Raw genomic sequence first — 140,080 nt, forward strand, 5'->3', positions numbered from 1 at the left:
GAAGAGCTTACTGTGAAGATGAGAGTGTGTAAATTTGTATACAGTTATTCTTATCCAACTTTTGAATGCCATTTTAATCTTTTTCCTATTTTAAATAATACATCATGGAGAAAATGTTGCAAAGAACAAATTTTTTTAACTTTTTTCCTTTCACATGCTAAGGAGGATATCATGTATTCTTGATGCCAATTGTAAACTTGTTTTTAGAGCTAGTATTTCAGCATGGATGTTAGTTCAATATTGTATTTCTCTAGTAAAACATTTTTGCCACCAACAAGCATTATGGTGGGATGAATTTCGAGATGTGAGTATGAAAAAGAATCATGTTAGTTAGTGTTTCCCTTTTAAATGGCCTTTGGATTAGTCGGGAAGGGGGTGTCATCGAGCAAAGAGAATTCCTGCTGTAATATGGTCATTTTCTTCTGGTTCAACACCACATAGTGTAGGCATTCTTTATAGAGAAAATAGGGGAAATTTCCATGAATAATGAAATAAATCCAATCCATAAATTGTTATATATATATATACACATGGGGATTCAATCCCAACGAGAAAATAGTGTCAAATAAATTGGAATGAAGAGAGTTACAAAAAAGGCTTTGTCTAAATTACATCAAATGATACAAAATTTGTTGTGATATCTCGAAAGATACACTATAGCAGCATCATTCAATAACCTGCTATAAAATTCCTTATATAGTCAATAAGGAGTATGTATAATATTTGTACAAATACTTACTCTCATCATAACAAAATGATAAGAAAGAACAATCTATGTTAAGCTATTACCTTGCTGTTGGACTCTCAATCTGTGAAAAGAGATCATTTTTGTTATTATTATTATTATTATTATCAGTACCATTAATACTTTCAAGGCTCAAAGTGCTTCTATGCATTGCTATCAAATTGTTTTGATCAGCATTGTCATGATCCACATCTTCTGTTGCCTTGGAAATTGATATAACCCCGTCTGGATTATCTTCTAACTGCAAGGCATGTTCAAGATTCCATAATACATCGCCCATGGATGGACGATCTACACCATTATCAGCTAAGCATTTCTCTGCTGTTTCTGCAAATTTTTTCAAGCATTCAGGATTGATCTTGCCTTTCAAATGTGGATCAATAATATCTTCTAAATTCCCTTTCCTTTGACAAGCTAATGCCCAATCTGCAAGACTAACTTGTTCTTTTGAACGGGTTGGATTAAGCGCTGGCCTTGCACACAATACTTCAAACAGGACAACCCCAAATGAGTATACATCTGATTTTTCAGTCAATTGTTGTCTTCTGAAGTATTCGGGATCCAAATAACCAAAGCTACCCTTTACGACTGTTGAAACATGTCCTTGGTTCATGTTTGGACCTGTTTTTGAAAGTCCAAAATCTGATACCTTAGCAACCCACTTGTCATTTAACAAAATGTTTGTACTTTTCACATCCCTATGAATGATGGTGTATTTAGATCCTGTATGAAGGTAATGAAGTCCTCTAGCTGCTCCAATACAAATCTCCAACCTTTGCTTCCAAGATAGTACAGTTTTATTACCTTTATAAAGATGTTCTCTTAATGTTCCGTATGCCATGTGGTCATAGACAAGGACCATTTCATTATTCTCTTCACAAAATCCGATTAGGGACACTAAATGTCTATGCCTTAGCATTGAAAGCAACTCAATTTCAGTTTGAAATTCGTTAACCCCTTGTTGTGAAGATGGGTTTGATCTTTTTATTGCAACTTTCGTGTCACCATCAATAACTCCTTTGTACACTTTTCCAAATCCACCAACTCCAATGACATATGATTCGTCGAAGTTCTTAGTGGCCTGTTTGATCTCAGCTAGTGAAAAATATCGGCAATTAGAAGCAGCATCTGATGAAATGGCTGTGTTACCAGCACTTCTTCGAGAAGCTGATTTGCTACCAGAAGAATGAGAGTTCCCATGAATCGGCAGCCAACTAGTTATGCCTAGTTCAGCTCCCGGGGATCTTTTTTTCCTCTTCAAAGCAACAAAGACCAAAACAGCAGCTAGACCAAATGCAGCAACTCCACCAGCAGCACCACTGATTATAACAGTATTACTATGTGATTTGTTCTGATTAACAAATGCCCCCCGAGCATCTTTACTGTGTTGTTCTTGATATTTTTGCATTAAATCTGACATTGTAGGATTCCTTCCAGCCAAGCTCGTATCTCCACCGCCAATCTTAAATATCTCTATCCCATTTACAATTGCATTAGCTATCTCACTTCCAACTCCTAATGCATGAACTAATGGATGCAGTGCTACCCAAAGCTGACCTCCTTCTTTATCATCAACACGAGTCACATAATCTTTTACGATTGCTACTTTCTTTTTCCCACTAGTCATTGCAACTAAATCGACTTCTGTTTCTGCAATTTGTCCATTGACATATATATTAAAGACCATAGAGTTGTATTTCGTGGCATCAATGCTGAAATCACACCAGTGAAGCCTCACAAGATATATAAAATTGGGATCAACATTGAAAACCCAAGTCAGGTTATAGTTCTTGTTGAGGTTTGAATCATAACCCATCGATCTACAGCTCTCGTAGATAGCAAGTGGTGCAATGTATGATGGCATGTTATCGTACTGAATTGTCATGTTGCTCCTCATAGTGATGCCTATGGAAGCACCATATAAGTAGGGAGTATCTTCATACCAACTTCTCATTAACCCACCTGAATCATTTTTCGGAGAAATGTATTGTCCACCAACATTGAGCCTATATGCTAACTCCATATTGTTTTCCTTTACAGATATACTTTGTTGAGTAACAGAATTCTGAATACTTGTAGTGAATCCAACCATCAGAGGATCCGGACCATAAAATATATCTGGCGCGGTGATCATTTCAATTCCATTGATGAATGCAAATGATGAATCACCAAAAGGCTTAATCTTGATCTCCAAAGTTGGAGAACCCACAGGAGACAATAAGTACTCTTTGGTAATACAACTCTGTGACAAGGCTTCTGCAGTTATATACGCGCTGAAATTATTCAACAGTGTTACTTTACCAGCAGAAACAGTCATAAATGATTTTGAAATATTGAAATTAGGATAAGGCGTTGGGTTGAAACGAAGCCTAAGCAGAACATGTGCTGTTTGGTTTGTAACAGGAAGATTATATGAAGATTCTGATTGAAAAACTCTTGCATTTGTATATGGTACAACAGATGGAGCCAAAGGGTCAGGGGATTCAGGTTGTGTCATAACGGATTTATCACCAGACACGAGATACTTCGTGTCTGGTTCCCATTTTATCATATCTTCATCAACTCCACCATTTTGAGAACCACATGCTAAGAACAATGAGTTTTGGTCATTGTTTAATGCAGCATGAAGCGAAGAAATGTAACATAAGATCACTAGTAACAAAATGTAGGATTTTGTTAACATGGTTAACAAACGAAAGTAAAAAAAAGGCGTACAGGATAATAAACAATCCTGTACGCCTACGCACTACAAAGTGAAGGTTGGAGGGGTTTCTTTGCTTTTGGTACAAAGACCTGCAGGTCATTTCTTTACATCCATGAAACAAGTGTTTAGCTAACAAACTATAGGATTGCTGGGAAATAACCCACAATGAAGAAAAGTTGAAAAATTTTCAACTTTTTCTTTTTGTTTTGCCTTAGTTTTGCCATTATTAAAGAAGTTATGAATTAATGGATAGGAGTGAATATTGTGACCTTAAGTCTAGTGAACTCATTTTGCTTCCTAAGCTAATGAGAACCTCAAGAGAAAATATTGGCCTTGAGTACTATTCGCAATATCCTCTATATATAATCAATAATTCTTTCTTATTTAATACAAATAATTTATTCACAAAGAAGCAATTTATTAGAGTAATACAAATGAGATCATGATGAATTTAAAACAACATTTGGTATCTTCATAAGATATGACTAAAATTTAGTAAATACTACTCTCTTCAAACTGTGATTACAATAGATATGTTATTGTAATATAAATATTATGAGTATATAAATATTGCATTTGTCATCTAAATATAAAAAATTGATAATGTCAAAACGAAAACGACGTCACTTCTTTTATCATGTGTTTTTATAATGCAAATATTATTAGAAACAGATGAGAGACAACAAATTTATACTATAGTTTAAAATTAGCTTAAAATATCACAAGCATTTTTTAGTGCATTTATTCATTTCATATCAAATGATCAAAGATAATGTGATACATAAATTTTGTAGATTATGAAAGATTATTATTATTAATTTTTGTAAAAATTAGGCAATTTACATAGTCTAAGATAGAAATTACTTTCTATCTTTACTTTTTCACTAATTACCAAAAATCTCTTTTTTTTATATTATTTCGGATACATAATATTGCAGACCGATACTTTAATTTAAATGGGCGGATACTTAAACTTTTAAATGTTGTTAACAGTTACTACGTAAAAAAAAGGGTTAAAAAGGTGATAATGATTAAGCCACGAACCACACATATGTTAAACGATTCTAAAATAATTAGTCTTCATAAACCTCTAACTGAATTAAATTTTTTGAATTTCAAACTGTTCTTAGAAAAAACAGTGAAAGTTTGATTCGAACAATCTTGAAACGCAATTTTGTGAAGATTCGAAATGAATATTTCGATCTTGTAAAGACATTTTGGATCATGGAAAAGTGATTTTAGATACGAGCGATACAAAAGTGATGGGATAGTTATGAAGGTTACAGAAGTGATCGCATCTCAAATCCGCCATTGATACAACAGACCAGATGGCTGGAGGCATCCGACGATCTATCAATCCCCGTTAATTGATGTTTAAAAGAACATGATAATATCTATCAACAATGGTTTATTGTTGTTTCTGGTAATTTTTTTTTTAGTGTTATGTCAAATAAGATCAAAAAAAATATTTTTTTAATGATGAATCTGTTAATTTGGTACAAATGGAGATGAACGTCTTATAATGGAGATGCCACCAAGTTCTTTGTCATGTTCAATTTACCTCTACCAAAACTCAAGCACGTTCTTTCCTATGTTTCCATGTTTGTCAATGCTTCAATTATTAGAAAACTTCGATCAGTCCTAATTCAAAAAACACCAAAAAATGACATTTCATTTAATGTATCATTGATTTATTTAATTTTTGCAGGTTGTTGCATTGTCTGAATTTATTCTTTTAGTTTATGAACCTGGAAGGAGATACATTGTCAGTCTTGAGTGAAAGTATGTATCGAGGGAGATTTCAACTAGACGGAATATCTTGTACGCACACAATTGTTGTTTCAAAGAGCAAGATATTACAAATGTGCATCTCTACTATTTTGATTACTATATCATATTATATTATAAGTGGAAAGATTCAAAGCTCAAAGTTGAATTACCATTTTAACCCTACAATTTTAATATATATTAATCTATTAATAATTAAATTAAATTTGCTTATAATCTGAAACCTAATTTAATTCTCTCAAAAAACGCTTCATGCATCCAACGTATAGACTGCTCAAGCGACATACAGTTTTGGACGCTCAAGTTCGTCTGATGGTGAACCTTTTCAAATGCTTCACTCATCTATATAAATCTCTCCAACAACATGTTATTTTCCAATAATCTGTTACTCTTTTATGTGCAGCAATCAAGTAACTTTTTTTCTCCTCTTTATTTATGAACTAGTTTCTGAGCAAGTGCTTCGCACGTGTGTTTCATGTGATTTTTTTATAGATATGTTAGAATGAATAAAATTTCATGGAAATATATATGTGAATTGTAATGAATAATAAGTGTAACAATTACAAAATAAGAATAAAGACTTACGACAATAAAACATTCATAGAAAATTAAATTTTAAAGTCTAATAGAGAGAGAAAAAGACAAAAAGAAACAAATTTAAGGAAAAAAAACAGTGTAGACCTTATTCTTATAACTAATGTATGTATAGATGAAAAAATAAGTACACAATCAATACATAAATTTCTGAGTTCTTATTAACTCCTTCCATATCCTATCAAACTTCAAGAGTTTTCTTCATCTACTATAACTGTAGAATAAAAATAATAGCCTAATAGTATTGGTAGGGGTTTCACGAGATAAAGTAGTTGAATTTATTTAGATAGAATAGAATAGAAGTAATATCAAAAGATATCTTAGAGTGTTAAGTTTAAATATTTGAAGGTTATGAATATGAAAAGATGAGAGTTATGAATATTTAGAGTATAAAAGTTAAATAAGTAATTAGAAAATAATAATAAATAAATGAAGAATATGAAAAAGAAAATTAAAGTTAATTTATCATGTAATAATACCCTTACAGAATCGATAGACTCTTCAAATTTTCAATTTATTAAGGGAGTCAACTTGTCAAGCATTTGCTGTATGATAGATCCCTATTAAGGAAACAAATAATCAAAACATAATTTTAAAACTTTCAACCGTCAAGAATATTTGTGCATGCAATGTATGATCACAAGCAAAATGGTGTTTGTGTGTCTCCATTTTGCAGATTACACCCTTAAATTATTAAATTTCGTTATTTATCATAAATGATAATACTTTATCCATAAATATTTGAAAAAGCGAACAATCTCCAAAAATGGTAAGTAATACATGTTTCATCACACTTATTTAGAGGCTACCCACATGCTACATCATTAATATTTTTTATTCATTTCTTAAAAATTTCAGGAATGACAACATGAAGGCAGAAAAGATTGACGTAAGTCTAATGCCAAGCAGACTAATGCAAACTGCCCGTCAAGTGAAATTAGTAATATTTTAAATGGTTCACTTGCCATTGTGAAGGTACTTTCCTATACAACACTCATCTTTTACTCCAATTATATATTACAAATGTAATTACGTGATTTACTGAATTTACGTATAGGACATGTACTATAAGTTCAATGCTACGGTTACTGACATTGACAGTAACACCGACCCATGGTATCCTGGTTGCAACAAATGCTACAAGCGAGTTACTGTTATAAATAGTATTGTAACTTGTACCTACTGTAGAGTTGAAGATGTTGATTATGAGGCGAGGTAAACTACACAAACAACCAAGAACAAATATTGCTTACTCCAGATGCATGAAAAAAATATTATTAACTAATGAGCTTACTATGTCGCTATCAAATAATTAGCACCACACTGATTAAAACATCCAATTTGATTTAGATATCGGTTAAAGATTGATGTCACTGCTGAGGATCAACTTCTAAGCATTACAATGTTTGATGCTACAAAATACTATTTTGGTTGTAACGTAAAAGAGTATGTTCTCTCTACATCTGAAAAAGTAAATCACTTACTCTATGAAATATTGGCCTGTATAAATAACTTTACCCTATTTCAATTGTAAGGCTAATATATACGTTTTCATATTCCACAGAAAGAACAATCACCATACTATCGCAAGATGGTATTGAGTAAAGCGAAAGAATTCAGTATCCTTGTTAAGATTGATCGTAAATTCCCAGATGTTGACACAAACATGAATGTGATAGCTATGGAGATACATGAGGTTTCCAAAAAATTACCACCAGATCAAACCAAGGTTAAAATGCCAATTACAAAACAAAGAAGCAAGAGGGCAAAGATACTAAGTGATGATGAAAAAATGAAAGAAATAGTTGCAGGCATACCTCATGTTGAAAAAGATATTGCAGCAGTTGAAACTGACATTGAAAATCCACACAAAAAAAATACATGCAAGAGGACTAACAACATTAAGCAAGTCACTGCAGATGATAATCCACAGAATTTGAGGATACATGAGGTAGAAAAACAGATTGTACTAGATGAAAGTGACGACGAAGCCCCACTAATTCAACTACAAAGAAAAAGGACCAGGAAGGTTAAAGGAGAAAACATCATGCCCTATCCGACGGAAAAGAAGATCAAAGAGGAAAAAAATAATATATAATTGATTTAAAATTTCCTTATTTTTATCTACCAATACTTATTATCTCCCTAATATTTAAAAAAGTAACTTACCTTTTTTCACCAAGCAACTTCACCTGACATCGCTTTTATTTTTAACTTACTTTCCTATATCAAAGAATTTTATTAACTATTTCACTAAACATTCAATGTATGCAATTTATCACTTCAAAACAGATCAACAACAATCTTCTGTTGCAATGTATATCCTCATACATAAAAAAAGGTTTGCATACATCCTACCCTATAATAGATGTTTTTTCCTATATATGTCAAATATGTGACTACAATTGCCATTAATGATTCCGTTATGTTTTAGATCAATGCTAAATTACATATGCTAAATAGGAAGAAATAAGAGAAGTGTCACACCAACAATCCAAATTTTATCACCATCAAATCAACAATGACACACAACCAACATCAAGGTAAATCTAAAATGTTAAGTACTTATCACAATTCAAAATTAAATTTAACCCTTCTATTCACTTCACTTCACAGGTAATACAAATATAACCACTCCTTTCATGCCAAATCAAGCAGGTGATAAAGAAAAAAACATTCCTTCTACCAGTAAAATTCATCAACATGACAAACATACAAAGAAAAAATTTCACCAACACAGGTAAGAACTTACATAATCATGTAAAATCCAACATACATGAGTACTTAGTACAATGCAAACATACTCGCATACATACATACAAAAATATTACATCCTTTGTCTAAATGTACCAAAAAATGTTCCCCTTATAGAGAAAAGTCAATTGCAAAGCGCATTGCGAAGAGTAGATAAGTATATATTAGCAACCCAAACAATATCACATCTCGAAGATGAACATCCACGTTTGAAAAAGCAGCGTAAAATCAATTGGCTATTTAGAGCATTATCTGAAGAGTCTGAAGTTAGAGGTACATCGGAAAACCCTATTCATATCTTACATAACTTGAACATTCAATAATTTTATCAAATTACATTTCTAACATATCTCTAAAAATATTTCTATATATAGGAATTGTTGCTTATAACTTATATTTATCATATCTGCACGTGCTGAAAGCCATCCCAGAATGTATTTATTGTGCTGCAAAAAGATTGGAACATGAACCTCCAGCATTTTGTTGTGCAAGCGGATATATCAAATTGGCAAACACTGAAGCACCAACAGAACTATATGAAATGTTTGTGGCATCTACTCCAGAAGCGGTAGAGTTTCGCAAAAATATTCGTGCATATAATAGTATCTTTGCTTTTACATCTTTTGGTGTTAACCTGGATAAGGAACTAGCATCTGCAAAAAAAGGAGTATACACATTCAGGGCACAAGGTCAAATTTATCACAATCTACCATCGTTGCTACAACGTGATAACAATCCATGTTATTTCCAACTATACTTCTTTGATACAGACAACGAATTGACCAACAGGCTATCGAAGGTGAGTGAAGGAATTCTTTCAGACCATATTGCAATAAAAATCAAACAGGTAATGGAGAGTAACCCATATGCACAAATATTTTGCCAATTAAAAATCAAACAAGTTTCCACAATTTTCAACTTCGTATTGCTGCAAATGCCTCTTTGGATCAACGAGTGTACAACAGACCCTCGGTAAGTCAAGTAGCAGCATTTTGGATCGATGGAAACAATCCAAATATATCCTTTGTTATCCCAAGAGGTGAAAGTGGATGGCATCAAGGAATAAGAAAACAGAGCAAAAGACTGCCTCACAGAAGAAGTGCTCAATCACCACCTATACTCAATGATATTCCAATATTCATATCAGCTGATGCAATATTAGCCAACGAGGATCAAAGTAAAATATATTACATTATGGCCTCTTATAGCAAAAATGTAGTCATGTTCTTCACAAGTTAGCAACTGATAAAAAATACATACACGATATAAAAGAATACTACCAAAGGCGTACAAAATACAATTATAAGAAAATACATTTTTATACTATACCAATATGATAACCAACATAAAATAAAAATAATGTTAATATGATTCCTTTCACTTGTAGATGTCCGCCGTGAGACAAAGGGAAATGTTTCTTGTAGAGAGTACTATTGTTATAAGCTACAACTACGAGAAACAAAGAGGTCAGTATTACTACTATGTGGAAGATTACTACAACAATTTGTGGTTGACATGTACATAAAATTGGAAACCACAAGGCTAGAATATTTCAGAAAGGAACAATCAAATTTTAGAAGAGAGGTTTATCAAGGTATTGTTGATAGTGTCAGCTCGGGAGAATGCAGGGGTGATAGAATTGGGCAAAGAATACTACTTCCATCATCTTTTATTGGGGGGCCACGAGATATGAAAAAACGCTATATGGATGCAATGGCTTTGGTACAACATTTTGGTAGACCAGATCTGTTTATAACAATGACGTGCAATCCTGACTGGATTGAAATCCAACAAGAATTGCGCCCCGGACAAATTCCTCAAGATAGACCTGACTTGGTAACAAGAGTATTTAGAGTTAAGTTGCGGGATCTAAAAGAACAAATTTTCAAGAAAGAAATATTTGGAATTGTTGTTGCTCATGTATTCGTGGTAGAATTTCAAAAACGAGGACTACCACACATACACCTACTTCTCATATTAAAAGAAGAGCACAACATCAAATCAGGAAATCAATACGATAGGTTTATCTCAGCAGAGATTCCAGATAAATATGAGTATCCTATATTGCATAAATTAGTGCTCAAACATATGATGCATGGTCCATGTGGAAACAAACATCCAACAAACACATGCATGCAAAATGAACAGTGTAAATATCATTATTTAAGGCCATACAACAACAAATCAATCCAAGCAAAGGATGGATATCCAATTTATAAAAGAAGAATGGATGGAAGAATAGAGATTGTTCGTGGAATGCATATGACAAATCAATGGATAGTACCTTATTGCCCTTACCTGCTTACAAGATACAATTGTCACATTAATGTTGAGGTTTGCTCAAGAGTCAAAGCAATAAAGTATCTATACAAGTATATATATAAAGGACATGATCGATGTGCAGTTAATGTTCAGTCTGATAATGGTGAAAATGTTATTAACGAAATACAAACATTTCAAGATGCGCGATGGGTCTCACCGCCTGAAGCACTATGGAGAATACAACTTGACTGAAATGCAACCTGCAGTCATCAACCTTCAACTACATTTGCCAAAAAAACATTCAGGTACACATATTACAACATTATAATACACATTTACTTAAAAAATAATTAAATTATCAAATACAAATACAAACTCAAAACAAAATCATAGTGTTTTACTGGAAAAATCAAAATCTAAAAAATGTCATCGCCTGGGATGGTGTCAAGCAAACAATGTTGACCGAATATTTCAGAATGTGCTCAATTGACTCTGAAGCAAAAACATATCTTTATAGAGAATTTCCAAAGTATTATGTTTGGAATTTAAAGGTAAAGACTTGGACAAAAAGGAAAACAAGATCTGTAATTGGTCGCATTGCAATCGGTAAGCTGAATGTAGTAAGCTATAAAATCATACACATTGAAAAATTTTAAACTTATTAATTAGTACATATTGATTATATTGCACAGCTAATCCTCGAGAAGGGGAAAGATATTATGAGCGGTTGTTGATCAAGAATGTAATATTCACGAAACATAAATTATTTTTCTTTTTAAATTTTAAAAGCGAGCAACTTCAACTAACAATAGTATAAATATCACATTAGTTGAAGCAAGTTCTAGGGTGGAGAAATAATACCTATTCTTGTGTTTCCAATAGCAAGAAACCTGCTAACATTATTAGAACATGAAGAGATGATAAACGTAGATTCAAATAGAAGTAAATCAATAAAAATGTAACAAGTTACTATAACGGAAATATTTCAAACATACAGAATTCAAAATGGAAAAGTCCTTGGTGGACAATCTGTTTGCATGTTATGATAATAACTTTATTCTATAATATCTTAACTGGACGCAAATATTGTGTTTTCGTACAAAATATTTCAGAAAATCGTTGTCTACAAAATTACTTATAGTAAAATATTTTCTGTCCTATCAAACATGCTTGATCATTTCTGGTACTTTTGGTGATGATCTTAATACCATTGAAGCTGGCTGGCAGGAAAATAGTATTTGCAAATTCATCTAGTCAAAACATCGATGATCAATGAAGTGTATGATTGTTGCTAAGCTAAGCTATGACATCAAACTAACCATATTACAGCTAATAATTAGTACAAAATTTCAGTGTAAACAGAGATTTGGTACATTACATGTGCACACAAATCTTGAAAATAAAATAAGACAGCATGACATAATTTACTATAATTAAAACGACACATAAAAGAAGATATTTTAAAAAGATCTGCAGATGATTGAGAAATATTCTATTTTGATGACCCATAACTGACTCATAGCTCAATTTATTCTGCAAAAATCAATAAATAATTCCCTCACATAGACTAATGCTTATTATTGTAAATTTTATTTCCTTTATTCTTCACTTCTTTAGTAAGTGAAACATGTACAATCTTACGCAAATTCGTGTTATTTACTTTCAAGTTGCAGAGTAGGAAATTACCTTGGATCTAAAAGAAACTCCTTCGGAATATAATTGATTCCTACTCTCAAATCTGTTGCAGTACCAAGTTCAATTATTTTGAACGCGCGAGAACCTGCTTCAGAGAGACATTAATTACAACTTACAAGTAGGCAATCAAACTCAACCTTTGTGAATCAGGTGAGCACTTTGTTTTTCAAATAATATGTATATCCATACGCCTATGCAGTTTATGACAGAGCACTTTTTTTACATGATGCAGGCTTGGCTTCCAAGTGAAACTCCAGTAAAATTGCACTGGTATAGGAAGGAGGAATTGTTGAACTTGAGAGGAAATGGAATTGGAAAGCTTGAGGAGTGGGACAGGTTTTATGACTATGCTTATTACAATGACCTCGGAGAATCTGAAAAGGGTTCAACTTATGTCAGGCCAATCCTAGGAGGATTTACAAAGTATCCTTATCCGCGTGATATTGTGGGGTATGCAAAACTAAAAGTTATCAAGTAAAAGTAACCGTAATGTGCGAGTTCATATAAGACCACGTAAAAGTTATCAATTAAACTCGCAATGTGCTAGGAAGTTAAGGGTGTACATATATTTGCAATTAGCAGCAAAACAGAGCAAAACCAAAGCATTAACGTCAACAAAAGTAGATTAACCTTAACAAAGCGACCTCGCCTATTGTCCCCTACAACAAATTTAAACACTTGCAGTGTTTTAAAACCACAAACAACATTTAACAAAAGTGAATGATTAAAAGTAAAAAAAAAAACGACATAGAATGATGTGGACTATTTGACTGGAAATCCATTGCCAAATGATATTCTATTATATGTTGTGCCCGTCTGTGGTCTTCATAATGCAGTACCGTCGTAAAAATATCGTGTGAAGTTGGTGCCTAAGTCCAAAAGAACACCGAAACAGTTGGTATTTCTATCAATGAAGTGTTCAGTGATTGCTGAATTCCAATTATCATCTAACATGGCTCGAAAGAATGAATTTTCGCCAGCAAACTCTGAGGTTGTGGCTATAATTTCAAAGATTCTGCCACCAACATTGAGTTTCACCCTACCATTCGGAGTTCCCATCGTTCAAAAGTACCCAACAAATACTAAAATGAAGTTGAAATTGTGCCTAAAATGTATAGTATATAAAAACCTTCAAAAGGCATCAATTGTCAGTCTATCAATTCCCAAAGAAAGCATACTAAGAGTTTTTTAGTGTCTGTTTAGTTTTTTCATAATTTATTTTCCCCATCTTTTCAAATGTTAGGAATGTAAAGGGACGTCTCAAATCATTGGTATCAAAGTAAGAGCTAAAAGCTATACATTTACGGGGATGATATACCCGATATTGGGGCAACCATTGAGGTTCATACCCGCAGTGCACAAAAAATGGTGAAAGACTTTACTAAGTGGTAGCACGAAGAGTCTGTCAATGAAGTGATACTTTTGCTGCAGTATGCATAGGATTCTGGCTTATATTCTCATTTACATGCTGCTTCACTAGAACCTTTTTTTAATTTCCTTGGATTTTATTTTCTTGACAATTTTTCTCCTTTGCAGCGGCCAAGATAGCCATGAATTTGTTTAGTCACATGGCTGAGGCTACGAGCAGAGAGAATTGAAGTGTTACACACTACATCAACTTGTAGTGGCAGCTGCTCATGTCTTACTTGTTCTTTGTGAAAGATCATGCAGCTTCAAGAAAATTCTCATTACCTTCACTAAAATCTATCAAGTAAAAGTAATTGTAATGTGCGAGTTCATATAAGACCATGTAAAAGCTATCGATTAAACTCGCAATGTGCTAGGAAGCTAAGGGTGTACATATACTTGCAATTAGCAGCAAAACCAAAACATTAACGTCAGCAAAGTAGATTAACCTTAACAAAGCGACCTCGCCTATTGTCCCCTACAGCAAAGTTAAACACCTGCAGTGTTTAAAACCCACAAACAACATTTAACAAAAGTGAATGATTAAAAGTTTAAAAAAAGGCACAGAAAAGAGAAACAATTTAATGGACAATAACATGTGATTTGAGACATTTATACAGATGATGAGAGTAGCTGAAAAGGTTTTGGAAGAAGGATAATGAAAATTCATAAACGTTGTAGAAGAGAAGTGGGCAGCAACGATCGATGGGGCGTTTCTGAATAATTCCCTTAATACATTTACTCAAAAGGACTATTTTTGAACTATTCTGAAGCCGCCGGTGAACTAAGCAGCCGCCATTTTATAATTTTGCTTTTTTGCTGATAAAAATCGCAGTTCATTGAACAATAATCACACTTCTGTTAAAAATTGACTGTAACTATTAAGCAACAAAAACAGAGCACCAAAAATATTTACCTGTATATCATCCAGGCACAGAAAAGAGAAACAATTTAATGGACAATAACATGTGATTTGAGACATTTATACAGATGATGAGAGTAGCTGAAAAGGTTTTGGAAGAAGGATAATGAAACTTCATAACCGTTGCAGAAGAGAAGTGGAGCAGCAAACGATGGGCGTTTCTGAATAATTAAATTAGGGCTGTTAGGAAATTAAATTTATAATAATTAATATTTAACTAATATATTTAATAAATTAATATATAAATGATATTGTAGGGTTAAAACGGTAAATCAACTTTGGGGGTTAATAGGTTTAACTAATATATTTAATAAATTAATATATAAATGATATTGTAGGGTTAAAACGGTAAATCAACTTTTGGGTTAAGAGGTTTATGCTTATAATAATATATGATAGTTGCTCTGAATTTTCTGTTTACCGTGTATGTCTTTATTTAGCTTATTATTGTCCATTAAATTATTTCTCTTTTTTGTACCTGGATGATATACAAGTAAATATTTTAGTGCTTTTTTTTTGCCTAATTCCGTAACTATTCCAAAAATGGAAAGTTCGACACAATTGGTATTTTTTTTTTGGAAATTGGAAGAAGTTACTAATTCATGATCTGGCATGTACAGAATGAAAACTTCATTCTCGATTCTACGAGAATATTTATGAAAGCCTTTCATTTGCTTCTCTTTGATGGAAGTTTGATTTTCCCAAAATGTATCCTAATTTTTGGCCTAATTCTTCTTCTGATGATCGATTAAACCTCTGATCAAAAAGATATAAATTGGTTATATTTCATCTCTTCAACAAGTTTAGTAATGAGCATAACGGCCCTATTGTTCCGATGGAGAGAAGAACCTATGATTAGCTTTTCAGTTACAGTGAATTTTTAACAAAAGTGTGATTATTGTTCAATGAACTGCACTTTTCATCAGCAAAAAAGCAAAATTAGAAAATAAATTCATCGAGAAACAGAGAATTGACTCACTGGAGTGTTTTCCCTATCTGTATGTGCTAATAATGGCGGTTGCTTAGTTCACTGGCGGCTTCAGAATAGTTCAAAATAGTCCTTTTAAGTAAATGTATTAAGGGAATTATTCAAAAACGCCTCATCGATCGTTGCTGCCCCACTTCTCTTCTGCAACGGTTATGAAGTTTCATTTTCCTTCTTCCAAAACTTTTTCAGCTACTCTCATCATCTGTATAAATATCTCAAATCACATGTTATTGTTCATTAAATTGTTTCTCTTTTTTGTGCCCTTTTTTAACTTTTAATCATTCACTTTTGTTAAATGTTGTTTGTGGTTTTTAAATACTACAGGTGTTTAACTTTGCTGTAGGGGACAATATGTGAGGTCGCTTTGTTAAGGTTAATCTACTTTTGCTGACGTTAATGTATTGGTTTTGTTCTGTTTTGCTGCTAAATTGCAAATATATGTAAACCTTAGCTTCCTAGCACATTGCGAGTTTACTTGATAGCTTTTACATGGTCTTATATGAACTCGCACATTACGATTAGTTTTAGTTGATAACTCTTAGTGTAGGTAATGAGAATTTTCTTGAAGCTGCATGATCTTTCACAAAGAACAAGTAAGACATGAGCAGCTGCCACTGCAAGTTGCTGTAGTGTGTGTAGTACTTGTCCAAATTGGAATTGGCAATTACGTTTTAGGGCAATGTCTAAATCAATAATAAAGGATGTTCTGTTTTTCTTCTTCTTTAGCATAAGGTTTGCCTCCTCCTACTGAATCATAAGCATCTAAACTTTTTTATGAACATAAACGGTGAAATCTTTGAGAGTTGCTTCCTGAATCTTAACTAAAAAGTGTAGCATACCTCATTCTAATTGGGATTCACAATGGTGGAGGAACAGAATCTGAAAAAGAAGTATTCTAGCTTCAAAGAAACATGAGAGTCTACTAGATATATTTTTAAATTTTCTCTTGTTTTGTCGTCTAAATAGAGTTTCAAACAACCAAATCTTCTGTCCTAGCTAGTGGAGCTACGTGATGATCAAAATAAGTTGGTGACAGTAATATTGACGAGAATGTTTACATTTATCATGGACTTTTGCTTATGTTTCATTCCTTTTAAAGCATGATAAAACTAGCTTAATTAGTGTGAGTTAGTTATCAATCAATTTGTTAGTTAGTTAGTTAGTCATTATTCAACTTTCAAGTAGTTAGTTGTAGTTAGTTAGTTGTAGTTGGTTGTAGTTAGTTAGTGTTCACATGTTTTGTATTTTTTGATTTGTTAAACTACTCATTGATGTGTATATATATATATACACATCCAAAATGTACGGTTACACATATATTTTCCAATATAGAAAAGCTCTCTTCTTCTTCCTTTATGCTGCCAGAAGCTCAACCTCCATTAATGGAGGAATGAGACTACCTCCCAGCTTGGATTGCTGATTTTATCATGGTATCAGAGTGAGGTTACTCATACTAAATTTTTTTTGATCTAGTTGATTGATCGACTCAATGATCATTTTTTTTTATCTGATCTGCCCTCTTCTGTTCTCTGTTTTTTTTGTTTGAGTTGGTTACTTGCTTGTTGCTGATTCATAGAGTTTCCATTTGTTGAATATCAATTCATTCTCCATGGGTGATACTTCAACTGATGTGAATGCTAGTAACTCCTTAAAACGACCAGACTTTAATAGTCCTTTCTATCTACATCCTTCTGAAAATGCTGCTTCTACCTTGGTTCCTATGGTGTTTGATGGAACTAGTTACAGATCATGGAGAAGAGCAGCTCTTAGAGCATTGTCCATTAAGAATAAAACTGGATTCATCAATGGTAAGATCGTGAAACCAAGCTTTACAAATCCATCATTTATGCAATGGGAGAGATGTGATGATATGGTGACATCTTGGGTTCTAAACTCCCTCTCCCCAGAACTACAAGATAGCCTATAATATGTTAACAATGCTAAGGAATTGTGGGAGGAATTAAAGGACAGATATGATCAGACTAATGGATGCAAACTATATCAGTTGCAGAAGGAAATAAATGATTTGATGCTAGGCACTCTAGACATTACTGGTTATTATACAAAGATGAAGAAATTGTGGGAGGAGATGAGTGCAATTGATGTGAATTCACAATGTAGTTGTGTGTGTACTTGTGGAGGAAAGGTGAAACTGTACAAGGCTGAGCAGGACAGAAGACTTATACACTTCTTGATGGGCTTAAATGAGGTGTACACTGCTGTGCGAGGGAACATCCTCATGATGTCTACTTTGCCTACTATGGCACAGGCATTTGCTATCTTGTCACAGGAAGAGAGGCAGAGAGAAATAAAGCCTTTGAATCACATGGCTTTAGAGTCTACTTCACTTAATGCATCTATGTTGTCTCAGAATAATTCAACAAACTCTAGTTCTTACAGAGGAAGCATAGGTAGGGGAAATGGAAGTTACAACAACACTGGAAGTTCTAACAATAGCAATACTGGAAATTTCAACAACACTACCTATAGGGGAAACTCTAATGCTGGTAATAGATCAAATACATTTTGTGAGTATTGCAAACGAACTGGACATGTCAAAGATAGGTGCTACAAACTTCATGGTTATACAACCAACACAAGAAATCCAAGAGGAAGAGGAAGAGGATCTGCAGCAAATGTACATACCTCTGAGGGTGATAGTTACAAGTGTGAAGAGAATTTTGAGCAGGGAAAACAAATGCCAGTGAATCTGTCAAAGAGTCAATATGATCAATTGCTCAATTTGCTTGGAAATGAGTCTGAATATTCAAACAATGTGTCAAGTTGAGCTGCAAGCCTAGCAGGTATACTTGCTTGTCATTCTTCTATAAGTAAGATAAGTGATATGTCATGTAAATGTGAAAGGTTAACTGCTGACTCTTGGATCATTGATTCAGGAGCATCTCACCATATGACCTACACAAAACACAATCTCACAAACCTTAAGCCTCTACCTTATCCCTTCTTAATCACTTTACCAAATGGATACAAGGTTAAAGTGACTGAAATTGGTGATGTGTGTTTGAATTCAACATTAACTCTGTATAAAGTATTGTATATACCTAGCTTCAAGTTCAACCTAATATCAGTCTATTGTTTAGCTAACCAACTCAGAGGGATGGTCATTTTTAACAATAGTTCTTGTTTACTGCAGGGCCCTTCTCTGAAGAGCCCTCTGGCACTTGGTAAAGCAAGGAATGGTTTGTATCTTTTTTGTTCAAAGTGTCACATTCTATCTGCAAATGATGACACTGGTTCTCAACAAAAGTTTCAATCTGTTTCCCTTATGAACTACTGTAAAGGACCATCACTACCTAATGCAAAACAGTCTCATATAATCAATAAAAAGGTTTGTTCAACTGATGAAATTTCTAACTCAGCTTCTCATTTTTCTTTCAATCAAGACAATGAATCCTTATGGCATGCTAGATTAGGACATGTACCATTTGTGAAAATGAAGAACATATCTATCATTCCTCTAAAATTCTCTAACAAACAACCTTTCACTTGTACAATTTATCCAATGGCTAGACAAACTAGAATGCTATTTCCAGAAAGTGTTACTACAACCAGTTCAATATTTGAGTTGCTGCATGTTGATTTGTGGGGACCCTATAATGTACCAACACATGATGGACATCACTATTTTTTGACTATGGTAGATGATTACAGTAGAGCTACTTGGACACAACTTATTAGGTGTAAAAGCAATGCCCTTTGTACTATAAAAGCTTTCATATCCTTAATAGAAAATCAGTTTCCCACTAGATTGAAAACCATCAGATCTGATAATGGCTTAGAATTCTCTAGTACTGAGGCAACATGTTTCTTCCAAGAAAAAGGCATAGTGCACCAGAAATCTTGTCCCTACACACCACAACAAAATGGGGTAGTAGAAAGGAAACACAAGTACCTTCTTGAGACAGCAGGGGCATTGTTATTTCAATCAAAATTACCCATGAGGTATTGGGGAGAGTGTGTATTGACTGCCACTTATTTGATTAATAGATTACCTATTAAACTACTTCAAGGGAAGTCTCCATATGAGTTGCTATATCAGAAGAAGCCTTTTTACTCACATCTTAAAATTTTTGGATGTCTTTGTTTTCCAACTACCTTAAAAACTCATAAAGATAAGTTTGAGCCTAGAACTGTACCTCACATTTTTATTGGATATCCCTTTAACACAAAAGGGTACAAGGTTTTAAACTTGGCTACCAAGAGAATTCATGTGTCTAGAGATGTCTCTTTCTATGAAAATATTCTTCCTTTTGTCATCACTCCTGCTGGTTCTAGTTTTGACTCTATACTGCAATATCTTGTTCATCACTCTGATAAGTTGCCTTGCATGTCTAGTAAAACAAATACTTTTATTGATGATGATATGTTGAGTCAACACACACTGGATGAAGTCACTTGTGATCAAGTTTCCATGGCTGAAAATATACCTATGACTGAATCAACAACACCTTCTATTGAGCTAAATATACCTGTCACAGCACCTAATGGACCAAATGCATCTGTCCTTACACCTAGAAGGACAACTAGATCTTGTCATCCTCCAAACTACTTAAAAGACTATAGCTATTCACTACCTAAGCTGCATTCTTCTTCACCTACAAATGATATTTCTGATTCTCAACATTCACTCACATCTTTCACAAACCATCCTGATCACATATGCTTTTCTACACTATGTTCTGAAAGTCAGCAGTTGATCCATAGTGTTTCACATGATATTGAGCCTATATCTTATGAAGAGGCAAGTTTGAATCCAGCCTGGCAAGCAGCGATGAAACAAGAGTTTGATGCACTGCACACTAATAATACTTGGGAGCTAGTTAAGATGCCAAAAGAAAAGAATGTTATTGGATGTAAATGGGTGTATAAGATTAAACATAAGGCAGATGGGAGCATAGAAAGGTTCAAAGCTAGACTGGTGGTAAAAGGATACACTCAACAAGCAGGGATAGACTACAATGAAACCTTCTCACCTGTGGTAAAGATGACTACAGTCAGAACACTAATCTCATTAGCAGTTAAAAAGAGCTGGGATTTATACCAATTGGATGTAAATAATGCCTTCCTACATGGTGATTTGAATGAAGAGGTGTACATGGCCTTACCTCCAGGACTGGTAGTGGATAGTAGTGATATGGTATGCAAATTGAAGAAGTCTTTATATGGTCTGAAACAAGCCAATAGACAGTGGTATGAAAAACTGGCTGATAGTCTTTGCTCAAAGGGTTATGTTCATTCAGACAGTGATTACTCACTATTTTACAAGAAAAATGGTCACTCCTTAGTATTTGTAGCTGTATATGTTGATGACATTATCTTGACTGGCACTGATATGAAGGAGATTGAATCTTTGAAACTCTTCTTGCATGAGAAATTCAGAATAAAAGATTTAGGAAGGTTGCATTATTTTCTTGGATTAGAGATACTGTACAGGCAGGATGGTGTCCTTATTTCACAAAGGAAGTTTACTCTTGATCTCTTGAAGGAATTTGAGTCTATAAACTACAAGTCTACCACTTCACCATTAGATCCTACTGAGAAACTAAGGCTCACAGAAGGGAAGTTACTACAAGATCCTACTTACTACAGAAAATTAGTAGGCAAACTAAATTTTCTTGCTAATACAAGAATGGATATAGCATATAGTGTCCAGCATCTCAGTCAATTCATGTAATCTCCTAGAGAACCTCATTTGAAGGCAGCTTATCATGTACTCAGATACTTACAACATGATCCTACATTGGGAGTTTTTATTAGTAATAGACCTGATATCACCATCAGTGCCTACTGTGACTCAGATTGGGCTTCTTGCCTTGATTCAAGGAAGTCAGTGAGTGGTTATTTGGTTCTCATGGGAAATAGCCCTATCAGTTGGAAGTCTAAGAAACAACCTACATTGTCATTATCTTCAGCAGAAGCAGAATACAGAGCTATAAGACAGGTAGTAGGAGAAGTGGTGTGGCTAGAAAGACTACTTGGTGAACTCTCAGTGACAATACCCTTGCCTATACAAGTATTTTGTGATAGCCAAGCAGCAGTACACATTGCTAAAAATCCAGTGTTTCATGAACGAACCAAACACATAGAAGTTGATTGCCATTTTGTCAGGACAAAGCTCCAAGAAGGATTGATCACACTCCAACATGTCTTAACAGACTCTCAGCTGGCTGATGTTTTCACTAAGGCATTAACTGGTGTTAAACACTCTAATCTGTTGAACAAGTTGTCTGTGAATAGCTCACTTCCAACTTGAGGGGGGGGGTGATAAAACTAGCTTAATTAGTGTGAGTTAGTTATCAATCAATTTGTTAGTTAGTTAGTTAGTAATTATTCAACTTTCAAGTAGTTAGTTGTAGTTAGTTAGTTGTAGTTGGTTGTAGTTAGTTAGTGTTCACATGTTTTGTATTTTTTGATTTGTTAAACTATTCATTGATGTGTATATATATATATACACATCCAAAATGTACTGTTACACATATATTTTCCAATATAGAAAAGCTCTCTTCTTCTTCCTTTATGCTGCCAGAAGCTCAACCTCCATTAATGGAGGAATGAGACTACCTCCCAGCTTGGATTGCTGGCTTCATCAGCTTGGATTGCTGATTTTATCAAAGCAGCCTTACTAACACTTCAAGTTTACTTTATAAATGCGGAATTGGAGTCTATTTCCCCTCTCCTACATTTGATTGAGGAATGCTACTTTCTACATCATATCTTTGGTTATGGAACTTCTGTTTAGCTTTGAAGAGGATCACATGTACCTCTTGGAAATGAGGTTCCATGGCATTTCTTTGTATCATCAATCCAATTTAAAACTCTCTCCTATTATCCGATTGAATAAATATAGACCAGAAAAAAAAATCTGTAATGTAGACTAGAAAAAAAAATGACGTGGTTAATATTTTTCAAGGTCAATAACGTTGTTGATTGAATCCATGGCATGCTACTGTCTTATTTTATTTTCAAGATTTGTTTACACATGTAATGTATCAAATCTCTGTTTACACTGAAATTTTGTACTAATTATTAGCTGTAATATGGTCAGTTTGATGTCACAGCTTAGCTTAGCAGCAATCATACACTTCATCAATTATCGATGTTTTAACTAGATGAATTTACAAATACTATTTACCTGCCATCCAGCTTCAATGGTATTAATATCATCACAAAAAGTACGAGAAATGATCTAGCATGTTTGATAGGACAGAAAATATTTTCGTATAAGTAATTTTGTGGACAACGATTTTCTAAAATATTTTGTACGAAAACACAATATTTGCGTCCAGTTAAGATATTATAGAATAAAGTTATTATCATAACATGCAAACAGATTGTCTACCAAGGACTTTTCCATTTTGAATTCTATACGTTTGCAATATTTCTGTTATAGTAACTTGTTACGTTTTTATTGATTTACTTCTATATGAATCTACGTTTATCATCTCTTCATGTTCTAATAATGTTAGCAGGTTTCTTGCTTTTGGAAACACAAGAATAGGTATCATTTCTCCACCCTGGAACTTGCTTCAATTAATGTGATATTTATACTATTGTTAGTTGAAGTTGCTTGCTTTTAAAATTTAAAAAGAAAAATAGTTTATGTTTCGTGAATATTACATTCTTGATCATCTTTATTATTAACCAAAAGAACACTAATTATATAAAAAAAAATAGCATTTACGTCACAAATATATATTGTATTAGTACATCCTAGATACTACAACAATACAATGACAAGTCTAGAAGAGCTCGAGAACCAGTGTCTACCAATTAGCAAGTTTAAGAAATATGCAACAGAATGGGTTATTAAAGTCTTAGTCATTCGTCAGAGTTTAACAAAAGAGTATAAAAATGCAAATGGTGAAGGTATTCGTTGGCAACTGATATTAGTCGACGAAGAGGTAACTCTATTTTAATATTTTGTTATATACATTATTTAATATGTTAACTTCTTTTGGAATTCTAATGATTATGGTCCTAACCACAGGGTACAAAAATACAAACCACTCTTTTCAACAAAGATGTTCATGCATGGAACAAGTCTTTTCAACTTAATCAAAGTTACTACATTATAAATGGAAAATTAAATGGACCTAAACCAAACTTCTTATCCGTACATAAGGAGCTCAAACTAGCATTTATGAACAACACCGAGGTCGTTGAGGACAAAAGTCATTTTAAGACTGAACAATTTTCAAATGGATTTATTACATTTGATGAAGCTAAAAAATCACTAATGGAAGTTTGTTTGGTAAATTTCACAAAATGTTTATTGTCTATTCCATACATTAAGAAAACAGGTTTTTTAACACATTATTTTGTATAGATGCGGTGTGTATTTTACTCACAGTAAAAGCACTAACTGGAGAAGGACGAAGCATTAAACGCGAAGCAATCGCTACAAATGAAAGGTAACATATACTTTTTATGCATCCTACATATAAATATTTCACGTTAATCAACATTTATCATAAATAAAATTTGTTACTTATATAGGTATGATCGAAAAATCATGACTTTATGGGGAGACTTTGCTGAAATTGAAAGTCAAATGTTACAAAGCCTTGAAAGTCACAAACTAGTTCTTACCTTTTGTGATGTAAAATCATCAATTTATCAAGGTATATATCTCCACACTTGATATATTTGAGTCAATTTTCAAAGTACATAAAAGTATCACTGAATTAATTACTCCTGTTGAAATAGGGGATTTTGTCCTTTCCACAACTCCTGTTAGTTGTTTGCTTATAAATCCACAATTTGAAAAAGCGAACAATCTCCAAAAATGGTAAGTAATACATGTTTCATCATACTTATTTAGAGGCTACCCACATGCTACATCATCAATATTTTTTATTCATTTCTTTAAAAATTTCAGGAATGACAACATGAAGGCAGAAAAGATTGACGTAAGTCTAATGCCAAGCAGACTAATGCAAACTGTCCGTCAAGTGAAAATTAGTAATATTTTAAATGGTTCACTTGCCATTGTGAAGGTACTTTCCTATACAACACTCATCTTTTATTCCAATTATATATTACAAATGTAATTACGTGATTTTACTGAATTTACGTATAGGATATGTACTATAAGTTCAACGCTACGGTTACTGACATTGACGGTAACACTGACCCATGGTATCCTGGTTGCAACAAATGCTACAAGCGAGTTATTGTTATAAATAGTATTGCAACTTGTACCTACTGTAGAGCTGAAGATGTTGATTATGAGGCAAGCTAAACTACACAAACAACCAAGAACAAATATTGCTTACTCCAGATGCATGAAAAAAATATTATTAACTAATGAGTTGACTATATCGCTATCAAATAATTAGCACCATACTGATTAAAACATCCAATTTACAAAGCAACCCAAACGTCAAAAAGGAACGTACACAAAGAACATCGTCTATAAGGAAGTTTTAGGTACGATAACCCCATATACATATATTGTCATTCTAACACATATAATTAAATATTTACAGATACTATATACTAACAACATTACATTGCTTCAAATCACAGATTTAGAAGACGCAAATAAATCTATACAAGCATAATGGATTCTTCAACAACCCACACTCTAAAATGTGTTAGGGTCATTTTCAAAATATTTCTTTCATTACTATTATCAACTTTATTAACATTATATTCTATTATAATGTTTAAATATTAGTATTATTTACAATTAACCGTACTTTCGCACTTCTGTTTAAACACTTCATATTAACTACATATTATTGTTACTAATTATTATAAAATGCGTCAAATCTTTTTCACTACACAACATCACTAATACTTCATGTAATCATCAAAAGAGTAATAAACACAATGTACGCTTTTATACATCAATAACAATTCACCCAATAATCAAAACACAAATTTAAAAGAAAAAATTCACATAGAATGATATTACTTACCATAGCTCACACGTGCAAGACACGTGTCCCTGACTAGTTACAGAAAATGTGTAGTAGACATTAATACATAAATTTCACTACTTTAGATTCTAATATTAAGATTCATAATAGTTTGTAACATTACTTTATATATCATATTTTGACTGCAAGATACATGTATCTAACAGTTTTAAAAATCGAGATGCACAAGTTGTTGCGGATGTTGTGGACAAGAATGTCACAAACCGCAAGACTTGTATTTTTTTCCAAAGGAGAATAAATCATTGAATTTATACAAGACATTGATGTTTATGTTGAATAATTTTTCAATTTGCACCGTTATATTTCAATAAAGTAATTTGAATTGTTAATACTATGAAGTATCGATACAATATATCCGATTTTTTCTATTTTGTATAAAAATTAGTTTAATTTTGTGGGTAAATAATTTGTTCGATATATAATTAGCTTATGTGAATTTATAAGTATTGATAAAATTCATAACTAAGTTATCTAATAATAACTTATGTCAATCTGATACATAATTATGTATTTTATATCCATTGATATAACTCATACCTAATGTATCATATACATTAAGTGAAAGATTGATTATGTATTTCTGAATTTTTCTATTATATTATGTTCAACTGGTGGCAAACACCACATACACGTAATGTATTAAACAAAATAATTTTCTTTTGATATACAACTGATTAAAATTAGTTATGAATCTGATACTTATGTTTTTGAAGTTTAAATAATAATATGAAAGATTTAAGTATCAGATGATATATTATGTTTCGACAACACTATAGTTAAACCACAAAATATAAAAATTCACATTGTATAATCAATGACAAAAAATATTTAAATTCAAAATATGACATGAAATAGTTTTTAAAGTAACACCCTAAAATCTAAGTAAATTATCTTTAAAATAAAAACAAAACATCAAAAGGTCTCTATCCATCGATACATAATCACTATTCGACAAGAACCAAATCATCTTGTTGCGGTGGAGTGAAGCGATCCTGGGCTTTGAAGGATCATTTTTATCGCTAACATAGTGTGACTTTCATTTGAGTACATTATCTCCATAATAATGCTTCATATTTTGTGCGAAGATATTTAGTTCGAAAATCATTTGATGAGATGTATGTTGATTTCGTCACTTTGGAACCAGCAAAGACAACTATAAAAAGTAAATCATCATGAGAAAGTCAAGTTAATCATATAGTACATAACTGTAACTATAAAGTATTTTAATTGTTTAGTTGATACAAAAAAGAGTAACTGAAAATAAAAATTAAACAATCATATTATACACATTAATGTTCATGTTATTTGATACTAAATAACAACAAACATTATACAAATTTCATTAGTCGTTATATAAAGTGACAAAAACAGAAACAAGCCAAAATGATACTTACATAGTTATATTAGATACATTAATGTTCGTGTGCAACACATAAAAGGTACACAAAAGCACAAATTTCATTAGTCGTTATATAAAGTGACAAAAACATAAACAAGTCAAATTAAACTGATACTTAAACAAGTATAAGAGATACATTAATGTTCATGTTCAAAACAAAAAAGTATCACAAATTTTTCAATATTTCTTGTGTAGAGTGTAATCGTTAATATATACTTTATTAGTTCTCTTCACTTTCAGATACATTAATGTTCATGATTATTGATACTAAATAACACCTATGCAATGTATACTGAAAACACCTACAAGTCAAAATGATACTCAAACAAGAATATTAGATACATTAATGTTCATGTTATTTGATACTAAATAAAAACAATACATAAAAGATACACGGATTACATTATTGCCTATGTGCAGTGAAATAGACGATACTTAAATGAAAAAATAAGAATCATGAGACTAAAAAACAAAAAGATACAAATCTGAGTGAAATTGTACATACCATGGGGTAGTGTTGGTCGAATAATGGGAGGTGCCACCTTTCTATCCCTTTTCTTTGGGGTTTTCGGATCTTTTGAAGTAGATGCATGCTTGTTCTTTACAAATTTTTTCTTGCTAGAACTTGAATTTGTCATGACTATCGGGTCATGCGATTTTTTACAACTCAATTCTTTGATGTTTTCGATTTTGAAATAAAAACTATAGAAGTTAGATTGATTATTTAAGCCAAAACAGTAGATACTCAAAAAAAAAAGGAAAAATGCAAAAATCAGAATAGAGAAGATGAGAAACCTATTTTGGACTCTAAACCAGATGAATAGGAATAGATTTCTTTTGAAAATTAAATTTACTTGAAATTGATAACTAAAAATTTTAGTGGGTTAGATTTTGGTGAAATTTGGGGAATGGAAAAGGTCTAATTTTTTATTCCAAAGTAAAAAGTATCGGTTAAGTGTCATTGGAGGTCAAATTTTATTGTAAAAATTTAAGGAATCCCATAGTGTAATTCAATAATTTCATTCTGTCCCGACAAATTTAGTATTTACAAAAAATCCCTTAAATTTGTTGAGCCGTGATACTTTAGACTCTAGTGATACATGGTAAATGATACATGGTAATTTTAAACTGTTGAAAAAAAAAGGGGAAAAATGGTACAGTTAATGTTGTTAATAAAACAGCTAAATTTACGGTAACATATCATTAATCAACATAAAATCAGCACTTAATTGGATATTAATTTCAAATTTTGAAAAACAAAGATTATATCATTTATTTTGAAAACAATTTTTTTGAACAATCTGTTAAATTTCGAACTACAGTAATTTTATTGTTGTTATAGTGGATTTTTCAAGATGAATACTTCGATTTTGATGAGACATTCCGGAATTTGGTTGAACGAATTGCAGAATGAAAGTTACAAAATTGACGGAATCGTTGTTGTAGATTCAATTTCGTATCTAATACATGTATCAGAAACATCGACTAAACAATATACACACTGATTCTATATGTATCATCAAGTATAGTTGATGACGCATTTATTAAACTTAGTGAATGATACATTATAACAATTTTCAAAACATGTATCAGTACATCAACTAAACAACTAATACCTTACTGATACATGATATCAGTTTTCAGAAATTCATACTATATGCAAAACATGTGATACATATCTACTACATGTATCAGTGAATTGACTAAACACTGTACACACTGATTCTATATGTATCATCAAGCACAGTTGATGACGCATTTACTAAACTTATTGAATGATACATTATAACAATTTTCAAAATTTCATGATACATATAAAATATTATGATACACAACAAATTCATGTACCAATTCACCATCTAAAACATTATACACACTTATTCAAATGTATCGGCAAGCACACTAGATTCCTTAAAATTTTTACTAATTTCAACAACAGTTTTAAAAACCAAAATACAAACCCGATACAATGTAGGCCTAACAAACTTTAACTCTTTGAGTCCTGTTTGGCCTTATGCAAAGTTGATGCTAGAGGAAGAGGAAGAGGAAGTGGTAACTGGGAGAATGTATTGGGATGAGATGAAGATTGTCTACTTGTTTTTATCACCTTAACTTCTTCTAAGGCAAGAGGCACTGATTCTTATGTTTTTGGTGTGTAAGCAAAAGATATGGAAGTAAGAACAAAACGGTAGAAAGATATGGAAGTTATCCTGCTTCCTGATTTTTTGAATTTTGAAATTCAAAATTTCAAAATTTGGTCTTTTATTTAAAATTAATTAAATCTAATAATTCAAAATTAAAAAGCTGATTAAAAGGTTGAGTGTTTAAATGGATAAAATTTAAAATTCGAAAACTAATTTAAGAAGTTGAGTGTTTTAATGGAGAAAAAATAAGCATTAAAATTGGTAAATGTGTATTATAGGAGAGAGAGTGTAATGTATCTAAAAAATTACACTAAAATAAAAAAAAAGAATTATGTAATATTTAAAAAAAGTAGGAAAAAATAGAGAATATAAAAATTATAGTTGTGTATTTAAGTTATTTTTCCTTTAATTTATTTTTTTGAATTTTAATAAAAAAGTAGGGAAATATTGAAAATAGGTAAAGTAAAATTGTATAGTTAAGTCATTATTACTTAATTTTCAAATCATCAGCATTAAAGATATGCAAATAGAAATAACATAAATATTACTAACATCTCTAGTTATATATTAGCGTCTCACTTAGTAAATTTCATGAATTACTCATTTTTCAAAAATATTTATCATTTTTGCATGCAATTATTGATTCCATGTAAGATGATTGATCAGGAAAAACATAATACATAGTTTCATATTAAACCATGAAAGATTATTATTGACTTATAAAACATCAACATTTTAGATATGTAACTTGAAATAACATAAATAATATCGTGTATTTACACCAACAAATAATATAGCATATCTAACTATTTACTATTAAAACTTTTACTTAATAAATCATTTGAATCACTAGTTTTCTTAAACATTACCATTTTTTAGTGTAGTTATTATTCATTCGACGATTAAAACACGTGATACATGCATTCTATAAATTATAAAAGATTATTATTGACTTATAAATATAATATATTACATAATTTAACATAAATCTTATACCATTTCTATTATTTTACGAGTGTATTACTTAATAAATTACTTGAATCACATGTTATTTAAGACATTACCATTTGTAAGTGCAAGTTCACAATTCAAATTTATGTCACATGATTAAGATACGTGGATATATGAATTTTATAAATCAATTTGAAGTATCAAAAGTATTGTGGCATCTATAATTATTTTATTAGTCATGAAAAGTAACTAAAACATATAACACCAATAAACAAATTAAACCATTTCAAAAATCATAAATATGTGAATAGTCTATGAAAGATTATTATTATGAAATCGATTTTTGATAATAATATGAAAATAAGTTAAATTATTTTACGTAAATAATCAAAATACATGAATAAAAAATACATAACATAAAACAACACAAATATTAGCAAATTTTTACTATTTTATTAACATCTCACTTAATAAATCATCCGAATCGTCCATTTTCAAATAATACCATATTTGAACATAGATTCATAATTCATTATATACGTGTCACATACCAAAAAATAGGTGATATAAATTTTATTAATTATGAAAAATTATTGTTGACATAATCTATAACATATATATCAACAATATTACAACAACAATGACAATATCTTCAATGTAGGGTGTGTTTGAACGAAAGGGAAATTTTTCATCAAAAATATTTTTCTAGAAAATGTTCGACTTATTTTTTTATGTTGTTTGACTTATTTTTTTATATTTGGTTGGTGAGAAAAAAATGTTTTTAGTATTTGATTTTTAACTGAAAAATATTTTTGAGAAATATCTTTTATTTTTTACTAGAATAGAAAATAATTTTTGAAGTTGAAATTTCTTTAAAAAATAAGCTTTAATTTTTTTCGTGGTGGGATGAGAGTGAGTTCGAGGATAATGATGAAAAAATTAAAATTTGAAATTGGATTATTTTTTAAAAAATAATATTAATTTCTTTTTGTGTGTGTGGTGGGAGGGGGGGGGGGTGGAGGAGGGGCTTCGGTCGAAGATAGGGGTGAAAAACACTTACAATTTTTTGTGGGTGGGAGGTTAGAGGGTAAGAATGAAAAAATAAATTTTTAAAGTTGGAAATATTTTTTAATAACAAAACTTAATCTTTTTTTTTCGGGATGGGGTTGCGAGGGGGGACGGGGTCAAGATAATGGTAAAAAATGAAAATGTGAAGTTAAAGATATTTTTTAAAAATTAAACTTAAATATTTTTAGGGGTAAGGGTGGCTTGGGGGCTGATAGGGTGGAGTGCGTATGAGGAACGTTGGAAGCGAGTTTTAAAAAATGTTTTCTTTAAGTTTTTTGAAGTGAGATCATTTTCTTCAAATTTAAGAAAAATGAGTTATTTTGGAAATCATTTAACCCAATCAAATATGAAAAAAATTAAAAAATATTTTCTGAAAAATGTTTTCTGTCGTACCAAAATTAATTTTACGAAATTTAACTTAATACGAAGGAAAATTCATATTATTTTAGAAGTAGTAAAGTTATTTATATATATATGTATGATAATTGTGGTGTTTGCATGAAAACACCATTGTAAAACCCTTGGCCTGCGTAGGAAGAAGAAGAAGAACGGAGTGAAACGGTAGTGATGATGAGATTAGGCAATCGGCGAGTCCAGCCAATTTCAGTTTGGCTAAAAGCCAATTTCAAGAAGAAAAAACTGATCATATTCAGAAAAAACAAAAAAAAAATAAAAATGGTAGAGACTATGAGCATCTTCATTGTCTTTACTACAACTACTACTGAACTTTCATCAATTTCAGCAACACCCCTTTGTTCAATTCATTATCCTAACCCTATCCCTACCCCATTCAGAAAAACCCATCTTTTTTTCCGCCGACTAGTATAATACTTCAATTTTTTGATCTCTTTGGAGGTACTTTTTTTTTTATATATATATTTTTGCTTAATCCAGCTCTTGTTGTAACAAGCTGTTGATTGATTGTGCTTACTGTTGTAACAAGGTGCAATTTTATTTTATTTTGGTTATTTATCAGGTGCCTGAGTGTTTATTTATTTGTTTCTGTTGATGAATTGAAGTTTCTTGGGATGTGGGTGTGTGTTGATTAATGTGCTTGTGTTCAAGCATGTTTTTGTTGTTGTTGTGGTGGTGGTGGTTTTGCCTTTGATGGTTTGTTGTGTTTGAGTGTTCTGTGCAGAGTCATTTGATTCTGTTAAAATGAATTTTCTTGGCATGTGTGTGTGTTGATTAATGTGCTTGTGTTCTAGCATGGGAGAATTATTTTTTGTTTTGTGGGTTTTCCTTGTGTTAGAGTATTCTGTTGGTAGAATTTTGTGTGGTTTATATGTTTAGATTATGAGCTTGATTTTAGTTCATTGGCTTATATATGTAAAATTGTGTTCTTTGAATGTTTTTTCTGGTATGGTCTATTTTAGTGTTTTATGTGGCATGTTAATGCCTTGTTAATCCAGTTACTTTGGATTTTTGAGTTGAGGGTTTTGTGATCTAGACAAAACTTCATTCTGGTGATCCTTCGATTTCTGTTACTATAAAATGCTTTTTGTACTTTGATTATGGTATTATTTTGTTGTAGTTACTGTTTGGTATGCTTTGTGAAGTTTTCAACTTCGGTTTACGCTTTCTGGATTGCTTTCGACTGTTTATCTTGAGTAGAGGGTCTATAAAAAAACAACTTGTTTACTTCTGAGGTAGGGTTAAGGTCTCTTTTGTGGGACTATACTTTTGTATGTTGTTGTTCGGGTGATCATTTCATTTTATTGATGATACATTTACATCTTGGCCTTCCATATGAGGCGCAGAGCTGTTTCCCAGTGCTAAATCCTGGATTTTCAATTCTTTTTGGTAGCTTTTCCTTCATTTTTTTTAATTGCTGAACATTTGTTTTTTCTTCATGCTTTTTCTGTTAGAATTGGTTTTCCGCAATTGTTTAATAAAAGTTGTCTTTGCATGCTTGTAGTTTAAAGTTGGTGCAGCAGTTTCCAAGTTTATCTTGTATGATATACTTTTACCAATCTAACTGGTACACATTTGCTTGTGGTAGCATAGATCTTCTCATACGTCATGGATGACAGTGATGATAGTCGATACAAAGGGCTCATATCTACTGTTAGAAAGAAAAGAAGCCAGATGCTGCGGCGACCTAGGACAAAGAATCTGACAGTTCCTGTATACCATGTTCACTCATCCCAGACATTACTTTCAGATAGTGTTGATAGTGCCTCTAGAGATGAGTATACTGATGATACTAATGCAGGAGGGAGAAACTACAACCTCAATTACTCTATATCTAGATATTCTTCTGCTTACAGGTTCAAAGGTGATTATTCTTCTAAAAAGAACAAGGGGGATGGGGGATCTAGGGAGACAAATGATAATGCATGTGCGGGAGATGATACGAATCCCAGGCATGGTGCGTCTGTTAGGAAGTTAGGCAATGCTGGGGACAATGTAGCTAATGATAGCAAGCTGAAAATTGGTGGAGCGGCTGGCATTATTCAAACCAAAAAGAGTTCTTATGGATCATCTGGTAGTTCATTGTCTTCTAAAAGTGGACAACCCTCTGATGCCTCTCAGCCTAAGCATAATCTCACTCCTCAGGTTTATAGCACACTCAACTTAATCTTTTGAATTCTTTAAATTCACTAAATCTTAATTATATTTTGTCAAATATTGTCTGGTAGAAATTATGGTTGGTTTCAAGGAGTGGCCACATAAGAATTTGCCACCTGCTCCCTCGGTCCACTTTTACTTGTCTATTGTACCTTTACTTGTTCAATTTAGAAAATCAACAGATAATTTATCGATTTATACCTTTTTTACCATAATTATTTAGTACTGATTATTTCCTATTTATTTCTCAATGAGTGAGATACTTATAAGAAGTAGAGAGGGTTGATATAGTAAAACTATTTTTTTTATTGCTTTTTAAGGGGTGTGCCAAGTCAAATATGAACAAATAAACATGGATGGAGGGAATACTAGTATCCGAAATATGTAAAAGAGAACACATAAAGCAACATCTAAATTTGGTTATTCTCAGGGGATGAATAATGAATGTGTCCGAGAAGCATTCTTTTGGTAGCTAATTTGGATATTCACTACTTCCTTTCCAAATTAGTGAGCAAGAAAGTTAGTCATTGCAATTTCTTTAAAAATGCGACTTGTGATTATTCCATTGTTCATTTACCTATGTGTATGGATATTACATGACAATAGATTATCTTTTAATAATCCTGGTAATGCTGATCTTTCATTTGAATCGTCTCTCTGGGTTTCAGGACAATTCAAGTGAATACGGTCCTCTTGCAGATAAGAAAAGTAGGTCGAAAGGAATTGCGTGCAAGGGTTTCCCAGGAGGCACTTTTGGTGCTAGCAAAAGCAATATAAAGAAGATGCCGATGAAGAATGTCTTTAAAAAACCAGGAGACAAGCCACATAAAAATCGTAAGGTCCACAGGCGAAGGAGGCTTATTTTGGATGATCTTGATGAGGAGGATGAGATTCACTCCTTGGAGGAGCGTAATGTGGGGGAAGAACTAACTAAGACAACAAGTCTTTCTGGGGGCTTGAAGGTCGATAAGTATGAAATGTTGGAAGATGCTGGAAGGTCAGACAAAGAAGTTAACAGAAAATCAAACCGAGGTTCTGAGGATCCTGATTATGAGGAGGAAGAACTATTGTCTGATGGAGAGGCCAAGCGGACAAACAAGAAGGACAAAGAAATGGAGTCCTATGAGACACTGGTTGAAACAAAGAATGAAATAAGTCTTACAACACGTCCACAACAACAGGCTCTTCTGTCTGGCAAAGAAGTTAACAGAAAATCAAATCGAGGTTCTGAGGATCCTGATTATGAGGAGGAAGAACTATTGTCTGATGGAGATGCCAAGCGGGCAAAGAACAAGGAGAAGCAAATCAAGGAGTCTTATGAGACATCGGTTGAAACAAAGAGTGAAATAAGTCTTGCAACGAGTCCACGACAACAGGCTCTTCTGTCTGGTAAAGAAGTTAACAGAAAATCAAATCGAGGTTCTGAGGTTACTGATTATGAGGAGGAAGAACTATTGTCTGATGGAGAGGCCGAGCGGACAAAGAAGAAGGAGTCCTTAGAGACATCGGTTGAAACAAAGAGTGAAATACGTCTTACAACACGACAACGGGCTCTTCTATCAAGAAGGGATTCATCTGCTACTTCTGTGAATCAGATTGGGTATCCCTACGGTTGTCCTCCAGCACCACCTCAAAGTGAGAAAATTTTGTGTTTACTCATGTCTTGCAGTGTTATCCCATTCCTCAAGCACCTTTTCTGATTGTACAAAATTTGTCTTGTCATCCCTGCTATTTTTGCAGAACAAAAGGAGAAGTTCTCAGATGTTGAGCAGCAACTGAAAAGAGCAAAGGCTGCTCAGAAACGTAAAATACGATATGAGGAGGCAGCTCGGGAATCAGAGGTTTGCCCTTGTTTTTGATGTATCACGTTTTTTTTTTAGATTTTATGATGCTGAAATGATCATAACTTGTTGAATCTTGCAGGCTGAGGCAATTAGAAAAATACGAGGTCAAGATTCCAACAAGAAGAAGCAAGAAAAAATAAAGAAGCAGCAGGAAGAGTTAGCACAGGTATCCCATGTGTTTACTATAGGCTGCAACTTCGTTAATGTTATGAAGCTAATGATCAATTAATTGTTGTATCCTGCAGGAGAAGGCTGCCAACGAGCTTGCACCAAACACTATCAGAACAGTTATGGGCCCAACTGGAACTGTTGTTACATTCTCTCACGATATGGGTTTGCCAAGTATTTTTGACTCTAAGCCTTGCAGGTAACGATTGTCGCCCCTTCTCTTTTGTCCTCATTTTCTACAGTAGTATTTTGGTAAGGCTGGAGTCTAGCTATCATTGAGCCTTACTTACTGTTTGTACTTTGTGGTTTTGTTGCTATATTCCAGTTATCCTCCCCCTCCTGAAAAATGTGCTGGTCCTTCCTGTGTGAACCCATCCAAGTACCGGGATCCCAAGTCAAACCTTCGTCTTTGCAGTCTTGAGTGCTACAAGGCAATTCATGAGAAGATGAAGGATTAAAAGGCCTGCTAACATATATAGTTGTGACATATGCAGGTTTTAGTGCTTTTAATTATATGGTTACTGTTTTCTTTTGTATTTATGAATTACTCCATGGATCATCTTCCAAAACTATTGGTCTGTATTATGGTTGATTTTAGCCTTCCCAATCAAACATTTGTTGAACACTCTTTATATTTTGGCTGCTATGAGAAGTCGTATTCACTTAATAGTTACAAATCCTATTAACAAGAAGAGTCAGGTTTTGCATGCTGGTGGTAGGTAACCGGTATTAGAATAGTAGTAGTCGGTACTGGGGAAATCAGTCGAGGTGCACACCATATTTGTGCTAGTGGGAAGTAGTAGGTATCGGCTGTATTAATTGAGGCCCTTTGTGGTTGTTTAATTAGATTCTATTAAGGGCCAAATCCAAATCTTAGAATCTAGTATAGGTGAAGAAGTAAAATGCCATCACGTTGCATTTGGTGGCATTTATCGTTGTCACGATCAAAACACTTATACTTTAATAATTTTCTCTCCAAAACGGAACAATTCAAGTCTAACTAATAGTAATTAGTATCTAACAACAATTGTTTAGTTGAAATAATCTATGTTTAATGTTAATTAGAATACAAATAAACTATGCATAATGTCCAATTTTTTGATTGGTCATCAGTTCATCAATATTTGCCACTTGTTTGGAATGTTTTTGAAGTGTATATCACATAATTTCTATAACAACGACAAAAATCGACTTGATTAGTTTAATTTAGCCCTAATATTTAGAAATCGACAAAAATCGACTTGATTGGTTTAATTTAGCCCTAATATTTAAAAATTGACTCAAGTAATTTGAATTTCTTTATAGATATTAATTGATTATTATTGAGCTCTGAATTTTATGAAAATAAGGGGGGGAAAATTCCTCTTTTGTGCAAAAAATCTACAAATGTGCATAAATAGTGAACATGCTGGTATAATTGGATATGAGCGGGTTAAATAAAAATAGTAAAGTGAACACAAGGTAAATATCTAAATAACCTGAGACTCTCATAATGTAAACTCATAAAAGTTAAATTTAAATAACAAGCAAACAAATGAGTATTAGTAATATCAACTTATGAATATAGTGAATAATATGGATAATATTATACTTGATCCATTTTTAAATGATCAGTTATTCAACACATATTTAATGGATCGAAAGGGTTACTTATTTGAACAAAATTTCGCCAAAATTCTTAGGTCAGTGCATGCATTTCTAAATAAATACTCCCTCCGTCCAGAATTGTTTGTCATGTTGCGTTTATCGATATTTTAAACCAAAAAATTAGATATTCTAAAACTATATAAAAAGTACGATAAATTATAATTTTTTACATATTAATATGATCAAAAAAATACATCTTAAATTGTTAGTCAAAGTTTTTACGGTTTATCTGTAAAAACAGAAATCATGACAAATAATATGGGATGGAGGAAGTATAAGCAACTTATCACCTGTACGTAAAGATTAAAAAAAAACTACAGCAATTTTTTTACGTACAAATATTACATAATTTTCTATATACATCATATAATTTCTCATCATTGTATATGGCTACGTTGCTGCTTTTATCACTACATTGAGTGTTAAATCAAATTAGGAAATAGAATAACGTAAACACTTAATCATGAATATATCTTACGTGCTATATGACCACCAAATTTGTTGAAAAAAAAAATAATAAACTAAAGTACCTTACATAATTGGAATAAAAATTATACACACCAAATTCTTTAAATATCATATGTCAACCTTATGCAAAGAATATCATCGTGATAACCACTTTATAAATTTTTTTGATCAAATTATATATACTCCTCATCCCTTTTATGTACTTCTCAAATCCTGTTGCTAACAAAAAAAAAAATTATTTTCTTCTTTGTTAACTAAGTTTAAGTTATATTAAATGGGTTCGAGTTCAAAATTCTACGTTTCAGTCTCAAAAGACTATGTTGTGAATATGTTAAGAGAGTCATTTCAATGCCTTACCATTATCCTCCTCAGCCTTCTCCTTCCTCTCTCCTTTATTGTCCTCGCTAGGCTGTCAGTTACTCGTTATCTCATTGCCACATCAGATTACACGGAGCCCAATACACTACTTGTCAAGCTCTTTCTCTATGCAAATCCTATATTTCTTCGTCTACTAACTCCACTTGTCACCATTTCTGCTTTGACTCAATGCTTGACAGGACGAACTCTAACTGATCACATCATGATTTCAAAGTCTCATCTTTATATGTCGTGGTTAATACTTTTCACATTTCAAATTTGTGTGAGCATAGGCATAGAAGGAAGTATAGCTGTTGGAATAGATGGTAGTACTAGTTTTAGTCACCAAAGATTATATTTATTGACGAGAAGTATGTTTTTCATGGGATTGCATGAGACAACGTTGTTTTGGTCCAAGAAAGTAGTGAAACCTGTGGTTGATGACACAATTTTTGGCGTTGAGAAGGAGGATAGGTATGTTGAGAAGGTGGCTATGGCAATGAGTTTTGGTATTTTGTGGTGGTGTAAGTTAGGGGATGAAGTTGAGTCTTTAGTGGTTGTGGCTGAGATGAAAAGAGACTTATTTGGTAGTGTTGGTTTGGTTGATTTTGTTGGTTGGTGGTTGTATTATGTGACTGTGGCAATTGGTATGGTTAAGGTTGTGAAGGGACTAATTTGGCTAAATTTTGTGTTGTTTTGTGGGAATATGGTGGTTGGTTCAGACAATGCAGGCTCTTGTACAAGAAATGATGAAAAGGTCTAATGAATAGAGTAGTTTTTGACATTTTCTGTTCCTGAGACAGTTGTAATGTTGATTGTTAAACAGAATATGCTTTTGTCAAAGAAAGGGACATGTATGTATTTTTTCTATTTTTGAAGTTAAACAAATGCAAATACAAATATTCATTTTTTTTATTACCGACAATGCCAAGGGTCTTCATATACTCTACCTCCAGACCCCACACTTGTGAAATTTCATTGAGTTTGTTGTTATCGAGGAATCTGTTGGGTGTAAACTCTTTGGACCAGCCACATTTTTCAAAACTTGAGAAACATTTGGCCTGCAAACTTTCTTCTTTGTGTCTTTTTATGATCCATCAAGAGAATGTAGTTTGTGATTAACTTTATCTCTTTTGTCATCTCTTTCTAACCATGGCATTATGCCTTTTAACAGTTTCTCATCGTCTCAAGCATAGAGTACAAATGCATAAAGTCCTTAATTTGATCTTGGCTACCTTTGTAAAAGTTGCTCTAAGAGATACAAACAATACTATTCTGTTAAGAGGACTATCTTTCATTTGGACTTTCTGCTTGTCTCAGCCATGGATCACCGCGGTTTCAATCTTTTAAACTTTCATCATGAACAGGTTATTTTGCTACAGAAGGACAAAAACTTCACTTTCATCCTTGTTGAGGTCATGCTGAGTGTATTCCCTTGATATAAGTAAAATATAGGTCGATTGAAACCAAAGACTAAAAATTTGATCAACTGGTCCTGGAATTGGGATCATGGATCAAATCCCAATCCCCACCATTGATTTCAGTGTTTTTCAGGATGGTCACAATCATGTTCAAGAGTGTGGGAGAAATGAATTGATCAACAATGGCGCCGTAGATCCTTGGTTTGAATTGGACAGTGAGGATCTTGATTCTCTTTACACAGTATTTGACCTTAAATATCAAGATAATACAGCAGACAAACAAGTACAGTCACTGGAAGATCAGCAACAAAGCATTTCAGATCACTGGACCCAAAGTGATGATTCTTCCAACATGGACTTGCCCCTGCAGTTTATCCAAATTAAAACGACCCCCGAAGCATCTGATGGGATTCAGCCTCAGGAGCCAAGGCTTGACAATTTCCATGGAGAGAAAACAAATTCCATTTCTTTAGCATCTTTGGAGCTCTTGAACAATTGTGGGAGATTGTTCAAGAAACCAAGTGAGGAAAACTTGAGCAACGTATTACTCAGCAACGAGGCTCGTGTAAGTAACATCTCTAAGTTGTCAACAGAAGAAATCTTACGAGTTGCAGGAGAAAGATATATCCAGTACTCCACCCAAAGGGTAGATGGTCTTTCTATGTTTATACATCCATATGCTTCATCACTTTCGGGCCTTTCCATAGAGGAAACAAAGGACATGGAACTTGTTCACCTCCTTCTAGCTGCTGCAGAAGAAGTGGATCAGCAGCAATTTCATTTGGCTAGCCAATCTATTGCACACTGCCTGTGGAAGGCATCTGCTACAGGTAACAGCGAATTGTGTTTCATGTCGTCTAAAAGCTTAAGCTATTAGAGAGAGTACACATTTACTTACTTTTGTTTATATCTTGAATAGGTAATCCAATCCAGAGACTTTGTTTCTATTTTGGTGAAGCTTTACAAGAAAGGATTGATCGAGAAATAGGAAGGTCCCCATGTTTCGAAAGAAAGTTAAGATTTTTAAGCACTCTGGCATTAGGTAATACTCCTGAATCCTTAACATGCCATACAGAGATTCCCTTCAGTCAAGTAATGCAATTCGCGGGAAATCAGGCAATAGTTGAATATGTTAAAGGTGCAACCAAGATCCATTTGGTTGACTTTAATATTAGAAGTGGAATTCAGTGGACAGGATTGATGCAAGCTCTTTCCGAACGACGTAACTGTCCAATTGAGCTTCTGAAAATTACAGCCATTGGACACCAAGAAAAACAGAAAATAGAAGAAACAGGCAAGAGATTACAAAGTTTTGCCAATTCCTTGAATCTTCCCTTTTCATTTGATATGATCTTTATGTCTGACATGAAAGATCTCAAGGCAGAATCAGTCAATCTTAAAGCAGATGAAACTGTAGCTGTCTATTGTTACACTGTACTTAGAACAATGATCTGCAGGCAAGATTATTTGGACAACACGATGCGAGTAATCAGAGGACTAAGACCATCTGTGGTTGTTGTCTGTGAAGTTGAGGCAAACCTTAATTCACCTTCATTTTTGAACCGTTTCGTGGAGGCACTTTTCTTTTATAGTGTGCTTTTTGATTGCTTTGAAGACTGCATGGATAGAGACAATTTGGTCAGAAAGAGGATTGAAGTATTTCATATTGGTGAAGGAATCCGGAATATGGTTGCAGCTGAGGGTGCAGAAAGGTTCACTCGGAATGTAAAGCTTGATGTATGGAGAGCATACTTTGCAAGGTTTGGAATGGTGGAAATGGAGCTCAGCGAGTCATCTCGATATCAAGCAAATCTGATTCTAAAGCAATTTTCCCATGGCAGTTCTTGCATTGTTCAAAAGGATGGAAAGGCCCTCCTAGTTGGATGGAAGGGAACACCCATTGAATCAGTTTCTATTTGGAAGTTCTTGTAAAGATACTGAAAAGGGGAGCTTTAAGGACAGGAAATTAGTAGGATACTTAACTTGCTCTATTCTTTTATATACCCTTAGAGTTATTGTTGCTAGGGATAGGTGCAAGCAAACACACATTCAGGATAAAACAAGAGAAAATGCTTGAGATGGTTGGGTTATGTCTAGTGTTGGCTTCCGTGTCAATTATGGCGAGTAAAGGTGTTAAAAATGGGACAAGATAGACCTAAAATCACATGGAAGGAAGTTGCCTCTAAAGACCTACAATCTCTTCGAATTCATGTAGGCCTACCGAGAAATAGGGCACAATGGAATAAAAAGATAAATACAAGTGATAATAACTAGTTGGCAATATGTTTTAGCCATAGTAGTACATTTACTAAAGGTCTATTCAAAGAAATATTTTATATCTGCTGAAGATTTATATGCCAGAAAAATTGCAGAGAACCTTTTTTTTTTTTCATTTTATTGCATATAATAATATTGCCCTGCGATGAGATTAAATGGAGCAACATAGTAAGTGAGGATTTATATAACCGATCCCAAACAATTCCAACTTGCTTGTGATTGGAACGTTGTTGTTATGCTGTTACTATATCTGGCATCATCTTGGGTATCTACATGATTTTTCAAAGAACTATGCTTTTACGATGTAACCTAGATCTATCACGGATACAGGGCTATATCTCTAGGATGCTTTGTGCACCAGACTGCCTTTTTTATCCCTTGTCCTTCCGCACCAGGCTGCCTCTTTTAGAAGGCAACTTTCTCTTAACAAAAGCTTATAGATTAGTTCAACCAACGGACTGAATGAGGCACGAAATAAATGAGAATAAACTAAGAAATGCAGAAAACACCAACCTGGTGCTGGTCCTGTTTCCAGTAAAAGAACCACATCAAGGAAAATGTGATTTATGAATATATGAATCAGTCGTTTACAATCTTAGATTAAGCAAAGCTAATACCAGGAGCTTTAAATGCATTTTGTTCATCCATCACTCTCCTCACACCCTCAGAATCCACATACCTGCCCATACCTGCAAGGATATTAGCAAGAAGCACATAATCGCCACCATATTTTTTTTCCATCTCCATGATCTTCTGCATAACTCTTTCTCCCGTATCTGCATTATCATGAAAACTACAAGCACCTAATAGTGTTCTCCAAATCACAACATTAGACATGATATTAGGTATCTCCAATGCTATCTTTTCTGCTTCTTCTAACCTACCTTCCCTCCCTAACATGTCAATCAAGCAACCATAATGCTTAATGTCTGGTTGAATCCCAAACTCATCAACCATCTTTCTGAGAAACTCGAGCCCCTCATCCACCAAACCTCCATGACTACAAGCATTGAGCATACTCAAAAATGTTATGCGATTTGGTTCAATACCTCCCTCCACCATCATCTTATAACTATCGAAAGCTTCTTTTGCCATCCCATGCATTGCATATCCTGATATTATTGACGTCCATGACACCAAATTCTTTCTTTCATCTGATATATCCTCGAAAGCTCTAACAGCATCGTCTATACTTCCACACTTAGCATAAGCATCCACAAGTGAATTCATAACACGAATATCAAAAGCATCGATACCACTTTTCTCCCCGTAAGCATGAATCATTCTGCAACACTCTAGACAGCGAACATTCCAAATAGCCGGGAAAATCGCCAATAGAGTCACTTCAGTCGGTTTAATCCCCTCAACCACAACCATTTCCCGAAACAAAGACAAAGCCTCATTGAACCGACCCATCCTCGTATACCCATCGATAAGACCCGTCCATGAAATAACATTCTTCTCCGGCATTCCATCAAACACCGCCCGAGCAACCTTAACATCACCCCATTTAATACAACCACTGATCAAAGCATTCCAAGTCACAGAATTTCTCACAGGCATTTCATCAAACACCTTCTTGGCTTCACCAACCAATCCACATTCCCCATACATATTAACCAATGCAGTTTGCACATAAACATGAGATTCAAATCCATCCTTCAAACTCAAACAATGAATCTGCTTCCCAATACAAAACTTTCCTAAATTAGCTGATCCTTTAATCAAGAATGAATATGTAAAGCTATCAAAAAAGATAATGGGGTGATACTGTAACCGCAATTGTTTGAACAGAAGAAAAGATTCTTGTGGGAAAATACCAAGAGAGTAATGCCGAATTAAAGAGTTCCATAGAGTTAATAAAATGGGTATTGAAGAAGTTGAGTTGAAGGTGTTTTCTGCAGTGGTGAATATTAACTGAGTATGAATTTGCTGAATTGGTTTGCGATGGTTTTGGTACTTTTTAACAAGACTAAGAAGATGATGAACATCTCTGCCCATCAAAGTTTCATTCTTTGAAGCATTAATGGACTAAATTTGAGAGCAGAAAAAAAGCTCTCAACTTTCGAGCTTCACTGTCTATGGCGAAACGCAATTCCAAGAAAATACTAGCAAGCAAGGTTGAAATTTTAGCTCATGACTTACAATTATTTAATCGAAAATAACACACTCATAAAATTTGATATGTATGGTTTAATAGCACAAAGTGTATTATATGTAATTTATTTTAACGAATATAACGTTTAAATATTGGATGTTTGTTTTTTTAGGTGAAAATTTTGTATAAAAAGTTTAATAAAATTTAAATAGGAAAAAGAGTCAGATATATCCATCAACTTTGATATTTAAAGTTAATATACTCCTCGTTATGAAATTGGTTCATATATGCCTTACCGTTGTACAAACGGCTCACATATACTCATGTTGTTATAAAATGACTCACATATATCCTTCATTTAACGGAAGTTAAAAGAATTAGTTTTAAATTTATATTTATTACTTTTTTTAAAAAAAAAATTGTTTAGGGGTATATATGATTCTTCTATCCAAGTTCAAGGTATGTTTTAATTTTTTTCATACATAAATTATTTTTTGACTTCTTTTATTATAATTATTTGAGTTTCTTATTCTTATTCTTATTTTTATCTTTCATTCCTTAGTTTAAAGAGAAAAAAATTAAACTATTTTTCTTGTCTATATTGTAGTTTGATTTTTATATTCGAAGAAAAAAATTTGGCCCATCTATAATAAGTTTTACAAGAATATTAGTGAAACATAAATAAATTTGATTATCAAAATAATAATTCTAAATTAGTCATTGAAACAAAAAAAAATAAAAAAAATATGTTTGACGAGGATTAAATTTACTCATATGGTATATTTTTTAGAAAAAAATAATAAAAAGTTAGATTATTGTTTTTTTCATGTCCGTTAGAGGAAAAGGATATATGTGAGTCATTTGTTTATAAGTAGAGGTATATATGAATCACTTTCATAACAAGGGTTATATCAGATCTAAATGACAAAGTTGAAGGGTATATCAAACCCTTTTCCCATTTGAATATAGGGAAACTTACATAAATATACTAAAATAAAAAAAATTATTTATAGCAATAATATTTTTTTAATTGATCACTTTTAATTCATTTATAATACAAGTTTAATACATATTACAAAGAACAATTTATTATTCACATATAATACAAGTTTTAATGATGGATAATACATTTACCACAAATTTTGATACACTTATAATATAATGTGACACATTTTTACCAAACAAACATAATATATTTCAAAAAATAATTAATAATTCATGTATATTGCATACATAATTCACTCTTCATATATATTACATATTTAACATAGTATTGTTATAAATGGTAATAAATTGAAAATTTCACTAAAATCGATAATTATTTATTAGAATATACTAATTCATGTAATTTTTCGTTGAATTATAACAGTAAAGATATTTTAAACAAGGAAAAAGGGTCAAATATGCCCCTAGACTATTCGAAAAGGTCTAGACATATCCTTTGTTTAAAGTTTGACTCACTCATGCCCTCTCCGTCCAACTTTTGGTTCAAATATGCCCTTATGAGCGTTAGTTGTCATGTTGGACAAATTCAACTTATTTTTTCATTTCTTTAAATGTTACATGAAATTGTCATGTCATTTTGACCTTACCACATGACATTTATATAAAAATGAAAAATATCCGAACTCATAAACACCTAATCCGACACATAAATCAACTCCTTTTAAATTCACTATCCGACTCATTTTTAGTAATTTTGTTTAATTTTTATTTTTTCGATAAATCACGAAAATGAGTAATTGATTAATAAAAAATAGGAAAAATATGAAAAATATATAAAATTGACGCCAAAATTTCATAAATAAATATAGTAACCTTAAATCTGACATTTAAATATTTTTTTAATTTTTTTATTTTTCGGTAAATCTCGAAAATGAGTAATTGATTAATAAAAAATATGAAAAAAATATAAATTAACGCCAAAAGTTTACAAATAAATATAGTAACATTTTATTATACATTTTTTTTAAATTTTTTTATATTTTTCGGCAAATCCCGAAATGAGTAATTTATTAATAAAAAGGGAAAAATATGAAAACAAAATAAAAAATTTACGTTAAAATTCACAAATAAATATAGTAACCTTAAATTCAATAATTTCAACAAATTTTTTATTTCATATATTTCTATTTTTTATTTCTGATTTTTTTGCGTAATTTTTATATTTTTTCATATTTTTTTGTTAATGAACTCATTTTTGGGATTTTCTGAAAAAATTAAAAAATATTGAAATTGTTGAATTAAAGGTTATTGTTTTCATTTTTTTATTTTTGGCGTTAATTTTTTATTTTTTATCAATCAATTACTCATTTGGGATTTATCGAAAAAAATAATTTTTTTTAAAAAATGTTTGAATTGAATTTAAGGTTATTATATTTATTTGTGAATTTCTGGCGTTAATTTTATATTTTTTCCATATTTTTTTTATCCTTTACTAATCAATTCCTCATTTTTCGGAATTTATCGAAAAAATAAAAATTAAACAAAATTATTAAAAATTGATCGGATAGTGAATTTAAAAAGAGTTGATTTTTGGGTTTGATTAGGTGTTTATGAGTCCGAATATGTCATGTGGTAAGGTCAAAATGACATGACAATTCAATGTGACATTTAAAGAAATAAAAAATGAGTTGGATATGTCCAACATGAAACTAACGACTATAAAAGTATATTTAGACCAAAAGTTGAACGACAGATGAGTGAACTAAACTTTAAACGGAGGGGTATATCTACACATTTTTAAATAGTTTGGAGATTCAAATAGTTCAGATACATATCTAACTCTTTTTCCTTTTAACAATAAAATATCTTTGGACGTCATCTTGACGACGTGGATGTTAACCATTGGCCAACAAAGTGATAAGAAATGTGTGCTCATTACTCATTTCATCTCAATGATAATATATACCCATCCTAAAAAGAAAGAAAATAAAAAAATATCTTCTTCTTCTTCTTCACCCTAACACAGAGCAAATAAAAATGGCGTCCATAGCCGGTGTTAGTATAACAATCCCAACAATTTCATCCGATTCACCCAAAATTCAGCCCTTGAAATTGCAAACCCTAAACAGCCCATGGAAGAAATCAAGTCAATTGGGTTACAGGAGGATGATGTATGTAGTGGTACCCAGAGTAGTTCCGGATAAGAAGCTATCTGATTTAGTTGCGGAAAGTGTTAAAGAAGCTGAAGAAACTTGTGCGGAGGATCCGGTGAGCGGCGAGTGTAAGGCGGCATGGGATGTGGTGGAAGAGACGAGTGCAGCAGCGAGCCATGCGAGGGATAAGAAGAAGGAATCAGATGTACTGGAGAATTATTGCAAGGATAATCCAGAAACTGATGAATGCCGCACTTACGATAATTAATTATGATGATGATTAGTAGCAGCTACTCATGTCATGTCTTGTGTTCTTTTCAAATGGTAATCTGTTTTATCAAAACTTAAATCTTCTCTTATGTTATGTATGGTATGGTGTTTAATTATACATACTGTTACCATGAATTCCAATTTATGTGATATAGTTTGAACGAACGAATTGAAAATGATAAAGTTAGATCAGAGCAGAAATATAACCAGAGAGCTTTAGTTTAAACAATTGTTCTCTGCTAGTAATGCTACTTTCAATTTTCAGTTTACATGAATAAATAAAGCATCTTTTACAACAACAAAAAAGAAGAAAACCCAATGATCAATAATCATGTTATCTGAATCAGCTTATACAGTATTTAATTTTACGAGTACCTGCTATCTCCCATCAATCAAATAACCATCCACGAAGACGACAGATGGGAAGACATATCACTAGTTAAACTCTTGCAAGTCAAATGACAGAAAAAAGAGTTCAAACTCTTTGCCCTATAAAAGCATTGACATCCAATGATCAAAATAATTAGAATGGAAAAAATAGGATAAACAAGTCCACAATATCAACACACAGCAATTTTTTCATAGAAATGAGAAGGGCCATCTCATTCATAGTACTCCAAAAGATGCATATATAACATCCACAGACTAAATAAAGTCGAACAAATACTAAAAACAACAAACTAGATATTCAGATATCGATAATAGGCCAAAACCAACCATTACTATTCAGAAACAAAAGCTACATTGCTAATATCAAACTAGATACTTAATACGCTTAATCTCTATTCCATTCTTGTAAATCATCACACCAGCAGAGCTCAAAACTGGAACATATCAGAAGCAGTGATAGGTTGAATCGGGCAAGGCAGTTGCCATGGCTCCAGCAAAGTGTCGGGAATTTCAGGAATGTCCACAGGAAATCCAGTAGTATCAGCCCAAAATTGGGTGAGTGAGTTCAGTGAATTCAACCGTTCAGTCAATTCTGCAAGCTGAGCCCTCAACACGTTGTTCTCTGCATCAATGGAACGATAGTTCATTTCAACAGAAGCAATCTTATCACGGCAGATACTGTTCTGGTTCTGCAGCTGTGTTGTTTCGCTACTTAACTCCTCCAAACGCTGCTGCTTCTTCATCCGTGACCTCTTGGCCGACTCACGGTTGGATTCCATTCTCTTCCTTTTCCTTTCGTCGAACTTTGCATACCTCTGGTCTGCATCTGAACCAGAACTCACCAAGTGCGGAGTCGAAGACATGTCTCTCAGGCAGATTGGATGAATGATTTAAAAAATGGAATAACAGGGAACTATGTATAATTTGTTAAAGCACCAAACTTTTGATAGTGTGGCTATGGAATTTGTAAATTAAACTGGAACAAGAAAATGATGAGGGCTCTAGTTCATGAAAACACGTAGAACCAGTAAAGAAAGACTACTGAGAAAGAATGCAGAATCCGAACTCGTCGCACGCGAATAGAGAATGACATGAAGAAATTTTGAAACTAAGAATCAAACATTGGAACTTTGTAAGAGACCCCAACCAGTCTTCAAAGAAACCAAATAATTTCCTGAGTAGAATATCCAAAATCCAAACAGCAAATGAAAGTATTCACAAAAATGATCTGCAATCAAACACAACAGACTATATTAGAGAACATCTCAGAAACGCGATCAAAAGGCCAAAACAAAATTCAACCACAAAACCACAATAACATACGTTCTGCTACTCAACAAAATTCTAACCATTAAAGATGTCTCAACTTAAATTTTCAAATACAACAAAAATAACAACCACATCAACAACATACAAGTGTAATTCCACAAGTGGGATCTAGGGAGGGTAGTGTGTACTGTGTACAGACCATACACAAAATCCTTCGAATCTTTCAACAAGATTAAAAACTAACTTCCAAATCCTTTTGGATTTTTGAAAGATTTGGAAATTTGAGTTTGAAGATGTTCTATAAAGAGTTCTTTTTTTTTTGCTGAAAGAGCTCAACCAAATTACTGTTTTTGCAAACCCTAAAACAAATGTCACTAGATTAAGGCTCACCAAATCAATTGATATCAGATGATTTACCTACTCAATAAAGTTCATTTTGATTCTAATCCCATAAAAGGGGGTAAGGTTCTGAAGTTCAAATCTTTTTTCTCTTTCTCAGTTAAAAAAGTTCATATCTTTATAGGCATGAGTAGATCCATCTACTCTTTACCATCAACACAAATTGGAAAATCATCAAACAAGGCAAACAGAAGAACTTTCTAATTCCTATATAAAGGGGTAAAAGTACTAATGTTCAATTTTTTTTCTCTTTCTCAGATAAAAAAGTTCAAGACTTTATAGGCACAAGATCCATCTTCTCTTTACCATGAACACAAATTGGACAATCATCAAACAAAACAAACAGAAGGACTTTCTAACCCCTATTTAAAGGAGTAAAAGTAATAAAGTTCAAATCTTTTTTCCTTCCTCAGATAAAAAAGGTTCAAATCATAAGATCCCTCTTCTCTTTACCATCAACACAAACTGGAAGATCATCAAACAAAACAAACAAAAAACTTTCTAATCCCTATACAAAGGGGTAAAAGTACTAAAGTCCAAATCTTTTTTCTTTTCTCAGTTTAAATAGTTCAAATCTTTGTAGGCATAAGATCCATCTTCTCTTTACCATCAACACAAATTGGACAATCATCAAACAAAACAAACAAAAGGACTTTCTAACCCCTATTTAAAGGAGTAAAAGTACTAAAGTTCAAATCTTTTTTCCTTCCTCAGATAAAAAAGTTCAAATCATAAGATCCATCTTCTCTTTACCATGAACACAAATTGGACAATCATCAAACAAAACAAATAAAAAACTTTCTAACCCCTACACAAAGGGGTAAAAGTACTAAAGTCTAAATCTTTTTTCTTTTCTCAGTTAAATAAGTTCAAATCTTTGTAGGCATAAGATCCATCTTCTCTTTACCATAAACACAAATTGAACAATCATCAAACAAAAGAACAAACAAAAAAGCAAAATCAAAACACACAAAATAAAGAAAGCAAAAAAGGAAAAGGGGTAAAGGAGAATGAAGCTTACCTTTGCAAAGAGGGAAGTTGTTGAACCAAAAGGTTGAAAGAATGTTATAAAGGAGTAGAGAATGGGGTTTATATAGGCTAGAAGAAGAAGCTTTTTGAGTTTTTTTTTTTATAAAATTATTTTAAGGAAAGTTGTGTCATAGGTGTAATATGGTTGGCTATAGGATGACAGCTAATAAACCTACTAATATTAGGTAAGTTTCTTCTATCTTTCCATGGGAGTATATATTTTCTCTTAATTTTAAAATATTTTTTTATTTAATAGTACATGATCCCATGTTTTTACTATGCCTTGAAAATATTCAAGTCTGTCTCCAATATCAAATAATCTATTTTGAATTTATTTGTCATGAAGTAAAAAAATAAAAAATAAATTATTACATTTTTAAATTATACTCTTCTCCGTTTCAAAAAGAATAATCTAGTTTGACTTGAAAGGGAGTTTAAGAAAAGAAAGAAGATTTTTTAATCTTATGTTTATAAATTAAATTAAAGTTATGTAAAATGTACCAAAACATCCTTTAATCTTGTGGTCTTAAACATGCCGCATGAAAAGTTAAAGTTAAAATATTACCTAAAAAGGAAAGGAGTCATTTTTTTAAACATATTTAAAAAAAATTATTTTTTTTAATCGGAGGAAGTATGATTTGAATTTATATCTATTACAAATGAAAGCAAATATATTAAATGAAAAAAAAAAGATTAAGGTGATGTATCCAATATCTTTTAAATTTGAATTATGAATTATATGCTTTTCATCACAAAATGAACATAAATTTTATTATATTTTATGTTTGATAAATAGAATATATGTATCACTTTCATAGATTATCTTATATTATCGTACTTTCTTATTGAAAATATCATAAACTTTAAATTTTATGTTTGATAAAATGAAGGTCAATTTTAAAGAAATTAAATAATTGATAAAATAATTTCATATTATTAAGTCATATTTTTGAAATTAACAAAATATATTTTGTTTTTCAAAATTCAAAATAAATATGATCAGTCTGCTAGACAATAAAGGTAAGTTGTCTTTTTTTTTTTTTTTTTAAAGAATAGTAAAATTAAAAAGTATATTTGAACCTGAGAAAAATAAAAAAAAATTAAGGAGTAATTGAATAGAAGTTGAAACTTAATGTACTATTATGAAGTTTCAACAAATTATGTGGAGTCATCTTCTCCAAGTCAAATTTTTTCTCTGATAGATCTCAAATTCTTCAGTTCTGCCATTGAAGTAGTTGTGGAGCTTAAGTAACTGATATTGAATTCGTGAAGACCAAAAAAATGGGTGTAGATGATGAAGTACCGATTGACGATAAAGCGAAGAGAATGAGAGATCTATTATCGAGCTTTTACTCTCCAGATCCTAATTCTACTTCAGTTCCGCCTAATACTTCTTCCAGATTTGCAACTTTGGATACCATTAACACTACTGCCTTCGATGCCGATCAGTACATGAATTTACTTGTATGTTCTCTCATTTACTTGCTCGGTACTTCATTTTGTTGTAGATTGATTTTGAATTAGTTTTAGTCTGGTTTATAAATCCTTTTTAGCAATTTAAGCTGTTATTTGGCCGATTTTGAAGTTGCAACTTGAAAAGTTGAGTTTTTGAAGTGGTGATTGGGCATCCATTTTACTCGGAAAGAACTAGCTGAATTTTTTCCCCAAGACTGATATTCAGGATTTGATACAAAATCTATGGCTAAATGCTAGCTTGGAATATGGCTATCCTGATTTTTTTTTTTAATTAATAAAACAATTATTTTATTGAATTCTGTAGTTCCATGGAAGTGTGTATATGTTCACTACAAAATTAAAAGAATTTAGGACTTGTTGCATATAGTGTTATTGGACTCTGGTTATGTATATTTATATATGTCCATCTACTTTGTTTTGGATATGGTTTGGAGTGTGATTCAGTACCTATACCCACACGTGATTTCATATCTATGGGCGAATTCCTAGTGGTGGATCGGATGTACTGATCCTGTGATTCTTGGTTAGACTTAATCATTTCATTTATGAAAGATTTTGTGTTGTTCAAATAATGAAAGTATACCAATGGTTCTACACGTACAACCTTGCTTATGAGAACTTATATAAGAGTTATTACGAAGAGTTGCAATTGTCTAAGAGTGTTATTAAAGGTTCTACATCCTAGAGTGTACCACTTGTTGAGTGCTTACAGGTCTTGTTCTTCTTTGGATTACATATGTTTGTTTCTCCCTTGATGGGTACCCCATGTCTAAAGATCGAAATTTATAACTTAAGTTTGTGAAAAGATTGTGCTGTGAAAAGGAAATCTTTATAAGACCTGTGATGGTTGGTTGAAGTTCACTTCTGGTTGTAGCCGATATCAATTCAGAATGTTATCTAGGTTATGCGAGAAAAGATTTGTCACGATGTTGTGTTCTGGTCTAATGGATTTCACTTTAAGTTGAGTTCATGGGTTAGTCTGTGGCGTAATAATCACTCCTAATTTGTAGATATTCCAAACTTTGAATCAAAAATTCAGTTCTAGTAGTTGATCGTGATGGAATGGTCTTACGGTGGAGCTAACTTTGAGAGATGACAACGATTGGTAGGTCATGACTTAGAACTTTTGATCATGTTGGTTAATAACCCTTCTTCTTCCTTATATTCAGGGATGGACATGGTTTTAGTTGTGGATAATGTAATGACTGGCAAGGTCATTTTTGAAACTTTTATAAAATTAATATTTTACCCTTGCCAATATATGCCCCGAGTAATTTTAGATAGTCATTTAAGTTGATTAGCAAATCTTAAACTATTCTTTTAACTATAGTTAATTAGTTGAAGGATATTTATTAAATAATTTATTTTAAACCCTAAACCTTTGGACCCACTATTTCACAAAATAAGCTAATAGATTTTTTCACTTTCAATACCTATTTTATTTAGAAAAGAAAATAGAGGGGAGCAGAAAACTAACCTGCAAGCGACGCGAATACGGATGAAAGGAGGAAAAACTGTCTTAGAAAGATGTTCTTTCGATTTGATGGGGTTCGTATTTAAATGATGGTTGAAGGAGGACTAAGAAAATGGTATTAAGAGGATGTGTGAGTTTAGAAAGGTTCAGGTGTTTGATCATCTATCTTACTTTGTGAAGTAATGCTTTTGTAAGGATGGAGGAGTAATAGATGATAATTTGATTTTGGACATGGAACATAACTGTTTGATTGTTAATGAACAATGGAGTAACATTACGAACCATATTTATCTTTTCCGTCCAAGCTTTACCTGTTGGTCTTCAGGAAATTCCATGTTCAACTAAGCAAGTGACATAATGGGCTTATTGCTTATGCAAATTTCTGTTGCATCGAAGTCTCAAAGATATCAGCTTTTTCTTTGTTCTTCTTCAAAAACCAGAAATTGAATCCCCCATTTACAAGCTTGCAATAATGGCTTAATTTCTTAGCTTCCCAACTTATGGAGGTGAAGAAAAGATTCTCCTTTGGTAAAACACCTGTTAGAGTTATTAGCTTCAAGGCCTGGAGGGTTCTTGCAGCTTCTTCATCTATGTGCACATCAAATATCATTCTCCACTAAAGTAACTGGAGCCTATCCCTACCCCTTAACTGCAGTGGATGACAGAATGTACAGTACTGTGAGTACGAGACTGATCCACTAGCAGGAAAGGAGAGAAGTGCATAGTACTTAACTACGCCAAATTCGGCGAAGCTCATTTGTGGAAGCTAAACAAAGAAAGGCTTCATAGGTACTCTTAGGTGTTTCCCCAACCTAACACAGGCAAATCCTTTTACCATTTACATGTTTTAGGTACCATTGAAAAAGAAAGAATGCTAAAAATGTGAATGTGGTTGCTCCTTCAGTTTAATTTACAAATTTCTACCAAGTTAATCTTGACTTCCCTGTTTTCCTATTTCCTAATCTATTTAAATTGACGTTTATAGCATCATCAATAAACATGGCAAGGCAATACGTAAAAACTAGGATAAATCTGGATTGCTCACTCTTCTTTGTTTGGATCGACGTCTTTGGAAAGAGAAAATAAAATGTTTTGAACATATACAGACAACTTTATGACATATTTTTTGGCTGATGTAGTGAAATGTTGTTATAAGAACATATAATATAACATAACATTAAAAATCGGTTCCAAAAACTAACTTGGCTGCTATAGTGAAATGTTGTTGTGGAGGATGACCAGTATATAGAGAGGCCTGACTGTAGTAATTAACTCTTACAGCCTTACGAGAAAATGTTCGGATATTCTTTTTTCCTTGAGCAGGCAGCACTATGTTTCTAGTTTTAAAGATCTACTCAACTTTTTGAGCTATTTGGAGCTGAAACTGTAATTTATTTTCTTGGTAAATAGAAACTGTAAAGCTTTTGATTAGAACAGTCAACTATTTTGCATTTGTATGAATAAAATTATTACCTTTTAAAAGAAAGATAAATTGTTAACAATCATGAAGATATACTACAACTTAAGGTTCTTTTAGCACCAAATAGCAATACCTGAGATACTACATTGGTAGTTCGGATTTTGGATGTAAACACATAGTAACTACGGTATAAATATTGAACCCCACCCTGTTTAATGGGGTAATGGCTTGTATTGATATGCGGCGAACAAATTTTTGGTGACGTTTTTATTTTGTAATTTCACCAGAAGCCTAAAAGAATTCAAGAAGAGACATAAAATTTCCATAGCAGTTTAATCCTTGTAACTGGAAGAAAAGAAAAGGAAAATGAGTTGTCATACTTTCAGTCAGCAGTCTCTTGCAATAGAATCAATCAGTATTCCTTGTAGAATATGCTTCCCCATTTACCTCAGCCTACCCAAGTCAGAGGAGCAAACTTTGACACAGTGGCCGTGTTGGTTTGTCTTTGAGTAAGGTGTCTTCAGTAAAACTTCTGTATTGCGAACTTTTGTACTTATCAGAGAGGTCTTTACTTAATCTGTTGCGTGCCCAAGGAGTAAGCTGACCCTTAATCATGCCATCTTTTCTAGTCGTGGAAAAAATATATATGACTTTTGATTCATTTGTCTGGGACGAATGTCATATATTTCATCAAACATACAGGTGCAGAAGTCCAATTTGGAAGGTATGCTTCAGAGGCATGTCGAAATGGCTGCTGAGATAAAGAATCTCGATACTGACCTGCAAATGCTGGTATATGAAAATTACAACAAGTTCGTAAGTGCCACAGACACAATTAAAAGGTAAACCATGTTCTAGAAAGTTGTTTCGAACCCATTCCATCCCTTGAGAGACAAACATTAAGGGGTACAGTTGCAACTTAACTCTTTGTAGGTTGAGTTTTTTAGTACTTATAGCATGTTTCACGGGTCCTCAATTTCACTGTTAGAGGTTTCTTAAACTAATTGTGCTTGGCTGCATCTTATATGTTGAATCAGGACTAACTGGGTTTTATCTTGTCATGTTCTCATTTGGCATAATAAAGAGCTCACCTATATGATTACCTTCCCAGGATGAAAAACAATATTGTTGGCATGGAGACAAGTATGGAGCAGCTTCTTGAAAAGGTTTGCTTATTTCTTTTTTCCCTTTTACTTGTTTAAGGAATTTTGAACTTTTTTTGGGTTATAATCACGACCTAAGCAGCAAAACACTGAAAGATGTGTATCAAGAATTAGATTTTCTTCAATTATTGGCAGATAATCTGTTACGATTCCCAAAATAATTATTTGCAGATAATGTCCGTGCAATCTAAAAGTGATGGGGTCAATACTTTTCTTTTTGAGAAGAGGGAACACATAGAGAAATTGCATAGGACCCGTAATCTTCTACGCAAAATTCAGGTACTAAAGTCAGGTGTTAAGCTCTTGCAATGTTTTACGCAATTGGGAAATGTGTCTTTTCTTATTAAGTAATGAAGTTACTAACTGTGGGTTCTTATAACAACCGTTACAACTAAGTTGTTAGTGATGAGGATAGAGGAATAAGCATTTCCTTTATACGCCCGATATTTTGAGCTGGTTGACTTTTGATTGTTTATGATTTAACCAAGGGAAATACTTGTAAAAAAACAATTAAGCAAAGGAAAACAAGACGCTCATTCGGCAGTGAAACAGATTTATCCAGATATTAATTAAAAATGGCATCATCTATTACATCCAGTACAAGCTGCCTGAACTCATTATTCATGGGGTATATGTAAAATTGTTTTTAGGGAGGAGGAGGAATTATAATACAACATACCCAGTGAAATCCCACAATTGGGGTCTGGGGAGGAAGGAATTATCCATTCCATATTTTAGCCACTGGATCTTTAGAGCTCTTAATAGTTCACATGATTAAATGGTCAAAAAAGAATTGGTGAAGTTGTAAATAAATGCTAATTGTCAATTGAAAAAAGTAATATGCATTTTTACCTTCGCAGTCTTATAGACTTCTTGTTCAGGTTCATCATGTAACTTTCTTTTACGACAAAGATAAAATGCAACTTTATGTTGTATATTGCTATCAATTGTATATGAGTTGGTTTCTAGTTTTGTGTGAGTTACATGGATTTCATTTTCTGTGGAAAAGAGCAGTTCATATATGATCTACCCGCTAGGTTAGCAAAGTGTATCAAATCAGAAGCCTATGCTGATGCTGTGAAATACTACACTGGAGCCATGCCCATTTTCAAGGTTTGTGTATAGTGATATTTGTTCCACTGTTTTTCCTGTTTGTATGATGTAAATGCACGTCAAAGTCTCATCTTTAAGGTCAGCACTTTTTCATCACCAGGCATATGGAGACTCTTCGTTCCAGGATTGCAAAAGAGCCTCAGAGGAAGCAATTGCTGTTATTACAACGCACTTGCAGGTTTCTCCTTTTTTCGAGTTAGCAATTACTTTGTTGAGAGAGGCCATAGTTGGTTGAGGTACTTAAACAGAATTAGATATTTTGTTAAGATGGAAGGAAAGGGAGGAGAGAAGACGAAGAATAAAGAAAGAGTTTTGAAACTTGTGGTCTTCAACAAGCCATAGACATTTGTGCAACTATAAATCATCTAATTAAGGGTAAATGAGAGGTTTGAAGTTAAATTGTTTTTAAAATAGAAAGGTGCCATTCTTTTTGCGACAAACTAAAAAGTAAAGCGTGTCACACAAAAATGGGATAGACGGGAGCGGGGGGGGGGGGGGGGGGAGGAGTTGTTGATTTTGTGTTTGAGTTGTCCAGCGTTACTTTTCCATTCTAAACATCCCAGCAAAGTTTCATTTATCCCTATGAACCATTTAGATCTCTGCCATGCTGTGGAGTGTTTTGATCTGCCCTCTCTCTAAGGGCTAGTTTTGAAGGAGTTGGGGAAAAGAGGAATCTGAATACAAATTTTGCAGAAACTGGTTCAAGCCATTTTGGGTTTCTATCAAGAATTTGGCAAAAATGATCGTTTGAGCTTTCATATTACTTTTTCTTTGGTTACAGGGAAAGGTATTTTCAGATTCTGAATCAATACAAGCCAGGGCTGAAGCTGTTATGCTCCTTAAGCAGTTAAATTTTCCGGTTTGTATCACCCCTCTTTTTCTGCTTCTATATATGAGCATTTCTATCACTTGTTGTGCATGGTTCTATTTATCCTTGAATGTTAGAACGGAGCTTTAATTTCATAAGAATTTTAGTCTGCTTTAGTTTAAATAAAATATGTACTAAATGCACTGCTTAGCTTCTAGTTGTTTTCTCAGCCCTGTGAAGAGTGAAGATGAGTATGTCGATGGTCTCAATTTTATCCATGCCTTGCTCGGCAGTAGCTAGTAAAATTGCTCCATTTTGTTGAAAGTTTAATCCAATGTGAATTAATTGCACAATGGGTTAACTTGATAAATTATATCACTTGTGTAAGAACGGCTGGGAAGGGGTGTGGGTAAGCGACGTCTGAAATACATATTAAGATGACTTTCGTATATTTTGGATAGCCATATACTAAGATCCTCTTACTGTTTGTCTTAAAAATATGTGCCTTTAATAACTTAAAATATTTTTGGTTTTTTAAAAGGATTATGATAAACTTCCTATTATAATAACATAGACATAAGCTATGTTACTAGGACTCTTAAAAAATGTCGCTGCACCCATGTCAGATCCTCCAAAATAAACTACTTTTGGAGGATACGACATGCACCTGACGAGAATTTTGAAGAGTTTGAGGAACATAAGACATAGGTACCTTATGTCCCCTGAATTATCATCAAAACCCTACGGTTGCCAGTCCCTCTGAATGAAAATCAGCTTCTTTTGTCTAATATGCCTCTTCAATTTTATCCTTTTCTTTTCTCAAGTGGAGAATTGAAAATGTTAAGGATGTGTTTTTACGTAGTGCAATGGTAAATGTGGTCATTTTTGTATGCTTATAGAGCCAAAAGGATATGGTAGTTTGTTGGTAACTAAAATTATTTCTATGCCAGTATCATGGTATGGATTATTCATCGCATGCTTGTCGAAATAACTTCCCTCAAGATGAAAAGAAAAATATATGATGTAAAGAGGAAACCCACGGCCTCATATTCTTTGGATATCATTGTAAGAATAACTGTATATGTTCGAGTGTAGTTTGTAAATACTATAAATGACTGAAACAAAAATTCATGTGTTTATTGGTGCAATCAACATTACTGATGCTTCTATTGTCTTCCTCTTGTATGTTGATCTTCTTTTTTTTTAAAAAAATGGTAGCATCTTGTATTAAAATCAAAAATGCTGCAAAGCCATAATTATAAAGAGTGTGAGCAAAAACTAACATGTTGATCTTTGAATGCATATATTTTATGCAGGTTGATAATTTGAAGGTGCAACTATTTGAAAAGTTAGAACAGTTCCTTGTGGATCTCCATCTGGAATCTAAGGAACTACCCCCTGCTTCAGTAGATCAAGGAAATCTTCCTGAATCAGCTACTTCTGCTGCTCATGAGGTGTGTTAAAGCAAGGTCATTACTCATGCTTTGAAGTTGGAATCTTAGGCTACAATGTGAACACCAAAGAGAGATGAGAAAGAAGCAAGGGGAAGAAACAAGAAGGATAAAGAGAGAAGAATGTGAGGGAGAGACGGAAGACAGGGAGAGGAGAAACAGGGAGACGATTGTGGAATAGATAGAATGACTAAGACAGAAGAAGAGGGAGAAAGAAGGGAGAATGGAGAGAGTCGGGAGTGAAAGAAGTTTCAATATAAAATTTGGTTTGTCTAATGTTTTTCAAAATAAAGTATGTGAAGATCCTAGTGTAGCATGGGGCTTTTAATTAAGGGAGACTTTTACAACAACAATATCCTGTGTCATACCACATGTGGGGTAAGGGAGGCTTTTAGTTATAAAAAAAGGGAATAAGGATAACTAAAACTAAGGATAGGGATAGGGATGTGAATAATGACAATGATGTTTTTGGTTAAATACATTAATAACACTATTTCCTTTACTTTTTTTTAAAGATGAGTACCCCTCCCAACCTTGCAAAGAGGTGGAAATTATCACTACAAAAAGGGTGTGAATGATACTTGAGAAAAGAAACTAACCATAATTAAAGTTCAATGAATTGCATACAATATCACTTCGCTGAGATATTTGTTATGCGACATTCTAGTTCCCCGCACTTAGCTTAATACAAGATGGTGAAACCAAAAGGACACATATTCGGGATCTTAAGTATGCTTCTGGAGTTCCTTTCTGGATTGAATTGTATGGTTGATTTATTCATTTTCTCTCCTTCTGAGCACTAATTGTATTTACATTAATGTTTCCTATTCATGACTTAGGCTTCTATTCGTGAATTTTCCGAGGCTGTCCGTGCTTATCGAGTTATTTTCCATGATTCAGAACAGCAACTTTCCAGACTTGCTCAGAACATACCTAAAATGTGCGCACTTCTTATTCACCACATCCCTTTCTTGGTGAATCTGATTTTTTTTTTCTCATTATCATTTGTGCTTAATATTTTTGCACCTGTGATTACTACCAAATTCAGGCACTTTGAATCCACCCAGCAGCACATCAAGAAACAACTTGCTTCTTCTGATCTTGTTGCCATGTTAAGTAAGTTTAATGACCATTCACCTCATGGACATTGAAAAATGGGCTTCTATTTTATTTTGCTTATTCAACTTTAATTTTGCATTTTCAACTGCATCTCCTTAACTCCTTTATTTGGACTTCGTTTTCTTATTTACCTTATGTTCAATATGACTGATTGTTTTGTTTAGTTTCAGTCTTGCTTGTTCATTAAGCTTTCTTCTGCTTTCCAAAATCTCAAGTTTACTATTTCTATAACCATGCTTTTCATGGATAACACTTGTGTTGGAACACTGTAATGATGACTGATTGTATCTTATGGCACTCATATTTCATCAGGGATTATTTGGACTGACGTGCTTCTCATGGATGGAGTGTTGCCTGAGGCTGGTCTGCGTGATATTACCATGGAGGTTGCATATAAAAGACATTTAGCTCTTATTAGTCTGTAATGCTCGATTGTCATTGATGTACTGACTCTGTCATTTCAGGCTGCTCATGTTGCCGTTAAACAGTACGTTGCTAGCAGATTTAGCCATCTTCTACTTGATATTTCAGGTTTGTACTGTTAAATCAAAATAATAGATAACATGTAAATTAAAAATGAAAAAAGAAGAAGATACAGTAGCAATACAAAAAGATATGTAACAGATTAGTTAAGAGATATAAAGATATCTCTAAGGAGGATGTGCAAACCAACAAACCTCTGATTTTCATCAACTGAAAAAGAAAAAAAAGAACCTATTCTTTCTCAAAAATAAATTAAATAAAAAGAATTTACCGATTCCCGGAAATTGAAATGCAGAACCAGCTTTCTGTCCCTTTTTCACGAAGAACCTACTCTATCTGCCTAAAAGGTAAGATTCTTCAAAGAACAGCTCAAAATGGGTCCAACTTATCTTTTGTCTTTAAAAGGAAATAAAACTGAAATATTTGTACATTTCGCTCCATGTAAGATCCAAAGCTCAGTGTATAGTCCATATTAACTTTCTTATATTTTTCTCAATACAAATGAGTAACCTTGAGAAAAATAAACTCTTTATATCAATACAATGACCTTAATATTGAAACCACATATGTTGCACGAGTTCTAATGCATTTTGATCTTGGCTATTTTTTGTTCTTTTGAATTGTCAGGTGCTGTCGTCAAAGTGGGTAATCAAATGGAGGGTATTGAAGAAAAAAATTCTTTGCAGGCCATCCTTGAGGCCAGTAAAAAGGCAGTAGTGCAAGGCAGTATGGATGTCTTACAGGTAAAATAAGCTGTGGCGGAATTATTCAAAGTTCTTACTTATCCTTATGTCAAATAATTCTTGTATTTGTTCAAACCTACTAAAGTTATTAGTATTACTTTACTAGTTATGTACTGTCCCCCTCAAGATTTAGACTTCATCGGAGGGTGGGACGGGTGATTTTTAAAGTTGATGGTACATGTTGATCAATTCTACTTCTGCCCTTACGGTGTTTAGCTTCAGTGTTAGAGCCTACTTGGACATCAATTACGAAATCTACATGATATAGAAGTAACAGACTGAAGAGTTCTTATGAGTATAGGTGGAGAAACCCTTCGGGGTGACCCAGTTGTTTGAGCTTGGGACTTCCATGTTGGAGGTCTCAAGTTCGAAACCCCTTGCCAGCGAAAGTAAGGGGTTTGCCTTCTGGGTCGAGCTCGTCACACCAGGCTTGCCTAGTGCGGGTTACCTCTCCTATGTGGCTTGCGAGCTATTGCATGGGAGCGGTGGTGTTACCCTGTGCACACCCAAAGGGTAGCGGCTGCGGGTTTCCCTTGTCATTAAAAAAAAATATAGGTGGAGAACTTCCAATAAGTAAAATCCATTTCCATGTGAGTAATTTACTTGCGAATAGTTCTATGGAATGCAATAATAATATGATGATGCTTTTACAAATTTGCACTGGTATTAAATTATTGAAATGCGTCTATGCTCTCTGTGGTCTTTGCACAAGACGTCAATACAATTGATCTCAAGTAATTGACAGATAGTTTTAACTATTAACTAGGCCAAAACAACTACCTGAATTATAACTCAACTAGACAAAAACTAGCTCCCTGTATCAAAGATAAATAGACTTGCTTCCTGTATCACAAGGAACCTACCTTCTAAAAGAAAAGATGAAGCTATAAAATCACGATTACAGGTACTTAATTCCTAGTGAATTCTGTTCTGAGTTGCACCTTTGCTTTGATTTCTTGTATGACAGGATTTCCGTCAACTTCTTGATGAAAACTTGGAACTGCTTTCTAAGTTGAGAGATTTGGTTATTGACTGGGTACAAGAAGGATTTCAGGACTTCTTCAGGAAACTTAATGATCATTTTTTCTTACTTTCTGGAAAGAAAAATCCAGCCGGTCAAGATCTAAGCTTTCATGAGGGAATACAGAGAGACAAAATACTTCCTGGGCTTGTTCTTGTGCTCGTTCAACTCTCTGTTTTTGTTGAGCAAAATGCCATTCCCAGAATTACCGAGGTTAGTGGTGGCCTAGCAGTTATAGCCAGTATAATTTTATGTTCTGCCCCATTTAATTGGCACTTCTTAACTTTTCAAATCTTTCAGGAAATTGCCTCATCTTTCTCTGGTGGTGGGTCTCGGGGCTATGAAAATGGTCCAGCTTTTGTTCCTGCAGAAATTTGTCGCACCTTCAGAGCAGCTGGTGAAAAATTCTTGCAGCATGTATGTTATTTATATTCTGAGCATCTTCTTTCTCTTACAGATGCCCAACACTATTATTCTTTTCCAGTGACTGGCTTAACTACAGAATCTGAATTATTTTGCTTAACTACTGAGAGTTTAATGTCTCCGCCATGGTTAGTCTTCTATTGCTAACAAGTTCGTATGTTGTTTCTTTAAGAAACATACAGCAATTTAATGGTAGATGTCTAGAGCTACTGAAGTTTACTGTGTAAAATCTTCTATTGGGAGAAAAGTGGTTATGCAGTATGCAAAAGCTATAGGTAACACTTGTATAAGGGGATCCCAGATCATGTAAGCAAATTCACTGTCTTAGTGCTTGGTTGTTGTTATTTGTTAAATCCTTACATGTCTAAAAAAAATAAGCTATATGATTTTTTATTTTTTTTGTGAACTACTTTTCATCTGGTGAATGAATTATAGCACATTTTGGAAGAAGTAACATTTTTCTATAATTATATCTAGTAGAACTGCTGAATGTAATTTTTGTTAGTCGGTAGGCCATAAAGATGTTTTTCTTGTATCTAAATGATTTCATACGCTTTCCCAATTCTTGCTTTTGAAGGTTCTTGATGATGTGCTATATGGATTGCTTGCTTATCTATGTAGCATCTTTCACTGTTTCAATTTTCAAATCATCTTCTTAGCTTGATTACAGTTTTATAAATGAAACATGAAATTTGTTGATTCTTTTGTTACCTTCTTTAGTAGAGTATGAAATCAAAATTCTGATTCTCTTCATCTCCATTTATTCTCAGTATATTAACATGAGAACTCAGAAGATATCATTTGTCTTGAATAAAAGGTTTACAACGCCAAATTGGGTCAAGGTAAGCTTAACACATAATGAGGTAGGAGTATTTACCCAAGAGCAGAAATGTGATGGTTTGTGCTAATTCGTCTTACCTTTTCCTGTTTGTACAGCATAAAGAGCCCAGAGAAGTTCATATGTTTGTTGATCTGCTTCTTCAAGAGGTAATTTTGGCTTTATCTTCTTTTCCTGTTATAAGAACGGGAAGTTAATGTGCGGTGTGGGCGAAAACTATCCCCTCATTGTAATATGTAATTGGATACATGACAAGAATTAACATTTTCTTTTTTATCTTATTGCCAGCTAGATAGTATCATTAAAGAAGTAAAGAATATGTTGCCTGAAGGGATCCAGCGTAAGCATCGCCGTTCTGACAGCAGTGGGAGCACCATTTCCTCCCGTAGTAATCCATTAAGAGATGACAGAATGGTACGGTCAAATACCCAGCAGGCGAGAAGTCAACTCCTTGAGTCCCATTTGGCGAAATTGTTTAAGCAGAAGATGGAAATTTTCACAAAAGTTGAACATACACAGGTTGGGTGCTAGTGTTTGTCACTTGGTAAACTTCATTTGTCTGGAAGAACAATGGTTAAGAATGTCCTTGATTTTGCAGGACTCAGTAATAACTACTATCGTGAAACTTTGCTTGAAGAGTTTACAAGAATTTGTCCGACTTCAGACTTTTAACCGTAGTGGATTTCAACAAATTCAGCTGGACATCCATTTTCTTAAAACTACTCTGAAGGACACTGCCGATGATGAAGCTGCTGTTGATTTTTTGCTTGATGAGGTAAAGACATAATGCCTACATATCTTCTTTACAGCTACTATGTCGAAGGAACCTTTGGCTAGTGTCTCCTCTTCAGTGACACTTCCTTTTGTGCAGTATGAAAGTTCTCAAAGGGTCCATTACACTGCTGTTTATTTGCTGGAAACTGTACATATCGATAGAGTTGTTGCTTCAACTGTTCTTTTGTCTAACAAGAGATTAAATGAACTTTATCTTCTTGAACGAACAGGTAATTGTTGCTGCTGCTGAGCGATGTCTTGATCCAATTCCTCTGGAACCTTCTATCCTGGACAGGCTTACCCAAGCAAAGCTGGCAAAGGCTCGGGAGCAGAGTCCTACCTCATAACAATTATGGTGGCGTTGTGACCATTGAGCTTGCCATGATCTGAAAACGTTCACGAGATGCTGGCTTACATGCCAAGTACTATATCGGAAATATCAGATCCATGAAAACCTTCTGTAAGGTGTGTATATAACCATTATCCATCTCCGGCTACCATTTCCTAAACGACTTTCAGTTTCCCTCCGAGTACCTTCAGTTTTCCCAAATCCTGAAGAGGTATTGTTTTGCTGGAAACTAAAGGGGAAACGAAAAACTCTTGTATTGAAACTAGACAGTTGAGTGTAATGAATGTTGTTTCCTCCCCCTTTGTGTTAATATATAATGACATCTTCTAATATTTGCTACTCCTTCCGTTTTGATTTGTTTGTTTGATTTTGACTTCATTCGAAGTTTGAGAAAGTAAACAAAACTTTTGAATCTTATGATTTTATACATGTCACGTCAAAACTTGAAATTAGAAAAAGGAGAGTAACATGATTAAATTGAAATGGGGGAGTACCCTCACGAAGAAAGATGTTTTGATTTGTTTGTTTGATTTTGACTTCATACGAAGTTTGAGAAAGTTAAGAAAACTTTTGAATTTTATGATTTTATACATGTCACGTAAAAACTTAAAATTAGAAAAAAGAGATTAACATGAATAAATTGAAATGGGGGAGTACCCTCACGAAGAAAGATGTAGACAAACGACAATGGCATAGAGAGACATAATTATGGATGGAGTTATTCTATAAATTTACTTTACCCATAAAATATCAAATCAATGTAAAAGAAAAAACGTGAATAATTGAGCCACCAATTTTCAACTTGATCGAAATTGTAATACTTTGTTTTTGATATGATAATATTCAAAGTTTATTGCCAAAAAAAAATAATTTAACTTGATCGAAGTGTTTTATTCATCAATTAATGCTTCCTCCCTCCGTTTCACTACAAAAATATCGATCATAATTTCACGAATCTTACCTAGCATATCATGGATGACAACTTGACGATAATTCTGATCGAATTCTTCCCCCAAATTTGCAAGCTCTTCATGGATAGCACAATAGAACAACATATCATCACAGGATATGAAATATTTTCTTTTTCTTTTTTCTTTCACACCTTCTCAAAATTATTATAAGAAAAAAATTTAAAAAATTGTTGGATATGGTTTTATTTTATTATATACATAAATTTAGGTAAATTACTCATGCTTCGCACAGGATTGAACTATGTTATTATGCTCACATTGATCATTTAGTAATATTCGAATTTTCGATATATACACTTCATTGTCAAGATCATTTTATCTCAAGGGAATCTAAAATGTTAAAAGTGTTAAAAAAAAATTTATTTTTTATTTTTTATTTAAAAATTATGAGTCATAGAGTTATTTTAAGTAGGCTTAAGTCATGTGCCGTTCCTTAAAGTTGTCCACATAATTCACTTAGACGCCTGAATTAGGTTTTATACCTATTGAACACCTAAATTATTCAAGAAATGTGCTTATTAAACACAAAACACCGATGTGGCAAAATAAGTGTATCTCACTGCTGCTGAGCGCGTGAATGCATTTTTTAAAATTTTTTTAAAAATATTTATACCTACTTTGTTGACACTTGGCATGCATTGACTAAATATAAAAAAAAATTAATTTAATTAAACATAAATCTTTTAAATCATAAAAACACACACACTCATCTCCCTTCAACCCACCATTTTAAAAACTTCAAATTTCTTTGCCTTTTGTTATGATTCATTTTTTTTTCATTTTCTCTAAACAAAGTACCTGTTGAATTTTCAAAAAGAAGAATAAAATGGACCATTTGAAGTTAAAAAATTGGCCAATATCTGTACATTTTTATTTTCAATTACTCCAATTGAGCAACTATCACCATTCATAAACTTATTAAAAATGCTATAAAATTTTTTATATAATTTTAATTTCTCTTCCTTTTCGATTTCAAAATCATTTATCAAGGTCGATTAAATTTATAAAATTGGAATAGCCGTCGGAGGAATAGCATATAACGAAAAAAATGAAAGAGGAAAACATTTGGTGGATTAATTAGGAATGAGATGGGGTTAGACATTTTCTTTTTTGTTATCGCCGAGGAATGGCAATTGTGGAACAACAAAGAAGAAGATAAAGAAGAAAGAGGCAATAAGTTAGATGGGGTGGGGGTAAAGATTTTTTTTTATCAATTTAATTCTTTATATATTATTAGAGGCAGAAAAATATTTTGTATTTTTCAAAATTAAAATTATGGGCCTATGTGTCACGTGTCGTAGTTCTATTCGTAATTTTGTCAAGATAACGAGTGTGCATTACACGCACAATATTTGTAAAGTTAGTTGTTATTTTATATTCAATAGATATATATTTATTAATATTAAAGTGTCTAATAGGTAAGAGTCTTAGTTGAGGTGTCTAAATGAATTATGCAGACAACTTTAAGGGGTTATCGATGACTTAAGCCTTTTAAGTATAAAAAAGATGTCTAAGAAATCTCTATGTAAATAGTTGATCAGAAGTAATGAAATTTTTCTAAATTCCAAGAATTTATAATGAATAACATCAGACGTTAAAGAAGAGACCAAAAAGCCTCAAACTACAATACTCCCAAGTAAAGTGGAACATCATGTCCGTACAAGAACATAATTAACTAATTCAAATGGAGGACCTTCGGCTCCTTTCTCATGACCCTAAAATTATTAATATCATAAATATTTTTCCTCATCGTCTCAGAGTAGTCATTACTATTGCTTAGGTTTCATATCACTAATCCAACTTATTTGGAATTGAACCATGGTTATTGCTATAGTTATAATGTAATTATCAACCAAGCGATAGGCGACATCATTCATAATTGGACATTCTAAACAAAGTTTTTTACACATAACATATTAAAATCTCAAAGCATAATTTTCTGAGTACTTGAACTCACAAATATCCACAAATAATAATAATGACAACCTTACTTTCCTAACAATCAATAAGAAAAACACATGTTGCTTAACTCAAATTTAATTGAAAGAAGTCAATAGAAAGAGTTATTACTTCTTTATCAAAAAGCAAAAAAAAAATAAAAAACTTTATTCAAAAGAAGAGTTATCACTACGGGGAAAATGATCTCTAGAGAAAATTATAAATGTCTCTAGAAAAAGTCCACGACAACATTGAATGTAATGACAATTAATTAGGCTCTAGCACTCTTCGTTACTATGCATATTCATTGCCGATAAAAAATATTTTTGTTCTATTGTATTTTGAATATTTATTTGTTTCAAAAAAACTTGTTTCTTATTATGCCTAAAAAAGAAGAGACGAAGAAATATAACAAATTAGTTAACTTACGATAACAGAAGTGAATTAATTGTCTCTATACTAATATTCTAAGAAGGGTTCAATGACATATAAAATGTTTATACCTAAGAATGAGCAATCAATACTAAGTGTGGCAAAGAAGAGAGTAATCTGTTTGGTTCTTTTAACAAACTTTAATATTGGTTGTGTATTAGTTAACACATATTAATTGTTCTGTGCTATCAAATATAGCACAACTCACAAGAAATTTTCCCAAAAAGTATACGAGTAAAACTAAGAAAGAGACAAAAAAAAAAGAGATCAATTTTCAATCAACCTAAAAAAAACATCAAAATAGAAAAAAGAAATTGCAATAAATACATGAATTAATATGACTTACAGTTGAAGATTAAGCTTTATTAGATAGGAGGAAGAAAATTTTGAGGAATGAAAAACACTTCATAAGAAACTTAATTGATGTATTTAAATTCAACTCCTCGAAGCAAAAAAAAAAAAACAACAACCAATAATAGTGACAGAAATAAATGTTTTGTTATTAAAGATCCAAATATAATTAATTGAATCATTTCAACATTTTTTTGAGTTGTGGATGGAGAGGTTCAAGATTAGTAATGTCACATTGCGATTAAAATCATTTTCTTTGTTTACATGAAGAAACCTGCAGGAAGGAAGGAAAGAGATAATCGATTTTAATCATCGTTGCTAAAATTTTTAACAGAGTTCAAAAAAGGTTACTAAAATAGTAAAAAGAAATTGCCATAATTACATGAATAATTATGACTTATTCGAAAGAATGAAATAAGAGAAAGAAAACTGTAAGGAATGAAATAAACTTCATAAGAAACATAATCAATGTATTTGAATTTGACTACCTTATAACGAAAAAAGACCTACAAAAAATAGTGGCAGAAAATCCCTCTATTTATATTAAACAATAGGTCCAAATTCTTTGAAAAAGTTACAAACCCTTCGAAAAGGTCACAACTTTACATAAAAGTCACAATTTTTCATAAAAGTCGTAAATCTTCCTAAAGGCCGCAACTTTTAACAAAATCACAACTTTTCACATAAGTCATAACTCTTCGTGAAGTAGCAACTTTTCATATAAGTTATAACTCCTCATGAAATGTGAAGACTAGTTTTGGTAATAGATAAATTTAAAGGGGAATCCTGGATTATGATGGCGCATATACATATGATTTAAAGGGGAATTCTTGATTATGATGGTGCCACGTAAGCGGACGTAAGATTCTCTTTTATGATTTTATATATATATATATATATATATATATATATATATATATATATATAATTAACGTGTAAAAACTAAATATATGATCCTTTAATTTGTTTTATGCTCTTTTTTTTTCTTAATTCATGTTATAATTGGAAAATCAAAAAGAAAATTGATTAGATTTGGAGATTTAATATATTAAGAATATTTTATTTTCAATTACCTGTCGAGTTTTTACCACCATTAAAAAAAAGGAAGAAAATAAAGCAATTAATGCCAGTTCAGATCCATCCATATATATTTGTGTTTTTCCCTTAAAAAAATTAGTTTCAATTTCATTTTCCCATTTTGCTTCACCTAAACCCTAATCAATTCTTTAATCATTTTGATTTCTAAGTTTAACAATTAATTACCCCACATAAACAACCCCAAGATCTGATTTTTATTTTTTTTTTGAAAAAGAGTGCATTAAAATCCAGATCTTTCTTGAATTTGAAAAAAAAATGTTTTTGTGGGATTGGTTTTATGGAGTTTTGTCATCTCTAGGTTTGTGGCAAAAGGAAGCTAAGATCTTATTCTTAGGTCTTGACAATGCTGGCAAAACCACTCTTCTTCATATGCTCAAAGATGAGGTACTATTAATTCCCTTTTATTCGGTTTGATACGGAGTTTAAGAAAGAAAAGATGTAATTTTGAAATATGTAGGTTAAATTGTTTGGGATTATATAGGTTATGTTGTTGTTGTTATATGGTTTAAATTGTTTCTAAATGTAGAAAGGTAGCAATTTGTTTTTAGGGACAGACTAAAAAAGGAAGTGCATCACATCAATTTAAGAGGGATGTAAGAATTATGTTATGTTTATTTGATCGGGCACGAAGTTTAAGAAAAATGGTAAATCATCGATTATATTGTTTCTAAATACAGAAAGTTACTAAAAGAGAAAGTGCATCTCATCAATTTGAGAGGGAGGAGGAATTATGTTATGTTGTTTGACTGAACACGAAGTTTGAGAAAGAAAAAAATGTACTTTTGAAATATGTAAAGCATGGTGGTTGAATTGTTCCTAAATGTAGAAAGTTAGCAATTTATTTTCCCAGTCAAACTTAAAAAGAAAGTACATTACATCAATTTGAGAGAGACGGAGGAATTATGTCATGTTGCTTGATGCGCATGGAGTTTAAAAAAAAAGATTTGAAACTTGTGAATCATCTTATTAATGGCTTAGTTGCTTTTAAATGTAGAAAGGTAGCATTTTTGGGGGGAACAGACTAAAAAAGAAATTTGAGATGGATTGAGTAATTATAATGAATGTTGAGAAAACATGAATCAAGTGGAAATGAGCAATGGGTGATTAGGATTCATATTGTGTATAGTTGATTTATCATAAAAGCATCGTCTTTGATTGTTTTTCGGTATTTACAGAGGCTAGTTCAGCATCAACCAACGCAGTATCCTACATCTGAAGAGTTGAGTATTGGAAAGATAAAGTTCAAAGCTTTCGACTTGGGAGGTCATCAGATTGCTCGTCGGGTCTGGAAAGACTACTATGCCAAGGTATGCCTTGTGTGTTAAATGTTGATAACCTTTTATTTCTGTAATTTTAATTTTGCACATAGGTAGAACTTGTCTTGCCCATTTTGTTGCATCATTTTATTCTCCGCATTTTCTTGTGTTGGTCACTGAAAAGTTTCGCGGATTGTGTTGAATCTTTCTGTCAGATTAGATATATATCAATAACTGAATTTTGTAACCTGATCATCTTTTACGTTTTAATAAAAAGAAATAATCTCTTTTAGTCTAATCCAAAAGTAAAAAAAACTCAAAATTGCCTTTTATATCAACTGTACTGGATGTTTAAGTCAGTTGCCATGTGTTGCATCAGATCCATGTGTTCTATAATCGAATAGTATAACGAAGGGCATATACTAACAATATTTTGAAAGTACTGGGGTAAATGTGACGCTTTTTCCGTAATACTTTTGTTATTGTTCTGCCCTACTGGGCCAGATTCCTTGACACTTCCCTATTTTTTCCTTCGTTTATATGACTTGTGTTTCTCTTCGATGACCATGATGGCTTAGTACAGCCTCTAGATTGGCTGTCCCTTGCAGCAACATGAAAACATTAATGTGCTTCATTGGTGGCACTTATCTCTGTAAGGTATGTGCTTAGAAAGTATTTGTGTGGAGAATTAAATTTACTGAAGGTGTAGTGGGCTATTCGTTTGTCAAATTTGTCGAAGTCGTATGTTTGAATGCAGCAGTTTTTTAAGGAAAATAATTCAGATTTTTTTTTGAAATGGTAAGCATTGTTGATTTCATAAAAGACAAAACAACACGAAGTAGTGCTGAAATAACATCCGAAAAGGAGGGAAAGGGTGAGAATAGAATTAAAAGAACTCTCAGGGAAGAAACTAAGCTTACAAAAGATTCTATCATCTGTAGCAAGCGGTTTCAACATCATCTACCACTGATTTACCCATTGAAGTATTTGATTTGTCTTAGATTTGCCTTCTGTTTATCTTTCAGTCCACGGAAATCCCCATACTGCTAATTTAGTCCCATACTCGCCCTTTTTCTAACGATTGTCCAGCTTAGCTCTGACATTTATTACAATGGACGTAGGCAAACTAAAAATTCAAATTTATGCTCAAATTGACTTTTTAAAGTCAATCTGAGTTAGAGATCCTTGAAATATTTACACACTTCTATTTTGGATAATGCTCTTGCACCTTAATTATTTCAACGAGTACCTTGTTACCTATCACCTACACAAGTACCGGTTCACTCTGCCCACCAAGAGTTAGGCAAATGGGAAGAATCACTTGGCGGTTTTCTGTCTGTATGGAGATTTGAACCCCGGTCTCCTAGGTTTTCACCCACTTTGTTGAGTCATTGATCAGTAGGCCACACACTTGGGTGACTGTTTTCATACCTATCACTCCGTTTGTCCAAACTTTTGTGACACTTCCTTTTTATTTTTTGTGCTAAGCATGACACCTTCTCTTTTTTGGAAACTATTAAATTTAAGTATCCTCATTTTAGTCTCCCAAGGAGTTGTTGGGACACTACCACCGCTCATGTAAACACAAAATACATGTGGAACCCTCACCACCGCTCTGTTAAAGGGATAATTTTGGTGCTTTGCTTATATTTGGCTTACATGATAAAAGTCATCTTTAATTGAAAATTTCATATCCAGTTAAACACCGTCACGTGAATTGATACGGAGGGAGTAGATGATATGGGAAGGAAATGATAAGTTAAAAAGCAAATTCATTTAGTTTTACCTAAATTTATTTTCACCATAAAAGACTCCAGTTTTTCTTCACAAATTGCTTTGTACACTTGCCAATTTTTAAAGGAAAATCATAGCATGAGAGCAATGATAGTTGGTTTCCCCAAGGTTGAAATTATTATTTCCTGATTAAGGTCTCTTTTGTCCCTTTTCCCTCAAGGTTACAAGTTTGGCTTCATGATATTCTTCCATCTTTGATTTTGGTCTTGATTGCTTTATAGTCTAATGTCGGCCTAACAGCCTAACTGTACCAACATTTTTTTCGTGTTTTTTTCTTGGGAGTTGGGTGATCAGATAGCACAGCAAATCATGACTATTCTTAGACAAGTTGTGCTTAATCTCACGAAACACCAAATTGACTCGTTACGATCCACATTTTAATGTACCTTTTACTCTATTTCAAAAAATCTGCCTTAATAAACAAAGAAAGGACAAAAGTTCCTCATGCATAATGTTTTGTCCCCTCTTTTGATAAATTATAATGTTTTAGTCCCTCAACAGTTAGAAAATTACCTTTTTCTATATTCATTTATTTTATGGTTGTGGATAAAAGTGCCCCTAAAGTGTCAGTAGGACATAGGTTGTTCTGATGGTTAGACTTTTTATCCCGGGGAAGTAGGGAGCATATGCTGAAGACCAGATGGAAGCTTAGGACTGAAGGAGTCACAAATTACTGATCAGGGACTAAATTGCTCGTCTTATGAAAACATTACCTACTCCAGCAAAGTTCCTTTCTCCACCCCTTCCCTGGAGTTCATCCCAGTAGTTTGTTACAAGGTTGCAATCTTTTCTTTTCTATTTTAAGCTGTGCAGTGTAAGGTACTAAATAATTTCTTATTAGTGTAAAGTTTGCGCCTTCTGTTTTCCTTATTTCCTTCTTTTCCGGTGACTATTGATCTGGCCAATGAGTTCCCGTAGTTTTGTGTCAAGTGGCTTGAATTGCTGTGCCACAGGTTGATGCAGTTGTGTACCTAGTTGATGCATATGACAAAGAGCGCTTTGCTGAGTCAAAAAAGGAACTTGACGCGCTTCTTTCTGATGAAGCCCTTGCTACTGTCCCCTTCCTCATTTTGGGAAACAAGATAGACATACCATATGCAGCTTCAGAAGATGAACTGCGTTATCACCTTGGCTTGACCGGTGTCACAACTGGCAAAGGTAAGGTGAATCTTGCTGATTCTACCGTTCGTCCTTTGGAGGTATTTATGTGCAGTATTGTACGGAAAATGGGTTATGGCGATGGATTTAAGTGGGTATCTCAATATATAAAGTAGGTTATGCCATAGAAGTTGAAAGAAGTGGCGTCCTGGTTATGCTGTAGATCAGCATTTTTGGAAAAAGATTGGTTTCACCAGATACTTATTCATTTGTTTTCGAATTGATCAGTCAGTCTTCTATAACTATTTTGTATCCTCTGGTATCTATGTAGTTTGATGAGAATATACTTTTGTTTGTGTAACATTTACATGTAGCTGGAAATTTCTATCTACATATTCTTGACTTATATTTTTCTTTTTTCCATATATTGTTCAAATGTGTCCTATTTTTTTCCCTATGAAAACATGACAAACGAAACAATCATGTACAATACTTTGTTATTTTGAAAACAATGCTGACAAGAGGGACACAAATTTTTTTTTCTGGCAATCGAAAACTTGATTAATTACCAAAAGTGAGAAAGACTGAAGTTTGATACTTTTAAAGGTTTAAAAAAGTCTTTACATTAAATCAAAAAAGGTGCTAGACTTTGTGCAATTCAACAACTAGGGTCCGGGAAGGGGTGATGTGAAGGTAGAGGTTATTTTTGATAGACTCTCGGTTCAAAATGGTGCTAGACTGCTAGTAGATAAGCTAAATACTGAATTAAATACTGTGCATGTGGTGGATGGAGAGAATAAAATGACAAATGGGTAAAACTACAAAATTTTCCCAGCTAGCAGTGGTAAATACTTTTCTTCCTCATGTGTACAATGATATTGAAGCTAGTTCTTTTCTTTTTTTGGTATCCCACCCAGTGTCCAGTACATGCATTGGGGCTAATATGAATTCACGCCGCGTAAGGCCCTTTTAAGGAGGCAGTGGTCCCAACATTTCTTTTCCATACCAAGGCTTGAATCTGAGACTAGTTATCTCACCACAATCTTTGTCGGTATAGGAGCAGATTCAGATTCTGCTGAGTCAGTGGCATAACATTTCAAACTATTCTCTTTTCGTTATAGAACTCTTACTAAAATCCCCTAAAATTCAACAACTCAATGCTTCATATTTCACTGGAATTGGTTGATTAAATCCAGCTTGAGACAACATATTCCCAACTATCGCATGCTCTCTGCAGAACGCCCCTTTGAACACTGTCGCATTTGTAATGTTTGTGTTACTACATAATGCAGTATTGCACACATCTGAATCAAGAGTTTCAGGTACAGATCGTTGAAGTTCTTGAATTTTCTGAACTTGTTGCTGCATTACAACTGTGCCAAAAGTTTCACTTCTTGATTGTTGTTGTTCTTGATTTAGCTGAACTTGTTGCTGCATCAGTTGCAATGCAGCAGCAGCTTTCTTTCTCTGCTTCTCAGCTGCTTCTTCGTCCTTGATTGTCGCCATCAAACTAGCATAACCCCTCTGTATCAGTCTATAGAGCAGTAAAGCTGACATCTTTGCTCTATCCCTTACAGAATCTACATCTTGTTCATCTGCAAATTCACACCTTTCTATGAAACTCGTCGATTTGTCAGGCTTGTGCCTTAAAGTTAGCAACAAATGTGCTCTTTCCAGTTCTGATCTTGAACAACCCCAGTTTAAACCAATCAATGCATAGTAATCCACATTACCCGTTTCGCCATTTGCAACCCTCTTCTTCAATTCTTGAATTTTTGTAGCCAAGGAACAAAGTCTCCCTGGAATCTCCCTGTATTCCACATTTTGACGCTTCCATATTGGTCCTGGTAGTTTCCTATCCCGTAGCATTGAATTGTACAAGAGTTTTAAGTGCTCCAAATCATGAAGACTATCAGGCAAACATCTTATGGTTTCAAATAGTGCAGCTCTAGTTCTAAGAGCATCAATGCAAGAAGGGTCCAATGCTAGCGTTCGATTGCAATCAGCTATTGCCTCTGCAATTCGACCAGAAGAATGATACGCTGATGCTCGATGCATATAGCATTCAGCCATAAACCCCTGAGGGGCACCACGACGACCATCCACAATTTTTGAAAAATGCCTAATAGCTTCTGAGTAAAGACCAGCATCAAGAGCTGCAATTGCAGCAGTTTTTCGTCGTAGGAGTAGTTTGATATGACTGAGAAGTTGAGATATTGTTTCTGACTCAGTAATTTGCAAAGCTGTACAGCAATTTTTGCTTGAGATTGGAAATTTAGAAAACGAGAAGCTATCCTCAGACCAACAAATGCTCTCACGTCGAAATGCATCTGTAGCAAGGCGTTTGCCAGTTTGTAACAGAACCATTGCGTCTTCCATTAGGCCCAAATGGCAACAAGCTTGTCCTAAGACCAAATACCTGTTTAAGACATAATGTAATTAAGAAATTAAACACATGTTCCCTCTAAAAACTTCAAGTTTTAAATGAGACGATCACACAACAAGTAATTCGAAGTGCGCTTACCTCCATTGACCTTCTTTATTGCAATTCTTGTAGAGACTAGCCATAACCTTCTTCTTCAAATAAGATATAGAGAAGCACTTGAAGTTAGGTTCATCACCATAAGAAATGAGGCTGATTTGCTCCTTTGAGCTATCAAATGAACCAGAAGAAGAGGTAGATGATGTGTCATCACTAGGCATTTTCAGACTAGGAATATAATCTTTTAGCATATAAGCTACATCCTTAAAACACCTTAAATAAAGCAAAGATCGAGCCTTTAACTCTAGGGCTAATTCAAAACGCGGAGAAATTGCAAGCGCAGCTTCAACAAGGGCAAGAGCTGAAGAAATCTCATTTGGTTCTTGAGTGGCTATAAGAATTTTGGCATCTCTGATATATCTTTCCACAATCTGACAAAAACAAACACAGAGCATAAGTATGAGTCTAGGATTTTGAGTTTATGAGTTGCGAATCCTAGAAGACACATCTTAAAAAATACATTGTTTGAGCCAAAGCAACAAAATTCTGCTGAATCCATTGATGAAGCTCTAGCAAAAGTGAATGAAATGAACACGGGTAATATCAAGAATGCATTTTTTAAACACAAATACGCGATTTGAGCCAGCTGAACCCATAGTGAAGCTATACCTCCGCCCTTTTATAACTAATTATAGTGAATGCAATGAAAAAGGGTCAAATCAAGAATGTGTCTTCTAAACACAATTAGATGGTTTGAAGCTAAAGCCATTGCATTTTACCAAACCCCATAGACAAAGGTCTAGCTCCACCCTCACATATGTATCCAAATGCAATCATCAAAGAAAGTAAATGAAACGAAAATGGATAAAATCAAGAATGTGTTTTTCAAACACAAAATATGAGCTAAAGTTACTAAATTCAATCGAACCCATGAGCAAAGCTCTAGCTCAAGAATGTATTTTTCCAAAGTTTGAGCCAAAGCTAGTTACTGAATTCTATCGAACTCACTCGCATATAAGTATATATGCAAATGCAATCATCAAAATCAAGATTGTACCTTTTTGTTGGTAACCCACCAGGGCTTTTTTTCTGCAGAGGCAAGAAATGGAGGAGATGCAGCCATTGTTGGATCAAGAATCGAACTTTCTTGATATTTGGTTAATGGTATCTCTGTTTACATTAATATTGAGCAAGTGCGTGAATATACAGTGCCAGCTTTGGAGAGAGAGAAACAGAGAGCTTTTGATCCTTCTGTTTCATTGCTGGCAAACCACGCCAGAATATATATCTCTCTCTGTAAAGACCTCTCTACTCATCTACCTCTAATTGATTTGTTTTATTTGAGTTTGATTTGATACATCGTTTATACGATTTTATTGTATTAAATCAATTAGTTAGTATTAGATTTATTGACATTCATAAATAGTATTAATTATTGTTATATATATATAAAAGCTTAAGGAGTTACAGTTATTGATCATTATTGATGCAATGTATAACGAGATGTGTTTTCAATTGTATAGTGTTAAGCATGTTACAGGGAAAGTTACATGCTTTTTGTATAGTTTTTATATCTAAATTTTTTGTTTAACATATCAAATTAGTGTAATCTAATTTAATTTTGATTACATAGATGCTCAATAATATTTGTCCATTTTATAAAATTAATAAATAATGTTTACACTTATAGTTTACCGGCCTTATCATTAATTATAGACGTTGTATTCATTATATTCAAAAGGTAATATGATAAAATTACCTTTTTATTAATAGTTTCTTAAGAATTATGTAAAATTAATAGTACACAACTATAATTGAACGGACGAGTTATATACTAGTCTAAGCTCTTTTTTTAATCTTATATTAAGTTGAGAAAGTATAACTAGTTTTTAATTATTTAAATTATTTCTATATTAAATTTTGAATTTATTAGCACAATTTAAACTATAAGATCCAATGCAATATCCCTTATATATATATATATATATGAGACTCCAACAAGTTGCCTCGAAACAAAATTTAATATTTTGCGTGAATTTATTTATTTCTGCTGCAACATAATTAATTTACTTATCTATCCTATCTTTTGTTTGTTTAATTTCCACCTCCACCCCACCCACCTTAGATCTCAATGGATCATAATTTTCGACTTCTCGTCGTGTGATTAAAAGATTATAGATTGATATTTTTTACTATAATGAAATATATACATATATTGAATTCTATGATCGTTTAATTTGTTTTTGAATTTCTCATATCAATTAACTATGAATTACGTTGCTAATAGTATTTTGACGTAATTTACAATTTGTTTTGAACATGTCATTATTATTCAATTCATATAGATTATATTTCAAGATATTATTTTGAATAAAATAGTTAAAATTTATCTGAAATTGATAATTTCTAATAAATCTATAAAAATGAAATACGATAAATTATACGAGACAGAAAAATATTTTAAAATAACTACTAAAGTTCTTGCCTACTTAATTACTACTCCATCCTCTTTGCTACCAAACAATGAAGAAAAGTATGAAAAAACAGATACTAGGTAAGCTAGATCTACAAAAAAAATAAATACATTTAATAAATGTAAAAAAAAAAAAAAAACTTATAGTAAAACTATATAATAGCAAAAGATAGTGTTGAGAAAGTGACAAGTGCTATGGCGTAAGGTAATAGAATCATGCTTTTATTTTTTTTTCCCTCTTTTGCTTTTGATATTATTTAATGAATGCACATGATATATTGAGTCCACAACCATATTGGTTTGTCTTAAAGTTTCTCCAAAATAATATTTATTACTCCTACTTTTTTTTATATATAAAAAAAAAGTAATATGATTATAATTACGTTAAAGAATTTTGATATTATCGATGCAGAATTCAAAACTTTAATCTTTATGAAGATTGTGACAGATTGATATCGAATACTTATTCCTTTCTATTAGAGATTTTATTTTTGAGATTTTATGTATGAATTGGAGTTAGGTTTTATTTTTAATATAAAACTTTTTCGCATGAATTACAATTTAGTCGAATGAATTCAAATAATGTATATTTAATGTTAAATTGCTCAATAAATCTCATCGAAAATATTTGATGCCTCGATTACCATATCATCATACCTAAATAATTGTGACCTAGCATCCATGTGTCTAACTTTAAGGTGCTGGAACTCCAGCTCAGCCTAACAGTTAGGATATAGGATCATAAATAGAATTGGTAGGGTAATTTTGACCTACCCTATATGATTAATTCCATTATTAGTTAATTAATATGCTCATCAACATCACTATATTAATGGATTATTCAAAAATCATGTGTTATGTTTTTTCACCCAATGTTTGTATTTGCATGAAAATCTCAATTAAATACTAATTTATGTTGCGTAAGATTTATTTAAAAATTGAATGTTTTCTATTTTTTGTTATTGTAAGTTTGAACTATAAGTTTTTGATTAAAAGAAAAGAGTGCGAAGGAAAATTTGTAATTTGATATTTATGATTTTTGAAAATATAGAACAACAATTTCAAATGTTTATATTATGGAATTAGTGTTTTTACTTATTTAGTAAATTTTTAATGCACGATTTGAGATATGTTTTATTCATCTCACCATAATATGACGATGTTCAATAATGTCCAAAGTAATTTCAGTTCAGACATAAATTAGGAAGAATTGAAATAAGCTAATAATGTGTTTTAAACTAGCCCTATTGGATATGTCCAAAATCATGTGTTCTCTTTTTATTCAATATTTTAATACATATTGAAAATTCGATAAAAAATAATTTATGCTGTGTATAAGAAATACTTCTTATTTTTCAATATAAAACTCGAATTTAAAGTTTCTAGTATAGTGTTGAGGGAAAATAGAAGCGAATTCAGAATTAAACTTTATAAACTTTTAGTTATTTCGAAATTTACTGTACGATTTGAATAAAAATAATAACATTTCATCGAATTCACTACAAATTAAAATATTTGTATGAATCAATGCATCTTATTTATCTCAATGCAACTCCCAATAACGTATCACCAAAGTCATGTCAATTTAAACAGAAATTAGGAAGATGCTAATAATAATTGATGACACCAATTGTGAAATTAGGTATATATTAAACATCCCATGTTAATTAGTGCTGTTTAATTACCTCTTTATTAATAAAATAATAAAAATATTTTATTTATTTCCCTTTCAATTTGATGGCTCTCTTTTGAGTAATTAAACATGCATTATACATAGCAAAATAGACCTATCAAACATGAAAAATATATCAACCTCAATAGCTCAAATTTTTCGAATTATCATAAAAGTCAAAATAACTAAAATAAAAATAAAACATTTTAAATAATATATATTTATAATGTATATACTCATCCAGACAGCTGTAACAATTATATATCATTTTTTAATATATAGTTTGTTGTATTAATTCTTAATCAGTAACATTGCTAAAGAGAGAAAAATAATAATAAGCCAAGGGAATCCAAGACTTTGCATTAAATTATATAGAATTAAAATAACAAATGATGTTGTTTGGTTTAATGAAGCAAGTCTATTATTTTCGTAACTTATAAAAAAAATTTTTATAAAAATAATGAATTTATATTATTTAAAAACACCTAATTGTTATTTTCCTTCTTTTTTTCTTGACTAATTCCCTTTTTTAAAACAATACAAATTTTAGTATAAATATATTTAAGACTATAAGTTTTATGTATGCTATACTTAAAGGGAAAAATAACTTAAATACACAACTATAATTTTTATATTCTCTAATTTTCTCTACTTTTTTTAAATATTACATAATTCTCTTTTTTTTTATTTTAGTGTAATTTTTTAGATACATTACACTCTCTCTCCTATAATACACATTTACCAATTTTAATGCCTATTTTTTCTCCATTAAAACACTCAACCTCTTAAATTAGTTTTTAAATTTTAAATTTTATCTATTTAAACACTCAACCTTTTAATCAGCTTTTTGATTTTGAATTATTTAATTTAATTAATTTTAAATAAAAGACCAAATTTTGAAATTTTGAATTTCAAAATTCAAAAAATTAGGAAGCAGGATAACTTCCATATCTTTCTACCATTTTGTTCTTACTTCCATATCTTTTGCTTACACACCAAAAACATAAGAACTAGTGCCTCTTGCCTTAGAAGAAGTTAAGTTGATAAAAACAAGTAGACAATCTTCATCTCATCCCAATACTCAAAGAGTTAAAGTTTGTTCGGCCTACATTGTCTCGGGTTAGTATTTTGGTACTTAAAACTGTTGTTGAAATTAGTAAAAATTTTAAGGAATCTAGTGTGCTTGCCGATACATTTGAATAAGTGTGTATAGTGTTTTAGATGGTGAATTGATACATGAATTTGTTGTGTATCATAATATTTTATATGTATCTTGAAATTTTGAAAATTGTTATAATGTATCATTCAATAAGTTTAGTAAATGGTTCATCAACTGTGCTTGATGATACATATAGAATCAGTGTGTACAGTGTTTAGTCAATTCACTGATACATGTAGTAGATATGTATCACATGTTTTGCATATAGTATGAATTTCTGAAAACTGATATCATGTATCAGTAAGGTATTAGTTGTTTAGTTGATGTTCTGATACATGTTTTGAAAATTGTTATAATGTATCATTCACTAAGTTTAATAAATGCGTCATCAACTATACTTGATGATACATATAGAATCAGTGTGTATATTGTTTAGTTGATGTTTCTGATACATGTATTAGATACGAAATTGAATCTCCAACAACGATTCCGTCAATTTTGTAACTTTCATTCTGCAATTCGTTCACCCAAATTCCGGAATGTCTCATCAAAATCGAAGTATTCATCTTGAAAAATTCACTGTAACAACAATAAAATTACTGTACTTCGAAATTTAACAGATTGTTCAAAAAATTGTTTTCAAAATAGATGATATAATCTTTGTTTTTCAAAATTTGAAATTAATATCCAATTAAGTGCTGATTTTATGTTGATTAATGATATGTTACCGTAAATTTAGCTGTTTTATTAACAACATTAACTGTACCGTTTTTTCCCCTTTTTTTTCTCAACAGTTTAAAATTACCATGTATCATTTACCATGTATCACTAGAGTCTAAAGTATCACGGCTCAACAAATTTAAGGGATTTTTTGTAAATACTAAATTTGTCGGGACAGAATGAAATTATTGAATTACACTATAGGATTCCTTAAATTTTTACTATTTAAAGGTATTGACATTTTTGGGTTTGGAATCACAGGATTTTCCTGTTTATTTCATCGTAAATTCAAATTAATTGAAATAATTAAGTTGAAACATCAAATACTAAAAAAAATAATTATATTTTATCGATCGTGATTCAATATAATAGACTATTTATTAAGAAAAAAAAAAAAAAATAGTCAATGTTTTTTCACATGCAAGCCGTAATTAGGTAAGAGGATCCAATAACTTTGACCGCAAGAAACGGTAGCATTAGTCAAATATCTTCATGCATGTGACAATATATTCCATTGAGAGGAAAGAATAAACATATTCATATCAAAAATATTTTTGATAAAAAAATGTATGTGAATATATTAGGTAAAATAAAATATACTTACGATTTAATTAGCATTAAAAATTTGTGTCAATATGTACATTTCTATGGATATAGTTGGGAGATAAATAGAAAAAAGAATCGAAAACTTTATTCTTCACCTCAATACAACAGTTTAATTGTCATGAATTATATTATCTTAAGTAGTCGATTAATAAGGTGTAAACAAGATTAGCTTTGATGATCTAGGAGTATTAGTAATATATATTGTGATTAGTAATGTTGAATTATTTCTTATCGTATTATATTAAATGTATATGATATGTCCGAATAAGAGTAATATTCAGTATTGTTAATATCATGATTCACTATGTATAAAAATAGCGTAAATATATAACTAATACAAATATTTATTGGACAGATTAAAATATTATCATATAAGAAATAAAATGAGTTAATATATATATATATATATATATATTATTTTCTTATGAGTTGTCAAAATTTCATAATTCTATGGTACATGAAGAAAGAAAAAAGGTCACGTGAAACCAATAAAAGAATAGTGATTATATGGTATCTATCTATCTGGAATATTAGTGAATGACCACTAACGAAAAGATTAACGAATCTTTATGATGGCCAAATATTAAAGAGAAAAAAAAAAGTAGTGCACTTGAGCGAATAGGTTGAGACGGATTTAAAATTTAATTATATTATTTGATTATTGTTGAAAATTTTGATTTTCGATGATAAAATTTGTTGATAAATGGCTTGAAGGAAAATAACTTTTCATATTTATAATGGCTCATTAAAAATTTGCATTTTTGAGATGTTCATCCCTGGAATCATGCATTAATAACTTTTGTATTGGTAATACTATGAGTTGTTATTTCTATTAGTTTTACACAAAAAATTTGTCTTTAAATACACCAAAATATCAAATTAAATGGTTAACAAATGACAATCTGAGTATTATTATTCAATACTATTTTTATGCATCTTATCCAACTATCCTTAAAAATATAGTAAATTAACTCAGCAATCTCTAGGCATTTTTTAGTGCAACTCTTAATACTTATTCTGTCAAGAAAATAACATAATACAACTACTATCTATAACGGGTTAATTTAAAGTATAATAATATTGATTAATAGATAATCATTAAATGGGGATCATATGACATATGCCTATGGGATCACATTTAATGTAATTAATATCATACTCTTGAGGATATATTTATTTATTTTAGTAAGTAAAAAGTATTAATATTATCCTTTTCGATCCCAATAAGGTACATAGTAGTAATAAATAATGATTTTGGAACTCACAAGTTGATTGAGTTAAAAGAGTACTTACTGGTTGACTAATTATATTTCTTCAGGTTTCAAATATTAATCGTTGAATTTGTTTCAAAATATTTCACGTTTCAAGAATTTAAGAAACATCTTTTTTCCTTGAGATCTTCGATTAGTAGTGTTAATCAAGGATGGAGCTAGATAGGAATAGTGGTTCAATTGTTTGAGTTTTAGTCCCATGATATATTAAGAAAAAGTGTATTGTAGAGGCAAAGGGGATTCAAAAGGTCTTAGGTGTAACATTGTAGTGTTTATAAAATCATCTTGTATAGATTTTCGGCTTTGCTACTTGTATTGTTAATTAGAAGGGTGCTAGTGGCTGTTTAGCAATGAATATTTTTTACATTTTTCTAGAGTTGAATTCAAGAAATCATATTTGGGGTGCATACTATTCAAAGTAATGGAAGTGTTTTCACAATGTGAAAAATCACAAGTGTTTGCACAAATACAACATGAAGGGGTGAAATAAAAAGTTTCATCTACACTAGGCAAATGTGATCCAGGGCTCAGCCTGCATTGGATGTCTCAAGAGATGATTTTACACAACTTTGAAAATCAACTTCTTCAACAAAAGCAGCAAGATGCTGCTATGTGAATAATTATTTTTGTACATTTTACTTCACTAATCTAAATATACTTAACTTGAGTGAAGCTATTATACAGACCTTAGCCAACAGACACATTATCACTTCTTCTTCTTCTTTGATGTAGACGTCCCTTTTTTGGACTTCCTTTTGGTACTTGTATTACTCATGTTCTTGCTACACTCTGGGCAAAACCAGTCTTCCTCGGGTATACATTCAAGGGGAGGATCACAGCAATCTACATGCATGCCAATGCCACATCCAAGAGAGCCACTTTCGTCACCACAGATCAGCATTACTTCACCCCTGTCAGGCGACCCACACACCTGGCATGCAATATCATTACTACTGTCATCTGATGGCTCCATCTCCTCAACAATCTCTTCCAAACGATTGACATGTTTTTTCAGTGATCTTTCCGCCCAGGAATGAGTGTTGTATTGCACATAATTGCTGAGGGTATAACCAGGTTTGCACACATAAGTCACCAAGTAATCAGGCAACACACAAGGTATCTCATGCCTTAAGAATTCTTGAACCCACTTGTCACAGCGTGGCATGACCTCACTAACAATGGCAAAGTCAACACTTGACTCAAGGAATCGACTATAAGGAGGAGAAGTTGCTAATATAATGCCATCCCCTGCCTTAACTGCACGCTTCAATGTATCCTGATTCAACAAAAGAGAGCATATTATAACCTGTTAGAGATGCACACAAAGTGCAATCTGGATAAATTTATCAGTCTACAAATCAATTGCATGTGACATGGAACAAATTAACTTCCCACAGAAAATAATTCCACTGGAAATGTTTCATCTTAGGAAGTCACTTTCTAGATCATCTTCCAATTGTGATTGGGGATAAAAGTACATGACATATGATGCCGCTGGCCGCACAAGATGTTGGGTTTAATATTAAAATAGTGTTCTGGTGATAATTTTTTAGTACTAAAGAAAGACGTTCTACATGTTTAAGTAATATGAGTAAAATTTATGCTTTGTAAGAATAATGATAGAATTACGTTTTATAAAGAAAATTTACCTGCACCCAAATGCAAGTCATTTTCCCCTTCAGTGGAATATGCCATGTTAGGAGAAATTGTTTTTCCATAATACAAGGAAACCAACTACTAGAATATGATTTCATCAAAGAAGTTCCAGAAAATAGTTCTTCGTCATACAAAACACACCGTAAAAAGAGTTGATGGAAGAAAAAGAAATTCTTGCAAATAGGCAGCATAGGAACTCAAATCTTCAAAAACATATACAGCAAACAACAAGTTACCATACCAATGGTGGTACAATGCAGTCTCCATAAATGATTATCTTCATTCCATATAATGCGCCATGTCCAGTCCTCTCCCTCAGAAGTCGCCACTTTCTTGGGGCCTCTAAGTTGATTGCTAAGTCTTCAGTAAATCCCTTTTTGTGCCATTCATATGGCTCCTCATCTAATAATTTTCCAGCCTCAACAGAAGCAGTTAAATAATCTGTATTCAAGATCCACCTGTAAAAACAACAGATGATATGTTTTATTTGTGAGAATGGACATAACTTTACGGTTGAGTAGTTTTTTTTAAAACTGGTAACTTCTTTAGGGCTGTGTACTTGGTCAAACCTTCCAGAGGATGCAGCAGCAAAAAACTTCTCTGTTCTTCGTACTGGGGCAGGAACAATGAAATGCGTTGCCTGATATGACCACTGGTGAGAATCTCTGCACACTTTCCCTTTCAATCGCTTGATAACCTGCTGAAACTCCTTCCTTTGTAGCCGATGTCCACTAACTATAAACCACCTAGGCTCACTTTGTACTTCTGTAACCTTCAAGGAACGAGACTTTGTATCATAAGGAGAACTTCTGTCAGCTTCATGATCATTATGAATCGCATTCTGGAGTCCATTAACAGGCATATTCTCCTTCTCCACATCCATGGAGCTCTTCAATTGATTCTCAGTCGAAATTACTGAGGCTTTTCCAGTTTCAGATGGAGATCCTTTTCCTTTCTTTACTTCTACTTTGTTTCTATCAGTTCTGCACTTCTTCCTTTCTGCGCCTTCTACAGAAGCAGCAGCTCTTTTAGTAGCTAGATTAGTTTTCTTGGTATTCTTCTTCATGCATTTTGGACCTTCGGAAACATTCTCCTCTGAAGCTTTCCCCACAGAAGTTGACTTACTTAATTTGGTCTCCTTGCCAGAAGAAGTCTTTTGAGTTTCAAATTCATTGCTTTCAGTACTAAGAGCGCCTTCTACAGAAACAGCAGCTCTTTTAGTAGCTAGATTAGTTTTCTTGCTCTTCTTCTTCAGACATTTTGGACCTTCGGGAACTTTCTCCTCTGAAGCTTTCCCCACAGAAGTTGACTTACTTAACTTGGTCACCTTCCCAGAAGAAGTCTTTTGAGTTTCAAATTCATTGCTTACAGTACTAAGACTCTTTGCAATATCCTCCCTTTCATTTTTATTTACCACCTTGTTTGCATTTATTTTCTTCTCCGCAGATTGAAGCCCTGAATGTTGTGCTTCAGTACCAGTAGACTTCTCTCTTAGGACATTTAATTCTTCATCTTCTTGGTCCTCTGGAGCCTCAGTATCATCATTTAGGGATTCATTTGTTTTGGCAGATTCTTTTTCAGAATTCAAAAAATCATTTCTCTCGATCTCCTTGCTCGAATTAGCATTATCTGCAGGCAGAACCTCACCCTTTGTAGAGCTTAAGATATTTTGGTGTTCTGTCTCCTCTCTCCCTCCACTACTGGAAGCAGCTGAATCATTCGTCAGAACAGTCTTGTTAATGAGTAAAGAACCTTTCTGATTTCTGCCATCCCCTTTACCGAGACTTTGTCTAGATCCGAGTGTCTTCTTGGAAAGTGATCTTTTCTTCAATGTCTTAGACCCTGACACGGAATCATCTCCAGCTTTATTAAACTCAGCCAGCACATTAGACTTCAGGGTATCTCTTCTTTCATTAACTGGAGATGGGACATCATGCCGTTCATCCAGTGGCCCACTGACATCAACAGCAGCATGACTAGTCTCTTTCGACCCCACGATCATATAAGTGCTGCTTTGCGGGGCATCCTCATCATGCCCTTGCCCAGTGCTTAGTGTTGCAGGATTGGAAATGGTTGAATCATAATGTTGCATGGTTTCCAAAGCAACACCCTTGTCCAAGTGAGGGGCAGGGTTCCTAGACAATAGATGACTGCCCTTATGGCTTAGACTATGTAACTTTGACGAATTTATTAACTCTTCAGAACGATTTGCCGTCAAATAACCATCTGGTATGCTTTCAAAATTATTACCAGCCCTTGGTGAATTGAAGCTACTGTCTGAAATGCCCATATTCCTTTTCTCAGGCAGTTTACTGCTTTGACCCTTCCCAGAAAACGACAAATTCTTTGGAGTGTTTACACCTAACTCACTTTTTTCTAGTCCTTTCTGAGAGGAAAGGTTAAAGCAATCAAACCCTATACCTGCTTCAGTAGCGGCAGGACTTCCTGAATAACTCTTCATATGTTCAGAGGTCATTGGAGAACTGAATTTCCTTGGGAATTCTCTGGACAAACAAGAATGAGGAGACTTCCTGGCACTATTTGAAACAGAAACCAAATCACTTCCATTTTGTTGCATGCTAGATGGTGGCTCTTCTTTTGTTCTATAGAAGTTGGAATTAAGCATTTCATCATGCCTATTCGGAGATTCTTCAAAAGCTGGAACCTGGTCAGATTTTGACTGCTTTGAAGCAGATAATGACAGCTCTTTTCTGTTCCCAAGACCTGACGAGCCTCTAGATGTGTTTAAGCCTGAAATGTTTGTAGAGGCTTCCTGCTTCACAAAGAATTGATTAGGACTTTTGGGATTTTCAGGACCCATGATAGCTATTGTTTCTGCAGACCTATTTGCAGCAATGCCCTCATTTTCATCTTCAGAATCTTTGGCTTCAGCTTCCATCATCTCCAACTCATACCCACTAAGGCCAGAAAAAGAAAACATGAGCACACTATTATTTGCTGTTAATTCATTTAACAAGAAAGCCCCATAAGAGGGGTAAGTCTAAACATACTATGCCTGAGCTAAACAAAATTAGCTCTTGCTTAATAGCAAGTGAGTAAAATCACTTTATTGCTTTTTACTCTTTTTCTCGTTGTCCGCAGCATAATTTGATTTTGAGGTTGAACTTGTTTAGAACAACGTCAGAAGCTACCACAACTCTAAATAAAATAAAATGAGTGCATTAGGCATTAAATTGACAGATCCAAAAAGGGCTGGGCAGGTACTTAGAAACCTCTAGCGAGGTCTAATTTCATATAACTTAAGCACATAGAAGTATGCATTTGCAACTGGATCACATGAAAATGTTTCTCATTTAACAATTTCAATACACCCTTTAACACTTTCACCTTCTAATTAAACAGGCCTCCATAATATCTCAATGTTCAACTTCATATGTTTCAGATTCTGCAATATAAAGGCAACCTAGTAGGAGTATTATAACTATTCAGTACCAAGTAAAACAAAATACAGCAGAAACAATGAAGCTACTTCAAATTAAAAGGCAGGAAATGGCAATGACGCACCTCTTATCATACTCTGCTTCTGAAAGGATTTCCCAAGACTTTAAACTGCATACGAAATCATGAAATGAAACTTTGCATAATAGCAGGTTAAGATTAGAAATATCTGTAACTGACAAAATAAAGCTCGTGCATACCAATCCTCCAACCACTGGTGATTAACAAGCTTAATCGTCTTCATTTTCTTGGCAAGTTCATATTTCTCCCCTATCAAATGTAATGACCTCAATTAGCACTGATACACAGTTGTATATACATATCACAACAGACATGTTAAAGAGTGAAAATCAAATGGTTTTTGGGGTAGTTTTCTTCCTTATCTTTGTTCAATGAGAAAAGAGAATTTAAGACATAAGTAGTATGACAGACTGATTTATCAAAGGTCATGGAAATCGACAGACTGCTTAACGAACATGTCATTGAGGCTCATTCATTAAGCCTCAATGCCCTAAACATATGACATATCACATAGTAAATCATCAAAGAAAAGAAAGAGAATCAAATGAAAAAATTAGCTCATACTGTATCACAGTCCTCTTTTTCATAATACTTGCTTCATCCTATATCATGAGATGGTGTTTAACTTGATAGGAAATCTAATGAGTAATTTAACTTATTTATTATATTAGCAAAGAAGGAAAACAAAAGTAGTGGTAGAAAAGTTATACGATAGAGAAATATCAATGAATTTAAATTTTGAAAGTTTTATAAAAATGGAAATGTATCAATGTTTTTGGGAGGTCCTGAAAAGGGAAAGTACCACATAAATTGACACGGACAGAATATTTCAATTTCCTTGTCATTATTCTCTCAAATTGTTGAATAGGATGTAGTTCACGAATGTAGTTCAGATGAGGATGCTCACATGGACGTGTGGGCATACTAGGACAGATATGATTAGGAATGAAGTAATACGTGATAAGATGGGAGTGACATATGTGGCAGACAAGATGAAGGAGGCAGGGAAGGTTCGGGCATGTGAAGAGGTGTGCGGATACGCTAGCAAGGAACTGTGAGGGGATGGCTATAGAAGAAGTTGGGAGAGGTAAAGGTGGGCCGGAGAAGAAATGAAGGGGGATGATTAGACAAGACATGGAACAATTTCAATTTACCAAAGACATGACCATAGGAAGGTATGCAGGTCGAGGAATAGAGTAGAAGATTAGTAAGTAGTTGAGTGGTGTTGCACTTTCTGTGGGATAGGCAAGGGGCTAGCCGACTCTGAACTTGCCCACATTAGTAATATTGTATAGTATTCATATTATTTTCTCCTTGCATCCATGCTTCAAAAGAAAGTTCTCTTTATTTTCTCAATTTTCCCTTTCTTCTCTTCTCTTGTGTGTTGAGGCCTGAGGGTCTTTAGAAAACAGTCTCTCACTCTCTCTGCCCCACAAAGGCAGTGGTAAGATTTGCATACATCCTACTCAAACCCCACTTGTAGTACACTGGTATGTTGTTGAAGTAATGGTTTTACGTTTATAATGAATCAACATTGTTCTAAAATCACAGCATATTGTTTCAAAGTTGTATATTAGTACTACTTTAATGACTTCCTCTTTTTTCTTCTTTAAATGCTTATAAGGTAACAGCAATACTCATTTTTGCAACTGCAGACAATATCTTAGATTACATGCTATTGTACCCTGATCTTCAGTTTGCTTTGAACTACCCATGTCAGATACACATACTCAACATTTCTCCCCAGGTCAAGCCTTCTACATATTATAATTTAAACGTAAATTCAATCATAAATTAAGGCAAGAAATGATATGGGAGGGAAAAAATTAGCCAGCAGCAGCACATCATAATGAATCATCAACATAAAGGACATTTGTGCAAAAACACCTGAAACTCCCATTCACCGCCTCTAGGATTAAGCATTTAATAAAGCAAAACAAGAAATTAGGAGAGATATAGTACAACCAGCGATAGCAACTGCTGGAAAGGGGATAGTTACCCTCAAATTTGTAGCATATGAGATGAGTGACTTTGTTTGCCACCAACGGCTTTGAAAAGTTTGCACCCATCAATCCCACCATTGTCTAGAACAAAGAGCCAAACATGTGACAAGCAACTGTTAGATTCTCCTCATCAGAAAATATTTAACTTCTTTGAAAAGTAAAAGAATTGATGAACAACAAACTGCATTTTACAAACCATAATATCATCTCGATCTTGCCGTTGATACCCAGTTAAGCAGACTATCAGTGATTTAGCACCTGGAATTCCATTCAAATTTCTTGGAGGTCTATACATGACCTGTAAGAAGTGGTGAATCTATTGAGTTTTGATTTAAGGGAAAAATCAATTATCCTTACAGGTCTATGGAAAGTTGACATAGAATTCTTAAGGGAGCAATGGAACAGATAGAAAACAACAGATAGATTCACATGACCACCAAAAACCCAAAATCATGGCCCTTCAAAATTTCAATAGAATTCCCTAAGCTCAATATGAGATAAAAAAAAATACAGGCTACTGAACTTACTGCATTATTGACTGTCTAATAGCAATATTGCAGAGCAAAAGCCTTTAAAACTGAATAGCCACTGACAAAATGGACTCATAAACACATAATATTAAAGATCCTTTCATGCACCAAAGTGGTATTATAAACTAATGCAAATACTTCCCAAGAGATATGTCCTATCCACTATATCATAAAATTATATGTCAATAAAGACATTCATTGTAGCCATTACTGTTTAAGCAACCACAGCTGGAAGAAGGACCAATCAACTAAGCATAACTGTAAGCCAGCAGACTGTATTTTCCAACAAATAAAAGACAAATTTCCAGAGGAACTCACAGAATGGTGATCGACAGGCATTCCCAAATCAAAACTGTGTGCAACCCACAAGCTGGTAACAACTATTTTTCCAACCCGTCGAGCAGAAACACATATGGGGTCATCCTGTTTCCAGAAAGCACTATGTTAAACCCTAGTTATAATTGTGAGGAATGCCGTTTGCGTTGCGTACAAAAAAAGGGATAAGAAATCAAGCAGCAAGAGATGCAAAAGAAAGTCGCCCTGAAAATCAGAAAAGGACAATTATGTTCACCACACTCACGTAGATAATACTATCAACAATAAGATGGGTGCAATCAGGTCCATATTTGCCTGCATCAACTCCGCCACCCTCCACCAGCTTGGATTGAATCTAGAAAAGGAAAAAAAGGTAAAAAAATTTATAGTAGAACAATGACAGCAACCATCAAAAAGATAAAAATTTCCACGCACATAAAAACAATTACAACTACACCATAACAATTGAACATGGAAATGAAAAAAATCAATCATAACTACTCCATTTAAAGAACATAACACTTGAACTTGAAACAAATAAATCATTCAACTGGCTTTGCATCAACAACATGAAATCTCACAATTCAAAACATTGTATCCTCATCTTTAATCTTGGCTTGAGACCGACTCTACTCTCCTCAGCTCACATGGCCATAATTAACTTGGAAAAAAGTACAATTAAATCAATCAACTCTGCCTCAAACTTAATCTAGTTAGAGTGTGACAGTACAAATACTTCGTATCCATTTTGCTATTGATCATTTCTACCGACAATGCTCGCATATAACTTGAAAAAAATACAATTTTTTTGAGGAAGAAAATTAAACAAGGGGTTACCTGTTCCTTTCTATGGGGGTCGAATCCAATTAGAACAAAACGAACACCAACGAAAATCTTGGAGCTGTCTTCGTACAACATATCTTGAGTCAATGGAACAATTTTTTCATGGAAGAAGCAACACGAAAAAATTAATATGAACCCTAGAAATTTGTTGAATTTCACAAAGCTTCTCGAGCAAGGAGTGGACAAATTATTGGAGGGATTTTGTATTTTTTAATTTTTTTATTTTGGCGCACTTATTACTGGGCCTCAAATAAAACACACAGTTGGGCTTTGAAAGCCCATCTCCATTTCTTTCCCACGTTTTATCCTTTAAATGGATCATTCGAACAAATGCCCTTATTTTTTGGTGATTTTATTTTGGTATAATACATATATTGGATCCTAAATTTGATTTTAAATTTTAAATTTGACCTCAAACTTTCATAGTATACAAATAGACACTTTAACTATCCTATTTTTCAATAAATAAACACTCCATTCCTACCTGGCGAAATTCGTGAAATGTACGCATTCTGCGCGAGTGAAAAGTAATTTTCGAGGTCCACAACGATTAAAAAATGTTAAAATGACGATTCTACCCTTAATAATTCTGTTTTATATTAATTAAAATTAATTTTAATTTCTTTTAGTTTCAAAATGATGTGTAAGATATTTTTTTTAAAAAAAAGACGTGTAAAATGTTTAATAGTTGGCAGTCACTGATTCACTCACTAATACACGTGGCAGCGTTTGCATTTCACGCACTTTGGCTCCGAAAAACACGTATTTATTTATTAAAAGATAGGATAGTTAAAGTGCCTATTTGTGCACTATGAAAGTTTGAGGTCAAAGTTAAAATTTGAGCCAAGTTTAGGGTCTAATATATGTATTATGCCTTTTATTTTTTACCCTCTAACGCAAAGTTATGTTCTAAAACGCATAAAAAGTTATGTCCCTATACGATAATGACAAAGAGTTCAAATTGGAAATCTCACAAGTTATGTAAACGATATAATTTAGTTCCCATAGAATAATATATGCCAAGCGAGAGAAAATTTGGTTTAGAAAATTAGGTTAGCAAGGAAAAATTAGGTTAAACTTACATCTAATGAATCTAGGTCTAGGTCTTCGGTCCACAATATCAAGGACCAAATTAAAGATCATATTTGAGGACAAATATTGAAGACCATCCCAAAATGGAGGGGAATCATACAATGAGCTTAATTGTTATATGAGAAATCATACTAAGAGTCTGTTTGGCTCAGCTTAAAAGCTGGTCAAACTGACTTAAAAGCTGGTTTTTGACTTATTTAACTGTTTGACAATACTCAAAATAACTTATTTTAAGTTAAAAAAAACTTATTTTAAGCCAAAAATTAAAAACTGGAATAGGGCTGCTTTTTCTTTTTTAGCTTATAAGCTGTTTTAAGTTGACCACATTTTTATTTTTTTGCCCTTAATATTTTTATACAATCTTCAAATGACCCACATAACTCTAACATCTCTTTCTTTCATTTTTCCCTTTTCACGTTTGGCATAGCAACTTCATCACTTTTATCCAAACACATAACTGCTTATTTTAAAAATAAGTTTCAGCACTTTTAAAAGTACTTTTTTAAAGCTGCTTTTATTAAGCCCATCCAAACGGACCCTAAAATAAGTACATCCCCATACGAAATTCTGCATTGTAACAGTATTATATCTTAAACTTGAAAGTATGCCTATGGGCGACTAACTATTTACATTGAGGCTGAGCCCAATCACTCTCAATCCCTTCGTTTGATGCACGGCATAACAAATCACAGCAATTGATAGGAATGGCAACTCGATACACTAAGTTCTCACTATGTGAGGAGTCCGAAAAAAGAGCCAGACTGCAAGGGTCTATTTGTATGCATTCTCACCCTCATATGGCGACAACTTTATCAGTTCCACCAAGATTCCCTAATTGAACAACCTGTAAATGCATAGAACAGCAATTAGACAAATGTTTCTGCCCATTCGTGAAAGTGAAAAAACGATCTCCCATTTCTCTCCACTTTGTACGAATGAAGTGCTAAAACAGGGAGTAGTGCAGATTATTTAGAGTATCAAACTGATGCAAGACCTGCATGTATACTTATCCAAAAGGCATAATACATAAACATGCACTCAAAATTCTATCTCAGTTGGTCAAGAAACACTCCAACTTTGCGTATGCACATCCAGACACCTCTACTTGTCTCCATTGTGTCAGTTGAACACTCCAACTTACAAAATGATCATCTAGACACCTCCAAAGGTCACGTCAGCCTTGGGTCTCCACAAGATACAGTGAGAACAAGTTGGGAGTGTATAGTTCCTAGCTCAAACAAAGTTGAAGTATCTAGACGTGCACTCTCAAATTTTGAGTGTTTATTTGCCAGCTAATGCCAAACTTGAGTCTCCTTGGCAACTCAAAAGGAGAAGGCAAGTATTCACATCCAGCAAACCACAAACCATTAACAGCTCCCAGCAAACAACATTAACAAACAGATACAAAATCCCTTTTTTATATCATTAACTCCAGGAACTTTTAGCACACAATTGCACCAAGAAGCCACAAATATTACACGCTTTCCTCAATTAATATGTGATCAAGACGACATTTAAACACTATTGCTATCCAAATGACTTTTCACATATTGGGATTGAGGGAGCAGCTAAAAACCAGCCATCAGATAGAACCTGAATTTTGATTTTACAGATCAGGGCATCATTGGCAAAGTATTATATAAGCACAGGATCATTTTGCAGCAAAAAATTGGCTAAGACAGCTGATGCTACCACCTTGGCAAAGTATTATATAAGCACAGGATCATTTTGCAGCAAAAAATTGGCCAAGACAGCTGATGCTACCACCTAGTGTAAGTGCAACAAATATCATCTTGAATGTTTGACCGACATTTTGCTCATTTTTCTCGTGAAAAATCAGAGGGATAACTTTACCATTGCAGGCTGTTGTTTAATAAGGGAACGATGAATAATTGTCAAGTCAGGATCATCCTTGTGCTTGTCCCAAGCGGTTTTGAACTGCGAGCCCTTGGATCTTGACAATGAGGGGAAAATATTAAGAAATTGAAGAACTCAATAATTAGAGAGAAACTACAACAAGACAAAAAAAGCCATATCACATGAAGGAAGAGAAAACAGAAGTAACAGAGCATGATATATACTGTTGGATCAAAATTATAGTCTGAAGAACAAGTTTTCTGATTTCTTCACGTGCAATTTTCAGCGCTGCTTCCTTGAATAGACTAACAAGTTCATCCACCAACCTGCATCACACCGACCAATACAATTTAAAGAAGCAAGACAAGAGCATGTAGGAAGGTTCTAGTTTAACGCTAGGGATGTTAATCCATCATCAGTTAAGATGATTTAACTGTTGAAAAAAGGGGTCCTCAGTTCAGATGCAAAACTGGAATTCAGGAACGAAAAAATACACTACTGGATTTATTTGCAACTTTTAGCGTAATCCATTCTTCACATTAACAGCAGATATAAGTAAAATTCAGGGTGACTCCTAATATTCCTTCGTAAATAACCTTTCAATGTATGGAGAATTCCTTATCCATGTCAACTTTACAATTGTCTTGATCCGTTCAAGAACCTGAAATAAAAATGAAGTATCAAGTGAGCTGCTAGCGGTGATCTTCAAGCACAAAATCTTGTATAAGAAAAATTTTAAATGCAAAAGACGCTTTACTCATATATACTTTAACAAGAAGTCTGTTGATGCAACTAAATTATAGTACTTAATCAGGCGATAGAAAGTGAAACTAGAGGAGAAAGGAATTCAGCAAAAATGTGGTTTATGTAGGAGTTCATAAAAAGGTAGCAAGGCTGACCAGCTCAAAAGAATTCCATAACCTCTTACCAGTAGAACAGTTCTGTCATCATCTGCATGCATCCACCGGAAGAAGAGGGGGAAAAGTCGCCTGAAATGAGATAGCAGTATAAGACCAAGACCATTAAACAGTGGCTCAATATGTTGTAGCCATGCAACACGTCGCTCCTTGTTTCTTGGTTGCCTTTCTAGGTGACTCAGCATCTCATTCAACATTTTTTCATACCTGTGTCACAATATTGTAGATAGGTAAGCACATACTTGAAGCATAACATATTGGAAATACTAATTCCAGAGGACATGTGACATGTCAGTACACAAAGGTACAGATAACTATTTAATGTATATGACATCACCATAAACTTCAAAAGACAACTAAATAGGGATTTGCTGCATCACTAGTCTCCAAACAAAGAAGAAATTTTATTCAGATATCAGTTGGCTAAAAAGAACAGCAATTATGATGCCAAAACAACAACTTGAAAATCTGGCTTCCAAATTAATTACTAAAAAAAAAAAGTTGTAAATTTGACAATGAAAGACTGTACCCTAGAGTTCACTTCAATGAGTAACACAGAGATAATCCTGTCCCCTCCCCCACCCACCCCAAAGAAAATAAGGTCAAATTTCCACTTAATACTTGTGCAAGCCAAAACATTGAAAGTATCCAACTGTTTATTGGGTGCACAAAAATTTTATAGGACGGTTCCTTCTGCATTTTTTTTTTTGACAAAGGTAAAAATGACGGTTCCTTCTGCATTACCATCCGGACATCATTCTTTTGAAGGATTTCTGTTAAGAATTAGGCCATTTCCCCAGTGAATTTATGAGTTGCATACCATTTTAAATCATGCATACATGTTGGGAAAATTTATCCAAGATTCAATATATAACATAAAGTGATATAGAAGTCACTCTACCATATGCTTCGAGGATTACTTTTCTGGGTGAAGGTCACCATAAGTACAGATATTTGAACCACATGCTCCCATATCTCATCATCAGAAGCAATATTTTGACAGCAAGCATCAAGAATTACATCTTCATACCAACCAATCTCAGCCGCATTGACATTTTTCGCCAGATATATTAAGCTAATCATGCCCTGTCCCTGAAGTAAGAGACAACATTTAGTCAACAACCTAATGAAAGCAAAAATATTAATCTTAATCATGAGATGCAAATGTGTAGCAGACAATTACCACTTGCTAGTAACAATTTGACATACCATTTTAAGCTTGAAGATGGATTACATCATGCTCCAAACGACTAAGCCAGAAAGGTAATTACTAAGAAGAAGAAGAAGAAGAAAAATGACTAAAAAGGAAAGATAAACTGAGAGAGGTACAATCAACATTATTGCAGTCAGAAGTCTCTAATAGAGTATCCACGGACAAGCTTTAGAAAAGAAACTGAAACATGATCTTTGATGTTCTTTTTGTTGTCATCAGTTGCTAAGAGCTCAGAAATGTGCCAAATAGTAGAAGCACTTACAAGTTTAGTACTAGCTAGCTAATACTTGATTTATAGTGATTTAGGAAAAGTGGGATCACCAATTAGAATATCTAATTATCTAACTCGTTCACAGTATTGATGGATCACTGCAAGAATCAACAGTTTTACACTATTTAGAGGGTTTTAACTATTTTAAGGTTATATAGGACTATCAGCATAGTTTGAAGCACCGATCAACAAGTACGTGAGATATCTGATTGAAACAGCAACAAATTTCTAAGACCTGCAAACATACAACGACAAATGCACCTTTACTTCAGACGACCAGTGATCAAGAGCTGTTAGGGCACATGGAATCACCCAAGAGCACACTTTTCCAAGGTGAGGATAATCCACCTACAAATGATAAATATAGAAGGATATAATACATTTCATCTCAATAGAATTCCAACCACCAACTGAAGAAATTAATCATACAAATAAATCTTTCAAGTACCAATTAAGGATATACATACCTGAGAAATGAGCCATCTAAACTGATAAGCAGCAATAATGGCATATGCTACAGGAACACTAGCGCTTGCAGCTGATATCTCATGACCATCAATTGATTTATCAATGGCACTCTCTTTAATCGTGTCTTTTAGCAAAGGCAAGAGTTGAGGGATTAAGTGTATGGCCAAGATTTTATCATTTGGGAGAGGCTTAAAATCAAGATCCAGCTCGCCAAATTTGATCAGGTCATGATTCCCAGCAGCCATGGTAGCATAAGCTTTAGATAGGTCTTTGAAGGCAGAGGCAGCAGCAAGAGATAGCGAATTGGGAACCCAAAAGAGTTGCTTGTAGGTGGATTTGGCAGCAGACGCCAATGCAGCACAGCATAAGCTAAAATCCCTTATTTCGAGTTGGGAGTCGGAAAGAAGAGACAGTAGCATGGATTTGATAGAGACACTTGAACCCTCTGGAGGAGTATAAGGTGCCTTGGAGAGTGATTCACTTATTGGCCTTGATAATCTATTACATACAGTTTTTAAACAAATTATTACTCACACTCAGTACATGGTACGTATTAAAACAAGCAGAAAGAATGATCTTACAGAAGCAGCTCCTCATTGAGAGACTTCAACATCCTTCCCTTCTCTCTGCTAATTGCTACAGTTTCCAAACCAGACAATCTGTCCATTTTTTTTACTTACATAAGTTTCACAAGCTGTTTGTCCAACCAACTTTCTTACTACCTTGAATCAAGATCTTAAGACAAAGAACAAGAGACAAGGGATTGAAACATCACTGGATGTTCAATCCTTTGTCAAACTTAAATGTGAGTTGTCTCCTCTTTACATAACTCATCTAAAAGCCAATTAACCTTAAGCAAATCACAAATCATCCTGACTCGCAGAAAAGATCACATGCAGGGGATGAAAAGCTAAAACCCATATAACTCAGTCAAGAACTCAAATCATTTGGATTCAAACAAAGCGAACACGCTAATATATATCTGAATTTAAATGGAGAAATGCTGTAAAGGGAAGGGGACATGAGTAATTGAATGTAAATAGAATTATACAGTGTTATCAAAACCAGAAAAGCTCTAAGATTCTTTGAGGCTTTAAGCGCAAATAAAACATGGGATTTAATGAAAAAGGCACAAAGGGAGAAAAAATACAAATATATATATGTTTAGTCCCAGATTAATAATAATTGTAAGCATGAATATAATACATATTATGAACAAAGAAATTGAAGAAAAAAAATCCTATAAAGGGAAATATCAATTGTACAGTGTCCTCATTGGCAAGGAAAACTACGTCTTACAATCTTGATGATGACTCAGAAGTGCACATTAAGCAACGCGTTCTGAACCCCACTCCGGGGTTTAAGTGTGCCTTTGACAACACTGATTATAGACACTCTCATTTTCCGGAACAAAAAAACTCTCAGGCCCAAATGACTAATTTAACTTTCCATTAAGTAACTGAATTTTTTTATGGAAAAGTTCTGCATTCAATTCATGTTTCCTCAAGATTAAATACAACCAATTCACTGATTTAGCCTGTATCAAAATTCACCCACAGTCGCATAAGAATGAATGACCAACTTAAAATAAGCAAATGATGAAGAATGAATCAATAAATTAGAACAAAACAAAGTATAGAAAAAGACTTACAATGCTAGAAGGGATCATCGGCGCTCAAAGTTCACAAAACACGAGAAAAGGGTATGGGATTGTGTTTGGTTTTGATACATCTCACAGATAAATAAAAATTTAATTATTATAACCTTAATTAATTTCAAAGTCCTAAATATTAAGTAGGATAATAACTAAATGACAATTATTTGAGGAAAATAGTAAATGACAATTTTATCTTTTGTAAAGCATTTTAATGAAGAGTCAAAAGTTCAATCAACATTGTGCAGGTCAGCTTACGGGAATGAAGGACTATTGTCAGTGTGGGTGGAGCCACTAGATCCTACAACAGCGATCTTCAAACTGATAAATCAACCTTTCACTTATCATATGGGATATCATCCACATGAGGACCATAAGACGGCATTCTAAGGCTATATAAAGTCCATATCCTAGAAATGAACTATCTTGCTTAACATAGCTATTTGAAGAAAACTAATTTTTAAGCTCAACTATTTCCACAGGATAGCTATAACCTCTAAACAGAACAGCAGGTACATTATAACTCTATCCATCAAAGGCTAGTACATAAGTAGATGTGGGAAAAAATCACCAAGTGTTTCTATGTCAACTGAAATTTCATCATGGTTCTCATCGACCACTGGGCTCGCCACTAAGTGTTTTTCTCATGCCTCAAATTCTTGCCCACACAGTCACATAAAAGGATTACAGAATGTAAAACACTTGATTTAGTACTCATCATCATCATGTAATTCATAAGAAGTATTGAAAGAAACAGATTTCCTAGCTTATCGAATTTAACAACTGAGCATAAAAATACTGGGAAAATGAGGAAATTTACCTCTTGTTGATCAGCGTAAACTGGCGCCGGGACGAATTGAGTTGAGAATCTACGTGCGCTTCACCGACGAATGGACTATTCCGTTTTGGCCGCCGGACAACTCCGACGAGAAAAAAAATAAAGAAACAAAATTAGATTTCGGAGAAAATTTGTTGGGCCTCAAAATGAAACATACTATTGGGCTTCAAAATGTTAACATATTGTTGGGCCTTAATGATACATATTTCATAGGGAAAATAACTTGTGTCTACTTTTTAAAAAATAATTACCATATTTGTCAGTATTATTTTTTTAACCATAAATGTCAATTTAATTGAATATTCAACTTCATATTTTTTCTCTCGCCCCAAAATTTTCCCACGCTCGCAATTGCAATTTTTTTCTCTCTCGCGACTGCAATTTTTTCTCTCTCGTGATTGCAATTTTTTTTCGACGACTTCAATTTTCTCTCGCCATTGCAATTTAAAGGTTAGTGTTGAGTAAGATCTGTTAGTTTAGGTTACTTGCACTGCATTCTGCTATTTTTGTTGGTCTCCATTGCACTTAACTGATCCTTTAATGTGAGCTTGCAATTGTGGTATTGACAGTGCCCAGATCGTTACGCCTTTCTTCTTTTTGTGTGGATTTATGTTGAGATTTCGTTTGATTTATGTTTACGTTACTTGTGTGCCTTTTTGTTTGATGATTTATGTTGAGATTTCGTTTGATTCAAGTTCCTGTGAGTGTCTGGTATTCAGTTCTCTTCTCTAATAAGTATGATCTCTTGTTAGCATCTGTGTAATACAACTTTAATTCAGGTTTAATTCACTTTTTAGCATTTGTGTAATACAACTTCAATTCAGTTTTAGTTCACTTGTTAGCATCCGTGTAATACAATTTTAATTCCGATTTAATTCACTTGTTAACATCTCTGTAATACAACTTTAATTCAAGTTTAATTCACTTGTTAGCATCTGTGTAATACAACTTCAATTCAGTTTTATTTTACTTGTTAGCATCTGTGTAATACAACTTTAATTCAGGTTTAATTCACTTTTTAGCATTTGTGTAATACAACTTCAATTCAGTTTTAGTTCACTTGTTAGCATCTGTGTAATACAATTTTAATTCAAGTATAATTCACTTGTTAACATCTGTGTAATACAGCTTTAATTCATGTTTAATTCACTTGTTAGCATCCGTGTAATACAACTTTAATTCCGGTTTAATTCACTTGTTAACATCTGTGTAATACAACTTTAAAAAAAGTTTAATTCACTTGTTAGCATCTGTGTAATACAACTTCAATTCAGTTTTGGTTCACTTGTTAGCATCTGTGTAATACAACTTTAAATTCAGGTTTAATTCACTTGTTAGCATATGTGTAAAACAACTTCAATTCAGTTTTAGTTCACTTGTTAGCATCTGTGTAATACAATTTTAATTCAAGTTTAATTCACTTGTTAGCATTTGTGTAATACAGCTTTAATTCATGTTTAATTCACTTGTTAGCATTTGTGTAATACAACTTCAATTCAATTTTAGTTCACTTGTTAGCATCCGTGTAATACAACTTTAATTCAGGTTTAATTCACTTGTTAGCATCTATGTAATACAACTTCAATTCAGTTTTAGTTCACTTGTTAGCATTGTGTAATACAATTTTAATTCATGTTTAATTCACTTGTTAGCATTTGTGTAATACAGATTTAATTCATGTTTAATTCACTTGTTAGCATTTGTGTAATACAACTTTAATTCAGTTTTAGTTCACTTGTTAGCATCCGTGTAATACAACTTTAATTCAGGTTTAATTCACTTGTTAACATCTGTGTAATACAACTTTAATTCAAGTTTCACTTTTTAGCATCTGTGTAATTCAACTTCAATTCAGGTTTAGTTCACTTGTTAGCATCTGTGTATTACAACTTTAATTCAGGTTTAATTACTTGTTAGCATATGTGTAATTCAACTTCAATTCAGTTTTGGTTCACTTGTTAGCATCTGTGTAATACAACTTCTTTTCATGTTTTATTCACTTGTTAGTATTTGTGTGATAAATTTTTAATTTGGATTTTATTAAGATTTAGTTCAGTTGTTAGCAAAGTGATGCTCTTCTAGCAGATTAATCTATATGTCTCTCTCTAGTCTTTTAATAATAGTAATACACTCTTTAATGATGTGCAGAATAAATATGACTAATATAGCGGTGATGCTTTACTTCAATGGACGATGGGATCCTAGCAACAAATATATTAACTACTTGGCAGATGGTGTGTTGATACACACAGAGTCAACGTTTGCCACCCTCGTTTCTGTAATTGCTACTCAATTGTCAATAGACACATCAACAAGTAAAGTTGAAATTAGATATAAAATTGATGAAAGGTCTCCTCTAATTCAAATTCATAATGATATAGGGGTAAAGGTATATCTTGAAACTAAAAAGGAACATCGAGATATGACAAGATACCCTTTATGTGTCACAACAACTGAACCAGTCAACTTGGAGACTGATGCTGCACTCATTCCACTTTTGTGTTCAGACACTTCAGGAGATATGAGGGTTATACACAATTCATACTTCTCTAATACATTTAATGGTATTGATGAAACAATAGGGTTAATTGGATTCGGATCATGTGAGGAAGTTGATGAGCTAGAAGAATTAGCACCAGGCATCATTATTAATCCCAATCACTCTTTATTTGAAAAAGATCAGGTGTATAAGAATAAATATGTCCTTACTAGTGCACTAAAAAGACATTCCATTCTTAATCATTTTCAATTCAAGACAACAAGATCAAGCGCAATAAGGTAAGACCTAAATTCAAGTCACTTTAAATTATTAATTCTGTATTAATATTTTTTCTACAGCTATTCGATACAGTGCCTAGGAGAAAGCTGCAGTTGGAGCTTACCAGCTTCAAGCTTGAACATATCTGAAATGTTCAAGATTAGAGAATTTGAAAGCGAACACACTTGTTTGTTGCTACATAATTCATTATCGGAAAGGCTAGCTACTAAGAGTGTTGTTGGGAGTATTATTGTGGGTAAATATGCTAAACCAGATGTTAATTACACACCAAAAGACATACAACGTGACATGTTAGCTGAATATGGTGTGCGACTCCCATATATGCAAGCTTAGAGAGCTAAAGAAGCAGCTCTTGAATTAATCTGGAGTGATCCAATTCAATCATATGTAAAGTTGCCAAGATACTTTCACATACTAGAGGCGACTTACCCTGGTTCTCATATAAGATTTCACAAATCAGTTCACCTCGATAAAAGGATGGGAATATTGTAGACCAATTGTAGTTGTTGATGGAACTTTCTTAAAAGGAGCATACAAAGGGACACTGTTAACCGCTAATACCTTAGATGCAACAGATCAGACTTTCGAATATGATACTGTTTTCTATATTGAATTTTTGAACTATGTATTAAAATTGAATTATGATTGCAGTAAAAATATATTGAAATTGAATTAAAAAAAGTGTACATGGTGCAGGGTGTATATTGCCACTTGCTTATGCTATTGTCGATTCAGAGAATAATTCATCTTGGAGGTAGTTTTTTGAGCAATTCAAAGATGCATTCGGTCAAAGACCAGAGAAGTGTATCGTTTTCGATAGGCATGCAAGCATTATTAAGGCAGTTTCAACAGTTTATGATGAAGTACCTCATTTTGCATGTATGTGGCACTTACTGCAAAACATAATGAGAAATTTCAGAAGAAGTCAACAAAGGGTCACTGAGTTGTTCTACTCTATGGCAAAAACATACACCATGACAGAATTTAATCAATGTATGACAATGGTTGAGAAGATAGATAAGAGGATCAAAGATTACTTGTTGAACATTAGATACAACAAATGGTCGCGTGTGCATGCTGAAGTAAACAGAACTTGGATGATGACAACAAATATAGCAGAATCAGTCAATTCACGAACAAGACATGCCAAAGTTCTTACAGTCTTGCAACTCTTGGAATTCATGAGACAACTTGTACAGAAATGGAATAACAATAACAGATCAAAGGCGACATTTTCAGGTTTTCACCTTGGAAAAAAGTATGAAAATATATTGCGGCGCAATAAAACTGCATTAGAGAAATTAAAGGTATGCCTAATTTGTTTGCTAGTATTTTTTCTTCGGATTCATATCTAACATCTCTCTTGAATATATTTTTTTTCATAGGTTGTAGAGACAAATAAATATGTGTATATCGTACTTGATGGTATTACACAATTCACAGTATGTTTTCACCAACGTACATGCACATGTGGGAGATTTCAATTGGATGAGTTACCATGTCCACATGCTTTTGCCGTTTTAACAATAAAACACATTGGTTATGAGAAATATTGTTCGGCTTACTATACAAGAAAAAATTTATTGTTGACATATCAATTTCAAATGGATCCCCTGCCAAATGAAAGTACATGGAACACAGCAACACATGTTCTTGAAAATGTTGTACTTCCACCTCATGGAAAGAGACCTCCGGGAAGGCCAAAAAATAAAAGACATACTCACTGAGAGAAGATGGATTCAAGAAGGCGAAAATTACATGCAGCAATTGTGGACAATATGATCACAACAAGAAGACTTGCAAAAATGTCAGGCCTTATGATCAAGAATAAAAAAAATAATTTGTTTTATTAGTTTGTTTTAGAAGCTCATTGACTCTACGAATTTGGATCATGTTCGGTTATATGGTTTATATTCTTAGTTCTGCATTCTCGTGTTATTCAGTTTAATAGAATGCTTTCTTAGTTGTGCAATCTCATGTTATTCAGTTTACTAGAATGTTTCTATGTGTATAGTTATATTTTATATGATATATAGATGAAATGATATAGTTTACTAGAATAACCTAGTTGAGCTTGAGGCTTGGAAATGTCTTGCTGAGTGTATTTGTCAGGTTGGGAAATTTGGGTGATGCTTGATATGTTTTTGGTTTGTTAGTATTTTTGTAATATAACTTTAATTCAAAGTTTAATTCACTTGTTAGTATTTCTATAATACAACTTTAGCTTAGGTTTAATTCAATTGTTACCATTTGTGTAATATAGATTTAATTCAAGTTTAATTCAGGTTTAATTCACTTGTGGAAATTTTAAGATTAATGTCTTGTTCTAATTCTATAAAGAAAAATAGGATTTCAATAAAATAAATAGTATCGATTCGTAACACAGAAGTTCATATATTTGCAACAAAAAAAATACATGAATTTTTTTTATAGTTTTCACAACTTATTGAGGTTTCATGTTTACCTCGAAAATTACAATTTTTTACTACTCAAATTACATATTCAAATAAAACTATAACTTTAAATCAACCTAATTATAAATCATTTCATATACAAGACTAAACAAGCAGGGTTAAAGGACAATTATTAACTGTATTAGCTTATTCTGGAAAAGATTGAGTCATTTCACACCATGAAAGATTCCAAAAGGACATATCTGTTGATTTTGTTGTACACTGTCAAGTTTTCACTCAGAAAAACTCTACTATCAAACATATTTAAAACATAATCTCAACTTGCAAATATTTTCTTTAAAATATCAATTAATTCATGTCTTAACATGCCTTTATCAGTACAAAATATTTGAATTTGCCAGAAGTTAATTATATTTCATTACAGAAACTCCATCTGTAACCTCCTAATCAAATTTACATCAACCTATCTAAGTGTCGTCACTACTTGACTGTTCATCATTCATCAATAAAATAATCCCTTGCTTACAAACATGTCAATCGTACAGTCCTTCCAGCTCCCAAAAATCCATTAGGAAATCTACCATTTCCTGCCAGTTTTACATGAGCATTCATAGTGTCATTCAAACAGAAGTATGAGAAGCATTGACTTCTTTAAACTCAATCATGCATACTTACAGCAAGCGGGATAGACATGGGCAACGACTTGTTGCTCCCAAACAAACTAACATATGTAGCATTCCAACTGCAAAGAATAAATTCCTTAGAGGAAGTACAAACAGAAAGGATCAATAAGGACACAAAGAAGGAACAACTTCAAATAGAAGACTTACATATAAACAACACAGTTAGGTATATAATATCAAGACTTACAAAATAGACCAATACAATTTTTCATAGCCATAGTAACTACAAATTGTTTTACATTATATAGCTTTCATAGTCATACTAACTAATATAACTATATTCCTTTATCTAACTGGTCTTTCGTCTTCACTTTGAAGGTCACTCGCTTGCTTCCTTCTTGCATATTCCCACAATATAGCTCCAAATCTCTTTCGGAGAATGTCTGCCTTTACTTGTTGATTTAGAATATGTTGGTCATTACTTACAAACTCCGCAAATACAGCAACGAAAACTCCACAATCCCTACAAAATTCAATATAAAATTATCATAAAAAAATCAATTTAATAAAAAAAACACATATTTGATAATACTTACAACGAATCCTCATGTTGTCTGGGAACATCTTTAGTTATGAAATGAAACTCAATTTTCTCGAACTCATTTATCTCACCGTATTTTGGTGTTGACTTCAATTCAGGACGCTTATCATAGAACTTAACCACACTTAAATAATATGGTAAAATAACCGAAAGCATCTCAACAATATTTTTTACCTCTAAATTCACCCCACCCCTAGCCGGAAATGAATCATACACCTCCAATGACCTTTGCCCAATATCAAACACAACAAAAATCCAGTGACGATTCTCTTTAATGTTTAGTGGAATAAGAACAAAATCCACTTTATCCCACGAGGTACTTGCCAACAAACGACGTCCACTGGTATACCGGGCAATATCATCAGAATCTAAAACTTTAAAATTTTTCTTATCCTCATGAGCATCACAAAGTTTAAAGAAAGAATTGGTAATCTTTGTCTTGAAAACACAATCAGTCGTCGTAAAACGAACATTACTGTTGGTTTCATATTTTCCTTTCTTTCTTAGGTAATAGAAAATGACATCAATATGCTGCAAAAAAAAACTTATGAAACAGAACAGTGATAGAACAGTGCAGAAATTTCAACTCAAAGTTAAGGGAAAACTCTCTTTTCGCCCCAAGTGTGGCTCATTCATCACATATTGGTGAAACAGAAAAGTGATAGAACTTATGAAGATGTTCAATTTCTACCAGAAAAAACTTAGAGACAACAGTAACTTACCGAAGCTGACATATTTTATATAATATTCTAGCTCATGTATATGCATATCTGTGGATTCTTAATGATACAATGAATCTCAAAAGAAAAGAATTAAAGCTAAAATGACAAGAACTTGATTACAAGTTTCATCCTTTTCGCAATATCCGGAGCTTTTGTCCCTCTTGAAAGACAGAGACAAAGGGAACAAGAACAGAAAGAAAAATGACTTGCAAGCTATAGATTTACAATGTCACACAACTAAAGAGCTTCAATAGATGAAAAATACAATCTATCTACACAACTAAACAGAAAGAATTTTCGTTGAGACAAAGGCAAACTCAAGATTAAGAAACAGATCAAAGAAATATTAACGTCCAACTAAACTTTATATAACAAACCTCATCACACCATTGTTGTCCAGAATGTGTCAATTTGAAAAATCAGAGTCTTTCATCTACCGTACAGATACCCAATTCAAATGCTGGATTGATAACATTAAGAGCATCTGTATAAGGTTTCTTTCCCCTATCAAAACAGAAAAAAATTTAAAAAAATACTCAAAACCGAGACAGGAACAACTAAAAAAGAGGGAAATACGAAACTAAAAAAGAGGTACAGAGTGTTCCACAAGTTGAATTAAGCTTGTATATATTATGAATTAGGAAAATTATCCCAAAAACATCAAAATAAATTACCTCTTTTTTGTACCCACTTAGTGAATGAATCGATCAAATCAGATTCATCATCTCCTCCGGTTGCATATAAAAAAGGATGTTTTGTCTCAAAAACCTGACGTGTAACACATAAAGTTTCTCCAGATTCAAAATGTTGTGTGAAGGGAGATGTTATTAATTTTCCTGGATCTTTCTTTCTGTCACGTTTCTTCGGTGACACTTTCTTTTTGTTTTGATCAACTTGGGCTCTTTTTTTTAGATAAGATTCTTTAGTCCTATTGATCTGAGAAAGATCTTTATCAAGTAAAATAAAGTCATCAAAAGTATGCAAAGGTTTTTGACAATCCTCTGTTGCATCTGCATATTATAGATATATTGATTAATTTACAATCAACAGATGCAACACTTATTTATGTTGATTTTTTTTACTACATTACCATCAGGTTTCACCCCAATTGTATTCACATCAGCAGCCTCTTGGAGTGTAAGCAAAATAAATATTTTAATAATGTTATCAAAATAAAATGAAAGAAGTTTAGTTGAAGTTAAGAAAATGAATATCATTTATATCAGCAACAACCTCTGACGGAACTTTTTCAATAGCAATTCCTGCAACATCTTCATCTGTACATAACAAGAACATTTAAAAAACAGAATTGAATTAAAATATATGAAATATGTAATGTATTTGTATAAAATCCTTCATTACCTATTTTACTTGATACTCTTTCAAAATTTTTAACATCAACAAATCTAACTGTAGCTTTAAGCACTTGAGATTCTTCATTTTGATTTGATCCCATAACATGAGCATCATTCCCTTTCGATTCATTTACAGATGCATTAACACGGGGAGAAAATGTTGTATATGTAATTAACATATTATAAAAAAAACATATCAAAGTTAACTGAAAAAAGAAATAGTGAATTCGTGTCACTTCTAGATTAACTGGAAGACAATACTAGACTATATATTAAAATTATATTATGAATATAACAGAAATTTACTGAAAATATAAACGAACCTCAATTAAAATCTAATCCACCTGAAAATGTCTTGCCAGCATGCTTCTTAGATGGTTCCTTGACTTCTCGAATAATAGAGCTGCTACCACCACTCTTAGCAAACAGCAAAGAAATATCCTCCAATAATTGTTTGTTTGAGTTCACCACAAATTCTTTGATTTGATTGAATCCTAAATCAATCTTCCCTTCAAGCGCTTTGTTATTTTCATTCACCTAATAGATATTAAATCATAACGAAAATATTAAAAAAATAACAGTTTTAAAATAAAAAGCCTAAAGTTTAGTTTGTGTATACTTTTACAAGCTCTTTTCTCAATTCTATGACTTCATTGGTCAAAATGTCTAGACCATGACTTGATCTTTTAGGCTCCAATTTCAAAATTTCAGCATGGTAATCACGAGTTTCAGGAAGCCTGAATTTGGATACTTCATCTTCACTGGCCACTATCTTCTCAAACTGAAAAACCAAAAATACACAAAATAACATTAGATATAGTAACTTGAGTTCAAATAAACAATGTAATCAAATGTATTAACTTTGTACAAATACCTTTTTTTTTGTAGGCATGAAGAGACATTTCTCAATATATTTTAACCATGGACTTTCTGCAATTGTCTTCCAATTCCAGATTCTTGGAATAGAATCAGCAACACGAACAGCTATATCTTCATCAACCTTTGAACAACACTCAAATATCCAAATTTGAAGAGCAAGAGGCAAGCCACCAATTCTATAGTACTTATGTGTTGACTTAAGCTCATGCCTCACAGAATCAGACAACTTTTTGTAGACATTCAAACCCCACGGATATGAATTGAATTTTCCACTTTCCACAAGGTAAAAATCTCTATTGCTAATTTGGTATTCGTTGTTCTCATATGAAAATAAAAAATCATTAATGAAGTATAGAATAGTCAATGAAACAGCCGAGTCATCATCTATGAATTTTTTAGCTAAAAACAGTGCACGTAGATGACTCTTTGGAACTGTGATTTTTTTCGGAAAATAACTACTCATCAAACTACATCTAGAATTGGGAACATTGATAGATGTTCCATCACCAACACAATTTAAGCCCGTAACTATCCCAAATTCTCTAAGACCAAAAAATAACTTTTTGTTATTTATTTCAATAGCAAACACATCATCCGGTGTGTGTTTTAACTCTCTATTTATAAGACAATGAATAAATTGTAGTTGTGTGCTTGATTTTGGAAGGTCAAGAAAGTACCCAAAACATGTATTCCTAAACATCTCAAGTTGTTTATCAGATAAAGATTGTTTGATTTGTTCAATGACACTATGATTAGTGTAACATGACCACCTACTCGAAATATACACAACATCAGGATGTTTCCAGAATTTACGATCCCTCATATGCATTAAACATGAATTAAAAATGTGTTACTACATACTAAAGATGAATTAAAGTTGAATTAAAGTTGAATTAAAGATGAATTAAAGTTGAATTAAAGTTGAATGAAAGTTGAATTAAAGATGAATTTCACATACTACATCTAAAAAACAAGCAGCAATCAACATACAACCCATTGCTAAACAACAAATAACTAAGAAGTTCTAGCACATACCGGATATCTACTCTCTGGTAGAATGACACTTTTGGGTAAACGATTTCGTGTTTTTCCATCATTCACCGGCCTTCTTCTCCAATCCATCTTTATTTTTCAAACTTTTTGACTGAAATTGAGGAGGTAAATCCTCAAAATCATCATCACTGTCAACGATTTTCTTCCATGTAGATGCCAAAGTAACACATATTTTTTTCAATTTCTTTAATGTTTTAACCTCTTTAACTCGTTTTTTACCTTTCTTTTGCTTCTTGTTTTCTTCCTCATTGTTCTTCTCCTCATTGTTCTTCTCCCCCGATATTTGTGAGATACCCAAACTAAAACTTGAAATTTCATCCATAGAATTAGAAGACGAAACTTGAAGCTTCTTTCGATTTCTTCGATGAACTTTCAGATTCGAAGCCCTCACTAGACGCGGACTTCTTCTAAGACCTTCTTCCATTAAAATTCGTACAGAAAAATGGAGAAAAAAAGAAACAGAAACCCTAATTTTTGACGAGGAGAAGGAGAAAGAAAAAAAAGAGCGAGAAAGGATATGACGAGCGAATATGTTTTACTTTGTTTAAAAATTGTATAAAAAGGGAACAAATGGGTTCTAAAATTGTTTTAAGTTAATATAGCTAAAAGTTGACAAAAATGGTAATAAATAAAAAGTGTACTTAAAATTGGTAATTATAAAATAAAAGGTCTTTGTTTATGTAATTTTTCCTATTTCATATGCCTAAGTCCATTTTTGAATAAATTTCACGTATAGCATTATATGTAGTATTATTATCAAGTTATGGCATTAGAGTTTCAATTTTATTTTGTAGCATTTAATATCTCACTCTATAGCATTTTGTTAGTAATTATATTGTTAATTATAATTTATTAAAAGAGTTGTTATTAAAAATTAAGTAGATAAAGTGATAATGAGTAATAAATTTTAATGATTAAGAATTGTTGCTTTTGATAGTGCATTTATTGAATAGTGCATACCTGAGAATTTGAAGTTTTACCTTTTTATTGAGTTAAATTAAAGCTAGATAAATTATTAGCATTACAATTATCCTTCATTCCAAAATTTCTCTATTATTTTGAAATTTCTTTCAACATATAATTCATTTTTCCCCCAAAAATTCAAGATTATTTTCATTGCTGCATATTTCAGTTCTGATGGATAACTTTGTGTCAATTTTAATTAAACATAGTGGAAAGTGGAATTCTTCGGGTTAGTTATTAGCTATGATTTGTTTCTTTTAATTATGGATTGTTGGTTTTATTTAGATTTGTCGTTTTTTACATTTAAAACAGTGTTAAATTTTTTTGTTAACTATATTATCTGTAATACAGTTTGTAAATTTTTTTTGAAAGAAACAGTATGTTCTGTATAGCGTACATGAAGTCTGAAGTTTTTTTTTAGTGAATGAAATGTGTATGAAACATGTATCATTTGTGTATGAAATTTTTTTTAATAGTACGAAATTTTGTTTCTATTTAAATTATAATATATGTTATTGTATGAATTTTGTTTTAAAAATGTATTGTGTATCTTTAATTGGAGTATTGTACAAGGTAGTGAATGATATAATTAAATGTGTATGAATTATATGAACTGATTAGTGTATAGGTAATTGAATCATATAGTAAATGTGTATGAAGTATGTATGAATTATATAGCAATTATACATGTTATTTACTAAAATATTATTTTAATATTGTGAAACAGGAAAATAAGTTGATTTTCAGATGGAGGGCATCATATATGATGCGTCTACTCTCTATATTGGTTTAGCTAATGCAATAATAACTCAACTTAATAAAGAAGAAAATATAAATTCTATTGAGATAAAATACGTTATTAACGATATGTGTCCCCCTATTACTATTCATAATGATGTTGGGGTAAAGGTTTTTCTAGATCAGAGAAAGGTTAATTTGGATTTCTTTTCAAAATATCTTTTATGCATCTCTTTGGTAGATCATGAGATGCATAATGAAGGTCATAGTGTTATTAATACTGATATAATAAATTATGATGTTAGATTGACAAATAATTACGTTGATCTATACTCCAATAATTCTATTTGTTTACTCTGAATGAATTTAGAAGGAGTTATCAATGAGAATAATGAAGGTGGTGATGATATAATAAGTGATCATTCAAACATATTTGCTGTTGAAGATCAAGTTTACAACAATAAAGAAACACTACTTGTTGAAAAGTTCAGTTTTCGTGTTGAGCGTTGTAATGTATCAAACTAAGTTTACACTACTGTTTTCAAAGCCTAAAATGTTGTCACCATGTTCAAAGAGAACAACGGTTAGACCAAAACTTGAAAGATGGAAGGTGTTTGCTGACGTGAAATTCAAAAGGACAAAAATGACTTGCAGTAGATGCGTCAGGTTGGACACAATCAAAAGACATGTTCAAATTATCGTGTGCAAAAATAATGATTTCGTAATATTCAATTTGTTATTATGTTGTTTTGAATGTTAAAAACACATTTTTTTATTGAGTGCAGTAGTTATCACTGACATTTATGGTATTCATATAATGTTTCTTACAGTTCAATTTTCATATATATATATATATATATATATATATCATTTGTTTATGTTACACATGTCAAAGTAAAATATGAAATTCATGATTCATACAATGTGGAAGACTTAAAACTCATTAACAAAATCAATAATCAACTTCTAAAACTCAAACTTATCATTATCCCCAAAATCTGGAAGTCATCATCACAAGAACATCTATCCTCAAATTACTAAAGCTAAGAGTATCTAAGAAACTAAACATAAATAATAGCTAGTCTATGCCAGAACTTCAAGGCATCAAGACATGAAGAAGAAGATCCAGTCCAAGCTAGAAGCTTTAGCTCACCTTGAAATCTGGTGTGATGAAGGCTGGCTAGAGTTGCGGTTGGGTTGAAGACGACGGTACCTTTGCTGCACTCCACAAATAACAAGAGAAAAACATACAAGTAGGGGGTCAGTACAAAACACAGGTACTGAATAGATATCATCGGCCAACTCAAAATAGAAAATAGTATATATCAGATAATATCATAAAATCAACTACAATACTCAACAGGTAGCAACAACAAGTACTATAATCATTAATAAGTACGCCAAGTACACCCATGAGGACGCAAGCCTCCATACCATACTCATTTGGGAAATAGGTTCATTAAATCTGAGTATATTACCATAATTCAAGATTCACTCTCTTTATTTCTCTTGTGTCGGAACGTGACACTCTGATCCCCTAATACTACGTGTCGGTTCGTGACACCCGATCCTCCTAATACTACGTGTCGGTTCGTGACACCCGATCCCCCTATTACTACGTGTCGGTTCGTGACACCCGATCCCCCTATTACTACGTGTCGGTTCATGACACCCGATCCCCCTATTACTACGTGTCGGTTCGTGACACCCGATCCCCCTATTACTACGTGTCGGTTCATGACACCCGATCCCCCTATTACTACGTGTCAATTCGTGACACCCGATCCCCCTATTACTACGTGTCGGTTCGTGACACCCGATCCCCTAACCTCATTCTTTTAGTTCATCAGGCCTTCTTTTATACCAAGGCATCATCATTAGCAAGAGGTTTTCAAGATTTAGGATTCAATAGCTTCATCATGCTTATTTCATCACAATTATATCATCACATCATGCAAACACACAATTAAGCATATAGAAGGGTTTTACAATATTACCCAATACATATCATTCGCTATTAAGAGTTTACTATCAAATAGCATAAAAACCATAACCTACCTCCACCGAAGATTAGTGATCAAGCAAGCAAATTCCGCAAAATCTTTGCTTTCTTCTTCGTTCCTCTCTCTCGATCGTTTCTCCCTCTTCTCTCTATTCTTTCTATCTTTCTTATTCAAACCCTTTTTCTTTTACCCTAATTAGCATATAATTAAGTATAAAAGATGACAAAAGTAACCCACTAATTAATTTAAGGTTATCTCCTTTAACCCTCAAGAAATTGGATTATTAATATTCAACCACTAACTTTATAATTATAAGCAGGAATTGTCCAAAATGCCCCTTAAAATATTAAACAGAAATCCGATCCAGTCAGGGTTTTGCAGCCTGTGACGGTCCGTCGTGCCTGCGACGGTCCGTCCTGTTGCTTCCGTCACAAAGTTCAGAGACTCGATTTATTAAAGAGTCTGTGACGGCCCGTCATGCCTGTGACAGTCTGTCCTGCCAGCTCGTCACGAAGTTCAGAGAGTCGATTTCAGTACCCAAATTTCAGAATTCTAAGTGTTTTGGAATGAGACCCCCTCGTCGGTCCGTCGTGCCTATGACGGTCCATCGTGGGATCCGTCGTCTCAGCCAGTTTTTCCAGAAATAAAATTTGCTTCTGAAAACGACTAAACAGGTCGTTACAATAGATACCAATTTACCCATCGTTTGTCCTCGAACGATCACAAGAAGAAACAAGGGCGAAAAGGAGTACCTGAATCTTCAAACAGGTGTGGGTATCTTTCTCGCATATCAGCCTCCTTCTCCCAAGTGGCTTCTTCAACTGGTCGGTTCTTCCATTGAACTTTGATGGATGCAATCTACCTTGACCTCAGTTTGCGGACTTCTCTATCTAAAATAGCAACCGTCTCCTCCTCATAAGACAAATTCTCATCAAGAAGAACTGAATCCCAACGTATAATGTAGTTTCCATCCCCATGGTATCTTTTCAACATAGACACATGAAATACCGGATGCACTCCTGACAGTCCTGGGGGCAAGGCTGATTCATAAACCACCTCCCCTACTCGCTTAAGTACTTCAAATGGTCCAATATACCTTGGGCTTAGCTTACCTCTTTTTTCAAACCGCATCACCCCTTTCATGGGCGAAACCTTCAGCAAGACTTGCTCACCCTCCATAAACTCCAAGTCCCTAACTTTTCGATCTGCATATTCTTTTTGTCTACTTTGAGCCGCTAAAAGCTTTTCTTGAATGCATTTAACTTTATCTAACGATTCTCTCAGAAGTTCAGTACCCCACGGTCCAACTTCAAATGCATCAAACCACCCAATGGGAGACCTACATCTTCTCCCATACAGTGCCTCAAATGGGGCCATATCAATACTTGAGTGATAGCTATTGTTGTATGAGAACCCTGCTAAGGGTAAGAAGTTATCCCAATGACCACCAAACCCTATCACACATGCACGAAGCATATCCTCCAAAACCTGAATGGTTCACTCAGTCTGACCATCAGTCTGAGGGTGGAATGCAGTACTAAGGTCCAACCTAGTACCTAATTCAGCATGCAATATTCTCCAAAACTTAGAAGTAAACTGCGTACCTCTATCTGATATGATGGAAAGTGGAACTCCATGCAATCGAACAATTTCTGAGATGTAGAGCCTGGCTAACTTTTCTGCATTGTAGGTCACCTTGACCGGGATGAAGTGGACAGACTTAGTTAATCTGTCCACAATTACCCAAATAGAGTTAAATTTCCCCAATGTCTTTGGAAGACCAACCACGAACTCCATTGCAATTCTCTCCCACTTCCATTCAGGAATGGGCATTCTCTAAAGTGTTCCTCCGGGCCTCTGGTGTTCATACTTTACTTGCTGACAATTTGGACATTTGGCAACAAAATCAACAATGTCACGCTTCATTCTACTCCACCAAAAGTGTTGCTTTAGGTCACGGTACATCTTGGTTGCACTAGGATGTATAGAATATCCGGAGCTATGAGCCTCTGTAAGACTAGTGTGGATCAAATCATCAACACGGGGTACACATACCCTTCCCTTAATTCTTAAAACACCTTCCTCATCCATTATTGCTTCTTTAGCCTCTCCTCGCAACACCATATCCCGAATTTGGCTTAGTTTCTCATCATCAAACTATTTTCCCTTGATCTTGTCAAGAAAAGAAGATCCCGCCTCCATACTGGCCAAAAATCCTCCCTTCTCATTTACTTCTAACCTCATAAAGTTGTTAGCCAGAGACTGAACCTCTCTAGCCAATGGGCGTCTAGAAGCTTGTAAGTGGGCTAAACTACCATGCTCCCTGCTTTTCTACTTAAGGTGTCTGCCACAATATTAGCCTTTCCTGGATGATAAAAGATGGTAACATCATAATCCTTCAGTAGTTCCATCCATCTCCTCTGTCTCAAGTTCAAATCTTTCTGAGTAAAGACATACTGTAAGCTACGATGATCTGTATAGACTTCACACTTCACCCCATATAGGTAATGTCTCCATTGCTTTAATGCAAACACTACCGCAGCCAACTCCAAATCATGGGTAGGATAATTACGTTCATGCACCTTTAATTGCCTCGAAGCATAAGCAATTACACTCTTCTCTTGCATTAGCACTGTACCCAAACCAGAATAGGATGCATCACAATAAACAATGAAGTTCTTTCCTTCCACTGGCAAGGTGAGAATTGGTGTAGTAGTCAACAAAGTCTTGAGCTTATGAAAGCTTTCTTCACACTCGTCCGACCATACAAATGGAACACTCTGCTTAGTCAATTTTGTCAATTGGGAAGCAATAGAAGAAAATCCCTTGACAAACCGACAGTAGTAGCTAGCTAAACCAACAAAGCTCCTTACCTCTGTAACATTAGTGGGTCTTACCCAATTCTTCACTGCTTCGATCTTAGAAGGATCCACCATCACTCCATCCTTAGAAACTACGTGCCCCAAGAAGGACACTGAATCTAGCCAAAACTCACACTTAGAGAATTTGGCATAAAGCTTTCTCTCCCTCAATAATTCCAATACCATTCTCAAGTGCTCCTCATGTTCTTTCTTGCTCTTTGAGTATACCAGTATATCATCAATGAACACGATGACACAGAGATCCAAATAGGGCTTAAAAATCCCGTTCATTAAGCTCATGAACGCAGTAGGGGCATTCGTAAGCCCAAAAGACATTACTAAGAACTCATAATGTCCATATCTGGTCCGAAAAGCAGTTTTGGGCACATCCGTTGCCCGTATTTTCAGTTGATGATAACCAGACCTCAAATCGATTTTTGAGAAGGTACAAGCACCTTGTAACTGATCGAACAAATCATCAATGCGAGGAAGAGGATACTTGTTCTTAATAGTTACCTTGTTCAATTGCCTGTAATCTATGCACATCCTAAAACTTCCATCCTTCTTCTTCACAAACAAAACAGAAGCAGCCCAAGGGGATGTACTTGATCTAATGAAGCCTTTGCTCAACAACTCTTGAAGTTGGGCCTTTAACTCCCTTAACTCAGCGGGAGCCATTCTATAAGGGGGTATAGAAATGGGGCGAGTACCCAGTTCAAGATCGATGCAGAAGTCAATATTTCTATCCGGTGGCATACCAGGAAGGTCTGCAGGAAACACATCTAAAAACTCGCGGACTATCGAAACCGACTCAATTGAAATTACTTGGGTGGTATCATCCTTGAGGTGTTCCAAGAAAGCTAAACAACCCTTACTAACCATTCTCTTAGCACGAAGAAAGGAGACGATACAAACCGGATTGGAAGTGTAGTCACCCTCCCACACTAACGGATCTGTCCCAGGCTTGGCTAACGTCACAGTTTTAGCATTACAATCCAAGATTGCAAAATTTGGAGAAAGCCAAGTCATACCCAGAATTACATCGAATTCAACCATTTCTAAGATAACCAAGTCTACATGAGTATTGCTCCCCACAAAAGTCACAAGACAAGACCTATACACCCTTTCAACTATCACAGACTCACCCACCGGAGTAGAAACACGAATAGACATGTCAAGCAATTCACAATGTAAGTAAAGACCATTAGCAAATCAGGAAGATACATAAGAAAATGTGGATCCAGGATCAAACAATACAGAAGCCATGCAATCACAAACCAAAAGATTACCTGTGATGACAGCATCAAATGTCTCCACTTTGGATCTCCCAGGGAAAGCATAACAATGGGCCATATCACCTGTCTGCCCGTTGCCCTTACCATGTTGCGCTGTAGTAGTTCCAGTTTGCCCATTACCCCGGCCGTTTTGGAGACCACCATCACCTCGGCCACCACGTCCTCCCGAATAACGGCCTCTTCCATGACCACCTCTACCTCTGATTATTCTGTAACTCAGTTTTGGACAATTCCTCCTAATATGTCCAGTCTCTCCACATCCATAACATTCTATGGATTCAAGCATAGGTCCTTGTGAGAATGAAGAAGTCTGGGGATAACCACCAAACTCAGAGAAATGTTAGCCGGTCTGTGGTGGACCCCCAACTACAGTCTGTAGTGAAGACTGGATAGGTCGGGCTGGGTAACCTCCTGAACCCTGCCCTCTGGAGTAAGAACCATTAAACTCACCTCCCTTACGAAACCTTTTTGATGTCGATGCCATGGTGGAGTTATCTGGCTTCAATCCCTCCACCTCTATCATGAAGTCTACCACTTCCTGAAAGGATTTCGCTGTAGCCGCTACCTGTAAGGCTGAAATCCGTAAATCTGACCTCAACCCCTTCACAAAACGGCGAATCCGGTCTTGTGGACTGAAACAAAGCTGGGTGGCATATCTGAAGAGTGCACGAAACTTAGCCTCATAGGCAGAAACCTACATCCTGCCTTGCTCTAGGCTTAGAAACTCATCTCTCCTCCTATCCCTCAAAGTACGGGGTATATACTTCTCCATAAACAAGCTAGAGAATGATGCCCAAGTCATAGGTGGTGCCTCTGTTGGTTGACACTCAACATGTGACCGCCACCACATTTTGGCGTTCCCTTGAAACTGATAAGTCACAAACTCAACGCCAAATCGTTCTACTATACCCATCTTGTGTAGTAGCTCATGACAATCAACTAGAAAATCATAGGCATCCTCAGATTCAGCACCCTTGAAGACTGGGGGTTTCAATTTCAAGAACTTACTGAAAAGTTCATGCTGATCACTTGTCATTATAGGCCCTGTAGTCAACCGAGGAAACGTGTCTATTCCCAATGAGGCATCCATGCAGGGAGCCACAGTAGCTGCATGTGGTACCTCCGTAACCTGATGTGCTGGTGCAGAAAACACTGGAGGGGTCTGGCCCTGATCAGATAACCCGCTAAGATAAGCAAGAACCTGATTAATCATCTCTGGGGTAGGTTGGGGTGGTAATTTCTCATTCTGCACTTGCTCATTTTCCCCTTCCTCACCCTCTCTTAACACTTCCTCAGTCGGTGGAGGAGTCACCGCCCTAGTACCAGATGGGCCAGGTGCTTGTCCTCTTCCTCTGGAGGACGTCCTCCCACGACCTCTACCGCGGCCTCTTGCCACTGGTCCTCTTCGAGTTACAGTCTCAGTGGCTGGCTCAGACACATCTTGTCTTGTCGGTGTTGGTGTTGGCGCGGTTGTTGCTCTAGTTCTAACCATCTGAAAAATAGAGTGAAGATGGTCAGATACCAATTTGTATCACCTAGATACCAATTGGACCCAAGTAATAGCACGAAAGGAAGAAAAAAGGAATGGAATTTTCCTAAAGTCTTATAGCCTCTCAAAGAAAAGTAAAGGCGTCCCCCTACCGTTCCTCAAGACTCTACTAGACTCGTTCTTGTGTGATGAGACCAACGAACCTAATGCTCTAATACCAAGTTTGTCACGACCCAAATCGAGCCGTGAGTGGCACCCACATTTATCCTCCTATGTGAGCGAACCAACCAATCTAAACCCCAACATTTCAAACATAATAAATAGAAAAACAATAGGAAGACTTAAAACTCATTAACAAAATCAATAATCAACTTCTAAAACTCAAACTTATCATTATCCCCAAAATCTGGAAGTCATCATCACAAGAACATCTATCCTCAAATTACTAAAGCTAAGAGTATCTAAGAAACTAAACATAAATAATAGCTAGTCTATGCCAGAACTTCAAGGCATCAAGACATGAAGAAGAAGATCCAGTCCAAGCTAGAAGCTTTAGCTCACCCTGAAATCTGGTGTGATGAAGGCTGGCTAGAGTTGCGGTTGGGTTGAAGATGACGGTACCTTTGCTGCACTCCACAAATAACAAGAGAAAAACATACAAGTAGGGGGTCAGTACAAAACACAGGTACTGAATAGATATCATCGGCCAACTCAAAATAGAAAACAGTATATATCAGATAATATCACAAAATCAACTACAATACTCAACAAGTAGCAACAACAAGTACTATAATCATTAATAAGTACGCCAAGTACACCCATGAGGACACAAGCCTCCATACCATACTCATTTGGGAAATAGGTTCATTAAATCTGAGTGTATTACCATAATTCAAGATTTACTCTCTTTATTCCTCTTATGTCGGAACGTGACAGTCTGAAATTGGATTATTAATATTCAACCACTAACTTTATAATTATAAGCAGGAATAGTCCAAAACGCCCCTTAAAATGTTAAACAGAAATCCGACCCAGTCAAGGTTACGCAGCCTGTGACGGTCCGTCGTGCCTGCGACGGTCCATCTTGCTGCTTCCGTCACAAAGTTCAGAGACTCGATTTATTAAAGAGTCTGTGACGGTCCGTCATGCCTGTGACTGTCCGTCCTGCCATCTCGTCACGAAGTTTAGAGAGTCGATTTCAGTACCCAAATTTCAGAATTCTAAGTGTTTTGGAACGAGACCCCCTCGACGGTCCGTCGTGCCTATGACGGTCCGTCGTGGGATCCGTCGTCTCAGCCAGTTTTTCCAGAAATAAAATCTGTTGCTCAAAACGACTAAACAGGTCGTTACAACAATGCTTTAGCCAAATGATCTATCAAACTTTCAAATGAGCATGTAAATGCAGTCAAAATTCCAAATGGATATGTTTCATCTTGGTAGATGAGAAATTCAATATATAGAGAGTGTCTATAGCACTGGGATTGTGGAAATATAAAATTTTGTACTATTAAAATTTTTTTTATACACATATTATACATCTTTCATACACATTTCATTCAAAAAAAAAAAACTTCAGACTTCATGTATACGCTATACAGAACATACTGTTTCTTTCAAAAAAAAATTTACAAACTGCATTACAGATAATACAGTTAACAAAAAAATTTAACACTGTTCTAAATATAAAAAACGACAAATCTAAATAAAACCAACAATTCATAATCAAAAGAAACAAATCATAACTAAAAACTAACCCAAAGAATTTCACTTTCCACCATGTTTAATTAAAATTGACACAAAGTTATTCATCAGAACTGAAATATGCAGCTATGAAAATAATCTTGAATTTTTGGGGAAAAAATGAATTATATGTTGAAACAAAATTTCAAAATAATAGAGAAATTTTGCAATGAAGAATAATTGTAATGCTAATAATTTATTTAGGTTTAATTTAACTCAATAAAAAGGTAAACTCTTCAAATTTCAGGCATGCAACATTCAATAAATGTACTGTCAAAAGTAACTTAATAAATGTTGTTAGAACTCTTAATCATTAATAAATGGGAGAAGTTGAGTGTATTAGGAGAAGATAAAAGAGTATTGGTTGATATGGGGTGGGTAGTTATTGGGTAACCATATGATATGAAATTAATTAAAATCAAATTCCTAATTTTTAGATTTTGTTTTTTAAAAAGGTAACTATATAATATGAAGTTTAATTAATATTTAATAAATAATAATTTATTATTTATATTAAGAACATTAAAAGGTAATTGATTAATATTTAATAATTTATTATTTATATTAAAACTTTAAAAGGTAATTGATTAATTAGTAATTATTTAGAAGGTTTTGTTGATAAAAGGTAAGTGAATAAATAAAATTATTTATTTAAACATAATAATTATTAGTTAAATAATAAAATAAATTTTATTATTAATATATTATTAGTTAATATGCTATAACTTGGTAATAATATGTTATAAATAGTTTATTTTTAAATATATATTTAATTAATATATTATTAATTGATGTGCTATAAGATGATAATAATATGCTATAAGTAGTTTATTTTTAAAGAGTATGATTACAACTTGGTATTTATCCTCTTAAATATGTGTGGGATGTTAATTTTTGCCTCAGTTGGACTCGAGCATTAATTACATTGTCCGTCTTTCAAATGAGTTGGTCTTAAATTTTCTCATTAGCAATCGAATTTATACCAAGCGAGTTATAATTTCTTTAAATACGCAAGGTATACATGTATTTATGATAATGTGAAGATATAAATTTGTGTCGCCGAAAAAAAAGTTATTTATCTCAACAGATTTAAGACCAACGAAGTGCACAAATACTCATTTGGGGGTCACCATATAACTAATAGTCATTGTAAATATTTTTTTATGAATTTATTTGTTTATGAAAATAAATGAGGTATGCATGATGAAGGTTGAGATTTTGCATCCAAAGAGCATGTAAAATTGTCTTAAATCTCTCGTACAATATTTGAATTTGTTTTGCCAAAAAAGATTTTTATTTTTCAAAATTCAATAATTTGACACTCAAATCTAATTCAAATAAGCTCAAATTTAATTCATAAAATTCTTATCACAGATGAACAAACTTCAACCATCAATCTATCAAAACAACAACAAATCTAACAAAATTATTTAGAACCTTTTTATATTTTAGGAATGTCTTATCTATTAAAATGATTTTCTTCTACGAAAGCAGAAAAAACAAGTTCTATAAGTGATATTTCATTTATATTTATTCTCGCGTACACCCCGTGTCATCATACACCACCCCACATAGCTCCGACTCCACTAGCCTCACACTCTTTCAGTACCGTCTCACATTCCTATGACATTAATGACTGAAAAGGCTCAAAAATACTTCAAAACTATTCGAAATAGCTCATATATACCCTTAAATTTTATTTCGGCTCAAAACTACCCTTTCCATCATACTGTTGGGTCAAAAGTTCCCTTTCTTATTAACGAAAGTTGTTAAATGTCATGTAGATGTCATATGGATGCCACATCGCATGCCAATAGAATTCCACTGACACGTAGACAAAAATAGAAAGGGTCAAAAATACCCTTAAACTATCCGAAATAGCTCATATTTACCCTTAAACTATATTTCGTCTCAAAACTACCATTCCCATCAAACTATTGAATCAAAAGTACCCTTCTTATCTACAGAAGTTGTTAAATGCCTCGTGGATGCCACATTGCATGCCAATAAGGTTCCACTGCCACATAGACTAAATCCCTAAATCCTAATTATTTCCCCCTCATTTCATTATTTCATAAATGATATATTCACCCGTTCTCTCTTATTTCGTGGCTAGGGTTTCATACTTTTCTTTGTGGTTAGGTTTCAAAGTGGATATTCATGCTTGTAGGCTAGTAAATATTTTTTCTTATTTTATTATATTTACGATTTTAAAGCATGATAGTTAGGATTTCACAAATTTTTCCTAATTTCGCAGCTAAGGCTTCTTAGCTTTCTTCGGGGCTAAGTTTCAAAGTGGATATTCATGGTTGTAGGTTAGTAAATATTTTTTCTTATTTTATTACGTTTACGATTTCAAAGTATGATAGTTAGAATTTCACAACTTTCCCTTTATTTCACGGCCAATGTTTCATAACTTTCTTCCGAACTGAGTTTCAAAGTGATTTTTCGTGGTTGTAAGCACAATAAAATAAGAAAAAAGTTTACTAACCTATAACCACGAATATCCACTTTGAAACCCAGCGACGAAGAAAACTATGAAACCTTAGTCGCGAAATGAGGGAGAAGGGGTGAAATTGTTTCTGGAAAATAATGAAATGAGGGGAAAATGAAAAATTAAGATTTAGGGATTTAGTCAATGTGGCACATGTGAGATTTAACAACTTCCGTCAATAAGAATGTTACTTTTGACCCAATAGTTTGACGGGAGGGGTAGTTTTGAGCCGAAATATAGTTTAAGCATAAATGTGGCTATTTCGGATAGTTTAAGGGTACTTTTGACCCTTTTCCTTTTAGTCTATGTGGCAGTGGAAGTCTATTGGGGTGTCATGTGGCATCGACATGACATTTAACAATTTTCGTTAATTAGAAGGACACTTTTGACCCAATAGTTTGACGGAAAGTGTAGTTTTGAGCCAAAATTAATTTAAGGGTATATTTGAGCTATTTCAAATAGTTTAAGAATATTTTTAATCCTTTTCGTATTAATTATCTAAACTATATATAAAAATATTTATAATAATTAATTTTATTTGCTTGCTTGCAACACACCAAAAATTTAATAAGTGAATCATATATTTGTTGGAAAAAATATACTTTTCACAAAATATATTTTCCTAAATAACTAATACAATGCACAGGTTGTTACATGCAAAAAAAGGTATAGACATTGACCGGTTCAAACGAAGGTATTAAATTGGGAAATGACTTTATTGATGATGAATTATTTATGAAAAAGAAAGTGGTAGGACCTATATAAATAAAGAAGAAATTGGAGAAATAGATGGAGTACTACTTAATTATATAGTTGAAATTTAATAAAATACATATATTAGTAAAGTGTGTTTGGTATGCTATTTTAGGAAGGGTACTTATTTTGGATATTACTAAAAAAACTAACGGTCCGTTTGGCCATGCGATATGGTATCATAATATGGAATCATGATTATGAGTTGAGATTGAAATTTGTTTAGACATGCGATATGGAATTTTTGTGCAATATATTACCTCATAAACATAAGAATCTCATAAGTTGTAAAACTATTAAATTAGCCTCAATTGTTTATTCAATCTTACTGAATAAACAAAAAATTATAAAATCGCATAATAAATTATTACAACGTTATTTGTTCCCCACTTAAGTAACTGTTTCATCATACTTTAATTCAATAAAAAAAACATAAATTATAGTGAACTAGTTCTCCCACATAATACAGACAATCTTTTTACGTTGAACTTGCATTTCTCAATCATATGACAGAGAAGACGAATATTAATTATATTTTGATTGTAATATGTAATTGTAGCCTTTGTACTACATCTAGTGATCCTATGAAACAATTTCTCGATATATTTCTTGTTTCACTGAAGCATTTACAATTGATTTGCATGTTTCGATATTTTGCGTCAAATTGTTAAAGAAGTGAGAATCATATATTTAAGTTATGAGCATTTTCTTATAAGAGAAATCGAAAATTGAACTGTTAATAACAAAAAATTGATACAAAATATCTTATTGATTTGTTTAATGTAGTTTATTTAAAAATTGATAAACCGAACTGATAATAACACAAAATCAAATTGATACAAAATATCTTATTAATTTATTTAATTTAGAAAATAACCGATATAAAGGCCTAGTCAATATCATGGGACCAAATAAAAATTGTACCTAATACCCCACCCACCCAAATATGGGTAGATCTACATCCATTATAATTCTTTTTAGTATCTCTCTTTATATACATATATGGAGTTATTTGAAAAATGAGTGTATGAGAGGTCTAGTCAATATCATGGGACCAAATAAAAATTGTACTACAACTAGACCCCGGGTGTTTGCTACCTCACTCACACCCCACCCACCCAAATATGGGCAGGTCAACATTAATTATAATTTTTTTTAGTATCTCTCTCTCTCTATATATATATATATATGGAGTTATTTGAAAAAAGAGTATATGAGTAACATTTCAAGCTAAACAAAGAATCATCAATTTAATGAGTATAAATGAACTTGAATAAGAAAAAAAAATTAAAAATATATAAATATAATGAGTAAATTCTTCCTCTAAGTTAAATATGGTTTTAGAACAATGAAAAGTTTTAAAAAATAAAGTCGTTTCACTCTTTTATTTTCTTAAATATCTTAAGTTTAACATTTTAATATAGTAATTTATTTAGATATTTATTGACATCTTAAATACTCGTTAAGTTAATATTATTTAAATTAATAATTTCTGTAAGATAATATTTTTTTCTCACATCTTAACTTGAGACAGTGAAAAAAATCACTCATTTTGATAAGATAATATATTTTCATAAAATTCAATTATATTAAATTAATATAAGTCAAAAATAATTAATAAGTTGGACTTCAATTCAGAAATAAAAACTATTTCAAAATAGTTTCACATTTTTAACAATATAATAGTCATATTTTTGTTGCTAATTCATCACTTAAAATACTTTGATAATGCTATTTCTTCCTGAATTCTACTGGTATCGTGCAACAAAAATTAAAACAAAAGGGAATCAAAGTTTAATATTTTAGGGAAAATACCCGAGTAGCCCCTCAACCTATGCCCGAAATTCCCGAGACACACTTATACTATACTAAGGTCCTATTACCTTCCTGAACTTATTTTATATGTAATTTTCTACCCCTTTGAAGCCTACGTGGCACTAGTTCGAAAAAAAAAGTCAACCATCGTTGGGCCCACAAGATAGTGTCACGTAAGCTAAAAAGGGGTAAAAAATTATAAATAAAATAAGTTCAGGGGGTAATAGGACCTTAGTATAGTATAAGTGTGTCTCTGAGATTTCGGACATAGGTTGAGGGGGTACTTGGGCATTATCCCAATATTTTATTAGTTTATAGAAAAAAGGTTATACATACATGAGAAATAATCTTACCTTAAACAAAAGATATTCACTCCTCTAATGATAATATATAATAATAGCTCATCAACCTGTACATTACATATATTTTATATGTTTAAAAGATCAAAACTGCAATTACACACCTAAATAAATATATATAGATTTATCAAATTATTAAATTAATAATATGAAAATTAGATAACCTCATGGATTCCTTTATAAAATCTCCATTTATATAATCACAAACAATTTACCCTTAATAATAATAATAATAATAATAATAATAATATATTTTTAGCTCTTTTCTTGATTTTTCTTCTTTTCACAAAAAATATATATAGATGTCTATTTTATATATATATATATATATATATATATATATATATATATATATATATATATATATATATATATATATATGTCTCTATCTATGTTAATGTAAGAAATAACATTCTATAGTAACGATGTTTAGTGCTCTCTGTCTATCAATATATCATCTTATAATAAACAATAATAGAGGAGAAAGAGGAATAAATAGTTACTCCTCTCAACATGTGATGATTTGATGCTACAAGAAGAGAATTTAAGTTGAATTTTGAATAGTTTCAAAATTATAAGCTCATTAAGGTATCAAATGACCCATACTTCGTCATTCTTAATTGACGATTGTACCCATTTTGTAGGAGGGTCCTTTTAATCTAAATCTCATATATAGGAGGGTCCTGCTAATTTCATTTTATAGGAGAGCCCTGCTAATTCCATTGTATAGGAGGGTCCTGCTAATCTAATTCTCATTATGTAGGAGGGTCTCGCTAATGTAAATCCCATTATGTAGGAGGGTCCTTCTAATCTCATTGTGTAGGAGGGTTCTTCTGATCTAAATCTCCATTATGTTGGAGGGACCTGCTAATCCCATTTTGTAGGAGGGTCCTTCTTATCTAAATCCCATTATGTAGGAGGGTCCTGCTAATCCTATTTTGTAGGAGGATCCTGCTAATCCCATTGTATAAGAGGATCCTGCTAATCTAAATCTCATTATGTATGAGAGTCCTGCTAATCCCATTGTGTAACAGGGTCTTGCTAATCTAAATCTCATTATGTAGGAGGGTCCTTCTAATCTCAATGTATAGGAGAGTCCTTCTAATCTAAATCTCATTATGTAGGAGGATCCCATTATGAAGAAGGGTCTTGCTAATCTAAATCATCAAATATAGTCACCATAACATTTTATTTTAATTTAGGTTTAAAATATCTCTGATTAGGAAGTATTATCTTAGGAGACAATAAGAAATACATATCTCAGATTAGAAAATGTTTATCTTAGGAGAGAAAAAAGAAAAAAATGCATGTAATTTATTAGTTATTTATTTTTTGCAATAACCTTAACAAATTTGAGTCTTCAAGATATTATTTATGTCAGGAACATTCCTCTGTTTCAAAGAGAGAGAAGAAAGGAAAAAAAAGTAAATTGTGATTATTTCTTTTTAATGGCAGACGATTTGTGGCATTAGCTTTGAGAATGATTGCTCTTGTTGTTGCCCCAAGTGAAGTTAATTTCAACTTGAGATAGATTGTGCTCGTTCACTATTCAGTTCACCTTGATAACCTTGTAAGCATCTCTAGTTGTTCAGAACTTCACACTTCAGATTTGATACATTGTTTCCACCTTCCAATAATTATTGAATCTTGTATTTATATAAATTTTCAAAATTTGTCAATTGTTGACAAGTTACTATGCATGTCACTATTTTTTAAATCATGTCACAACTGATGTGCTGATCAAACTTCATTTTGTGCAATTGAATAGATAGTAGTAACTTTAAAATCATTCTCTGCATGCTTTAATGAAGACTAACTCAAGGAAGAAACGTAAATCGAATCGACATATAAAAATAAATAAATAAAAATAAAATTTAACAATAAATATTTGTTCCTTTTGAGAGAAAATGAAAATGAAAATTAAAAAAGGACTCATTTGAGAGTGGTGGTCAATTCAAATGATCATAACATGCATGTGAGATGAAATGACTTCGTCCAATCAATCTAAACTTTATCTTTGGCAAACTTCCATCCTTTTGAAGTCATACTTTCATAATTCAATTTATGTACTAGATTCATGCCTCGCATTCAACTTGTTGTGCCTCGAAAAGTTTTTCACCACAACCTTACTCATTTTGTATGTCTCTCACTCACCATCGTCTTATAGTGCCATGAAGGTTTTCACCAATAAGACTCTATCATTTTTCACTCTTTCTGCGAATGAAATGACCTTTTTCCTTATATGATAATCAACACTGAAAGCTTGCTTGACTTTTCATTGTTAAAAATTGATTAGAAGGTCTTTATTTGGATTATACTGTGGCTTTTGGACAAGGTTACAAAGAAAGGATCGGCATGAAGCTCAAAGATACTTCATAACAGGGTTAAGACATACAACTTTTGGAATAGACTTTTTTTGCAAAAATAAAATAAAAATATAATAATAATTGTGTTGTTGTTGTTGTTGTTGTTGTTGTTGTTATTATTATTATTATTATTATTATTATTATTATTATTATTATTATTATTATTATTATTATTTGCCCCAGTTTTTGTGAGAACTTTCTAGATTATTTTTTTTGATTGGACCGAACCTCAAAATAAGGTTGCCTACGTGTCTTGTCAAAGCAAGAATCAGGTCGAATGTAGTTCAGGAAGTCTTTTTTTTTGTTGTTGTTATCTACTTTTACCAACTACTTTTTTCTAGACTTTTTTTTGTGACTTCTATTTTTCTTTTTTTTAAAAAAAAAATCGTGATGACTCTTTCTTTTTACTATATTTTAATTCTCAAAAAGGGATATGAAAGAAAATAAAATTAAGGTTCAAAAGGGATATCAAATGATTACACAGTGATCAGATTGTAGAATAAAATGCCTTCGTCATCTCAATTATCACAAATATCAAATACAAACATGTCCTTTGAGATGTGAAAATCATATATTATCTCTTTGCGACACAATCATTGATTGATATGTATACCTTTTATTCTATATTTGTCAGCTTGAAATCTTCATTTGAGTAATACCTTCTTGACAACAAATGACATGTGTCGATTTACAAAAATTTATTCTTTTAAGCATTTTTATACTAAAGGACATATCAATGTATTTAAGTCCTTTATTCGTTTCCTCGAATACATTTTTCTTTGGTGTGTTCATTTCATGAGTAGATAAAATCTTGAGACCTGACCAAATCCCTCTTGCATATCATGTCACACAATTGAATTGAAAAGAGATGCATATGTGAAAAGTCAAATAGAAAGGATCAAAGTGACACAAAACGAAGATTATCTTAAGATAAAAAACTTGGTTCCAAAACAACAAACTAAATTTAGATCGCAACTCTATAATAATCCAAACTACGACAAAACTAAACAAAAAAATGCATAAGAGAAATGAAAGAAAGAAAAAATAAAAAAAAAATGAATTGCATAGCAGAAATGATGACAAAATAAACTATCCATGCACTCTTTTAGAGAGAAGAAAAGTGTCTTCTAATCATCAAGTTGTACTTCTCAGGCACTGCTTTGATGCGCTGGTAGAAGATTCTTAGTAACATTTGGAGGTCATCATTTTGAATCACAATCATCTTTATTTGAATCATCTCTTTCACCTTTTTTAAAAAACTTCGACAATCTTCAATACTATGCCCTGGAGCATCAGAATGATATACACATCGTGCGGTGGGATTGAAACCTTTTGCATATGGATCCACATAGTTTTGAGGAATCGACTCTATCATCTTTAAATGTTTCAATCTCTCAAATAAACTTATGTAAGACTCTCCAATTGGTGTAAATTATTAGGCCTTTGACTTCCTTCAAATCCTTGTCTGGGACGGGGATTATAAGGTGCTTGAAAATTCTGAGAAGAAGGATGAACATTTTGATATGTTGGTGCTCACCATTGAGAATAATTTGGTGGATATGCATATAATTGTGCACCATAACTGCATATTGAGGTCGGACAATAGAGTATTGTGTGTCTTGCTATCACATCCGAGTTTACCCCCTAGACGTAATCGGTGTCGTCGTCCTTTTCAAAGACTAAGACTAGCCTCTTAGTCTCATGTCATTACATTCATAGGTTGAAAAATGCGGAAAAATTTAAAACTTTCATTATAACTACTTGGAGGTTTACATAGACCTCTACATACACATAATATATAGTCGTATCGAGTATACATAGACCCTTCATATAAGAAGGTTACATAGCCTTTTATTTTTATTGCACATACATGTATATAAAATATAAAAATAGTCTCAAATATTGTCTCATCTTATAGCATTTAAACGATTATCACAATATGGGCATAGAACTTATATTAATCCAACAAGACCACATATAGGTTATACAAAATATAGTACTCAATTGAAAATGAAAGAAATGAAAGAGTCTTTAAGCTCATAACAAGTCTGTGAGCTAGGTAGTGACATTACCCTCGAAAGTTGAGTACCTACCCCACTTGGATGAAAGGAAGAATCCAAGCTTTCAACAATGTCGCTTTCCAAACTCTTCAACGACCGAAACCTAAAATGTTTGAGAAAACGGGGAAAAATGGGGTTAGTACTCCATATGTACTAAGTATGAGACCTTATGCACATATACAAGCAAAACATGCTAAAAAGACTTTTAACATGTCATTTTACCCCTTTAGGAACCTATGCAAAGCAAGTCATATCAATCAACTAAACATGCTTACTAACTCAACAAGTAATACGTATTTCAACATACTTAAAATCCTGATTTGCTACAACCCTATCATAAAGTAATAACATCACGAGAATTAATAAGAGTCAATCATATCATAATAAGCAAGACAACTACTCATGAGTCCTTATCAAGTCAATAAGTGCAATGACCAAGCAAAGCCCCATAACCTCACTCAATCAAGAAGCCTAAACAAGAAACCATGACCAATATCCAACTTTACATAACATAATATTTAGATTTACACTTCATCTTATGTTAACATTATAACCCAAGGCATACTCATAAATGAACTAATCAACATATAATATCAACAATGTGCCAAGGACATTATATATATATATATATATATATATATATATATATATATATATATATATATCATAACATAAACATACATAAGAACCTCCTCCTAAGACCCCCCTCAAGGCTAACTTGTGCAATGTTTAGGTAGAGTCTCATACCCCTACCTAAACTAAGCTAGACCTCTTAGGTTATCCAAGTTAGAGTTCAAGTCCTTTAATTCATTTTACCTTTTGGGAACATCTTTCCTTAACCGACATAGACCACATGAGCTAGTGTGGCATTCGGTGTCATAAAACCCTACACTGAAAGAAGGAGGACTACTTGCCAAGATAGTACGAAAACATGAAACATAGCAACTCTGTGGATCTACTAGCTAGTATTCCTATGGTGGCAATGCAGTTCAAGAACTATTAGATATAGTTAGGACCCTCTTTATGCGCCTGCATTATAGTTTACGATCTCAACAGTAATGTAGTGTTCCTACCTTCCCTAGGTGGGAAAGAACATCCCTCAATCCAGTTTGCTCGGTGCTAAGCTAGAGTCCCTTTTTGAAATGTCTTTAAGCCTTTAATTATCAATCATAGCTTAGTTTAGTTCATAGGGTCCACACTTTGTATAATCATCATCATCAATAGCTTAATAATAATTGTATGAGTATAAGTCCTTTGTATGAGTATAAGTCCTTTCATCACAATTCACATAAGTGAGGTTAACACATTAGAATTTCATAGCATATCAAGGCACATTGATAGTTTTCACATCCTTATATCACATACACCTTAATCAACCTCACAACATAGTCAAGACATTTCAATTCAACATCATACCACCCTATCATCCTAGTATAAGGCATACTCCAATGTAATATCATGACTTAACCACAATTAATCACAATGGAAAGTAAAGATAGAGATTCTAAGACTTACCAAGTCTTCCTCATAGTTCATCATCAAGTTCTTACCATCAACCCATAACTCAACCCAATTTGGGGAGTAACATCATAACACAATGATAATCAATAATATAACAAGGGCAATTGCATCTCTATAACACAATTCAACATTAAACCATAGCTTAAGACAAGATACATAGGCTAATTTCACAATATACTTCATAACCTAAATCACATCTCAAGAACCAACATGATAGGCATATAATTCATCTTAATTTAATCGTAATAACACCATAGGTTAGTAATCTAATCAATAACCAAATCAATTGAATGATCATAATACAATATAGGTCAAGATCACAATCTAGGGTTAGGGATTGAGGATCATATTCTTCAATTTAGACCAAACCATCAACAAATACCATAATCAAGTTAAGATTCATGTTAATATATTCAATATAACCTAAAGAAATCAACAACAACTCAATCCATAACTTTAATTTCGTAATTGGATGAAACCCATAAGAAAACTCAACTTTTGAAATCCATTTTGAAGGAACCCTTTGAGTAAAGAGTCTCAAAGGTGAATTAGACCATATACCTTAACGTTTGATAAAAATTTGATGGTGAATTCATCCCTTTCCATCCCCCAAACCCTTCTCCTTGCTAGTCTTCAATAGTGAGTTTAAGTAGAGAGAGAAAGAAGAGAGAAGGAAGAGAGTTTATTCTGTGAATTATATTAAGGTTAATTGGGGTTGGGGTTTCTATATGGATTTTAAGTTAGTTAATTAGTCACCCCTTAATCCTAACTAACCCCTAAATCACTTAATTTATTAAATGAACTAACTCTAAAACGTGCAGGAAAATCACCTCCTCACAGACGGAACCCCGCCGACGGGCCGTCTGGGAGTTTACGGACCCACCATCCTCTCGTCCTGCACTCCATCAATGAGTTCAGAGATTGTGCAGGCGAGGGGCTTTCATGCATTGGATAAGTGTGGGATGACGGTGGCATCGACGCCCTATCGATCCACACATGGACCGTAGCCTGCACCTCCGCACTCCTTCGATGAATTCAGAGGTTGTGCGGGTGAAGGGACCTTCTCAACCAGCCTAAGTGTGGGACGACGATGGCATCGACTCCCGTTGGTCCACACACGGGTCGTCTTTTGTCCCATCGATGCACACTGCCAGGCAGTGTTGCCTCAAACTGCAAGGGTCCTCCTCAAGGGCCCTTGGTCGGTCCTTGGGGGTTGTACCCAGACGTTTCGACAATAAAATAACTTAAACTCCTATTAGGTACCCTTTCACCACTTTTTGTAAGTTTTCAACTCCTAAAAGTTAGTCAAATAGGATAACGCATGCTAACACCCCTTTGAACCAACTTCCCAAACGTCATGGACGTTCTTGGACGTTTTGGTTCTTAAACTTTCTAAATGACCTATATTCAATAAAATGAACTTAAAACAGTACTTAGAACTTATGACACCTATGTTAGTTTTTACGATACGTCTTGCATTTTCAAGGTGTTACACTTGTATGGGAGATAGTAACGAAATTGAGGTGGTGCATATAAGTTAACTGGACCCCTTGGAATTTTTTGTGTGCCAGGCACGAAATTTGCTACATCCTCTTTCATTTTATTTCCTCCAAGATTTCATGATCCATTTTGAATCACCTGTGTGGTGGCTTTTATGGCAGCTTGACTAACAATTTTTTCAGACTTGATGTTATTTTCCATCATTTCACCAATCTTACTAACCTCAGCGAACGTTTTTCCAACAACGAAAAGTAAATAATGAAATTAGTCTAATTCTTACGCTTGAAGGAAAATATCAATCATTTCAGACTCTTTCATTAGTGGCTTAACCCAACAGCTTGCTCCGTCCACCTAATAGCATATTCACAAAAAATTTTAATTGTCTTTTTCCTCATGTTGGCAAGTGAATTACGATATGAAACTATGTCAATGTTATATTGAAATTGTTGAACAAAACATTGAGCCAAATCATTCCATGTATGCTAGTTAGAAGTATCTTGATCGATGAACCATTCTGAGGCAATTCCGATCAAACTTACTCCAAAATAGACCATGAGCAATTCTTCTTTACTTCCAGCCCCTCTCAGTTGATTACAATATCTCTTTAAATGAGCTACATGATCTCCATGTCCATCATACTATCAAACTTTGGATTTTTAAAATCGATGGGTAAATAAACGTGGGAAAAAATGCATAAATATTGAATGAGACTTTTGTGACCTCTCAATCCTTGCATATCTCTTACACTCTGTTCCAAACTCTTCATTTTCACGTCATTTCTTCATATTCCTCATTCTTAATATCTTTTTCATCTTCAACAGGGGAACTATACTGATGAGTATGAGGATAAGAGTTTGGAATTTTAAATGTCAATTCAGGGGTATAATCTCGATCATACTGAACTTTACGTGGAGGATCATTGTTGGATTTTGACTCCATTATAGGTTGTGGGACACTATTAGTCGTGCAGTTGGCACGAATAGTGGATTACTCGTCATAGGTATACTCAATGGGCGCACCGTAGAAGTTCCGACTATGTTGGATGCGTCAGCATAAGGGCCGAAACCAGGTGGATGAACTGGATCATTTGTTGACACTTGGATATAGGGTGGCATATATGTGTTTAGATAGTCACGAATTGAGGATGGTGAAGCTTGTCCTCTCATCCAAGCTTTGTACATTTACGTCATTTGTTATCTTAATGTGTTTACATCCTCTGTTGACACTGTTTCTTGTGAAGCCATATGGATTTGAGTCTCATCATTGTCCTACTCATTTCCATCTTTGTGAGTCATTCTTTTTTCCTTTAGATCTTGTATTATAATAATGAGATGTCAGCTTAACCACAAACCAACCACCTTAATTTAACTCTATGCATGAGTGATAAAGTTTGTTAGGGTTAGATATTTCTCAATTATTAATTTTTTATATTTTTATATTTTTTTAAAAAAAAAATGATTTGATAATGCATTGGTCAAATCTGTAACATACTTAGAGAGCATCGATAAGATCATTGCATTCTTTTTTCTAAAACTTAATAACAAAGTTTTTCTTTAGATAAAATCCTTTATTTTTCGTTTGAATTATTAAAAGAAGATTAAGAAAAATTTATTTTTGATAAAAAAATTAAAGCTTCTTGTTTTAAAAAAATTGAAAAAAATATCATTAATTTTTTTAAAATAAAGATCACCGAATCCAAAAAGACTTATCTGCGTATCTCATTGGGGTGAGAATCAGGTATGCGTAGTTCGTTCAGATTGAACTGTTTATTTTTATTTTTTATTTTTTTAAAGATAGAAATTTGTTGAAAAATGAAATAATATTTTTGTTTGAAATGGTATTGACAACTTTTGAAATAAATTCTATTTTATTTTTTTTTTCTTGTGATTTTTTTTGAAAATAATTAGTTTTTTTTAAAAAAAAATTATTTGTAAGAAAGTAAGAAATTCTGTAACAAAATTTTGTGTTTTCTCTCTAATAGTGTTGAATCACACTAAGTCAAATGCAAATAGTACAAATAAGTGGAACCTATTGGGATAAGCATGTTTATGGTCCAGTTACCAAGCTCAGACCTAAATAAGATAGGTATCTAAAATGGCTTACCCGAGTGAACCACTCGAGTCAGGGAGGAACAACTTATCGGTAGCAGCGGTATTTCGACTTCATTGCTGGTCCAACCCTGTCTAATATGTGTGACTAAAATATCCTTCAATGAGTATCAAAACACTCCAGATTTATCTCAAGGAAAAGTAGGATACATAATTGCATTCTTGTAAACGTGTGTGAAGTGTAGTCATATACTCATAAGGTGTGATTGAGAGAAATTTTTTCTAGTGAATTTCAATAATATAAATATAAAGAAACAATAATGAGCAGCAAATAACACATTAGGCCATCAAAAGCAATATAACTAATAAAATAAAATAATAAAATCAAGTAAAAGTCAATATATCAAAGCTCGAATTCTGGTTAGTCCCCAGTAGAGTTGCCAGAAATGTCACACCCATTTTCGCGCACTCAGCGGGATTTTTTCAATTTAAGTGACGTTATTGATTAGGAAATTATTTATTTTTTCAGAGTCGTCACTTAGAATTGAGTTATGGTGTTCCAAGTCACCTTTTTATTTGATCTCTAATCGAAAGGAAATGACTCTTGGTTTGGTCTGCTCACCAGAAATTCGGGTAAGAAATTTTGTTGACCGAGAGGAATGTATTAGACATTCTTCGAATTCCGTGATTCTAGCACGGTCACTTTTATTGACTTATTCTTACTTTAATTATTTTTTTTGGATATATTGTGTCTAAAGGCTATGGTCTACTTATTTTTTATTGTTGAAATTTATCAGTCTTAAATCGGATGCATAACTGCATTCTCGATCTTGACATTTGCAGACATAATTGTCTTCGCCTCTCGATTACCTTGCATGTAATAATTTCTATTTATACCTCTTGGCATAAATTATTGAAAGTTGATTATTAAATAATTTGGTCAAGATGCATAATCGCATCCTAAAATTTGTCCAAAGTGGGTAACCGCATCCTTAGATTTATTTCAATGCCTCAGAAATGTGCAATCAATTCTTAATTGAGAGAAATTCAATTACTAATGTACTTATCTAAGGTATCATAGAGCCTAACAAATATAGCTATTATTATATTAAAACAATCTTAAAATAATAGTAATGTCAAAATGTTAAAATGACAAAAAAAACCTTTTCTATATTTCATTTATTTCCTCCCTATGAAATATTAAATTCAATTGATTAAACCTTATCTTATTAAAGCATAAAAGTACTTCCAGCCATTAACAAAACAGTGTTATTAACTTACAAATTTTTAATATAATTACTAATTTTTAGTGAAACGTCACAAAATATAAACAGATAAAGAGAGAGCAACAATATTGTTTTCAAGCATTAACAAAACAGAGCGAATTAATTTATAAATTTTTAATGAAAACATAATATAACAACAAATAAATTAAGGACAGAGCGAATTAATTTATAAATTTTTATTGAAAACATAATATAACAACAAATAAATTAAGGACAGAGCGAATTAATTTATAATTTTTTTAATGAAAACATAATATAACAACAAATAAATTAAGGACTACTTTAACTAATAAGTAATGATAGGTGTGACTATATCTCATTTAACAAATATTTTTGCTTAAACAATGAGGCGTTTTAATTTTTTTTTAATTTTTTGCAAGTTATCTGCTATGCGAAATTCGAGATGATACGAGAAAATATAAATGTGAAAAACAAGGCAACAGATTTACGTGGTTCACCAATAAATTGGCTACGTCCACGGGAAGAGGGGGAGCAGTTTTATTATGGAGAGGCAAGAACAGAATAATACAGAATAGGGTTTGTCATAGCGTCTATATA

General features: G+C 33.1%; 13 protein-coding genes across 20 annotated transcripts; 7 read left to right on the top strand and 6 right to left on the bottom strand.

Moving 5' to 3' along the window:
• Positions 1 to 537: 537 nt before the first annotated feature.
• Positions 538 to 3,654, bottom strand: LOC101266421 (receptor-like protein kinase ANXUR1). The gene has a single exon (XM_004240521.5). The coding sequence runs from the start codon at positions 3,426 to 3,428 to the stop codon at positions 786 to 788; it is 2,643 nt and encodes an 880-aa protein (XP_004240569.1). The 5' UTR covers positions 3,429 to 3,654; the 3' UTR covers positions 538 to 785.
• Positions 3,655 to 31,737: 28,083 nt separating this feature from the next.
• Positions 31,738 to 36,906, top strand: LOC101247129 (uncharacterized). The gene is made up of 7 exons (XM_004240600.5): positions 31,738 to 32,241; positions 33,394 to 33,945; positions 34,626 to 35,592; positions 35,698 to 35,798; positions 35,881 to 35,967; positions 36,047 to 36,168; positions 36,295 to 36,906. Exons 2-7 carry the CDS (start codon positions 33,409 to 33,411, stop codon positions 36,425 to 36,427), a joined length of 1,947 nt encoding a protein of 648 aa, XP_004240648.1. The 5' UTR covers positions 31,738 to 32,241; positions 33,394 to 33,408; the 3' UTR covers positions 36,428 to 36,906.
• Positions 36,907 to 38,358: 1,452 nt separating this feature from the next.
• LOC101247431 (uncharacterized) lies at positions 38,359 to 39,204 on the top strand. Its single transcript, XM_004240601.3, has one exon. The coding sequence runs from the start codon at positions 38,359 to 38,361 to the stop codon at positions 39,202 to 39,204; it is 846 nt and encodes a 281-aa protein (XP_004240649.1).
• A 746-nt stretch (positions 39,205 to 39,950) lies between these two features.
• On the top strand, positions 39,951 to 41,794 carry LOC101247724 (DELLA protein RGL1-like). The gene is made up of 2 exons (XM_010323568.2): positions 39,951 to 40,692; positions 40,782 to 41,794. Exons 1-2 carry the CDS (start codon positions 39,951 to 39,953, stop codon positions 41,792 to 41,794), a joined length of 1,755 nt encoding a protein of 584 aa, XP_010321870.2.
• Positions 41,795 to 42,667: 873 nt separating this feature from the next.
• LOC101248014 (pentatricopeptide repeat-containing protein At1g09220, mitochondrial) lies at positions 42,668 to 44,336 on the bottom strand. Its single transcript, XM_004240603.5, has one exon. It carries the CDS (start codon positions 44,138 to 44,140, stop codon positions 42,740 to 42,742), a length of 1,401 nt encoding a protein of 466 aa, XP_004240651.1. The 5' UTR covers positions 44,141 to 44,336; the 3' UTR covers positions 42,668 to 42,739.
• Positions 44,337 to 47,149: 2,813 nt separating this feature from the next.
• LOC101267611 (calvin cycle protein CP12-1, chloroplastic) lies at positions 47,150 to 47,770 on the top strand. The gene has a single exon (XM_010323569.4). It carries the CDS (start codon positions 47,220 to 47,222, stop codon positions 47,601 to 47,603), a length of 384 nt encoding a protein of 127 aa, XP_010321871.1. The 5' UTR covers positions 47,150 to 47,219; the 3' UTR covers positions 47,604 to 47,770.
• Positions 47,173 to 50,845, bottom strand: LOC101267315 (bZIP transcription factor 53). Its single transcript, XM_004240524.5, has 2 exons — positions 50,685 to 50,845; positions 47,173 to 49,223 (listed from the first exon to the last, which is right to left on the bottom strand). The coding sequence occupies exon 2, from the start codon at positions 48,856 to 48,858 to the stop codon at positions 48,424 to 48,426; it is 435 nt and encodes a 144-aa protein (XP_004240572.1). The 5' UTR covers positions 48,859 to 49,223; positions 50,685 to 50,845; the 3' UTR covers positions 47,173 to 48,423.
• An 869-nt stretch (positions 50,846 to 51,714) lies between these two features.
• LOC101266728 (vacuolar protein sorting-associated protein 51 homolog) lies at positions 51,715 to 65,679 on the top strand. Its single transcript, XM_004240522.5, has 20 exons — positions 51,715 to 52,156; positions 55,765 to 55,904; positions 56,174 to 56,228; positions 56,397 to 56,504; positions 57,240 to 57,338; positions 57,439 to 57,516; positions 58,120 to 58,197; positions 59,463 to 59,600; positions 60,437 to 60,537; positions 60,646 to 60,713; positions 61,029 to 61,102; positions 61,181 to 61,247; positions 61,827 to 61,942; positions 62,910 to 63,176; positions 63,264 to 63,380; positions 64,157 to 64,228; positions 64,323 to 64,373; positions 64,513 to 64,743; positions 64,823 to 64,999; positions 65,229 to 65,679. The coding sequence occupies exons 1-20, from the start codon at positions 51,974 to 51,976 to the stop codon at positions 65,343 to 65,345; spliced, it is 2,337 nt and encodes a 778-aa protein (XP_004240570.1). The 5' UTR covers positions 51,715 to 51,973; the 3' UTR covers positions 65,346 to 65,679.
• A 4,431-nt stretch (positions 65,680 to 70,110) lies between these two features.
• Positions 70,111 to 74,691, top strand: LOC101267027 (small COPII coat GTPase SAR1A). The gene is made up of 3 exons (XM_004240523.5): positions 70,111 to 70,521; positions 71,313 to 71,444; positions 74,141 to 74,691. The coding sequence occupies exons 1-3, from the start codon at positions 70,393 to 70,395 to the stop codon at positions 74,459 to 74,461; spliced, it is 582 nt and encodes a 193-aa protein (XP_004240571.1). The 5' UTR covers positions 70,111 to 70,392; the 3' UTR covers positions 74,462 to 74,691.
• A 407-nt stretch (positions 74,692 to 75,098) lies between these two features.
• Positions 75,099 to 78,077, bottom strand: LOC101267897 (uncharacterized). The gene is made up of 3 exons (XM_004240526.5): positions 77,825 to 78,077; positions 76,810 to 77,198; positions 75,099 to 76,704 (listed from the first exon to the last, which is right to left on the bottom strand). Exons 1-3 carry the CDS (start codon positions 77,888 to 77,890, stop codon positions 75,432 to 75,434), a joined length of 1,728 nt encoding a protein of 575 aa, XP_004240574.1. The 5' UTR covers positions 77,891 to 78,077; the 3' UTR covers positions 75,099 to 75,431.
• Positions 78,078 to 85,050: 6,973 nt separating this feature from the next.
• Positions 85,051 to 93,694, bottom strand: LOC101248303 (BRCT domain-containing protein At4g02110). 3 transcript variants are annotated; one of them, XR_003247105.2, is made up of 10 exons: positions 93,490 to 93,694; positions 92,918 to 93,007; positions 92,656 to 92,760; positions 92,004 to 92,105; positions 91,804 to 91,888; positions 89,984 to 90,053; positions 89,850 to 89,894; positions 86,884 to 89,242; positions 86,566 to 86,782; positions 85,051 to 85,944 (listed from the first exon to the last, which is right to left on the bottom strand). XR_003247105.2 is itself a non-coding variant. In XM_010323571.3 (10 exons), exons 1-10 carry the CDS (start codon positions 93,568 to 93,570, stop codon positions 85,375 to 85,377), a joined length of 3,714 nt encoding a protein of 1,237 aa, XP_010321873.1. In that variant the 5' UTR covers positions 93,571 to 93,687; the 3' UTR covers positions 85,051 to 85,374. The 3 variants fall into 3 exon arrangements, 2 of the variants coding, with proteins under 2 accessions (XP_010321873.1, XP_025887198.1); XM_010323571.3 differs by having other exon boundaries at positions 86,894 to 89,242; positions 93,490 to 93,687; XM_026031413.2 differs by having other exon boundaries at positions 86,894 to 89,242; positions 91,770 to 91,888; positions 93,490 to 93,687.
• A 1,379-nt stretch (positions 93,695 to 95,073) lies between these two features.
• LOC101268189 (uncharacterized protein At2g39910) lies at positions 95,074 to 101,975 on the bottom strand. Of its 6 annotated transcripts, none has more exons than XM_010323574.4 (11): positions 101,788 to 101,973; positions 99,895 to 99,972; positions 99,313 to 99,811; positions 99,107 to 99,193; positions 98,263 to 98,453; positions 97,373 to 97,568; positions 97,041 to 97,105; positions 96,669 to 96,770; positions 96,442 to 96,541; positions 96,283 to 96,354; positions 95,074 to 95,431 (listed from the first exon to the last, which is right to left on the bottom strand). In XM_010323574.4, the coding sequence occupies exons 2-10, from the start codon at positions 99,924 to 99,926 to the stop codon at positions 96,295 to 96,297; spliced, it is 1,332 nt and encodes a 443-aa protein (XP_010321876.1). In that variant the 5' UTR covers positions 99,927 to 99,972; positions 101,788 to 101,973; the 3' UTR covers positions 95,074 to 95,431; positions 96,283 to 96,294. The 6 variants fall into 6 exon arrangements, with proteins under 6 accessions (XP_010321876.1, XP_069155129.1, XP_010321874.1 ...); XM_069299028.1 differs by having other exon boundaries at positions 99,895 to 100,101; positions 101,788 to 101,920; XM_010323572.4 differs by having other exon boundaries at positions 99,895 to 100,048; positions 101,788 to 101,914.
• A 3,610-nt stretch (positions 101,976 to 105,585) lies between these two features.
• Positions 105,586 to 106,548, top strand: LOC138349070 (uncharacterized). Its single transcript, XM_069298910.1, has 2 exons — positions 105,586 to 105,891; positions 106,528 to 106,548. Exons 1-2 carry the CDS (start codon positions 105,586 to 105,588, stop codon positions 106,546 to 106,548), a joined length of 327 nt encoding a protein of 108 aa, XP_069155011.1.
• Positions 106,549 to 140,080: the final 33,532 nt, after the last annotated feature.

The sequence above is a fragment of the Solanum lycopersicum genome, chromosome 6 (assembly GCF_036512215.1).
Source record: "Solanum lycopersicum chromosome 6, SLM_r2.1".
NCBI lineage: Eukaryota > Viridiplantae > Streptophyta > Magnoliopsida > Solanales > Solanaceae > Solanum > Solanum lycopersicum.

Bases quoted from the DNA above. Each gene is read 5' to 3' on its own strand.
- LOC101266421 (XM_004240521.5), bottom strand. From the start codon at position 3,428: ATGTTAACAAAATCCTACATTTTGTTACTAGTGATCTTATGTTACATT.
- LOC101247129 (XM_004240600.5), top strand. From the start codon at position 33,409: ATGGATGACAGTGATGATAGTCGATACAAAGGGCTCATATCTACTGTT. The intron at 33,946-34,625 runs GTTTATAGCACA...TCTGGGTTTCAG, and splicing joins AGCATAATCTCACTCCTCAG to GACAATTCAAGTGAATACGG. The intron at 35,968-36,046 runs GTATCCCATGTG...TGTATCCTGCAG, and splicing joins AGCAGGAAGAGTTAGCACAG to GAGAAGGCTGCCAACGAGCT.
- LOC101247431 (XM_004240601.3), top strand. From the start codon at position 38,359: ATGGGTTCGAGTTCAAAATTCTACGTTTCAGTCTCAAAAGACTATGTT.
- LOC101247724 (XM_010323568.2), top strand. From the start codon at position 39,951: ATGGATCAAATCCCAATCCCCACCATTGATTTCAGTGTTTTTCAGGAT. The intron at 40,693-40,781 runs GTAACAGCGAAT...TATCTTGAATAG, and splicing joins GTGGAAGGCATCTGCTACAG to GTAATCCAATCCAGAGACTT.
- LOC101248014 (XM_004240603.5), bottom strand. From the start codon at position 44,140: ATGGGCAGAGATGTTCATCATCTTCTTAGTCTTGTTAAAAAGTACCAA.
- LOC101267611 (XM_010323569.4), top strand. From the start codon at position 47,220: ATGGCGTCCATAGCCGGTGTTAGTATAACAATCCCAACAATTTCATCC.
- LOC101267315 (XM_004240524.5), bottom strand. From the start codon at position 48,858: ATGTCTTCGACTCCGCACTTGGTGAGTTCTGGTTCAGATGCAGACCAG.
- LOC101266728 (XM_004240522.5), top strand. From the start codon at position 51,974: ATGGGTGTAGATGATGAAGTACCGATTGACGATAAAGCGAAGAGAATG. The intron at 55,905-56,173 runs GTAAACCATGTT...TTACCTTCCCAG, and splicing joins GCCACAGACACAATTAAAAG to GATGAAAAACAATATTGTTG. The intron at 59,601-60,436 runs GTGTGTTAAAGC...TTCATGACTTAG, and splicing joins CTACTTCTGCTGCTCATGAG to GCTTCTATTCGTGAATTTTC.
- LOC101267027 (XM_004240523.5), top strand. From the start codon at position 70,393: ATGTTTTTGTGGGATTGGTTTTATGGAGTTTTGTCATCTCTAGGTTTG. The intron at 70,522-71,312 runs GTACTATTAATT...CGGTATTTACAG, and splicing joins TTCATATGCTCAAAGATGAG to AGGCTAGTTCAGCATCAACC. The intron at 71,445-74,140 runs GTATGCCTTGTG...GCTGTGCCACAG, and splicing joins GGAAAGACTACTATGCCAAG to GTTGATGCAGTTGTGTACCT.
- LOC101267897 (XM_004240526.5), bottom strand. From the start codon at position 77,890: ATGGCTGCATCTCCTCCATTTCTTGCCTCTGCAGAAAAAAAGCCCTGG. The intron at 77,199-77,824 runs GTACAATCTTGA...TGTTTTTGTCAG, and splicing joins GGTGGGTTACCAACAAAAAG to ATTGTGGAAAGATATATCAG. The intron at 76,705-76,809 runs GTAAGCGCACTT...TGTCTTAAACAG, and splicing joins AATAAAGAAGGTCAATGGAG to GTATTTGGTCTTAGGACAAG.
- LOC101248303 (XM_010323571.3), bottom strand. From the start codon at position 93,570: ATGTTGTACGAAGACAGCTCCAAGATTTTCGTTGGTGTTCGTTTTGTT. The intron at 90,054-91,803 runs GTAACTATCCCC...TACATTTGATAG, and splicing joins CATATGCTACAAATTTGAGG to GGGAGAAATATGAACTTGCC. The intron at 89,895-89,983 runs GTATGCACGAGC...TTTCGTATGCAG, and splicing joins CACCAGTGGTTGGAGGATTG to TTTAAAGTCTTGGGAAATCC.
- LOC101268189 (XM_069299028.1), bottom strand. From the start codon at position 99,980: ATGGACAGATTGTCTGGTTTGGAAACTGTAGCAATTAGCAGAGAGAAG. The intron at 97,569-98,262 runs GTAGAGTGACTT...ATTGTGACACAG, and splicing joins AGTAATCCTCGAAGCATATG to GTATGAAAAAATGTTGAATG. The intron at 96,542-96,668 runs GTATATATCATG...CTCATTGTCAAG, and splicing joins ACTATAATTTTGATCCAACA to ATCCAAGGGCTCGCAGTTCA.
- LOC138349070 (XM_069298910.1), top strand. From the start codon at position 105,586: ATGGTTGAGAAGATAGATAAGAGGATCAAAGATTACTTGTTGAACATT. The intron at 105,892-106,527 runs GTATGCCTAATT...CGTGTTATTCAG, and splicing joins CTGCATTAGAGAAATTAAAG to TTTAATAGAATGCTTTCTTA.